General features: G+C 36.3%; 4 protein-coding genes and 2 pseudogenes across 5 annotated transcripts; 2 read left to right on the top strand and 4 right to left on the bottom strand.

Annotated features, from left to right (window-relative positions):
• Positions 1 to 68,672: 68,672 nt before the first annotated feature.
• Positions 68,673 to 71,158, bottom strand: LOC132269813 (secoisolariciresinol dehydrogenase-like; annotated as a pseudogene).
• Positions 71,159 to 71,435: 277 nt separating this feature from the next.
• Positions 71,436 to 85,839, bottom strand: LOC132269812 (borneol dehydrogenase, mitochondrial-like; annotated as a pseudogene).
• A 5,015-nt stretch (positions 85,840 to 90,854) lies between these two features.
• Positions 90,855 to 103,642, bottom strand: LOC132270598 (methyl-CpG-binding domain-containing protein 5-like). The gene is made up of 3 exons (XM_059771773.1): positions 103,124 to 103,642; positions 91,582 to 91,695; positions 90,855 to 91,457 (listed from the first exon to the last, which is right to left on the bottom strand). The coding sequence occupies exons 1-3, from the start codon at positions 103,568 to 103,570 to the stop codon at positions 91,227 to 91,229; spliced, it is 792 nt and encodes a 263-aa protein (XP_059627756.1). The 5' UTR covers positions 103,571 to 103,642; the 3' UTR covers positions 90,855 to 91,226.
• A 20,443-nt stretch (positions 103,643 to 124,085) lies between these two features.
• LOC132270586 (bifunctional nitrilase/nitrile hydratase NIT4B-like) lies at positions 124,086 to 126,933 on the top strand. The gene is made up of 5 exons (XM_059771765.1): positions 124,086 to 124,435; positions 124,556 to 124,723; positions 125,669 to 125,962; positions 126,079 to 126,360; positions 126,495 to 126,933. Exons 1-5 carry the CDS (start codon positions 124,291 to 124,293, stop codon positions 126,638 to 126,640), a joined length of 1,035 nt encoding a protein of 344 aa, XP_059627748.1. The 5' UTR covers positions 124,086 to 124,290; the 3' UTR covers positions 126,641 to 126,933.
• Positions 126,934 to 127,693: 760 nt separating this feature from the next.
• On the top strand, positions 127,694 to 131,871 carry LOC132270585 (bifunctional nitrilase/nitrile hydratase NIT4A). Its single transcript, XM_059771764.1, has 5 exons — positions 127,694 to 127,947; positions 128,645 to 128,824; positions 129,430 to 129,723; positions 130,769 to 131,050; positions 131,292 to 131,871. Exons 1-5 carry the CDS (start codon positions 127,806 to 127,808, stop codon positions 131,441 to 131,443), a joined length of 1,050 nt encoding a protein of 349 aa, XP_059627747.1. The 5' UTR covers positions 127,694 to 127,805; the 3' UTR covers positions 131,444 to 131,871.
• A 952-nt stretch (positions 131,872 to 132,823) lies between these two features.
• LOC132270582 (uncharacterized protein At5g41620) lies at positions 132,824 to 136,713 on the bottom strand. Of its 2 annotated transcripts, none has more exons than XM_059771760.1 (3): positions 135,836 to 136,713; positions 135,490 to 135,582; positions 132,824 to 134,423 (listed from the first exon to the last, which is right to left on the bottom strand). In XM_059771760.1, exons 1-3 carry the CDS (start codon positions 136,163 to 136,165, stop codon positions 133,128 to 133,130), a joined length of 1,719 nt encoding a protein of 572 aa, XP_059627743.1. In that variant the 5' UTR covers positions 136,166 to 136,713; the 3' UTR covers positions 132,824 to 133,127. The 2 variants fall into 2 exon arrangements, with proteins under 2 accessions (XP_059627743.1, XP_059627744.1); XM_059771761.1 differs by having other exon boundaries at positions 132,824 to 134,414.
• Between the last annotated feature and the right edge of the window lie 212 nt (positions 136,714 to 136,925).

Genomic DNA, 136,925 nt, shown 5'->3' with positions numbered 1-136,925 from the left:
CAACTTACATTTAGCCTACAGCCAAACTCAACTCGGTCCAAGGCACAACCATTACATATTTCTACTCTACCATATCACATCAATGACCCTCAACCTAGCGACCCTTATCCACCACCACCTCAGATTACTAACCAGGAGGCAAAGTCATGGACTAAAGTGGTAAAACAATGCAATGATAAAATGAGATTCGAATACCTTTTTCCTTCATCCCCTTCATCCAACATCATTGACCTCCCCAAAGAAATTATTGATAAAGGTTTCCACTTTTGGAATGAATCCCATCTAGTAGGGATATCCATCCACAAAAGAATCCCCTTCAAGGTCATCCAATCAGCAGCGGCTAAGCTATAGAACAAGCATGGACTTAACACTATCCAAGGTGAAGGGAATTCTTTTTTCTTCAGATTTAAATCAACCATTGAAGCAGAAAAGGTTTTATCATTGGGGCCATGGTCCATTGCAGGCCATCATTTTTCCTTGATGAAATGGAATCAGGTTAACCAACCACACCTGAACCACCTTGGCTGCTTCCCATCTTGGGTCAAATTTCATGGTATGCCACCTAACTATTAGACAGCCAAAGGCCTTAGCTACATAGCTAGTTCAGTGGGTGAGCCTCTTTATGCAGATGAAGCCACTGGGAATAGAATTAAGCTTAAATTTGCAAGAATCTGTATCAATCTTAACTTGTCCAAACCAATGAAGCATGAAATACATCTAAAAATGGAGGATGACAGCCTAGAGCAAGTCAGAATCGAATACCTATGGCTTCCAAAGACCTGTACCAAATGCAATCAACTCAACCACACATATGAACAATGCCCCCTCAACTACATTAAATCAACCAAACACAAAACCAAACACAATGGATCCCCCAATGACTCCAGGTCACCACAAAAATATCACAGTCCAGCAACCAACCCACCCAATACTGAATGGATTACAGTCAGGAAGAAAAGAAGGAACTCAACCCCAATCATCGATGAACCCCTCCCTCAACCCATTTCAAACACCCCTACAAATCAATTCTCAATCCTAGCCCATATACCTCAGGAAGTAAACACATCTACCAACATCCAAACCACCCATTCCCATCACATTAGTCACTCATCTTCAGGCACAATGGTACAGAACACATTTTCAAGCTCTCCCAATCCATCCACTATACACTTACCATTCCACTCTCCACTATGCTGCAAGAAACTTAACTTCTCAAATATGACACCATCCCCTCCAAAATTAACTTATAAGGATCCCCACCTAACTTCACCATCAACTTTTCCACTGGCCAGGAAATAAGGGATTAATCACCACTCATTCAACCTGTCTTCACCACATGTAAAGTCCACCAATGAAAAAGTCACAATAAGATCCATGAAGAAAGCAGCTAGGAGGAAGTCCAGTGGCAGCTCAGAATTGATGTTTAATGGTCATGTCCAATGCCACAAACATCTTGAAGGTTCTATCTCCCATCCTTTTAATGATCTCCTTCCTCACATGGAACATTAGAGGGCTAAACCAGCCCTCTAAACAAACAGAGATCAAAAGGCTGATCTCTGAAAAAAAGCTTGATTAAGTCTCTATAGTTGAGACTAAAGTCTCTTAAACCAACATTGAATCTATACATAGATTCCTGGCTCCCACTTGGTCCTTGGTACATAACTACAGTTTCTCTCCTTTATGCAGAATTTGGGTATTTTGGAACCCAAATGTCATTGATCTTAATGTGATTGATACAAATAGGCAAGCCATTCACTGTAGCATATCCATCACAGGCCAAAACATTTCCTTCTTCATTTCCTTCATATATGCAGCTAACTCTGTTGCTGAGAGACATGTGCTTTGGGAGAACATCATACTTCATGCAGGTTACTTTGTCCAATCCCCTTGGCTTTTGATGGGAGACTTCAATGCCATTCCCAATGCCAGAGAGAAGTATGGTGGCTCAATGAGATGGTACCCAGCCATGACTGACTTCAAAGAATGCCTGTAGGAAGCTGAGCTTGAAGACCTGAAATTCAATGGTATACTCTATTCTTGGTGTAACAGAAGCTCGGGAGTAGCTTACATAGCCAAAAAATTGGATCGAGCATTAGTTAACCAAAAGTGGACCAGCTCATTCCTAGTATCTGAGTACAGCTTCTTGACTCCAGGGATCTCAGACCACAGTCCCATTCTTGTTTCTATGGATTTCCACCTCCCAAGGAGATGTCTCCTATTCAAATTCTTCAATACTTGGAGTTCTTATCCCAAGTTCCTACCCTCAGTTCAGGATGTATATAACACACACATTGAGGGCACAGCAATGTACCAATGTGTTCAAAAGCTCAAACTGCTAAAACAAGTCCTCAAAATCAACTGCAAGAAGGAATTTACTGATATTGAATCTAAGCTACATTTAGTTAAAATGGAGTTGGACTCTTGTCAACTTGATCTTGACTCCAATCCAAGCAATCATCTCCTTAGGCAACTTGAAAAGTCACTCACTAATGAATACCTGAGGCTAGCTAAACACCAAGAAGATATGTTGAGGCAAAGATCAAAAATGACATGGTTGAAGCTGGTTGATTGCAACTCCTCCTACTTCCACAAGGAATTTCTCATTCAGAAACAACAGGAAGAAATTGTCTCCTTTACTACTGATGATGGTCAAGTTCTAACTGATCGGGAAGCCATCAAAATAGCAGTTGTTTCCCACTTTCAAAACCTTCTTGGCTGCTTTTCTCCTCCAACACACAACATTTGTGATCTTCAACCATTCATCACCAGATTAGTTCCTGCTCACCTCCATAGTTTTTTGGAAGAGGCCCAATCCCACAATGACATCCAATCATGTATGCTTAAGCTCAGCAAAGACAAATCCCCTAGTCCAGATGGTTACAATGTAACATTCTTTCAAAAAGCATGGAGAATAGTTGGAAGAACTGTCACTAAAGCTGTACTTGAATTTTTTAGGAATGGGAAGATGCTTTCTAAAGCTAACAACACATACATTGTGATTGGTTGGTCAATTAAACATCAACCTTCGCAATAGCACGAATCATTGTAAAATAGGGCTATTGGTCGGGTAAGTCGAACCACTGGGACTGCGCTAGTCTAATACAACCTAAATGTCTAGAATCATTCTTAGAATGATGAAGGGTTTATAGAGGTTTTGTTGGATGTCACTTAAGCTAGGAAATTAAAAGTGCATAAAACAATAAATTGCAAGAATTCAAGGGAGTGAAGTACAAGTAAAGAAGGCTAGGGAAATGAATCCACCTCCATCCCTATACACATGCTAGGTTAAGATTAATTTAAGGGAAAAACAACATATATGATAGTCATGATACATAACAATACTAGGGTGCTATAATATCCTCAAGAAGTTCATTTAAATAGAGAGGCAAGAATAAACCATCAAAGGCTCACATGATCAACTACCTAAACTAAAATGTAACTTAGAACATGCTTACTAAGTCAAGGATTATCAAGCCCTAATTTTAATGGTGAATGCACATAAAGCTAAGAATCAAGTATAGACCATCAAAGGGAAACCCTAAGCCATGAACTATCTAGGTTCTCCAACTCTATGCCATTAAAACCATTCCATGATCTAACTTCCATTGTCACCATGGAAGTGCAAGCAATATGATTAAGAAAAGTAACCATCCAAGACAAGATGAATAACTCACAATAATCATTTATAAACATTCAACATTCATTACAACAAAAATGAGGCTCTTGATCATGGAAAGACTATCAAAAATACATTGTAATCCCCAAAAATAAACTATACTAACACATGCTTACAAGGGAGGGGTTTCATCACCTCCCTAGATGAGGTTTAGTTACCCATTGGTGAGTTAGAAGAAGGAAGAAGCATCATCCTCATCTCCATTTTCGTGCACCCTCTTTGGAGTTTGAAGAACACCTCCTTTTTTTTGCTCTCTTCTCTTGCTTTCTATCTTCTAGAATGAAGCCTTTTCATATGTGTGGCCTTGCTTCCCTTTATTAGATATCTTATCCACTCCAAGAGGCTACCAACCAACATCTCCAACCACTTCATTAAAGAGGAAAACAAAATGAAGAAACCAAGGTGCAAGTGGGCTGAAATGAGCCATTTCTGAAGGGCATTCTGCCCAAAATTCGAGCACTCAAAGCAAGGCCTCGAGCACTCGAATTTAGTGCAAAAGGCTCCATGCTTCACTTGCTCCGCCCAGACCTACTTTGGTTAAACAGCCATAACTTTGCGCTCCGAACTCTGAATGATGAACTGCTTGAAGATTTAGAAAGCTAATTCAGAGCTTTAAATACTTCATGTTTTGGTGGAGATCCAATTCTTAAGGATGGTTGGTCGAAAATGAAGATCAAGGCAGAATTTCATTGCTGCCAGGCAGTTCTGCGCACCTCTGGTAACAAGGCCATAACTCTCTACTCCAAGCTTCGAATGACAAACAGTTTGAAGATTTAGAAAGCTAATTCAGAGCTCTAAATATTCCATTTTATAATGGAAGTCCAGATCTCGAGTTTTTAAGGTCAAAATGGCGAGCAAAGTCCAGGTTCCACTGCTGCCAGAAATTCAGCATTGTGACCTTTGATGTTCAAAACTCCACAAAGCATCCTTCTTGCTTCTTTTTTGGCCAATGAACCTGAAAATATGCAAAAACATGCATATGAAGGTAATCTACATAATTAAACAAACAATGGACTTAAATAATGCAATTAAGGGCGCTTGAATATGCAATATTCGGCGCTTATCACATTGCATTAGTTCCTACATGCCAAAACCCAACTTCCATCCATGATTACAGGCCTATCTCTTATTGCAACTCCATATACAAATGCATTGCAAAGATCCTGGCATTCAAGCTGCAACAAACCCTCCCTCACATCATTGATATGTCTCAATCAGCCTTCATAAGTGGCAGGAAAATCACAGATCCAATTCTTCTTGCTCATGAACTACTCAGAGGCTACCACACTGAATCTTCTACTACAAAATATGGCATTAAAATCGATTTAAAGAAAGCTTTTGATTCAGTCAAATGGGACTTCATCCTAAGTTGTCTTACTCTTGACAACTTCCCAACCAAGTTTATCTCCCTCATTCAGGCCTGCATCTCCTCACCCTCTTTCACCAATTATTAATAGAGAATTTCAAGGGTACTTCAAAGGTAAAAGGGGTTTGAGGCAAGGTGACTCCATTTCACCATTCTTGTTTGTCATTGTAATGGATTCATTATCCTCTATCATAAATGATTATATTAGAAGATCTCATACTTTCAAGTTCCATTGGAGATGTGGACCTTTGAAGATCACACACCTTTCATATGCTGATGATCTCATGCTATTCTGTTATGGAGATATTGCATCTGTTTCAGTGCTGAAATCAGCCCTTGATTATTTCTGTTGTATGTCTGGATTGGATATTAACTTCTCTAAAAGCAATATATACTTCTCTGGAACTGACCCTCATACAGAAGCTGCAATCACATCCTTACTTGGCATAGGTATTGGATCCCTCCCAGTAAAGTATCTTGGGGTTCCTCTTATTTCTACTAACCTCAAATCATCCCACTGCAACCAACTTATTGAAAAGATCACAAATAGAATCTTACATTGGTTTTCGAGGTCTCTTTCTTATGCAGGTAGACTCCAACTTATAAAAGCAGTTCTGGTTTCAACTCAAGTCTATTGGTCAAGTATCTTCATTCTCCCCAAAGCAGTAATCAACGAGCTCAATCAAATTCTCAGAGCATTCCTATGGTCAGGGCCTGAAATGAAGACTAGCAAAGCCAAAGTGAATTGGAATAAAGTCTACCTGCCAAAAGAACAAGGAGGTCTTGGCATTCCAAATTTGGAGCTGTCAAACAAAGTTGGCATTCTAAGGTACATTTGGGACCTTCACTCTAATGATTCTAGAAGAATTTGGATCACTTGGTGTAGAATTCACCTTATTAAAGCAAGGAATTTTTGGACAATCAACTTTCCACATCCCTGCTCTTGGAGTTGGAGAAAAATTCTACAGCTCAGACATCTTGCTAGGCTACTTCTTAAGCACAGAGTTGGCAATGGCTTAGAGACTTCTTTCTAGTTTGACAACTGGTCCATAGGAGGTCCTCTTTGTTCTCGCTTTCTGTAATACCCCTAATTTTGTAAGGGTTATAATTGGAATTTTTATATTTATTTTATTGTTTTCATTATTTATTTTAATTATTTTTGGTATTTATGTGGCTAGGTGCTTAATTGTTTTATTTTTTTGTTTCCATTTGATTTAAATTTAAATTTTGTATTTAAAGTTGCCTTATTGGATTAATTATTCTATTTAGTTTGATTGTGTTTTATTTTTCTGTGATTGCGTTAGGTTCGGTTTAAATGCTGTGTGATTTTATTTATGGAGTTAAAGGAGCTAATTAGGTTAAAATTATAAATGAATTAAATTGTAATGTTAATTATGGTACATCTCACGCAGACTAGAATTAAGTTTTCCATCGTGGATTAGGATTTGGGTTTAGGGTTTCTTGGGGCTTATATATATATATACTGCTATGGTCTTCAAAGGGTGGAAACCTTATACACGTACAATATAATGGAGAGAGAACAGAGAGGGAATAGAGAGAGATGGTGAGGAAAACAGAGGAGGAGACGAGGGTTTTGGCCAAGAATTAAGGCTGAACCAAGGAGAGGAGGAAGGGATGCTGCTCATGAGTTGAACCTAGGGCAACAATGGAGTGGATGATAGTCAAGAGGTCACCGGAAAGTTTGGACAGAGGACGGCAAACTAAAGTTACAGAGGCAAGTTCTATTCTGTCTCTCTCCCTTTGGCTTGTGTTCTGTGCATTCATAACTGTTCTCTAGGATATTAAACGGATCATGCATGCTTAGTATATGATAAATTAATTATCTATAGGGGTTGAAATTAAACTGAAATCATTTTATTTTTAAGTTTGGTTTCACTATTAAATCTGTACGCATGCTAAATCGGTAGCACGTTTAATCTCTGTATTTGTTTGCAACCATTGAAAATAAAATAGGGGATTGCTACTGGGGTTATATAAAACTCATGGGGTCAACTTTATCCTATTTAATTATGTGTTGCAATTTAATCTGTTTCAGTTTGTGCTTATTGAGTTTCATTGTTAGTCTTTAAGCATATTCTATTTGGTAAGTGTTCTAAGGTTTTTTCAATGATGCCCATTAGTGTAACTAATGTTTAAGATGTTACTGGATACTCCTAGAACCCTTAGAATCAGTTTTATAAATCAACTGAATGGTAGAAATATACCAGAGATGAAGCAGAGGGTCGGTGCCGGAGCAAAAAGGGGAACGGAGCTCTCAAATGAGGTGAGAGCAGGCTCCAGGAAGTTGGGAGCCGGCTCCCCCTTCATTGAGCCGGCTCCAAGAGTATAGGAGCCAGCTCCAAAGTGTTTTGGAGCCTGCTCAACTTGTCTAGAGCTGGCTCCACTTTTCTCCGACGTTCTGTGGTTAGTTTTAAGGCACTGTTTGATATTTTTGGCACTGTTTGAGTTCAAATTAGACTTTCTGAACTGTGTTGAGTTAGGGAAAGGTTTTTAAAAAATTAATTCATGAAGTTTTTAAGCCTTAAGGTGCATTAATTTAACTATATGCTAATGTTTTAAACCGTAGGAAAATCTAAGGCAAGTCGCAGGCAGTTTACGGATTTAGCGGATCGAAAGGATTTAACTGTGCAAACTGTGTCTAAAAATTAAAAAGAGTTGGAACATGGATTCCAAACATTATACCATGCTATCTTTAATAAATTAAGGTCTTAGTACTCATGAATTTAACAAGTTTGGTCTATGTATAGTTTGGACATTATTGGTTAAGATATTAAATTCTTTTCTGCAATACATGGATGTAAGATTTGAATTACAATTGCTGTAATATGAAGCATTACACTGCAATTATTTGGGTTAGGATTTGGATTTAAATTGCTGAACCAGTACTTAGGCTTTATGAATCTAATTCAATGCTTGGCCTGGAATTAATTGAGGAATTATATTTATATTTTCTGTCAATTAACGGGATGGATGCTGGATTTTAACTTAATGAGTTACTAAACTTTGTCTCGTTTAATTACATGGATGGATTTGTTTTTGGATATTAATTGCTGAACTATTATTAATAGTCTGTAATTGTTACATGATCGTGGATTTAATTACTGAATTATTATATGTTCTGTCAATTACATGGATATGGAGGATTGTATGAACCGGTATGGGACGGTGTCATACTAGGTTTGGACAGCACCAGTTGCTAAAGTCCTACCTATACTGGAATAAGGGTTCGGATGATTAAAACAGAATCCACCCTAAATACTTAAGTCTGTGCAGTTGAATAAGCTGAACGACTTACTGAATTTCTTATGGATGAATGTGAATGGATTTTAAATGTATCATTATGTTACCGTGACAAGAGCATTAGTCTTAAAGTCAACGGTTAGGGTGCATGTATCACCTAGAATGGATAGGGGTTTAATTAAAACAATAAATCCTAATTTTATGTCGTATCATGGCAACAAATCAGTTGAGCGGCACTACATTGGTTTGGATGGGAATTTATATATATAAATTATGGTACCGCGATTTGAGCTTGAGTCTCATAGTCAACGGTTAGGGTGCGTATATGCAGTAGGATGCGTAGCTAGCTATGTTGGTTGAGGTATACCCTGTTAGGCTTAGGTAGTCATGCCCACTCAGGTGCGTATTGCATGTTACCTTCTATTCAGGATTGAGACCCTCAGCATAGTTGGTGAGAGTCCTGTAGTGTGGATATATATTTATCTATTACGGACTATATAGATATGTTTGAGACGTCTAGGATGTATCTGCGTATCGGGTCTCTGTTTGGATTGTAGTTAGGATAGAACTTGTTCGTGGGCCTGACCCACTATTATTTTTCAGGTAATGGACGGTTCCAGGTCTTAGAGCTTGTTCGTGCCGAGCAGAGATGACTACTCATTCTACCGACGATGTAGGGGGTTTTTCATGGTTTAGCAGTGGACTTCTTTTTAGTTGTTTGCTTTCCAGTATTGGCTTTTGATTAGGGGTCCACCAGATGGATTCCCGAGTTGTATTATAATTGGAGAAGTTGGATGTAACAGACTAGTTCTTATTTATAAGATTTATTCTGAAGTTTTCAATAAAGGATTTGCATTTAGTTTCTTTCCAGCGAATTTTATTTACTTATGTTTATCTTAATTATATTCTGTGTTCGATTATTGCTAATTTGTTTGATATCCTCGGGTAATCGAGCGTGGGCCTAGCCAACCCGCATCCGGAAATCCGGGGGTATCACACTTTCCAAAAAGTATTCTCACCAATGCAGGCTTCAATGAATCAATTACAGTGGCCACATTTATTCAAAACTTATCTTGGTCATTCCCCTCATGCCTCACTTCTGCAATCCCAGAGCTTCTAATTCTACATCCACCTTGTTCTTCAAGAAGTGATAGCAAACATTGGATAGCATCTCCAACTGGCAAGTTCAGCTATAAGCATACAACATCATACCTCTCAGAGCACTCTCCAGTTGTTCAATGGCACAACTTAGTCTGGATATCCCTTACAATCCCTCGAATGAAGTTTAATCTTTGGCTTGTAGTTCAGTCCAAGCTACCCACTCTAGATAGCAGATCCATGTCCAACCATGTTAACATTTGTGTTCTATGCAATTCCCAACCGGAATCTCACCAACACTTATTCCTCACTTGCTGTTTTGTCTCCCCTATTTGGCGCTACATCAAAATCAAATGCTAATTCTTCACTGTGGTTACAAATTGGGATGACTTGATTCACCTGCTATCTGTTCACTGGAAGTGTAACTCTCCAGCAAATCTCTTTCATAAATTATGCTTCTCATCAATGGTCTAGCACACATGGGAAGAACATAATGATCGAATCTTCGAAGGGAAATCATCTACCCAAAGAATGGTTCTCTCAAGAATCACTTCCACCATCACTGCTATTCTCAAATTGGGATTCCTTCATGATTGCTCCTACTCGAGACAAATTCTCATCAACTGGAATCTTCCTCCCAATTGCTGTCATCCTCCACCTAGACCACCGGACTGAAGATTGCTGGCGTCTTCCGGCGCCCTCCTCTAGGGTTCAAACCGGATTGTCCTCTAATAACTTCCATTAACGGCCTAACATGTCGTTAATTGCTGTTATTAGATTAGAAAATTGGTCCTGGGCTCTCTTTAGTTAGGCCTCCATTCAAGCTTGTCCCATTTGGGTTGTATTTGGCCAAAAGGCCCACCATTGTAATTATCCTTTTTTCTATTTATATATTTGCTTAAAATTCCAAAAAAAAAAAAAAAGATGGTTATCAATACATTGATAAAAATGAATGGAATTTCAAAAAGAAAAATATCGTGGTAGTCCCGGATTGTTCGATACCAGGATTCCCAACCACTGGATTGTTCAATACTGGATTCCACAAGTCAATAGCAGAGAAGTTATATGAATAGGTATAAGGTGCACCTTATCCAATCAATTAAAATGCACCACCAAATTGATTAAGAACCAGTTTTTGTGAGTACGTGAGCCTCTCAAGAGTGAATTGTCAGAGTTATGTGGGGGCAAAATGTTGGAAATTTATATATATAATAATAATAATAAATTATTTTATGATCCTACGCATTATGTTTTCTAAAATTGAATTGCAATGTGATTATTGATATTTGATAGATTTGGTTGTACTTTTCAATTTGGTGGTCTAATTGAGAATATGATTTTATATGATTGGATTGTAATTTTCCTACCTATTTAGTATGATTTAATTCTAACTATTGAAATTTAAGTTTCCATGATAGAAAGGAAGATTTAGGTATATTTGTATGATAACCAAAACCTCTCTTTAATTCATGATAAATTCTTAATTTTTACATGCTAATTTTTATTCAAACTCAACAATTGATATCAAAGCCAAGTTAAGATTTGTAGAAATCAAAATAGTAAAGATTGATTTATGATCTAGCCATTTGGCATTCTCATATATTTTAATATTTTTAACATTATAAGTAAATTCACTGTAACTTCTGACATGAAAATTGTAAGAATTATGTGGGGCCAAAATAGCCATTTGGCATTTCCAGATATTTTAATATTTTTAACAATATAAGTAAATTTATAATAAATTCTGACATAAAGAATCTTTGCAAAAAAAAAAATAACAAACCTCAAATCTATTTGTAATTAGATCAAACCTCAAATTTATTTGTAATTAGACTAAATATTAGGAAAGGTCATTATAGTTTACCCTATTTTCCTTTGACTGTAAAAATTATCTACTGGTTAGCTTGATTATAGGAATTGTATATTGTAATTCAATATTTTGTAAATCTTTTTTATAAATACAAATGAAGGCAACTGCAAAATCACATCAAACTAGTTTATTTATATATTTACACCAACTCGAATAGTGCATGTGATTAGATATAACAATCCGCAAATAAGCAGGCTATGCCCGGAAGCCCAAAAAGGTTCTAACACACACTAGACAATAGCCTAAAACATTACAAAGCAGGTCTCAAACACAGGCCCAGCCCACTCGTAGAAGTGACCGATGGAGCTACCGGAACTTTTCAAAAATCAATAGCAATGCTCCTGGAAATGCTTAAGGTGATAAAAATTGAGCCAACATTTTATTATTATTATTTTTTAAATAAGGTTAAATTAAAAAAAGAAAAAGAAAAAAAGAAGAAGATAGATTCAACCTGAACGGCATAACCACACACAAAAAAGGGATTAAAAAAAAACAAATGCGTCAAATTTAGCCAGCAACAAAACTGCCACAAGCCCATAAACAAATTTTTTTTTTTTTTTTTTTTAAATTAACATTTATAAATCGAAAACCAAAATAGTCAAAAGAAAATTTGTTCTTACTAGCCATAATATTATGAGTTACGATCCAAATGATCCAAAAACATAGCAGAGCAATTCTAAAACTCTCTCATACCTAGGCAACTTATGAAAACCATTTGACATGCCATGATCCTCCCAACAAATATAGAAACAAAACCATCAAAGTTAACATAACCAAAAGTAAGCATATGGCCTGTCCGAACTGTCCTTTGCGCACCTCGGCTACGAAAGTAGTCACAATACACTTTGGCGGCTCCTGTCCCTGTTCTGGATTCGGAGGGTTGACCTCTGATGCCTCGCCATAATAAGTGTTAAGTTTTCGTCGCTTCAATTTCGTTCTTTCTTCTACTGGGTCCTCAAAATAAGGCACAAACACCGGCTCTTTCCCCTTAGCCTCGGAGCTCAATGGCATTGCAACTGTTGGAACAAGCTTTGGTGTTGCAGATAAGAAAGATTGGTCAACCATTGGGTCAAAAATAGGGGTTGTGGTAGAACACATGAAAGATTGGTTAAGATTGACTATATCATCCTTCATTATATCAGCAAAACACTCTTCAATTTCATAAGCCTGAAAATTAAATACACACACTGATCATAATCTTCAGCTTAATTTGCACTAGATGTTTGTATATGTTTAGAAACTACCAAGCAGCTAGCTGCACCTGCTAAGTTGGATCATCAATGTGAGAAATATTTTTGCAAATTGACATATTTCGGTTACAAAACGAGTCCTAGTCGAGTTGTAATTTCAGTTACCATATCAGACTTGACATTGACTGCGGAATTCAGAGGTTGAACAGAAGAGGAAAGTACTATTGATCATCAAAAAAGAAAGAACGACACATTAGGACATCGTTTCCCACTTAGGACACAATTACCTATATGATATATGTTCAGAGTTACCAAAATACAGAAAATCCAAGTTTCAGTTGGATTCTATCTAGTGGGAACTGGTTGGAGAAATGGGAACTAGTAGCCAAAGACGTCAGAACGGTTTTTGACCTTCTTGAACCGGTAGCCGATTTGGGAACCGGTAGCTCTTGAACCGGTAGCCAATTTGGGAACCGGTAGCAAGAGTCCTGACAGCATTCGAACTTTTAGTTTCCTGTTCTGCTGAATCCCTTTTTGATTCCACTTTCCTTCTAAAGTTCTATGCACGAGATTTCCTTTATTTTATGAAGGAATAGGACTTTGCAAACCTCTATATAAACCATGTCATATACAAGGTTTATGGATGGCTTTTAATCATTATTCATATATCATACAAAGCCTTAGGAAGAAAACCCCTCTCAGAAAATCAAAGTTGATTTTTCTATAGTATTCATAGAACATACACATATTCACCTAGTTAGATTAGAGTTGTGGAGTTCGAAACTTGATCGTGATCATACAGTTGTATCAACATCGATCAGACGAAGCAGATCTTCTTCTATATCATTCAGATGATTGAAAAAACAGAGGTAAACGCAATCACACTTTTGAAAGGGTTGGAGCATTTGTGGAGTGTTGTCTGATCTACCTTCTACTCTTCTACAAATATCAAGTGTCAGTTTGAGATCAAGTTGTTGTTGGACGCGGAGTCGCAAAGCCAGAGGATTGTTAGCGATTGGTGTGGTGTAGAACGATAGGGTGTGAGCCAGAGTCAAACTTCGGTATACTTTGTTTCAAGCATAGTTGATTGGTTTACTTTAGACTGCACAGTCCACGAGGTTTTTCCCATAACAGTTGACGTATTTTATTAACTGGGGTTTCCTCGCTAAAATCCTGGTGTCATCTCTAACTTTATACTTTGCATTATTTTATTTGCATGTGATTAACTGTTTAATTGTTAAAACATAAAATAAGCAAAGTTGTTAAGGACACAGATCTGTTTTACAAAACAAACTAAAACTTTCTAAGTAATTTCTGCTGCGTAGACTCACAAATTGGTATCAGAGCAGATCTCTATACACTGAGTTGATCCTTATTGGAAAGTTTAGTTTTGTTGTGTTTTTCAAAAATTGTTTTCAACATCATGTCTAAAAATTCTAGAAAGTTCCTTAAAACTAGAAAGAATATAAATTGTAATAAAAGAGATCCTTCTAAATTGAAAGATAAAGAAAACAATAAAGATGCTTCTATTGCTTTTATTGCTTATGTTGATAATGATACTGCTAATAATTCTTCTTTGTGTATAGGAAAACTTACCCAACTTGAGTTATTGAGCAAGGATGTCAAGGAGTAATCTAAGAAGTTAAGAGAAATAGAAAGCATGAATGATGCCTTGAAAAAGGAAAGAGATACCTTGAAGATGGAGAATGAATCCTTGAAGAAGGATGATGAGCAAAAACAGAAATTGCTTGAGAAGAATAAATCTGAAATTCAAAATCTTCATGACAAGGTAATATTCCTTGAGAGTGAGGTAAGTCAAGCTAATTCTGCTAGAGAATCTTTTATTACCAAATTTAATTTTTTTGAACTTGAATTGAAAAAATCTCAAGAGAAATTAATTACTTTTACTTCTGGGCAGATTAAGCTTGATAAGATGATTAGTATTGGTAAGCATGTAGGTGATAAAATAGGATTAGGTTTTAATGAGGCTTCATCTAGAAAAAAGGGTCAAACTGTTTTTGTTAAACCCATGAACTGAATGTGCCTATTATTAAGCCTAAAGTTTTTGTTAAGCCAATGCATGCTAAGAATATGTCCAAGGTGCTTTATTGTTCTGATTGTGGTAGAACTGGACATAGTCAACATTATTGTTATAAAAAGAAAAAGGATAATTCTTTTTATGATTTTCATGATTATAATTCATTTGCACAAAATAGGTTTCATACTAGAAAGCAAAATTGGAATAAACCTAAAAGTTTTAATGCTAAAAGGAATTCACACCGGAAAAAGAAAGATTTTTCTGATTTTCATTCTCATGATTTTCATGCAAAGAAAAAGGTGTTTTCTAAAAAGAAAAAGGATTTTGTGTCACCTAAGATTTCTCAAGCTGAAAACTTACCTAAGAAAGAGGTAAAGTATAAAAGAGAATTTCAGGAAGTGAGAGTGAAAGCTATGTGGATCAAAAAGATTGATTTGATCAATTATGTGCCTGTTGAGTCCTTGGAACAAGGTTCCAAAAGGAGTTCACCTTCAAACTAAGTCCTATGAATTTTAGTGATCATGGTTTGTTTTTAAAAGAAAATGTTGTTGCCATTGGATCACTTGTTAGGGTTTGGTTTAGGTTTGAGTTTTTTTTATCATAGTCTTCATGATATATTTGAGAAAATTCTTTCTTTGAATTTATGATCTATCTTTGGATGCAAATTGGACACATGATTTTTTATTGAAAATAGATTCTTGGCTTGTAATCTATACAATGAAAGTTCATTTGCATTATTTAAGGGATGTTTAGATTTTAATCTCTTAAGTTCATAACCTTTGTATACTAGTCCAAATCTAAAAAATTTGATTGAAAATCTTTAATTTGTTGACTAGGGTATATTGATCATAAAAGCTATAAAGATTATTGTTTTTAAAAATAAAAAAATAGGAGCTTGAAAAAAATTGAAAATAAATTCAGCTTGAAAAGAAAAAGAAAAAAATGCTGAAGTCTTTGTTTAGGAAAAGACTACCTATTGAGATATGTTCAAAAGCTCCCATTAAACTTTGAAGTGGAGCTAAGTGAGTAAAAATAAAGGTGGAGACAAATTGAATTGGGGAATTGCTGTCTGCTCTTTAGAGTGAAAGCCACCTAACTTAGAAAAATTGCTCAAAGACAATCTTATCTTGATGTTTTTCGATCAATATGGTTTAGACAATGATTTATTGATAATTGATTGGAAATTGAAGAGATGGATTGCACACACACACATAAACTTGCTGAATTGAATTATAACTGTTTCATTAATATTTGTAAGTGAAAATTCATGTTGTGATTACTTCCTGAGAATTGAAATTAACTGACTACTCTGTGGTGTCAAGAATTTGTGTTCATAGATATCTCAAATAATTCTCTAGAAAGTTGGATTAGGTGTGGACTTGAAAGACTTTGGATGACTACTCAATGATTTGTATTTATTTTTATTTATTTTGAAAATGAAAAAATAAAAATAAAAAATGAAAAAAACTAAAAAAATTCAAAAGATTTTTTGCTTTTAGATTAGTTTTGTTTAGGAGTTTGATTTGATCATTGAGTGTTTCACAAAGTCGAAGGAACAAGTTCTGAAAATTTTCAAGTTAAGAAACCATATTGTCTATTACCTACCAGTCCCCATGGCTCATACCAGTTCTCAGTTAAAACCTTCGAGGTTCAAGTTTCTGGAGGCTTGCTATGGTACCTGATTCTCCTACCGGTTCAACAGTGGTTTAAACCATGTTGAAGTCACTGCCAAGTGGGAACCGGTACCCATTTTGGCTACCGGTTCCTGGCAGCGAGACTGCAATTAAAAGGAACCTGTTTAGCATATTGTTGGGTAATGTTGCATGACCCAACTTTCTGTTTCTATATGCTCTTTCTCTCTATATATATCATCATGTTTATATCTTCATATATTGTGGTACAATCTTGCATCATTACATAATACATTGCAAGTTGAACATCAATCATCTCCTGGAACTTGAAAGTTGAAGATTGAATTGAAGATTGAAGCTTGGAAGTTGAAGAGAATTTGTGGAGTTTAGGAGTTTGTGAAACTTAGATATTGAGACCTGTTTGTGTTGTGATTGAAGCTTTGCTTGCTTTGATATTGGGTTGATTAATCAAATCAAGCTTGTCCAAGAACAAGTGTTGAAGTTCACACTAAGTGTTTGATAGAATTCTCAAGAGAAGTTGGAGGCTTCGAAGTGAAAAATTGTGTGAAAAACATGGCATCTCAATTACTCAAAGAAGCCAAAGGTAAAGGAATTGAGATTTCGGAAGCTCCCAAGCAAGCTAAAACTAGTATTGTCATCGTGATGCATGTGTGATCAAACGATGGATGCAGAGTCTGATGATAAGAATGATGGTAGAGAGTGTTGATTTCTTTCTGACATTATTTCTGGACATATATACTAATGCCTGATATTTTGTCCTGCATCATGACATTACTTTTTGCTCAGTTTTTACATTGTCATGACTTGGTATTTTTGGATATTTTGTTTTGGTTTCTGACATGTATTAAACTTATTCCTGTATACTCTGTTTTCGTATTATTTCTCTCTGGTTATTTTGCTATTACTTTGTCAATTTTGTTCCAAAAAGGGGGAGAGCAAGGTTACATTAAGGGGGTGAAATAAAATTTTTGGATCATTAATTCAAGGGGAGTTTTTAACTTGTTTTATTAAACTTTCACTGGTAGTTTTGCTTGATCCATGTGCAGGAATTCAGGTGAAATTTTGTCTAATTGCAGAAGAGAACAGAGATAAACAAATTCCGTGTTTCCTTAAACAATTGTAATTTATTTTTCTGCTTTGGGTAGATTATAAATTGTTTTTAGGGTTTTGTCATGAAATTGCCAAAGGGGGAGATTGTGAGATATATTTTTGTAAATTGGCATATTTCGGTTACAAAACGAGTCCTAGTCGAGTTGTAATTTCAGTTACCATATCAGACTTGACATCGACTGCGGAATTCAAAGGTTGAATAGAAGATGAAAGTATTGTTGATTATCAAAAAGGAAAGAACAACACGTTAGGACATCGTTTCCCACTTAAGACACAATTACCTATATGATATATATTCAGAGTTACCAAAATACAGAAAATCCAAGTTTCAGTTGGATTCTATCTAGTGGGAACCGATTAGAGAAATGGGAACCAGTAGCCAAAGACGTCGGAAAGCTTTCTGACCTTCTTGAACTGGTAGCCGATTTGGGAACTGGTAGCTCTTGAACCGGTAGCCAATTTGGGAACCGGTAGCAAGAGTCCTGATAGCATTCGAACTTTCAGTTTCTTGTTCTGCTGAATCCCTTTTTTATTCCACTTTCCTTCTAAAGTCCTATGCACAAGATTTCCTTTATTTTACGAAGGAATAGGACTTTGCAAACCTCTATATAAACCATGTCATATGCAAGGTTTATGGACAGCTTTTAATCATTATTCATATATCATACAAAGCCTTAGGAAGAAAACCCCTCTCAGAAAATCAAAGTTGATTTTTCTAAGTCTTCCTAGAACATACACATATTCACCTAGTTAGGTTAGAGTTGTGGAGTTCGAATCCTGATCGTGATCATACAGTTAGTATCAACATCGATCAGACGAAGCAGATCTTCTTCTATATCATTCAGACGATTAAAGAACATAGGTAAACACAATCACACTTTTGAAAGGGTTGGAGCATTCGTGGAGTGTTGTCTGATCTACCTGTTACTCTTCTACAAATATCAAGTGTCAGTCTAAGATCAAGTTGCTGTTGGATGAGGAGTCGCAAAGCCAGAGGATCGTCAGCGATTGGTGTGGTGTAGAACGATAGGGTGTGAGCCAGAGTCAAAATTCGGTATACTTTGTTTCAAACATAGTGGATTGGTTTACTTTGGACTGCACAGTCCACGAGGTTTTTCCCATAACAGTTGACGTATTTTATCAACTGGGGTTTCCTTGCTAAAATCCTGGTGTCATCTCTAATTTTATACTTTGCATTATTTTATTTGTATGTGATTAACTGTTTAATTGTTAAAACATAAAATAAGCAAAGTTGTTAAGGACACAGATCTGTTTTACAAAACAAACTAAAACTTTCTAAATAATTTTCGCTACGTACGACTCACAATCAATACATGTTTTTGGTTATATATATTTATATAAAGACGTTAGAAATGAAGAAACTAAAGATTTAGAAAACTATTAAGGAATGTTGTTTCAACTGTTCATGTCTAGTTATTTAGGAATCAACAATGTAAACAAGCATTAGAATTTTTGAAACAGAAGGGTTGAGTGGAGAACACAAACCTTGTGATCCGTAAATTCCTCCTCCTGAAAAATCTCTCGATAGATTCGGATTTAGAATCAATCTGTTCAACCGAAAGATCATTATACTACTCCTTTGGAAAGAACTCATCTGCCTTGGCCCTTTCAGGCACCGATGATTGTTGCCATGGAGTGTTGTTGAGAGGAAGCTCTTCTGGTATAAACAGAACACCTTCAGGCACCGATACTCGCTGGCTGTCACTAGGACTACTGTTTAAAGGAAGCTCGGTTTTCCTTTTAAGCTGGCAAACAACCATTGTATCCTACAGACAGAAGGGCATATATTATTTGATGCTTCATAAACTTACTCAAAGATGAACATTGCATGTTTTAAGAAATAGAAGACAACTACAGAGAAATTAATTCGAGTAGACTATATTAACAGGCATTGTCCACAAAGAAACAAGTCCAAGGAGAACTTATTCATATCTCTATTAATTAAGCACCTTATAACCACATATACTGGAGTAAATATGCACTTCATCAAATGACAAAATCACCCAACTAGTAGAAAAATTGTAAAATTATTCACACAACAGGTATTAATATGAACAGCCAACTAGGAAAATATTATTCAAGCAAGTGCACATCAGGAAAAAAAAAAAAATGCAAAATTATAAAAAATAATAACGTTAAAAACCTGAGCTTCTCCAATCATAGAATACTCGTGAGTACCCATTCAGTCTTCTCCCCCTTTTTTTGGGCTCGGCCAATATAAAACACAAGGATCCTTTTATTCCCAATCAGATTTGATCCCGACTTTATCACACGTGCTTTCCCCGTAGACTTCCAATGTCCAGTGTCTGTTCGCCTTTGAGTTTGGGAGCCTCTCTGGCACTTTCTCCCACGATGAGAAAAAAAGAAACACTCTGTATCTGATTGAAATATGGATTTCGCTGGTGACAAATAAATGAGCAATAGTCAATCTCCATCCTCAAAAAATCCAATACCATTCACAACAATATCACACAAGAATGACCTTTGAATCGACAGTCAAATAAGTTTCATCCACCAATGGACAAAACAAGAAAAGAAGTGTCAAATAATATCAAATTTTCATTTCAAAGAGCTGTTTTGTTCAGCTGGAAAGATGGATATGTTTTAACATGAAGTTAAATTTGTGAATGAATGAATAAAAGACAAATAATTAATTAATTGAATATGCTTGAACCAACACAAGATGACTGTGGGATTAACCCCAAAACAAACCGACATTACGTGTCAATACTAGATTGGTCTAACTGGCGCACAAGTCCCCTTCCCCTTTCTTCGTCTCAGCTTTACTCCCTCATCTATCTCTTTCAATCCTCACATCTCTCTGCGGCCGTTCACCGGATTTACCGGTCTGGCCACACTCCCCTCGATCACCGGATTCGCCATCCGGCCAGACTCTCCTCGATCATGGGATTCACCGACGTCAACGGTCCCGTTCATGTCCGACGCGTCGGCGATCGTGGTGGATTGGTTGCTGGGGACGTTGTTGGTGAAGATGTTCATCTTGCTGTTCTCAAATCTCTCTATCAATAACCAATTTCTCAGTTCTGGCTCATCGTGGGTTTCATCATCAGTTCTGGCTCCTCACCGGCGACTCCGCAATACCTCTCGGTCTCACCGGTTGTACCCATCAGCCATAGCCACCATTACTAAGCGACCACCAGTCGAGTCACTCACCACCGTCGCCAACGCCTACCCCATCGGCGAACCACCACCACCACCACCATCAATGTTTTCTCTGTATCATGAATGTGACCTTAAAAACCAAATCAGAACCCAAAAGACCCATCAGCAATATTACCAAGCTCCTCTCTACTCACTCTCTAACTACCTGATAATATACACACACAAATACACAATAAATCTCTATATTTTTTTTGGTAATTACAAATCTCTATACTGATATACATATACATACATATATATATATGCTTGCCTCAATGAGTTTTCAGGCCGTTTCGACTGGCAGTTTTCAGGCCGTTTCCGGGCAGTATTTCGCGTTCATGCCAGAGTTATACCATCCCTTATTAGTTGTCCATTTTTTGTTTTATAACTTTTTAAGTGGACATGCAATTAATGTATTGTCCCTTTTAAAATTATCAAATTATTCTTTTTAATTTAAATATATATAGTTACAAAATTTGAAATTTTTTTTAAAAATAAAGAACAATGATGGAAATATAACGAAAAGATATTTTGACTTTTCAAATAGGACAACTAATTTGGGACATGTAAAAAGAGAAAAATGAATTACTAATAAGGAACGAAAGGAGTATATCTTTGTTTAATTGGACATGGCCAACCATGTAGGTATGTCGGTGTTTTGTGGGTGTTTCCAAGTCGGGTAAAATAGCATTACTCTTAAGGAATATATAAAGTCAAATGCGAATAAAGGCATTAAATCACATATAACAGTGCTTTAAAAGCCTAATAAACTATGCCATTTTCCAAAATTAAAAATATGTTGGAGATATTCTGACAAAAATATAGAGATAAAATATGTACATGACACATTTTTGTTTAGTAAATTAATAGTAGAATTTTGTTCTTTAATTCTTGTTTTCAATGGAACAACCACATGAACATATAAAAACACAAAAATAATAAATTCAAATCTATGGTCTATGTCTTGGTTCAACATCACATCAATTATGATTAGTCAAAACGAGAGTCTTCCATTTCAAGCTAATTTTGACTCCACGTAGGGCTGCAAATGAACCGAGCTATTTATGAACAGCTCGGGTTCGGCTCGTTAAGGGCTCGGCTCGGGCTCATTCGTTAAGCAAACGAGCCGAGCTCGAGCCTAATTTTTAGACTCATTTAGTAAACGAGCCGAGCTTAAGCAACACTGGGCTCGGCTCGCTTAAGCTCGTGAACATGAGCTCGTTTAGGCTCGTTAATGTTTGTGAACAAAGCTCGTATAAGGCTCGTTATATTTATATATATAATATATAATATATATACATGGTTTTATTATAATTTATAGCATAAGTACCCAAAATAAAATAGATTAAATTACAAACTATTGCACACCTATCAATTGCTTAAAACTCACCTTATCTCTTCGAAATCTTATCTGTTGGGAAATCTCGGCGAACCTCTTATTATTCAATTTATTCTTATCTCTTGACCGAGTTAACTCTATCTCCATCTTCCCTTATTCATCTAAGACTCAAGTCACCAACGAAGACAATTTATTGTGAGGCCTCTTCTTCAGTTCTGTCTGCTGGACTCTGGAGTGAAGGTTAACTAGTGAAATTGTGAGGCCTCTTCTTTGAAAGTCCTTTGGGGCTAATCGGTTACCTTGCCTGAAGGTTGACAATCTCGTCTCGATCTAGACACCCGTAAGATAAGTTACTGGGAATTTTGGAATAGATCAAATAAACTAATCTCTTGGTATCTCAGACATCAGAGGAAATTGAGGTTGAATCTTTGCCTTTGGTAAGAAACACTAATTTATTTATTTTATTATTCTTTATTTTTTGTGGGTGTGGATTCAACCGTTTGTTACATTGCTAAACGTATGATATTTTTTTTGGGTGTGGATTCAGCCGTTTATTTTTTAGTTTTCCTCAGCAGCTTCCAATTTCGATGTTCCATTGCTAAGTTTGTGCATTTCTCTGGGCTTTTATTTGTGTCTTTATCTGTTTGAAGCATTCTGATGTAACTTGTAATAACAATAACTTTAGTTACAATTATATATATATGCTTGAATAATATATATTGGCAAAATCGGTAACAGAGTTGTTTCCTGTTAAATATCAAATTTTTTTTTTCTTGATATACAACTCTGTTACCGATTTTGCCAATATATGTTATTTATTATCTCTTTAATTATATTATATGTTTGGATGTTCTCTCTCGTGTTAAATATCTTCTTCTAACTCTGTTACAGATTTTGCCAGTATATCTTATTTATCATCTCTTTGGGTTTAAGTTTTACTCTATCATGATTAATTGCTTTATTTAAAAATACATCAATTATAATATTATATATTTTCCTAATTATAAAATTATATAAGCAACTTCTTTAGAACGTAAAGAATAGTATGATGTTGGACCAAATCACATTTCACAATAGATTCTAGAAATCTTATGGCAACTTCACAAAGATTATCAAAATGAAATTCTCGAACTTGTAAGTAATTTTTTTTAATATAATTCGTGTGCATAATATAAGAATGTCATATTCACATTTTACTTTTAATATTATAAATAAATAAAGGACATTGTTTGATTGTTGTGACTAAAATTAAAGATTAAGCAACCCGTAAGATAACTTCTTCCAACTCTGGAAACTATTTCTTTTGGTAAGTAAATTTTTTTTTTTTTTTTTTTTTTTTTTTTTTTTTTTTTTTTTTGTGTAGATTACTAACATACTTATTGTGATAAGATTCCACAGGGCCATTAAAAGACCAGAAAAAGGCATAAGAGAAGTTGATGTTTCCTTTCTTGTAGACAATTGGGTGACTATGAATGGTAAAATTACACACATCAATTTTTGGCGCTGTTGCCGAGGAGATTAGTTTTAGTTTAGTTTTTAATTAGGTTGTTTTGGTTTACTAGTCTTCGGAATTTCTGATATCTCACCTTAATTCTTTTTCTTTTTAGGTACAAGGAAGTAGCAGTGAGGACAAAGACACTTAAGGGAGAAAAAGCTTCGGCTATGTAAACTTTTCTATGAGTTTTTACTGTTTTCTTTTTATTTGGAAAGTTTGTTTTTGTTACTTTTAGGATTAGTGGAATTAATGCATGTTAACTCGCCAAACTAGGTCAAAACCTTTAGTGCATAATCCTGAAATAGAGAGAAATCTTAGTCAGTTAAGGACTTAAAAGACATTTGAATAATATAGATAGTTCCTCTGATAACATGGCTGGACAACGTAATGCACTGGGTAATGGTAATAATAACGGCAATGGTAATGGAGGATAGGTTCCACCTGTCCCTCCACAACCACAATTGAGGAACCATTTTATTCCTACCACATACACTTCTCCTTCGTGCTTTGTATTTCCGGATGCTACCATTTTGAGATCAAGCCTGCTATGATCCTAATGCTTTCTACCTTCCATGGGTATGCAACAGAAGATCCTTATACTCACTTGGATGTATTTTTGGAATTGTGTTCAACTACCAAGTTGACCACTCTTACCAATGATTCATTCAGGATGCAACTTTTTCAATTTTCTCTTAGGGACAAAGCAAGAACTTGGTTACATTCCCTTTCTCCAAATTCCATATCTATATGGGAAATGTTGCAACAAAAGTTCTTGAAAAAATACTGCACAGTAGGAAAAACCTGTCAAATGAGAAGAGAAATCATGACCTTTTCCCAAATCTCGGGAGAACAGTTCCATGATGCTTAGGAGAGATATAATGATCTTCTGAGAAAGTGTCCACACCATGATATTGTATAATGGCACTTAATACAGATTTTTTTATGGTAGTCTCTCCGATTCTTATAGAAATATGGTTGATGTTTCTAGTAATGGAGTTTTTCTGTGTAAGAGTCTAGTTGATGCTTGGGAACTATTTGAGACCCTAATTGAAAATTCAACGCAACATACGTCTTCCTCTAGGTCTAGGTCTTCACTTGGAATGCATAAAGTTAAAAAAGTCTTTGAGTTAGACAAATCTAGTGAGTTAGCTACTCAAATAAAAGCCTTGAACCGTAGGTTCGATTAAATTCTATCATCTGGCTTTGCTCCTGTTGCTAGTCCATAAACTGCCTTGCCAAATAAAGTTTGTTCAATCTATGCTAATCCTTCCCATTTTGCTGACACTTGCCCTATAATGGGACAATCATCTGAGATCCCACAGAAGTAAGTGAATGCTGCATTCTCTAGACCAGCATACAATCCATATTCTTCTACATATAACTCTGGCTGGAGAGATCATCCTAATCTATCATGGCATAACCAAAGTCAAGGAACTACAACTTCCTAATCTTAGGGACAATATCAAAATTCATCTAATCCTATGCCACAAAATAATTCTTTCAACCAGTTTGGTATTTACCGTCCGCCTCAGTTTAGGAATCAACCCACTCAAACTCCTAATCTTCCACATTCTCCTAGAAATTCTACTTTTGAGGAATAAGTACTCAATGCTCTTGTTGATCTTAAAGCCAATACCCAACTTCTTAATTCTTATTCTTAAGCCATAGCAAACCTAAAGGCACAAGTTGGGCAAATAGCGAGTACTCTATCTCGAAGAGAGGATGGAAAGCTGCCTAGTCAGTTAATAGCCAACCCGAAAAGGCAGACATACATGATTAATGAAACCAATTCATCAGGTATTCATTATGAGCAAGTGGCTATCAATACATTGAGGAGTGGTAAAGTGGTTGACAATCAAGTTGAGAAAGGACGGGAAGAAAAAGAGAGGCTTAGGATTCCCATTGTGCCTATCATCCATAATTCACATCCGAAGGATGTTTCCTCAAGTTCTATTCCACAATCCACCACAGGAGTTGAATGTGAAGTTACTTCTTCATCTGCTCCTAATCCTGAGATAGCTTATGAGCCAAGAATGCCTTATCCTAAACGTCTTAAGGAACCCTCCCACTTTGGTAAACAAGGGGAGAAAATTCAAGATATAATAGAGGTCTTTAAACAGGTCAAAATCAATCTTCATCTACTTGATGCGATAAAGCAAATTCACGCTTATTCCAAATTTTTGAAAGCCAAGTTCCTAAGAAAGTTTGTCTCACCGAGCAAGTTAGTGCTATTCTTAAGTATAACACTCCTCTTAAGGTTAAAGATCCTAGTGTTCCTATAATTTCTTGCATCATTGGAAACAATATGATAGAACGAGCACTTCTTTATCTTAGAACAAGTGTTAATCTTATTCCTTACTCGGTGTATGAGAAGTTAGGTTTGGGAAAGTTAAAACCTACGTCGGTTGTTCTACAGCTTGCTGACCATTCTGTCAGACAACCATAAGGTATTGTTGAAGATATACTCATAAAAGTAGACAATTTCTTCTTTCCAGTCAATTTCTTAGTACTTGATACAGAACCGGTCCACGATTTCAAAAAGTATATTCCAGTTATTCTTAGGCATCCTTTTCTTGCCACAGTGAATGCTTGCATTAACTGTAGGACTGGAGCTATGGATTTATCTTTTGAAAATATAAAAATCAAGCTAAACATCTTCAATGCCATTCATCATCCCCATGATGATAGTGAATGCTTCTTCCTTGATGTTATTGATGAGTTGGTTGAAGAATCACTCCTAACAATTTTATTCAAGGATCCATTAGAAGCTTGTCTGAATCATTTCAATTACGAAGATTTTGATATCGAATCTTTAATAGCTGAAGTGAATTCTTTGCTCAACTCCACCCCTATCACAGATTTTCCTCCATGAAAATCTAGATTATAGCCTTTTCTACTACTTTCTAGTATTTTGCCTATTCCTTCTTTAGAGTCTCCACCTAAGCTTAAGCTTAAGCCACTTCCGGACAAGCTCAAGTATGCTTTCTTGGGTTTAAATGACACCCTCTCGGTGATCATTATTTCCAATCTAACAAGTTCCCAATAAAGTAGTCTCTTAAAAGTTCTCAAGCAAGATAAAGAGGCTATTGGGTGGAGTGTGGATGATTTAAAAGGAATTAGTCCTACCATTTACATGCATCAGATTCATTTGGAGGAGGATTCTTGAACATCTCGGGAGCTTCAACGAAGATTGAATCCTAACATAAAGGAGGTGGTTTTGAAGGAAGTTGTGAAGTTGCTAGATGTGGGAATAATCTACCCCATCTCAGATAGTAAGTGAGTGAGTCCTACTTAGGTAGTACCTAAGAAGATATGTATTACAGTGGTTAAAAATTCTTAGGGAGAATTAGTTCCACAGCGTACCACCACTAGATGGCGTGTGTGTATTGATTACCGAAAACTTAACTCCGCTACTAGAAAAGATCATTTTCCACTTCCATTCATTGATCAGATTCTAGAGCGATTGGCTGGCTAGAGCTATTATTGCTTTTTAGACGGATATTCCGGCTATAATCAAGTGGCCATTAATCCTAAGGATCAAGAGAAAACTACTTTCACTTGTCTATTCGGTACATTTGCATATAGACGGCTGCCTTTCGGATTGTGTAATGCGCTAACAACATTCTAGAGGTGTATGATGTCTATCTTTTCGGACATGGTTGAAAAGTTTCTCGAATTCTTTATGGATCACTTCTCTATTTTTGGATCCACATTAGAGAACTGTCTTCAAAATTTATCCCTAGTGCTTAACCATTGTAGGAAAACCAATTTTATTCATAGTTGGGAGAAGAGCTATTTTATGGTTCAAGAAGGGATCATTTTAGGACATAATATCTCAGAGAGAGGTATTAAAGTTGATAGAGCTAAAGTAGATTTGATCTCTAAATTGCCTCCTCCTACCTCCGTAAGGGGAGTGCGATAATTTCTTGGGCACGCTGGGTTTTATTGACGCTTCATTAAAGATTTCAACAAAATTTCTCGCCCTTTGTGCAATCTACTAGCAAAGGACGTTCCTTTTGTCTTTGATGTGTTATGCCTAGGAGTTTTTCCACAAGCTTCGCTCTCTTCTTTCTTCAACTCCTATCATGAATCCTCCTAATTGGGCTCTTCCATTTGAGATTATATGTGACGCATTTGATTATGTCCATAGGTGCTGTCTTAGGACAACAAGTAGATAAGCTTTCTTATGTTATCTACTATGCTAGTAAAACTCTTTCAGAGGCACAATTGATACCCCTCGGATCCGAGACACGGGTTGATCAGGCCCAGGCCCAAACCTGAAGGATATCAGACAATTAATATTTAATAACGAACACGGAATACAAAATGAATTGAAGAAATAAAATTAAAAGCTGAATGAAAACTAATTTAAAATCCTCAAATACATATAATTATCCAAATCCAATAATCCAAAACTCCATAAGTTTACAACTCGGGAATCCATCCAGTGGACCCCTTATTAACATTTTCAATCCAAAACTAAAATGACTGAAATAAAGTCTAAAGCTAATATAGAGAAGATTCCTATGTAGTCAGAGGAATGAATATCTGTATCTGCTCTGCACGTCCAAGCTCTAACCCTGGAACTGACGACCACCTGAAAAATAAAAGAGTGGATCAGGCCCACATGCAAGTCCTATTCTACTACTATCCATACAGTAATCCGATATGCAGATACATCCTAGGAAGACTAAACAATATCTAGAGTAGTCCATATATGTATATATAGTACACACTATAGGATGATCGCTAGTCCAATATGTCTGTCTCAGCCTGAATAGAAGGCAACATACAAATACGCACCCTAAGGTGGGCATGAGTACCTAGACCTACCAGGGAACAACACCTATGTCCAGTTATTCATCCTAGGCGATATACGTGCCCTAACCATGGTCCTGAGACTCAGGCTCATACCATGGCTCATAAAATATATATATATATATATAAAGTCCATACTCCTCTTAATACAAAATATCATCCAACTTTGTAGTGGTTTGATATAATGTATAACGCATCCATCCTAAAACCAAAAGTAGGTCACTCAATTCACAATTGATATGACATATATAGGTGATGGACTTTACCTTTATGATTAATCCATACCTTAATCCAAATTAAGTAGAACTTAGTGTTTTAAATAATCCATACATAATATGTCACCGTCCCATACCGGTATATACAGTCCTCCAGTTAATATAGTTGAGAATACAGTATTAAATAGTCATCAACCATACTCCAGAATATGCAAACAAGATAAATTTAAATGCATATACATAAATATTAGGCATTATAAACAGGGCCTAAAATCATATCCAATGTTGTAAATTGCAATAACATATGCAACCATTTACATCCTCCAACAAAATATGTATTAATATAAATTTACACATATTTAACAATATTAGGTATTCACTACGGAACCCAAATATGATACTCCAACAATTTAAATAGCTAAAATAAGTCTTAGTATTTAAATTCTACGTATAGCCCATAAACCGATACCATCTAACAGCCAATAAGTACCAATTCAATCCAAACCAATCATAGTTGAATTTACAGATAATTCATTACATTCATAACATGGTGGATAATATGATTAAATATAATTAATTCATATACCAACAATTTGCTAAGTTACGGTGATTAAATTCTTAGCCAAATAGTGCAACGTATAGCCGTTTCTTTGAGCTGTTCATTATTCCTTTCCCTAATCTATTATTGTACTAAGTGTTTTCAATTTTAATATACGTCCCTAACATTTAATTACACCTTACAATAGCCTTTAAACAGCTTCTGAAAACACTGTACAACCCAAACACGCACAAAAACCATACTGTATGAGATTTCTGGGCAAGAGTAGGCTCCAAAAATTTATAGCCTGCTCCCTTTTATGTTAGAGCCGACTCCCTAACTTAGGGAGCCTGCTCTTTGCAGCATGGAGCTGGCTCCGTGCCCCCTTGGAGCCGGCTCTTTGTGTTGGCATGGAGCCGGCTCTTTGTGTGAGGGAGCTGGCTCTCTCATTTTAAGAGCCTGCTCTCTTCATTTCCGGCGCGTTCTGCGTTTTTCCACTTTGTCTTCCTCGCATCCGGCGCTACCCTGGCCTTGGTAAATATTTTAATACTTGTTCTAGGGTTCCATTATTGTTCTAGATTAACCCTAAATCAACGGTACACAATCACGACATGAAATGAACACGCCGTTTGAAAACTATGACAACAGAATTTGTCAGTTAGAAATTTTAAGCAATTCCACACATATTCCTTCTCTGAACTTAAATACTGATTTTAATCCTTGTTCTAGGCTTAAAACTCAGTCCAAGGTTGATTTTAAATCTCTGATATCCAAATATAACAAGTACTTAACCTAGGTTTTGAAGCATCGATCACAGAAACTTAGTCCGTGATTTTAAGCAACCCACAACAGATTTATTTGGTGATCTTCATTACTGTTTTAAGAACTTATTCTATGGTTCATTTAAATGTCTCAAACTAATACTAAAACAAAGATATCCAATTACAACAGAAATTTAACACAAGTGCTAAAATAATTGGCAACAAGATTTCTGTTAAAACTTTTAAGCAACATCAAACAGATTAATTCAATAGAAACAAAATACTGATTCAACATGCATACAAGATGAATTATAACATTTTTTGAATCTGTTTTAATGTTTGATTAATTCTTGGAGTCTAGCTAGATATGCACATAACACGAATTAAAGGGAAAGAGTAAGAACAGTGACTTGCCTGCAATTTCAGATTTTGAAACTATAAACCAACGTGTCTGGATTTCCTATCAATGTCCTAGGCTGCCGGTCACCACCTCCAGTGCTCTTGGTTCAACCCAAAAGTACTTCACTCCTTCCTTCTTGAGCCTATCTATATATTAGTTAGACTCATACTCTATTTCTTTGTCTCTCACAACTCTCTGTTACATGAATAGGGTTAACAAAACCCTTGGCAGACCTATACTTATGTATTTATAGGTTTTAATTGAAACTCTAATTTAAATCCTAAACCAAACCCTAAAGTAAATCCTAAACCAATTATATGTCGGCTCCAATCCTAGACACGATGTAAAACATGAAACCCTAATTACCAAAACAATTCACATAAGCACATAAGTAATTAAACTTGAGAAATACATTTAAATTAATGAAACAAATCAAAATACAATTTAAGCAATTAATTAAAGAAAACACAATTTAAAACGATTAATGAAAGAAAAACATAATTAATTGAATTAAAAATAAAATAAATCAAATAAGCAAATAATTAATTAATTAATTAAAACAAGCAAATAATCAATTAATTTAATAAAAATACAATAAATAATTAAATTAAATTCCAGGACTGTCCTTTTAAAATTAGGGGTATTACATTCTTCCCCCCTAACAAAAGGAATTCCGCTCTCGGAATTCGCTCTTTCTTTCTTCCCATAATTCAGGAAACTGCGATCGAATGACATCCCGTTCCCAAGTAGACTCAGCCTCATTGTGATGACTCAACTGAACACGCACCAAAGGGATAAACTTGTTACGAAGGATTTGATCCCAACGGTCGACAATACGACACGGTGACTCCAAATAGGTTATATCTGGCTGCAACTCAATTCCCCAATATCAATATATTGATACCCATCCTCATCTTGGAGAAATTTATGTAATATGGAAACATGGAACACATTGAAAGAATTTGGCAATCCTTCCACAAAATCCATAGAAATGCTCTCCCATTTCCACTCCGGTATCGGTAGTGACTGTAGAGCTCCTGGTGGCCTCTGATGATCAATCTTGATCATCTGACAAGTACTACATCGTGAGACAAAAAGAGCAATGTCCCTCTTCATACCTGCCCACCAAAATTGCCGCTTTATATCCTCATACATCTTGTCTCCTCCTGGATGAACAAAAAACTCAGAGTGATAAGTCTCGGTCATCACATCCTTCCTTAAATCATCAGCAGAAAGTACCACCAACCGTTCCTTGTACCTCAAACCTCCATCAGCACCAACATAGTAGAATGGAACCTCTCCGGAAGCTATTTCTGCAACCTTGTCAATGCACTGCTGATCCATGAGTTGTGCCTTCAGAACCTTATGAATAATAAAAGGTGTAACTGCCATACAAGCTATGAAAGCATCCAACAATTCAACCACCTTCTTCAACGTATTCCACTCAGTAATGAATAGAGCAGAAAGACTACCAACAGGTCGGCGACTAAGTGCATCTGCCACTACATTCGCTTTCCCTCGATGGTATTGTATAGAAAAGTGATAGTCTTTTACAAATTCTAACCACCTGCGCTGTCTCATATTCAGCTCCCGCTGAGTGAACAAATACTGCAGACTCTTGTGATCGCTGAATAATCTAAAGGACTCATCCAACAGATAGTGACTCCATATTCATAAGGCAAAGACCACAGCTACCAACTCCAAATTATGTGTTGGATAGTTAAGCTCGTGAGGTTTAAGCTTCCGAGATCCATACGAAATCGGTCGCTCCTCCTACATCAAAACACATCCAAAACCCTGCAAAGAAGCATCCGTGTAAACCAGATACTCTATTCCACTCTGTGGGGTAGACAAAACTGATGCAGAAGTTAACTTAGTCTTCAGCTCATCAAAAGCTTTCTGACAATGTTCATCCCACACAAACCGTACACCCTTCTTAGTCGGATGAGTGAGTGGTCCCGCTATCTTTAAGAACCCCTGGATGAACCTCCTATAAGATCCTGCCAGACCGAGGAAACTCCGAAGCTCAGTAGGTGACGTAGGCTGTCCCTACTTAACCCTAAATCAACAGTACATAATCACGACAAAAATGAACACGCCGTTTGAAAACTATGACAACAGAATTTGTCAGTTAGAAATTTATAAGCAATTCCACACATATTTCTTCTCTGAACTTAAATACTGATTTTAATCCTTGTTCTAGGCTTAAAACTCAGTCCAAGGTTGATTTTAAATCTCTGATATCCAAATATAACAAGTACTTAACCTAGGTTTTGAAGCATCGATCACAGAAACTTAGTCCGTGATTTTAAGCAACCCACAACAGATTTATTTGGTGATCTTCATTACTGTTTTAAGAACTTATTCTAGGGTTCATTTAAATGTCCCAAACTAATACTAAAACATAGATATCCAATCACAACAGAAATTTAACACAAGTGCTAAAATAATTGGCAACAAGATTTCTGTTAAAACTTTTAAGCAACATCAAACAGATTAATTCAATAGAAACAAAATACTGATTCAACATGCATACAAGATGAATTATAACATTTTTTGAATCTGTTTTAATGTTTGATTAATTCCTGGAGTCTAGCTAGACATGCACATAACACGAATTAAAGGGAAAGAGTAAGAACAGTGACTTGCCTGCAGTTTCAGATTTTGAAACTATAAACCAACGTCTCTAGATTTCCTGTCAATGTCCTAGGCTGCCGGTCACCACCTCCAGTGCTCTTGGTTCAACCCAAAAGTACTCCACTCCTTCCTCCTTGAGCCTATCTGTATATTAGTCAGACTCATACTCTATTTCTCTGTCTCTCACAACTCTATGTTACGTGAATAGGGTTAACAAAACCCTTGGCAGACCTATACTTATGTATTTATAGGTTTTAATTGAAACTCTAATTTAAATCCTAAACCAAACCCTAAAGTAAATCCTAAACCAATTATATGTCGCCTCCAATCCTAGACACGATGTAAAACATGAAACCTTAATTACCAAAACTGTGAATTCACATAAGCACGTAAGTAATTAAACTTGAGAAATACATTTAAATTAATGAAAAAAACCAAAAAACAATTTAAGCAATTAATTAAAGAAAACACAATTTAAAACGATTAATGAAAGAAAAACACAATTAATTGAATTAAAAATAAAATAAATCAAATAAGCAAATAATTAATTAATTAAAACAAGCAAATAATCAATTAATTAAATAAAAATACAATAAATAATTAAATTAAATTCCAGGACTGTCCTTTTAAAATTAGGGGTATTATAATGTCAGCAGCTAAGATCAATTTTTAGACGAAATATGATGCCCTTAATTATTGAGGTTTTTGATGTTTAGGGTATTGATTTCATAGGTCATTTTCTTCAATCAAATCATAATGCGTATATTCATGTGGCAGTTGATTGTGTTTTTAAATGGGTTGAAGCAGTGGCTACTAAAACTGTCTATCACGCAGTCGTGATTGAGTTCATTCAAACGAACATTTTTAGTCGGTTTGGTATGCCACGATCTATTATTAGTGATGGGTGCACACTTCTGTAATAGGTATTTCTGTACTTTGGTACAAGATACTCCGTCACTTATAAGGTTGCTTCTCCCTATCATCCCCAAACAAGTGGCCAAGTTGAATTATCTAATCGTGAAATTAAGAGAATTCTTGAGAAAATAGTTAAGCTATATCGTAAAGATTGGTCTTTAAGGCTGAATGGTGCTTTGTGGGCTTACTGAACAGCTTATTAGACTCTGATTGGTATGTCATCGTACCGTCTAATTTATGGTAAAGGGTGTCATCTTCCTGTAGAATTAGAACATAGAGCTTTCTTGGCCATAAAAAAGCTCAATTTTGATATGAACTCTGCTGGATCTAACAGGAAGCTTAAACTGACAGAGCCCGAAGAATTGCGTAATAATGCTTATGAGAGTGCTAAGGTTTATAAATCGAAGACTCAGGCATTTCATGATAAACATATATTGTGTAAGACTTTTGAGCCTGGGAAGAAAGTTTGGTTATTTAATACACGACTGAAACTTTTTCCTGGCAAACTGAAGTCACGTTGGAAGGTCCATATATGGTTATTTCAGTTACACCTTACGGTACAATTGAGATACAAGATTGCAAGACTGGACAACTGTCTAAGGTCAATAGACAGAGACTGAAGTCTTACATAGAAGGTAGTGTGTAAAGAGGCACAGTGGAGGCAGTAGAACTTCATGATCCTATTTACTTGGACTAGAGAGGTCAGGTTTTCGTCAAGTTATCGACGTTAAACTTAGCATGCTGTCGAGCTATCGACGTTAAACTTAGCATCTGTATGTTGTACCATAGTATATTTTGATTTTGATTTTGTTATTTTAGTTTTTGATTCATTATTTTCTTTTCTAGGTTTTAGGTTAATTTTAGGTTTAGGATAATTTAGGTTTACGATAATATAGAAAAAGAAAATAAAAATTGAAAAATTGAGAAAAATCCAAAAATTTATCTCAATGCTCAAGCTTAACCTTTGGGGCTCGAGCATCAGTACCTTAAGCTTGAGCCTTCCATCATCGTGAATTGTAAGGATTTGTGTTGGCGGGATCGAGGTCGAATCCTTTAGGCTCGAGCCTTTAGTTTCCAAAGTCTTTTAAAAGAAAGAAATTGAGTACTCCATCTCCTATTCAACAAAGGATGTCCGTCCCTTATAAGATCCTTCCAAATTCTCTCCATATTTGTATCCGATGAAGTTTCATATTCTTATCAAAGATTTGCAGGAAACATACATAGAGGTAAAGTTCTTCTTCTTCCTCTTTCCATTGTTCTTTCCATGGATGCATAAATTTCTAGATCTAGAGAGAAAAGCATAAGTTAACAAATTGGATGAAAGATTCTTTGATGAGAATGTCTTTAGCCTATAATAGTTGTTTGATTCAATTAATGAGCTTATGATGATTGTTTTGCTTACTGATTTTTGAGAGTTGCTTTGGTGAAGTCTAGGTGAAGCTTGAGCCTTGACACTTAAAGCTTGAGCATTGGTTGAAGCTCGAGCCCAAAAGTGCGAGCTCGAGCATCAATTTCCAAATTGCAGGATTTTGGGGATTTTGGGTGATTTTTGGGATTTTCGTGCAAGATACTATTCATTGAAGATAGCATGGTTCGTTCTGCTCCTTCTAAGCGTGCTAGAGTGACTACGGATGTTGTGCCTAGTCCTTGGAAAGAAGTTCCAATTTTGTATAAGACAAGTTTTGATTATCAAGCATTCATCATTGATCCTCGCACTAGATGGGCTATGAAATCCTTTACTTACAGGCATCTTCTCCATCTCATGGTCCCAGTTGCACAGATTGCTTATCCTCGTCTAGTTTGCTTGTTTTATCTCAATCTGGTATATAGTGAGGACGATCCTTGGGAACTTAGGACTAAGATAGATGGGCATGAGTTGATTATTAATCCTAATGCTTTTGCTGCAGCTCTAAAATGCTATCATACGCTTCCTGCGGTGGTAGATGAGAGACGTAGTTGTCCAATTTTCACATCTTTTCCTAGGGTGCTAATTGCAGAAAATCTGATTCAGAAGTTGTGTAATGGTAGGTTTGCCAGGAGAAAGCATAGTAGCACTACCAAAGCCAAAATTCCTAACAGATTGTGGCTTTTAGATTCTATCATCTCTGCTAATGTCTATCATCTTGGACATAAGAATATTATGAATACTAATTTTCTTCAGGCACTGTATGCTGTTCAGTTTGAGCATTGGTACTCGCTTCCTAGAATGATTTTCTGTCAGCTATTGGAGTTTTGGTTAGAAATTGGACCACACAAAATTGTTCCTACCCATATATTACCCTTTCCATATATGATTACCAGATTGTTAGAGTTGTAGGGTTTTGTGGTGGGTCCAAAAGAGGAATCATGTGATGAATCTCCAAAGTTTGGGATGAAAGAATGGAATAAAGTATGGACACATATGCCGGCACATTGTTGTGATGCAGTAGAGTTTGGTGATGAGAGATACATAGCAATTGCTGTTAGGATAGCAGATGCTGAGATTAGAGTTTTACAGGCCAGGGTGGCCGAGCTGCAAGACGGCTAGACAGTGCTGAGACAGATACTTGCTGCGCAGCAGGGAATCTTGGAGGAGATTCTACGCCGTACCCCGTCTGCCCCTTCTACCTGTAATGATCTACCTCCACCACATATAGATTAGCTTTTTAGGGCTTTTCTATATTTTCTGATTTTAGATAGGTACTTTTGTTAACTAGGGCAATCTTTTGATATATTTCTTTCATTATGATGTATATTTGCCCTAAGTCTATTATTTTGAAAAGCATTGTCCTCATCTTGATGATATCTATACATGATTTCTACCTATTATTTCCTTGTGTTAATATTTAAGTTACTTATGATACTTTTCTCTTATTACTACCTATGCTTGATACTCTGAAATGTTTTGAGTTAGTTGTTTTGTCATATGCTACAGATTAAGTTTGGGGGTGATGTTCAAATTGACTTTATGAGTTTTAGTTTCATCTATCTTTGCTGGTCTGCGTTTCTAGTAATATCTTTCTAATCTCTCTTTTGTTCTCACATATTGAGGACAATGTGCAAAATAAGTTTGGGGGTAAGGTAATTTGAGAAATTTTGAATTTGAACAAATTTTGAAACATTTGATTACAATGATATGATCTTTGATGTTACTAGAATGAGTTTGAGTCTGTTGATTGTTATATACTCCGTCTGCAGTCTGATGTTGGTTAGATATGGTTTGTATGCTAAAATATTGTGAAAAGGGATTCTTGAAAATTTTGAAATTGGTTGGTAGCTTGTGGTCCACTCTGTTAGGAAGATCCTTATTTAATGAAATTAATCTCTAGAGTACTACACTTTGCACATATTCACACTTGTATCAATTCTGTGGGGTAAAAACTAGAAATCTTGTTTTGTTTTGAGTTAGACTGAGATGAGCAGGTAAATTTGATAATTTTGATAACCAAGGCATGGGGAAAAAAAAAAAGATAGAAAAGAGTGGTATGTATGCAATAAAGAAAACAATTCTTCACCAATGTGAATGAAAAAGAAAAAAAGTAGAAGAGGATCAAGTTCAGGTTTGTACTTAGATTGCTTGAATGATTTAGTCATTTGGGGTGTGTTCTAACACCCAATGCCTTAAGACCATCTGGTATGGAAGTCGTTGGCTGTAAACTTGTTGCATAAGGGGTTTAGGTTGCCTAGATTACTTGAAGAATTAAGTCCTGAGGGGTGCTTTATCACTTAATGCCCTAAGATCATCTGGTGTGGGAGTCATTGGCTGAAAGTTCGTTACAAGGGTGATTTAGAAAGCTTAATAGACTTGAACATTGCATAGTATCCTTTTTGAAATAATGCATACCTTAAGAAAAAAACAATAAATGCCTTGGGAGTTAGAATTTGAAAAATTTGCCTGTGAATTGAGGAATAGCTAGGAATGAATGCAAGTATGGATAGTAAGACATACGTTGAATTGTAAGGTCACTTTCAGAAAGTGTTATGGAGATTAAGATTGTTTAATGAATGATTAAACTGATATATGGGGACTATGACTGTTAAATTGAAACTAGAAGTTGAAAGTTTTCCAGATTACATGATTGGTTGTACTTGCTATATCTGACTGATTAATGAATTGCAGGGATAATATGATTTAAAAGCAGGCTTGAATGAGCTTACTGTGCATTTAAAGCACTGATCTGAGAAGTTTGTGGGTATTTTTGTGAGACCCCTCAAATCCGAGACACGAGTTGATCAGGCCCAGGCCCAAACCCAAGGGATATCAAACAATTAATATGTAACCAAACACAGAATACACGATAAAATAAGAAATAAAAATAATAAGCTGAAAGAATTTAGAAATAAAATCCTTTATAATTAAATACTTAAAACCTGATAATCCAAAACTCCATAAGTTTACAACTTGGGAATTCATCTATTGGACCCCTTATTAAAATTCTCCAAAAGATACTGAAATAATAATAAAAATAAAATTCAAAACTAATATAGATAAGATTCCTACATAATCGGTGGAATGGATAGTTGTATCTGCTTTGCACGTCTAAACTCTAACCCTGGAACTGACGAGCACCTGAAAAATAAAGAAGTGGGTCAGGCCCACATGCAAGTCCTAATCTACTACAATCCAAACAGTAATCCGATACGCAGATACATCCTAGGAAGACTCAATAATATCTAGAATAGTCCATATATGTATATAGCACACACTATAGGACGCTCACTAGTCCAAAAAGGATTGTCTCAGCCTGAATAAAGATACCATGCAAATCGCACATACTGTGGTCATGTGTATCTAGACCAACCAGGGGACAACACCTCTATCCAGCTATCCATCCTAGGCGATATACGCACCCTAACCATGGTCATGAGACTCAAGCTCATACCACGGCACCATATAATATATATATAAAGTCCGTACTCCTCCCAATACAGTATACCATCCATCTATGTAGTGGTCTGATATTTGTATAACAAATCCATCCTGAAATCATAGTAGGTCATTCAATTCACAACTGATATGACACATGTAGGTGATGGACTTAACCTTTATGATTAATCCATACCTTAATCCAAATTAGGTAGGACTTAGTATTAGAATTAGTCCATACCTAGTATGTCACCGTCCCATACCGGTACATACCATCCTCCAGTTAACAGAGTTGATAAAATAGTACTAGATAGTCATCAACCCAACTCCCAAAATATGCACAAACCAAATCAATCCATAATTATAAAACTTAGGCATTCAGTCCAGGCCTAAAAATTATATTCCAACCATTAAATTTGTTATTTATAAAACATAGCATTTACATCATGCATCAAGTCCACTAATTAATAAAATTAACTGAATTGTTATATCAATTTACTTCCAACCAAGCATAGCTAATTCCAAGAATTTACTATGCTTAGAAAACTATGTACATATAATTAAAACAGTATTAAACCAAGAAATTCAAATTACAGTCCGTTAAATGACAAACAAAGACATGCAATTTACTTCTCCAACAATTACCATAACTGATGCAATCCATATCCCGTTTACACGATCAGTTAATTCCATCCTTGCATACATTTGACTATACTACTATATGCTTGTATCACAACATAAACATGATTAGCAGTTTAAGATTTGGTAAAGGAAGCAAAATTCCAAAATCAGTAAACAACAAAAATTTAATTTCCATTCATCCTCCTACCAGTTTTCTATCTAAACTCGGATTAATTCCATCCTCATTATTTGAATGTAGGCTTGTTTCCCAACACTTTTATAAGTCTTAAAGCTTAAATTACACCCTTCAGTAGCTTTCAATTAATTTTAAAAATTCAAACCTCAGCCCAAACGGACCACAAAATGCAGTTTCTGGACAGTTTAAGAGAGAGCAGGCTCTAGAAATTAAAAGAGCCTGCTCTTCTTTTCTTAAGAGCCGGATCTAGGCTCATTAGAGCCAGCTCCACAACATCCTAGAGCCGGCTCTACCTTCTAGGAGCCGGCTCTAAGGGGTTCTAAGAGCTTGCTCCCTTTTCCCTTTAGCAACTTCGTCCGCTTCGTCGTCTTCTCTATTTTCTGTGAGTACCAGTTCTTGCAGTAACTTTTAGTGCATGTTTTAAGGTCTGATTCAATTCCAGATTGATTATAAAATAAGGACATATAATGATATTTAATCAAAACTTGAATTGAAAACCAAACTGTTACTCAATAGAACAAGGTTACAAAGTTTCAGTTTTTTTTTTATTTCTACCTTGTTAAAACAACCCAGAGCAGGTTCATTCCATGAATTTAAACATTAATTAAACATGCATAAAGGTTATAATTAAGCCTTAGTTTAATTCCTGGAGTCTTCCTAAACACGCACAGAACACAGATTAAAGAGATAGAGAAGAACAAGACTTGCCTTAAGTTTCAAAGTTGAAACACTGAATCCACGTCTCTGAGTTTTAGTTTTCCTTGCTCTGCCTTCCTAAGCCCTCTCTGTAAATTACTCACTCTCTATTTCTCTACCCTCACAACCCTCTGTATCACTATATACGTAACTATGGTGAATAGGGTTTACAAAAACCCTTAGCAGATGTAAACATATGTATTTATAGGCTTAAGTTGAAACCCTAACCTTAATCCTAAACCACCTACAAGTCGGCTCGGACTAAAACACGATGAAATTAACAAAACCCTAATAATTTAAAATAGTTAAGTTGCCTCTAAAATAATTAAACCAATTACAAATAAATCAATTAAAAAAAATCAACAAAATTAAATAAAACAATTTAAGCAATAATAACAATTAAACAGGTAATAAATCCAGTCACAAAAATGCAGCACTTAATGTAAGCTAAATAAATCTAAGAATTCAACAATTTAATAAATCAAAGAAAACAAGTAAACCAAAGAATTAATTCAAATAATACAAATAAGTCAAGTACGTCAAATAATTCAAAAACAATTAAACAATTAAAAAGTCAATTAAAACATAAATTGAAAATTAGATACCAGGACAATCCTTTTGAAATTAGGGGTATTACAATTTTCACTAGAAACCCTCACGAGACTACAACTCATCCACTAGGGGTAACCTAGGGGTTTAAAGGCTTGTTGCATAAGCTAAATGTAATCGTGATTCCCATGAAAATGGCTTTTTAGTTCTGTATTACTAAGGGACTAGTAATATATAAGTTTAGGGGTGTGATAAGTGTTGAATATTGTATATTCGAGTCCCAAAATTTACGTATGTTAAGGCATAAAGTAATACCTGTTATTGTAGATTGATTAATGTTTAATGTATGTTTATAGGTACTTTCCCAGAAAAATAGTTAAAACCAGAATTTTATGATGATATCAAAGCTTACAGAGTCGTTGCCGGTCATCTAAAGCAAGCCGAGAGCTTAAATGGTGAAGTTTAGAAGAATTCAGAGTCCAAAGCTCGAGCCCAAGTCATGAGGCTCGAGCTTTACAAGTCAAAGAAGACAAAAATTAAAAAGGCATTAAAGCTCGAGCCTTATACCTTCAGGCTAAAGCCTGAACAAGGGGTGCTCAAGCCTGACCATAGGGTGCTTGAGCCTTAACCCTTAAGCTCGAGCACAAGGCGTCGAAATTTGAAGAGTTGATATCTAAGCTCCCAGACCTCGTGCCTAACCCCAAGGATTGAGCAACATCCATTAAAGCTCGAGCCTGGTACCTAGTGCTTGAGCCTATGAAGCCTAAATCGATCAATGATAAAAGATTTTAATCCCAAGAATATTCTAAGTATGAAACAAAAAGACACTTCGGAAAGTAATTGAAGAAATTTGGCAAAGTGTCAAAGTGAAGATGTAGCACCAATTCTTGAAGCTCGAGCATCAATCCAGAGAAGCTCGAGCCTGAACCTTAAAGCTCGAGCCTATGTTCTTAAAGCTCGAGCCTTCCATGACACGTCAGATTTAAGTGACGGGAAAGTTCTCTTTTCAAGCCGTATCTCATTCCAGATGGGCCAGAATACCTAAAAGCCCATCAAATCCTTATTTTCTTCTATGAAAGAAAGCTTAACCTGTAATACCCCTAGTTTTCAAAAGGATAAAATGGGAATTTAATTTGGATTTTGATAGCATTTTTACTTATTTAAGTGCATATTTGTTTATATAATGGTAGATTTACTTGATTAGTTAATTGTTAAATTAATTGCCTTAGTTATATTATTTGAATTTATTTAAATTAATTGCCTTAATTAGATTATTTGAATTTATTTAAATTACTTGCTTTAGTAATATGTAACTGGTTGATTGTTTATAATTATTTAAATTGATTTAAATTATTGGATCTTAAGTTAGGGTCGTGGATTTTACGTATTGCCGACTTAGCATTAATCGGTTCTTTTTCGGAGTGTATTAAGATTAGGGTTATAGATTTACTGAGTCTATAAATATGTTATTATGTTAGGCTTAGGGTTTTGAAAGAAATACAACCTTAGTCTGTTCATCTAAAAACAGACTGTTCACCTAAAACAAAGAGATACAGAGGGAAACGGAGAGTGATCTTGGGTGATTCACAAAGGAGAGTCAATGAGGGGAGTTTGGTGTATGCTACTGGGTTGAACTAGGAGCAGTAAAGGTCGTTTAATACAACCGACGTTGCCGGAGTTGATAGAGACGACAGTTAGAGATTTTAATCTAAAGTCTCAAAAGCAAGTATATGTTCTTCTCTTTCCTTTAAACTTATGATCTGTGCATGCTTAGATGGACTCCAGGAGTTTAAATAAATGCCTAAAACAACATTTATGTATGCTTGACTGATAATTAGACCTCTTGAATGAAGCAGTTTCACAAAATTCTTAAAGTCTCTGTTGTATGGTTCTTTTTGTTTATGCATTTAAGCTTTGCTATTTGAGATTAATGATGCATATGGATGGCTTGTAGTTAGACTGGAAGGTTAATTGGATGTTAGAACAAGAATTTATTATAGTGCAGAGGGCTGGAACATCACCGGAGTTGAAGGAAACGAAGCTGAAACAGACGAGGGCTGCTAAGGGGAGGGAGAGCAGTCTCCCAAAACCTTAGAGCCGGCTCCCAAAGAGGGGGAGCCAGCTCTAAAAGCATTGGAGCCTGCTCTTAGGATCCTAGAGCCGGCTCTAGGTCATTTAGAGCAGGCTCCCAGTTTTGGGAGAGCCTGCTCTCTTCTTAAGATGATACAGAAGGGGTTTTAGGGATTGTTTGGGCTGTACAGAGTTGGTATGCTTCGTTTAAATTGTTTTAAATGGTGTATATTATTGTTTTAGACCTGTAAGAACATAGAGAAACAACAGTTCATAAATGGATTAAAGATTGGATAGTGCACAGTTAGGGAAAAAAATCCTACAGGTTGTATCTGGAATGTTAGTCAATTAGCACTTTGGAACTTGGAGGATTTCTTATATGTTATTTAATTTTGATTAATCATACTTAACTAAGATTGTAAATAACCTGGATTACCTGAATTTATCCATGCCTGTGTTGGATAAAATTAATTTTCTTCTTGTCATTCAACTGCTCCATTTTTTTTTTAATGGTCCAGTTTTGACACTTAGGGGCTATTTGGACTGAATAGGTTTTTTCTCGATTGGTTTAAACTATTTTAAATAGTGTATGGGACTTTAAAACATGTAATAAAACTGAATTCAAAGACTGGAAACCACCAGAGTCAGAGAAGACAACAGAAGAACAGACACTTTCCTTGAAGTGGAGAAGTCTCTCCTTAAAGTGGAGAAGGCTCTCCTTAAAATGGAGAAAGCTCTCCTTGAAATGGAAAAGGCTCCCTTGAAATGGAGAAGGCTCTTTTGTTTTCAGAGCCTTCTCTTTCTCTTGTTTGAAGCGTAAAACTGATAATTGATCTTGAAATGGAGAAGGCTCTTTGTTTCAGAGTCTTCTCTTTCTCCTTTAATGTGCAAAACTGATAATTAGGGTCTGTTTAGTTAAACTGGATTTTCCTAGGGTTGTCTATGTGCTACTAAATGATGTAAATCACTGCTTAAAACTTATAAAAATGTTGGGAAGCAAGCTTACATTCAAATATTTAGGATGGAGTTAACCTAAGCTTAAACAGAGAATCTGTAAGTGGATAATTACAGAATTAACTTCTGTTGCTTACTGTTTTGAAATTTTGTTTTCTCTGCAAAATCTTAAATTGAGAATCATGTTTTCAGCTATGATTTAAGCATATAATAATTTAGATATGTGTATGCTTAAATGGAATTAACTGGTATTTAAATCTGTTATACATTGCATCGGTAAAATACAGTTTGGAGAAGTAAATTGTGTAATTTTATTTTACCAATATAAAGGACTGGGATTTGGATTCTAAATCTATTGTTGGATGTATGATTTAGTTTTACACATGTGGAATTGTATTGGTGCTTGTTTTGGAGTGTAGTTGATAACTATTTATACTGTTTTTGTAAACTATGGTAAATGGAGGATAGTATGCACCGGTATGGGACGGTGGCATACTAGGTATGAATTAATTCAGACACTAAGCCTACCTAATCTAGATTAAGGTTTGGATTAACAATAAAAGTTAAGTTCGACTTCTGTTAGTGTCAGGTCAGTAAATAACTGAATGACATAATTAGATTTCTGGGATAAATTGTTATACAGATATCAAACCACTATATCAGATGGATGATATTTTGTATTAGGAGGATACGGACTTTATATATTTATGTTATGATGCCATAGTATGAGCTTGAGTCTCAGGACCATGGTTAGGGTGCGTATATCGCCTAGGATGGATAGCTGGATAGAGGTGTTGTTCCCTGGCAGGTCTAGGTACACATGACCACATTATGTGCAATTTGCATGGTATCTCTACGCAGGCTAAGACAGACCTATTGGACTAGTGAGCGTCCTATAGTGTGTACTTATACATATATGGACTACTCTAGATATTGTTGAGTCTATCTAGGATGTATCTGCGTATCGGGTTTATGTATGGATCGTAATAGAACGGGACTTGCAAGTAAGCCTGACCCACTCTCTTATTTTTACAGGTGATCGACAGTACCAGGCTTAGAGCTTGATCGTGTTGATGCAGATACAGACACTCACTCTTCCGGTTACATAGAATTTCATTTCTATTTTAATTTTGGATTTAGTTCTATAAATTTATTCAAAGATTTGGGATTAGGGGTCCACTAGGTGGATTCCTGAGTTGTACAGATTTAAATTATATTAATTTATTATTTAAGGTTTGAGGATTTTTATTTTAGTTTTTTTCCAGCGCATTATTCTTTTATTCTTAATTCAGTTTTTATTCCTGCTTATTTACATATTGATTGTTTGATATCCCTTAGATCTGTACTTGGACTTGATCACCCGTGGCTCTAAAATCGAGGGGTATCACAATTGGTATCAGAGCATTCCAAGTTCTAGTGTCCTTAGGAGTGTCTTTCGTTAGAAGTCTTCCGCGTTGCGTCTCTTAAAACTTAAAGCCATATTAGGATTCGTTGTACTCTTTTACGGTTCGTTAAGAGGAGCAGCTAATGTCAATTATATTCCATAATTATGGAATTGTTGACACTAGAAGGAGGATGGGGTCCGCGATGACAGCGAATCAGACCGAAGGAGTAGAGAAATACGTTATCGAGTTCTCTATCAGAAGCAGAACTTGGGATTGAAGGTTTAGTTTCGGTTGGCGCTACTTTTACAAGTATAAGCCAAGGAGGGATATAGGAGTGCATTTTAGGTCACCGCATAACAGGACCAACATGATTCCAGTTGTTCTCGTAAAGGAGACAACTGAGGAATAAGAGTCCAAAGAGGATTCTAGTGAAGGAGATTTCAACATATCCAAGAAAGAGGGTGTTGAATGTTAAAAATCAAGGATCATGCAAAAGTGATCTTGTTCGCTAATAGTATAGTGAACAATACTCGTAGAGTTAAGGTGGATAGTTAACCTTGTGTATTACCTTTAAACGAGGTAGATAAAGAGAACTCTTTAGGGTTCAGGAATCGGATGGAGTTCTTCTTAGAACGAAGCAAAGATTATATAGCATGTTCCAGGGAGTATAGGGATTAGGTTGTGACGATCTAAGTTGTTTGATACAGCTACATTAGATGGGTTGGCATTCCGTGTATAAGGAGGATGAAGGTTAAGCCTTTGGCATTTGCTGAGGCAAATGGATTTTGTTTTGAGCTATATTTCGAGGTTGGATGATTACCTCCGAAACTGTAGAAAGGAGATTGTGAACCAATCAGGTAAAGTTGATTTCTAAAAGAGATTTTCTTTGTTAGGAGGAACGATGTTTTCCATAGGGTTCTATCGTGTTTTATTATGTTTTATTGTGTGTGATTTATGTGTTTCTTTTTTGTTAATTATTCAGAATGGGGAATACGGTTTAGTTGGGGACACAAATGAGTGAACAGTCAACTACCATTTTGGACGAATAGCGTTAATTATGCTAGGATTTTGTGCATGTGGTCATGGGATTTGGTAAGTATACCAACTTTTAGCCAATCTGATGAACCTAGATATGCGAGGTTATAGTAGCTTTCAGGATGGTGTAAGTAAACCAGCAGTTCGAGTCAAATGATATAGATTCATTTGTTAAACTGTAACATCACGATGGTTTATCGGAGGAACTAATATGGCTGAATATTTTAATTTTAAACAAGTGTTTTCCAAGTCAGTAGGAGGACTTTGTACTGGTTTAAGTACTTATTAGAATGGCACCAACTGAGAATAGTAAACGAACTAACTAGTCATCAGTAAATCCTTGATCAAGAATTTGGTTCATGAGGGCGTGTTGTTAGGAGGAGTTACCGGAGTTACATATTGAGGATGAAACAAAGTCTCTTCATTGGTATAAATAATGTGGAAATTTTTTTTTTTTTAGGTCACAGTTCACAACAAATAGTTATTGCTCGGAAATTGTTGACTATTTGGAAGATGGAAAGATTCCATATGCGTTTACAGTTAGATAGGATGTCTAATCGACACTTACTTGAGTTAGAGAAGTAGGATGTCAAGGACTTAAAGGTGAGACAGAGCACCTAAATATGGAAACTGGTGTTACCAGACTAACGATACTTTCATTAGGCAACCTAGAAGAAGGATATAAGGATGGAGGTTCACAACTCTTAGTTCTTTGTTACGCCTGGAGGATATATGATGCTTCACAAAAGGAAGCAGGTGGTTGGAAGGCAGGTAAGAAGAGGGACATAGTGATTCGTCTCAACGTCTGATAACTAGTAGATAATCTAGATGAACCGTCAGAGATCATTAGATCCTTGTAGCCACTTCTTATACTAGAGCGGGACTGACGGAGTAGTTTCCACGGATCTAGATGAAGGATTGCAGGTTCAACACAAGGGTCGGGATCCTGGTGGGGATATTGGTAGACTGATACAATTAAATCAGCTTCACTTTGTCTATTTTGGAGCTGGTAAGATATCAGTTCCTACGAATAGCATGGATTACAAGACGGCTTAGATGGATAGCTGTGGTGATTCACACTTTGCATTAAGTTGCGTTTAGTGGAGGTAATAGGGACGAGGACTACTCAGGGGTGGATGGTTGGTAGAAAGTCCTGACATTGGTTGGCATTTTCAGTCCATATGGATTAAGAGTAGTGGATAGAGCACGTTCGCTTGTGGCTACTAATTCTAGTGGTGTTTCCTTTGGCGTTTCATGTTAATTCTACCTTTGCACTGATGATAGAGTTATAGTATGTGGTCATCTCTTATAGGAGATACCCAGTGCTATGTCAACGGAATTTTGAAGGTGTTGGCGCAACCACTATGCTTCACATCTCTAGACGGGAAATTTGATTCAAATATTACATTTGATCATGGCCAATATACTTAGGATATATCTCCTGGGTTGGCATGGGTGATTGAAAGCGCTATTTAGCTTTTCAGTTATTATTTGTGCTATTGTTGGCACAAGGAGGTTAGTGCGACAATGTTTGGGATTTTGGATAGTTTGTTATATCGATCTCTCACTGGTTGGTTTGGTATGGAAGCGAGGTTATATAATAAGACCTTGGCTTTCTTTAAGGATATATAAGAGAAAAATACTCTCTTTTAATAATGATTACGCGCTGGTTGGAGGCGGCATTCGGATTTTTGTAAATAATTGAACTCGTACATAGGAGTGTTCTATCAAGAAGTGGTTATTTGGGGAGGTCTTCCATATAGGAAACGATGTGGTTTAGAGGACGGTCAATTTTATGTATTACACTGGCTTTCCACGAATTTTGTTAATTCAGTTAGGCATTTGCCTATACTATAGCGTTACCACCTGGCTAAGCGCCAGAGGCATAGGAATTTTATGCGTTTGTTTTATGGAACTTGGCGGAATAGGGATCGTTACCCTTTACAAAATTCTGGGTAGCATTGGATGGTTGCTAGATACAACCTCGGAGTTGTACACTTGGGGTTTTCTTAAACATAGGAACCTGGATATTGTTGGATGTGTTAGAACTTTGGTGGAGATCATCTAAAGAGGCTATGCCACACTAAAACGAAAATGAATTTTGCAAAGTCATTAATTCAGAGTTTCGTGAATTCTGATGACAGAATTCCTTTTGTTAACGGGGGAGAATGCAATACCCCTAGTTTTCAAAAGGATGGAATGGGAATTTAATTTGGATTTTGATAGCATTTTTACTTATTTAAGTGCATATTTGTTTATATAATGGTAGATTTACTTAATTAGTTAATTGTTAAATTAATTGCCTTAGTTATATTATTTGAATTTATTTAAATTAATTGCCTTAATTAGATTATTTGGATTTATTTAAATTAATTGCCTTAATTATATTATTTGAATTTATTTAAATTAATTGCTTTAGTAATATGTAACTGGTTGATTGTTTATAATTATTTAAATTGATTTAAATTATTAGATCTTAAGTTAGGGTCGTGGATTTTACGTATTGCCGACTTAGCATTAGTCGGTTCTTTTCCGGAATGTATTAAGATTAGGGTTATAGATTTACTGAGTCTATAAATATGTTGTTACGTTAGGCTTAGGGTTTTGAAAGAAATACTACCTTAGTCTGTTCACATAAAAACAGACTGTTCACCTAAACCAGAGAGATACAGAGGGAAACGGAAAGTGATCTTGGGTGATTCACAAAGCAGAGTCAATGAGGGGAGTTTGGTGTATGCTACTAGGTTGAACTAGGAGCAGTAGAGGTCGTTTAATACAACCGACATTGCCGGAGTTGATAGAGACGACAGTTAGAAATTTTAATCTAAAGTCTCAAAGGCAAGCATATGTTCTTCTCTTTCCCTTAAACTTGTGATATGTGCATGCTTAGATGGACTCCAGGAGTTTAAATAAATGCCTAAACAAACATTTATGCATGCTTGACTGATAATTAGACTCGTTGAATGAAGCAGTTTCACAAAATTCTTAAAGTCTCTGTTGTTTGGTTCTTTTTGTTTATGCGTTTAAGCTTTGCTATTTGAGATTAATGATGCATATGGATGGCTTGTAGTTAGACTGGAAGGTTAATTGGATGTTAGAACAATAATTTATTACAGTGCAGAGGGTTGGAACATCACCGGAGTTGAAGGAGACGAAGCTGAAACAGACGAGGGCTGCTAAGGGGAGGGAGAGCAGTCTCCCAAAACCTTAGAGCCGGCTCCCAAAGAGGGGGTGCCGGCTCTAGAAGCATTGGAGCCAGCTCCTAGGATCCTAGAGCCAGCTCTAGGTCATTTAGAGCAGGCTCCCAGTTTTAGGAAAGCTTGTTCTCTTCTTAAGATGCTACAGAAGGGGTTTTAGGGATTGTTTGGGCTGTACAGAGTTGGTATGCTTCATTTAAATTGTTTTAAATGGTGTATATTATTATTTTAGACCTATAAGAACATAGAGAAACAACATTTCATAAATGGATTAAGGATTGGACAGTGCACATTAAGGAAAAAAATCCTACAGGTTGTATCTGGAATGTTAGTCAATTAGCACTTTGGAACTTGGAGGATTTCTTATATGTGATTTAATTTTGATTAATCATACTTAACTAAGATTGTAAATAACCTGGATTACCTAAATTTATCCATGCCTGCGTTGGATCAAATTAATTTTCGTCTTGTTATTCAACTGCTCCATTTTTTTTTAACGGTCCAGTTTTGACACTTAGGGGCTGTTTGGACTGAATAGGTTTTTTCTCGATTGGTTTAAACTATTTTAAATAGTGTATGGGACTTTAAAACATGTAATAAAACTAAATTCAAAGACTAGAAACCACCGGAGTCGGAGAAGACAACAGAAGAACAGACACTTTCCTTGAAGTGGAGAAGGCTCTCCTTAAAATGGAGAAAGCTCTCCTTGAAATGGAGAAGGCTCCCTTGAAATGGATAAGGCTCTTTTGTTTTTAGAGCCTTCTCTTTCTCTTGTTTGAAGCGTAAAACTGATAATTGATCTTGAAATGGAGAAGGCTCTTTGTTTCAGAGCCATCTCTTTCTCCTTTAATGTGCAAAACTGATAATTGGGGTCTGTTTGGTTAAACTGGATTTTCCTAGGGTTGTCTATGTGCTACTGAATGATGTAAATCACTGCTTAAAACTTATAAAATGTTGGGAAGCAAGCTTACATTCAAATATTTAGGATGGAGTTAACCTAAGCTTAAACAGAGAATCTATAGGTGGATAATTGCAGAATTAACTTCTGTTGCTTACTGTTTTGAAATTTTGTTTTCTCTGCAAAATCTTAAATTGAGAGTCATGTTTTCAGCTGTGATTTAAGCATATAATAATTTAAATATGTGTATGCTTATTTGGAATTAACTGGTATTTAAATCTGTTATACATTGCATCGGTAGGATACTGTTTGGAGAGGTAAATTGTGTAATTTTACTTTACCAATTTAAAGGACTGGGATTTGGATTCTAAATCTGTTGTTGGATGTATAATTTAGTTTTACACATGTGGAATTGTATTGGTGCTTGTTTTGGAGTGTAGTTGATAACTATTTATACTGTTTGTGTAAACTATGGTAAATAGAGGATAGTATGCACCGGTATGGGACGGTGGCATACTAGGTATGAATTAATTCAGACGCTAAGCCTACCTAATCTAGATTGAGGTTCGGATTAACAATAAAAGTTAAGTCTGACTTCTGTTAGTGTCAAGTCAGTAAATAACTGAATGACATAATTGGATTTCTGGGATAAATTGTTATACAGATATCAAGTCACTATATCAGATGGATGATATTTTGTATTAGGAGGACACGGAATCTATATATTTATGTTATGATACCATAGTATGAGCTTAAGTCTCAGGACCATGGTTAAGGTGCGTATATCGCCTAGGATGGATAGCTGGACAGAGGCGTTGTTCCTTGGCAGGTCTAGGTACACATGACCACATTATATGCGATTTGCATGGTATCTCTACTCAGGCTAAGACAGACCTATTGGACTAGTGAGCGTCCTATAGTGTGTACTTATACATATATGGACTACTCCAGATATTGTTGAGTCTATCTAGGATATATCTGCATATCGGGTTTATGTATGGATTGTAGTAAAACGGGATTTGCATATGGGCCTGACCCACTCTCTTATTTTTTCAGGTGCTCGATAGTACCAGGCTTAGAGCTTGATCGTGTTGATGCAAATACAGACACTCACTCTTCCGGTTACATATGATTTCATTTCTATTTTAATTTTGGATTTTAATTCTATAAATTTATTCAAAGATTTGGGATTAGGGGTCCACTAGGTGGATTCCCGAGTTGTACGGATTTAAATTATATTAATTTATTATTTAAGGTTTGAGGATTTTTATTTTAGTTTTTTTCCAGTGCATTATTCTTTTATTCTTAATTCAGTTTTTATTCCTGCTTGTTTACATATTAATTGTTTGATATCCCTCGGATCTGTGCTCGGACTTTATCACCCGTGGCTCTAGAATCGTGGGGTATCACATAAGCCTTGATAGAAGAGGTCCAAAATTCCCCGTTCTTTTTTTTGTGTGATTCAAAAGGCTGACTGTGGTGGCTTTTAGGGTTTCCATAACCTTAGAAAGTGAAAATCCTGAAAAGAGAAGTGTCATCCGTGACGATGAAGACAACTCCAACACAGATGATATCCGACATCATCATGCATAGCTAATTCCTTTCTTAGGGCACTGATGTAACCCAATCTAGTATTATAGTTTAATTATTTTAACTCTGGGATTATTTTAATATATTATGTTTCTTTGATTATATGACTATGAGCAATTGAGACAACTCAATTAGTTTTCATACTTTCATAGATTACAAACTGTTATTACTTTGTCTTAGATGTAATAGTTTGTTTTCTATTCTCAACCTATCTGATTGGACGGTATATCATGGATTCCTGCCGAACATGAGAATAGAGGTCATATAATGGTATTCTAACATTGTTTATAAAAAAAATCTTTTCATAATCTATGCTCAGGAAATGTGGATTGTTTGCTAAAGTAGTTAGAGTAGGTAGGTGGATAGTCCACGTCAACCGCAAATAGGTTATAGTTAACTGAATTTTGTAAAATATCTTTCTTTAAAACCCGAATTGAATGAATGTTATTGAGTTCAATTCCTTTGAAAAACATAATTGTTAAATCCCCAGAGTTGATACAATTAACCATAGTATGACGATTGTGGTGATCGACGTCAAAGCCCTAAGATTTCTTTCTCTGATTGTTTAATTTACTCTAGTTTAATATTTTGTTTTAATTTTAGTTTGTTTAATTGTGACAACCAACAAAATTTTCCACCAAGTTACCTGTAAACCAATAAAACCAAATTAAAGACTGAATATAAATCTCATCTCTCTATATGTTCGACACCTCTCTTTATAGCACTATCCTACACGGAATCATACTATTGCGAGTGGTAAAATTAGACACGTCAGTATACGCATGCACTTCTTCCTACGAGTAACATGTTTACTCACCCTAATTGTTTATGATATTTTCAGGTAAGGAGACCTTGTTTTGGGATGTACAACATCCTTAGGTTGCCTTAGTTACTTAGAATATTTTTAATGTATTTATGTAAACATACACGTGTTAGCATGTTCGTTTTCTTTTGGTTGGATATATCGTATTCACCTTGAGATATGTAATCTGTACCTAAATACACTTCTTGAGACTCTTTTTACATGTATGATATATGGCCAAGGGCCAAACATCTTTTGGATTACATGTATGCACTTGGTTTTGCATTTTACTTACGAAAGTAGTTTTACGACTTCAGATGTTTGATAGGTGATATTTTGTATTTGGCGTATATTGAGGCCGTGGGCCATTGTAGCTTGTGTAAAAATGCATATTATGTTTGCGTGTATGTTCAATCATTTTGCACATAATATCACATTTGCATGAAAAGGATGTTTGTTGATTCAAGTATTTTCATTATTTTGCAAAAATCTGTGCATAAAGGCATTTTGGGTATTTCACTTGAAAAATAAGACTTGGTTTTGATATGATTGACCAGAAAACATGATTTTTTTTTTGGGGGGGGGATTACTTCACAAAGTTTTTCCAAAAAGATCCATCTTGGCCTCAAAACAATGTTTTCTTCCAGCATTTTCTGGTTGTGAGACCCATCTAATGTCATCTGGTCCATCTGATCGACCAAATGACATTAGATGGGTCTCACAACCATAAAATGCTCAAAGAAAACATTGTTTTGAGGCCAAGATGGATCTTTTTGGAAAAACTTTGTGAAGTAATCCCCCCCCCCCCCCCCCCGATTAGATGTTCTCCCACAATTTTTCTGCTTTTCTGTTTTGGCATCTAATCGATTAGATGGTCCTGTGTTGCTCCTTTTGACCTTTTTCTTCATTTGATCATATCTTCTTCGTTCGGACTCCAAATCAAGTGATTTTTAAGTCTAAATTTATTGATTTTTCGTTGTCTATCCAATGATATGCACGGTAGCATCCATTTTAGTATTAAATGACCATTTTACCCTTGGGGTTCATTTTGTCCGTTTTAAATCCTAGCTTCAACATTTGTTTCCATTTGGTCTCGTAACTCCTCGGGAGGTTACATTATTGTCTTAAAGATGACGTACGTCTCTAGAGACCCTATTTTTTTTATTTCGCTTCCGCATTTTGGTCCATTATTGGATCAACTTTTAGGTCATCACAGGACGCACTGGGTTGTAAAACCAGCGCCATCACAGTCTTTACCAGGAATCTGAGTAGGCCACCAAGATTCCATGTGCACCTGCATCTTGATGCTCACACTTTCTTCACCAGATCAGCATATGTTACTAAATGAAGACATGCGCTGAGGATCTTTCTGAGATACTGCCATGGAATTGTTCTTTGACTGCACACACATGATCCTGGGAAATGGGTCATGGTAAACCTCATTGTTCTCTGCTATAGTGCTAGTCTCCCATCAGTGTTGCTAGTTCATCAGACCATGTCACTCACACTACTCAAGGGTGGTTTCGAGGTCCTGGCTCTTATAGTTGTGTCATCCCTTTTCTTTAACCCTTTTTCCACAAGTTATATAATTATTTTCAACTCATAATAACTAATTCCGAGTAGTAATAATTTTTTTTAATTAAATTAATTCTCAGTTACCACAGGTATAATAAATCTTGTTTATCAATTCACTTGCTCAAACGAACTTAAGTATAAGATGTTTGCTTGTTTAGAAGTTTTCCCTAACCTTTCAATTAGTAAGCTACTTAACAAATGCATGGCACATGTTAGGTATGATTTGCGTTTTGTCAATCACTTAGATCCCTAGAGCCCAAAGGGCCATCACTAAGGCTTGCAGGGTATTCTGACAGCAATGCTTTATATTAATTTATCTCTAAAATGCCGGGTCTAATTGTTTTTTGAAGAATGACATTGTTTTCAATGTTTTTCTTCTCATAGGTTCAGTAACACTACTTGCTAGCATATTTTTGTGGCATTCATCCAGATGCTCAAATCCCTAAGTATGTGAAAAATAAATTCCAATGTTTTCCTTAATTCATTACAGTGCTTTTTCAGATCCTAATATAAAGATGTTTCTTGATATTACGGTGCCAGTGCCAACATTTCTAATGGATGTTTTGTGCGGCACTGACAAACTAAGGTGGGACGTATTCTCGGACATGGTGCTCGTCAGTATTGGAGTTGTCATTTCCTCATACGGGGAAATTCATTTTAATGTAGTTGGTACAGTTTACCAGGTTACGGGCTGTTGAACATGTGGCTCAATTTGAGGCTTGTATCACCCATGACATCATCTTCTTGGCCTCCAAGTATATGTGTTCATCAAGCTTTATTCTTGGCCTCCAAGAATGTGTGTCCAACAAGTCTTTTGAGTGGTCACCAGGTAGCCTTATTTTGGTGTCCCATTTTGGCTATAAATAGCCTTACCCTCCATGGTGTTGAAGCATCCAAGATCATCAAAGTGTGTTTGAAATATCAGTTAGAGAGTAAGAGATTTTGGGTGTAATTGGGTTTTGGGTGTGAGCCATTTTGCCTTGTATCTCTTTATTTCTATAGTGAAATATTATTCTGTCTTCTCCCCGTGGACGTAGGCATAGCCGAACCACGTAAATCCTTGTCTCGTTTGTGTGTGTGCCTATTTTTTTTTTTTCATTATTTTTCTCTTGTTCTCATAAACTCCTATTCGATCCTTTTTTCATAACAAACTGGTATCAGAGCTCGGGTTCGTGTATTGTGTACAGATACTGTTCACAGATACTATTCGGGTACCATTCACAAATATAGTACTATTCACCGAGTCATTTTTTGGGGAGTTTTTTGAGATGTCAACCAGATACGAGATTGAGAAATTTGATGGCAAGATTAGCTTCAGTCTTTGGCGCTTTAAGATGTAGGCCCTACTAACTTAGCAAGGTCTAAAGAAGGTGTTGTTCGGGAAGGACAAGTTGCCAACAACTATGTCCAATGAAGACAAGGATGAGGTCGATGAAAAGGCGCGTAGTGTGATTATTTTGAATCTAACTGATGAAGTGCTGCGTGAAGTTATTGATGAAAACATGGCGGCAAAGTTATGGCTAAAATTGGAGAGTCTGTATATGACGAAATCTCTCACCAACAAACTTTACCTGAAATAGAGACTCTACACCCTTCGTATGAAGGAAGGTATGCCTCTTAAGAAGCATATTGATAATTTCAATTCTATTATTATGGATTTGAAAAATACTGATATTAAAATTGATGACGAGGATCAAGCCCTTATTTTGTTGTGTTCTTTGCCTCCTTCATATGATTATTTTGTTACCACACTGCTCTATGGAAAAGACACTATTAGTATGGAGGATGTTAAATCCTTATTGAACTCTCAGGAGTTGAGGAAAAAGGTGTCTGAGAATATTGGAAATGAACAGGCCGATGGTCTATTTGTAAGAGGCAAAGGTGGGACAAAGGGTTCTGCTAGTAGAGGCAAATCTAGATCTCATAAAAATATGAAATGTTACTATTGTCACGAGATAGGGCACATTGTCAAGCACTGTCCCAAACTAATGGCAAAGAATGGGAATGGCAAAGAGAAGGTTCAGGAAGCAGCTTCTGTGGCAACTGCTACAACGAGTGATTCGGAAAGTGATGATTATGTTCTTATGACAACCTTGTGTTCAGGTATGTCATTTAATGACAGTTGGATTCTTGATTCTGGTTGTTCCGTTCATATATGTCCCAGTAGGGATTCTTTCTCTTCCTATAAAGAGGTGAAAGGTGGTTCGATTTTGACGGCGGACAGGTTAGCTTTCAAAATTTTGGGAATTGGAACAGTCAAGATCAAAACGCACAATGGGTTAGTAAGAACATTGTCAGATGTGCGACATGTACCAGATCTGAAGATGAATCTTATTTCAGTAGGTGTGCTAGACTCCAAAGGTTACAAGGTTGTAACAGAAGGTGGAGTAATGATGGTCGTGATGGATTCTCTTGTGGTGCTATAGGGCACCAAGGTGAAAAATTTATATCTTCTCCAAGGGAATACAGTAACAGGTGGAACTTCTATAGGGTCTTCTACAGTTAGCAGAAATCTGAGTTCGGGTCTTGGCAAAAGAAGTGTTCGAAAGAGGAGTTATGATCTTAGTTCTCAAAAGGGTTCTAAGGGGACTATACAACGTGGTGGGAGAATGAAATCTATTTTCAGATGGCAACCAAAATTGCAGCAGTCCTTATAAAGAGGCAGACCTATAAGGACAGGTGTGATATTGACTGGCAATAATCTTGGTGGCAATGAGATAGTCCATTCAAGTGCCATTAAGATACGTGGGAGGTAAGTAGTTGGTCACAACAGAGATGCGAGGGTGAGAAGATGACTTTTCATTACCAGCCGGTGGTTTGTGGGCGGTTGGAGAAGGTTACTGAAGGAGATGTCAAACTTGGAATTTCTGAGATTGCTTTTGGAAAGCATTTAGAGTTTGACACAAATACTGGAGGTATGCTTGTAGCTATGCAAGACATGCATGGGTTGAAGAATGAGAGCCCGAGGGTTAAGTTTGAGGATGACTCAAACTTAAATAAAATTCTTAATTAATTTGTTTTGTGGAAAAGACAGTTTGTTTTGCAAAGATACAGTGGCTCATTTGAATTTTCGCCAAGGTGCATGGAAATTTGTTGAACATGTGGCTCAATTTGAGGCTTGCATCACCCATGACATCATCTTCTTGGCCTCCAAGTATATGTGTTCATCAAGCTTTATTCTTGGCCTCTAAGAATGTGTGTCCAACAAGTCTTTTGAGTGGTCACCAAGTAGCCTCATTTTGGTGTCCCATTTTGGCTATAAAAAGCCTTGCCCTCCATGGTGTTGAAGCATCCAAGATCATCAAAGTGTGTTTGAAATATCAGTTAGAGAGTGAGAGATTTTGGGTGTAATTGGGTTTTGGGTATGAGCCATTTTGCCTTGTATCTATTTATTTCTATAGTGAAATATTGTTCTGTCTTCTCCCCGTGGACGTAGGCATGGCCGAACCACGTAAATCCTTGTCTCGTTTGTGTGTGTGCCTATTTTTTTTTTTTTTTTCTTGTCATTATTTGTTTACTCATGTGTATTAAATGTTGTACCTGCCTCTCTACTCTTGGAATAAAAGTATTTTTCTAGTGTTCTCCTCTTTACTTTTCCTCCAAATAGTACTAATGCTATGTTTTGGATCACTGGATCGTCGACTTAGATTTATAATCGAAAAAGGATTAGTTAAAATCTTGAACTAAATTTATTTCAATTTCAAATCAAAATCAATGATTCAGTAATCTGAAATATAGTAATATTGTTTGTGAGAAAAAGTGAAGAAGATCTGCTTATCAAGAAAATAAAAAAACGAATAAAAATGAGAGTATGTGATGACCATACCTTCTTGCGGCAGTTGATAGTATTGGGAGAGTCGCCATAGTTGAAAATTTTGTAGAAGTTGTGGAAAAACAAAGCCACACTCCAAGCATAGCATTAAACTAACTCTCTTTTTTTTGTTTTCTCTTTCCTTATATTCACGCCTTTTCATTAAACTTTAACAAAAAGAGAAATTATTTATCTCCACAAATATCTCATTTTTTTTATTTATCTCCTAAAATATCTGATAAATATTTTTTTTCTTTGTCTATCTTATACCGTTTTCTTTTACACCAGCACTATATATATTTAATATCTTTTCGATAAGTTGCACCACAATAAATATTTAGGCGCTGTAAGGGGAAGCAAACAAACTTTCCATATTCTCTTTTCTAGATTTTTATTTTATTTATTTATTTATTCTTATTCTTAATCCTCACATTCATTCTGATATTTCTCCTTTCTCAGTAATCTCAACAAGTTACAAGTCATCTCCCTTCTTAGTCCTCTCTCATTACAACTTTACAATTTTCTTTCTTCTCAACTCAATTTGAACGCACTTTTCTTTCATTGAAAAATTTGCAGCAGTATTAAATTTAAACTTTCTAAATCAGGTTATATTGTTCTTTTTTCTTTAATTATTTTTTAGTTTTACTAACTTTTATTATTATAAATTGGGCAAAATACAGAAAACCCCCATCGACCTGTAGCCTATTCCAGTAAACCCCTCGTTTAATTTTTTTACCAAGGAACCCCCCTCGACTTGTAGTCTTTTTTCAATAAACCCCCATTATCTAATTTTTTACCAAACAACCCCCCTCAACCATTTGATGGGGGTAAAAGAGTTGATATTTTGACCAAAATAACCTTTTATTTAAATCTTAATTTTCCTGAATTTCAAAAATTCATATCTCACAAACCGGACATTTAAAAATTGTAAATGATATATGCACGAAAAGCTTATAAAATAAGGATTCCAGAAATATAAGATTTGTAAAACAAACCTTCATAACCAGAGAGAAATAAGCAATCTAAAAATCTACTATAACAATCTTATTTTATTTTTAAAAAATAAAATACTCGATATATTTGTAAGAAAATTTTCAGAATTATTCACTTACATATGGAGCCATATATATATATATATAAAATTAGCCCCAATAGAGATCGATATCATTAGATATCATATTTTACATCAAAATATTTTCATTCTTTTATAGACTCGCCATTTAAAAAAAAAAAATTTAATGAATATTCGGTCTCTATTAGGGCTAATTTTTTTATATGTTATGCTCCATAAGAAAATGAATAATTCTAAAAAATTTATTGCAAATAATCCGAGTATTTTATAAATAAAATAATATTATTGCAGTAGATTTTTAGATTGTCTATTTATCTCTGGCTATGAAGTTGTAACGACCCTAAACCGATACCATTTAAAAAAAAAAAAAATATCGGCATGACCTCCCCTAAAAAGAGGCCTATAACCACCTGCTAAAAAAAAAAAAAAAAACGCAATGGCCTTTCTTGGCCTTTCAAGACCTATCCAACCTACCCCAACACACAATACAAAAGAAATATAATGTATTCCCCAATACCATAACATCAACAGCCTTCCCAAATTAACCCATCATCGTCATCCCCTTCAACTTAAGTATTTATATGGTCTCAGTTTACAACAAAAATAATCAAGTATCTTTGTTATGTTACAGGGCTATGATTTGCAAAAATAAATACTCTTTTACATAGTTTGAGATAATACCAAAAAAAAAAATGGGCTAAGATACAAAAGTTAACAAAATACAACTCCTAATAATAATAGGGGTGAGCAAAATTACTCAGTAGGTAGTGCCTAAGGCACACTTCTTGCGACCCCGTGAATCCACACAATTAATAGGAATAAGAAAATTGGGATCATACCATGCCGGGAGTAAAAGTATAACTACGATACCACATCATTAATCCAATACCACAAATAAATATGCCATGCACTGAGATGTCGTGCCATGCAATGTCACTCCCCATTTTCCCAAAACCATTTCCATTATCATTTCCAAACCGTTAGTGAACCCATCCCATGGCTGCACGAGAGGAGGATTGGCCACTGTCCCTGACCCATGGCAACTCCATAGCGTCATTTGGGGCCCAGGTAACTCAACCACATTAGGGCGGTCTCCATAGTCTCCTCTAGGCCATACTTACGCCGCGGTCCCTAGGCAACTCCTAAGCGACTAGGTTTTTCACAAAAATCCTTTTCAAAATTATTTCCCAAAATCCATTTCATTTCTTTCAAATCAATTTTTCTCATTCTTTCCCAATGAATGCATATATGTCTTATGCATTTCAATGGCGTACCAATAAAGAAATTTTTTATTTCTTACAAATCAAATATTTACAATATACATGTCTCATAGGAATATTCTAGGAATTTACATCATGCTTCAAAATCATAAAATTCAACATATAGGCATAAAATTTAACATCAATTTAACATGTTCCTTTATCACATAACAACTAACATGTATATATACACATCTCATATACAACATATAACAAATATGAAAATAACACAAATTAGAACATAAATTAAACACAAATTATGAAAAATAATTCACCAAAATCTAAGAGATTGTGGATTAAACACCCCTACCTCAATTTAAGCCAAAAACCCCAATTTCCACCTCAAACCCTCAAAATGGGTCTCAAATTTTGAACTCCCTAGAATGACCAAAAGCTGAAATTGCTGGTATGGATTTGAAGATCTCGTTGTGGGCTTCAATTTGCCGCAAACGGCATCCAAAATTACTAAGTATTGAGAGAGTAATTAAGCTCTAAAATTTTGATTGGAAAAGAAAAGAAAAAAACAAAAAAGGGCGTGAGAGCGAACCAGCTGGAGAAGAGAGGATAGAGACCAAATGTGGTTTTAAGGCCTTAAGGTGATGGTGGTGGGTCCCACCAATTCTCTTATAATTTTCCTTTTTTCTTTTGCATACATTTTACACCACTCACACACATATTTACATATATATAAATAAATAAAACATAAACATTACAGAAGTTTTGTTAAATAAATCTTATATTTCTGAAATCCTTATGTTATAAGTTTTTCGCGCATATATTATTTGCAATATTTGGATGTACGGTTTGTGAGATGTAAATTTTTAAAATTCATGATAATTAAGATTTAAATAAAAATGGTATTTTGGTTCAAATATCAACTCTTTTACCCCCTTAGATAGTTAAGGGGGGTTCTTTGATAAAAAATTTAAAAAAGGGGATTTATTGGAAAAGGCTACATGTCGAAGGGAGTTCCTTGGTAAAAAAATTAAATGAGGGAGGCTTACTGGAAAATGCTACAAGTTGAGGGGGTTTTCTGTACTTTGACCTTATAAATTTGTATATATCTATATTTTTCATATATTTGTATATTTGTTTGTGAGTTATGAGTCTTGTGACTATTTTTACCAATATTTTCTAATATGTATGCTAAAAAGTATGAATCCGGATTTGAAAAACTTTAAAAAAATAAAAAAATAAAAATAAATAAAAAGAATAAAAAAAAAAAAGAAGAGGAGAATAATAGATAAACTAATAAATCTATTATAACTAATAATCAAAACCTATCAAAAAATTTAAATGAAAGTTCAGCAAATGAACAATCAAATCATCTAAAAGAATTAGAAGATTATACAATAGTGCAAGAAAAAAATACCAGTAACTTGATTCACAATAAAATCATATCTACGATCAACTTGTTGAGATTTTACCTATTGTATAGCTGTAGGATTGAATTATTTTCTCATTAATTTAGGGCTAATTGGTAGGTAATTAATTTCCCGATTATTATATATTTAGTTACCTATCTTAGCTAGATATTACTCAATAAATTGAATGTAATACTATCGTGAATAATATGGAATAGAATTTTGAATTCTCATATTTGTTCCCTGAATTTCAAGATGGTATTTTGTTATTTTGTTATATATATATATATATATATATATATATTTTCAAAACCCTCTGTTTGGCCACAAGTGTACTCCTATTCCAATTCCGGATTAGTTCAAAACTAAACTAGTTTTTTGTAACCTCATTTGAAAACTGGTTCTGTAATAAACCAGTTCCCAAAAAAAAAAAAAAAAACAATGCGTGGAAACAATATTAAATCATCTGGAGCAGACAAGTCTACCTATAAATGCACTAATTGCAACCAGACTGGTCACACCAAAAGTCGTTGTTTCAAACTTGTGGGATATCCAAAATGGTGGGATCTTCGCCGTTAGAAGAAGAATTCAACAAGGACCTCCACTGCAGCAGTTATTAAGACAACAGATATTGGTGATAAGAATTTTAATATTTCTACACATGTTGCTAATAGTGCATGGATAATTGATTTTGGTGCCACAGATCATATGACATTTGATTCTAGACATGTCTCACCTCTTACTTCATCCTCACACAAATTTGTTTCTACTGCCAATGGGACTTCGACCCCAGTTGTTGGGGAAGGATCTTTGACATTCTCTGATCATCTGCATTTAGATTCTGTTTTAGTTGTTCCCTCTTTAGATTCTAATCTTTTATCAGTTTCCCAAATAACCACAGCTTTATCTTGTGTTGTCATTTTTTAGCCTGATTTTTGTGTGTTTAAATACATCCAAACAAAGCAGACAATTGGTTGTGGTAGTCGGTGAGGGAAACTGTATTACTTGGACTTGATGTCCAAAAGTTCTGACAAGTTACGACAAGCCTTGACAGTGGATGGTTCTGAGGGGGAGAGAAAGAAATCTGAATTCTAGATATGGCATCGACGTCTCGGGCATGCTTCCTTTGGTTATCTGAAAAAATTATTTCCTAGTTTGTTTGCAAAATGTGATGTTTCTAGTTTCCGCTGTGATGTTTGTGAACTAGTAAAAAGCCATCGTGTTTCATATCCATTATGTTTGCATAAAAGTCCACTTCCTTTTATGATTATACATTCTAATGTTTGGGTCCGTCCAAAGTCAATACTTTAGGTGGATCTCGTTGGTTTGTTACTTTTATTGATGACTGTACCAAGATGACCTAGTTGTGCTTGATGAAGTCCAAAGGTGAAGTGAACTTATTATTTCAGAAGTTTCATAAAATGGTTAAAACTTAATACAATGCACATGTTCAGGTTCTCCGTAGTGACAATGGTGGAGAATATCAGAGTTTTGACCTTCAGTAGTATTTGGAAGCATATGGAACTATTCATCAAACCACTTGTTCCAATACACCCTAGCAGAACGGGGTTGCAGAGCGCAAAAATCGACACTTGTTGGAGGTTGTTCGTGCTTCATTGATAGAAGCGCATATGCCATTATCGTATTGGGGAGAAGCCCTTACCCCTGTAGCATATCTCATCAATCGAGTACCTTCCAACTTTATTGCCTTCCGGACACCATTGCAGGCTCTCACTGACGCAGTTGTTGCCCCAACCATCGCCAATCTACCTCCTCATGTCTTTGGTTGTGTAGCATTTGTACACCTCCATAAGCATTAACGCAACAAGCTAACTCCTCGAGCATTACAATGTGTTTTTCTCGGATATGTTACTCATCAAAAAGGGTATCACTGTTATCACCCTCCTACTCGACGAATGTTTATCACAATGGATGTTGTCTTCTATGAAGACTCGATGTATTTTTCCTCTGCGTCTGAACTTCAGGGGGAGTACCAGAATGAAATTCAGACACTCGATTATGACTATCACACTTTTGAGGACGGCAATTCTAGTGTTGATGACTCACAAGTTGGACCAACCAATCAGGAATCGGGCGAATTGGATTCAAGTGGTATAAGTTTGGATCAAAGTGATGATGAACGCCCAGAAATGGAAAGTATGGCGCCAACCCCATCATCGTCCGAGTTTGGGTCCCTCGCAACCGACATATCAAACCAATCGCCTGCTGAGGATGTTCCTGATTTAGTGCCTGAGCCACTCAGAAAACAATTACCACCGCGTCATACTAGAGGTATTCCTAAACCCACATATGAATCCGAACTTTCTAGTAAAGTTAAGTATCCAATGAGCAATTATGTGTCGAACCATCGTTTGTCAGAATCAAATTTGTCATTTGTAAATCAATTATCTACTGTATCTATTCCTAACAGTATGCAGGAAGCCTTAGCTAACCATAGGTGGAAAGCAGCTATGAACGAGGAGATGAAATCCTTGCAGAAAAATGAAACTTGGGAACTTATTGATCCTCCACCAGGAAAGAAACCGGTTGGATATCGATGGATTTACACTGTGAAATATAAAGCTGATGGCACAGTTGAACGCTTTAAAGCAAGATTGGTGGCAAAAGGTTACACCCAAACCTATGGAATCGATTACACAGAGACGTTCGCACCTGTAGCCAAAATTAATACAGTTCAGGTCTTGTTATCTTTAGCTGCTAACTTGGATTGGCCATTGTAACAATTCGATGTGAAAAATGCCTTTCTGCATGGTGAATTATCTGAAGAAGTCTACATGGATCTCCCACCAGGGTGCATGATACCCGAAAAGCATAGTCGGAAGGTCTGCAGGTTAAAGAAATCATTATATGGGTTGAAACAATCTCCAAGAGCATGGTTTGGAAGATTCACAAAGTCTATGATAGCCTTTGGCTATCGTCAGAGCAATTCAGACCACACGTTATTGCTGAAGAAACAACAGGGTAAGATCACTGCTCTCACTGTATATGTAGATGACATGGTGGTTACAGGGAATGATCCTAAAGAAATAAAGGCTCTCAAGAAGTACTTGTCCAGAGAATTCGAAATGAAAGATCTAGGTCCTTTGAGATATTTTCTTGGGATTGAAGTATCTTGATCTAATAAAGAAATCTTTCTATCTCAAAGAAAATATGCCTTAGATCTATTATAAGAGACTGGTATGACAGTATGTCAACCAGCTGAGACACCAGTGGAAGAAGGACTGAAGTTATGTGTTAAGTCCAACCAAGTACCTGCTAATAAAGGAAGATACCAAAGACTTGTAGGGAGATTGATGTACTTAGCACACACGAGATAGGATCTGGCTTATGCATTGAGCATTGTTAGCCAGTTTATGCATGATCCTAGAGAGCAACATATGAATGCAGTTATGCACATTTTGAGGTATTTGAAATCTGCTCCTGGAAAAGGAATTTTGTTCACTAAAAATGCTGGTTATCAAAACATAGATGCATATACTGATGCTGACTGGGCTGAAGCTATAGATGATAGGCGATCTACTTCTGGTTACTTCACTTTTGTATAAGGTAATCTTGTTACATGGAGAAGCAAGAAACAACATGTTGTTGCTCGCTCAAGTGAAGAAGCTAAATTCAGAGGTATGGCACTTGGACTTTGCGAAACTTTGTGGTTAAGACTTCTCTTATGGGATTTGGGTTATCTACCTAGGCAACCGATTCGACTATATTGTGACAATAAAGCAGAATGTGATATTGTCCATAATCCAGTTCAACATGATCGTACAAAGCATGTCGAAATAGACAGATTCTTCATTAAGGAGAAGTTGGATGGAAAAATTGTGGAGTTGCCTAAGATTCGATCTGAAGATCAACTAGCCGACATTCTCACCAAAGCAGTCTCAAATCAAGTGTTTTCAAAAAATTTAGACAAGTTGGGCATATGGGACATCTATGCACCAACTTGAGGGGGAGTGTTGAGATTTTACCTATTGTACAGTTATAAGATTGAATTATTTTCTCATTGATTTAGGGCTAATTGGTAGGTAATTAATTTCCCGATTATTATATATTTAGTTACCTATCTTAGCTAGATATTACTCTATAAATTGAATGTAATACTATCGTGAATAATATGGAATAGAATTTTGAATTCTCATATTTGTTCTCTGAATTTCAAGACAACTATGTCACAAGAAAGATTAAATAGAATGGCTATATTCTTTATTGAAAAAGATATTTTAACCACACTTGAATATAAGAATTTAATTAGTATGTTTGCATCTCAAATTTTGAGCCAAAAAAATGATTTTTAATTAATTATTATTTAATAATTAATATATTACATATTATGATATGAAAAAGCCACTTTTTATTTTTCGCCTGAGACCTCGAGTTACATCGAGCCGTCCTGCATGGAGGAAAACATGAGAAATTAAAGGGCAATACCTTTTCTGCAACACCAGAAAGCAATGGGCTGCTATCACAAACAAAAATGGCCGCCAAACTACTTTTCCCCTGCTGTCAGAGTTGGGAAAAATGGCTGCCAAAATTATGGAAAAGGAAAGTCTGTGCAGAGGATAAAGCCCACTTGTTTCAATAAAATGAATGAATTCAAGTTCATCATAGGTAGGGGGTTCTATGAGGTATGAGTAGGACCTAAAAAGCTTAAGCTATTAGGTGTAGTGAACACCCTATTCGTTTATACCCATTTCACTTACCATAACTATAAAGGAGGTCTTGTTCCACATCTGATTCGAATGGAAAGTGGAATGAGTATAAATGAGTTGGATGTTAAGTATAGCCACAACCTATCCCTCTGTACTCCATTTATGATGTTTGCTTGTTGAGACTAGAGTGTTGAAAACTAAATCCCAGGTGCTGTCAATTTTTGTAAGATTAAAGTTTTCCAAGACAATAAAACTTTGTCACTGTGTTTAAAATGGTTACCCAGATACTTTCATCATTACAAGTCTGAAAAGAGTAAGATATAGTGACATGCAATCTTACGGTTAAGCAAATGCCCACCCATCGTTGTCTCTATTGACAAAAAATTTCTTCTTAGAAATTAAATTTAGTCCAAGGGAGCACAATTATTTTATAGAATTGGCATCCTATATAATAGATAAGATCAACGAAATAGATCATTTTGTCACAAATTTCAGTAAAATATCTTCTTTTGCTCTATTTTTAAACTATTAAATCTCAAAAATCTTGTAAAGTTGTGAACTTTCACCCTTAATTTCCTTTGTTGTAATTAATTTAGCGGGACAAGTGCAGAAAACACCTTGAAAGTATATTAACACTTTTACCCCCTATTTGAAAAGGTGTGCAAAAAATACCCCTAATCTTTTCACATTGTGCAAAAATACCCCTCAATCAGAAATCTAACATAAATTAGTGTTGTAATACCCGTTTTGCCCTTTTACTTTTCCGAAAATGTCCAAGGGATATATATACTACTCATTTCATATGAAAAGGTGTGCAAAAAATACCCCTAATCTTTTCACATTGTGCAAAAATATCCCTCAATCAGAAATCTGACATAAATTAGTGTTGTAATACCCGTTTTGCCCTTTTACTTTTTCGAAAATGTCTAAGGGATATATATGCTACTAATTTCATATTATACGGTATTATATGCACATTACCTTATATTATTATTTTGTTTAAAACTTTTTTCTCTATATATCTAAACTTTTTATTTTGAAACTTTGACAATTTGTAAAACAAAGATTTGAATTTTTTGAGATTTCAGTTTATTGTTTCCTACAATTTTTTTTTCTTTATTATTATTATTATTATTTTTTTTTTGGTACCAACACTATTAAACAAAAAAAAAAAGGTAAAAAAATCCCAATATCAGTGTGCAATGGTTTTAATTTCTATTTTTATCTTTACTTGTCCATTGCCACAGTCCTCCAATAGTGTCATTTTTTGTCATTTTACAAAATTATTTATTTTTATATATTTTATAAAATGGTTCAGTAAGAGTAATTTAGTCAACTTAGGGTTTAAATTTGTCAAAGAGACCTATTTGCACCAAATTAAAATTTTAGAGTTGTTTTTTGCACGTGAGGGGCATCCTCCAATAATGTCTTTTTCGGTCATTTTATAAAATAATTTATTTTTATATATTTTATAAAATAGTTCTACAGGTATAATTTAGTCAACTTAGAGTTTAATTTTGTCACCAAATTAAAACTTTAAGAGTGTTTTTACAGGTAATAAGTGTGACATGCATTGTAAGCATACTTTAGATATTTTCTGCACTTATCCCAATTTGGCACCATAAATCATAGAACAATGCTAAATAACACTTCAATACCAAGCTATGCTTTGGCGGTTTTTTCTGTAGAATTTCTCTGTTTTTTATTTAGGAAACTAATATACCAAATAATTTTTGTAGGAAAAAAAAAAAAAAAAAAAGAAGAAAAACTTAATATTCTATCAATAATGTATCAAATACATCATATGGTTCAATCCAAGATCCAATTTGATGGATTTGAAATCTTTTCTGTCGGATTCGACTTTACGTTACTTTCGGTGGATTGTATGGCTGTCTATTTTTTATTTGATCATTCCTTAAAAACCATTAAATTAATGAAAAGAAGACAATTAAATTTCATCTTTATCACTTTTACAGTTTACTCCATTTCATATTGGCCCAATTTTATTTATGTACTCTTTGATTCGATTTTCTTTTTCAAATTTCATAAGTGGAGAGATGGTAAATCTTCATAGCTCTTTTATAATTAATTCAACAAATCTTGTCTCAAGTTTTCACAAGCTTTATATTTATTATTTATATATTTTAAAATTTTCTACGACATTATTCGGCACTTTAAACTTAGTGAGTTGCTGTAAACTAGTGATTTATGATAGGGACAATAGACAATACAATTTGAGTACCTCATCTTTTGTCAGGCTAATTTTTTTTTCTTGACTTTATTTTTATTATATATTTTTGGGGCCTGAGTTTTAATAGAGAGTGGAAAGAAAACTTGTAGATTGAATTATATTATTTTGAATCCACTATTAAATTTCAATTATTAATGACGTCTAATAATAAGTACGTAAAAATTTTAAGGAGCTAATAATATAATATAAAAAAATTGAAACCTTCTATTGGTTTGGGGCCTCAAGCGAACCCTCAACTCGCCTAAGATTCCAATGGTGAAACTTTTTCCTTGTCATTTGGTAATCGAAGGAGTAACAGTTTTATTCAATGATAAAAAGAGCGCAGTTTCATTTACGGCTGTAAAACTTCCATCAATGACCAAATTGTTGCCGCTCACATACTTCTCATCACTCGCCAAATACAGAACAGCATTGGCTACATCCTCTGTATTGAGAGATACCCTTTTGAGGTTTGAATATATATCACTGAATGACTCATCATCCTTCATACCAAAAATCTTCCTTGGCATCGAAGTTGGAACAACATAAGCCGAAACGCAATAACACGAATGCCAAACTTGACTAGCTCCACCATGGTGTTCCTGGTGAGGCCGTGTACTGCATACTTGGAACATGTATAATCATGTGAACGAACACCTCCAATTACTGAACAAACACTAGCCGAGTTAATTATGGTTCCATGACGAGCTGGTATCATCACACAAGTTGCGTGTTTGGTGCCCAAAAATGCACCTACTGAGTTTGTTTGAAGAATTTTCTCAAATTCAGCCCTATCGTTGTCAAGAATATTGGGATTTTTTACTCCTAAGATCCCTGCATTGTTGAACATTATGGCAAGCTTGTCGTGCTTGGCAACAGACTTGTCAATGGCATTTTTGACATCCGTTTCATTTGTGACGTTACAGTGGACGAACGAAGCATGAGTTGGACCTAAGTCCTTGCAAATTGAATGGCCAAGATCATCTTGGATGTCGGCGATCATGACTTATAATCTCACTTATCTTTTCTATAGTGTGTTATTTTATCATTATGTCTATGAAATGTTTAATGTCATTTTAGAGATTGGAATGGCAAAGTTAACCTTCTCATCATTGACAGGGAAAGTAAGTAAAATTACAACTTATAAAGGAGGCAAGTAAAATTATGAAACCTAAAGAGATTTATATAAAATATTAACAAAACTTTAAAAAAGATAAGTAAAATTTACTCATAATTATAATAGTCAATAAATCCGAATACTCACACTGGTAGTCGGTTATCCGACTGTCACAAGGAATAACAACACTTTGCCAAATAAGTTTAAACAATAAAGATTGTTTTGATAATTAAACATAATTTTAATAAATTATAAGCTAACAGTATTTTATAGGCACGTGGACACATGCTTTTGGTTAGTCCAAGGCTCCAACCATAAAGTAATAAAAGTTGTAGGACATGTAAATAACGTGTAAATATTTTGTAACCAAACACAAATAGAAGGCTACTCATGGATGAGTATCTCATTTTTACTACTGGTTGATATGATTCAATTACAAATGTATAACGGACTATAATTACAAAATCAAGAAAGACTTGACGTGCATTTATTCTCATTTCTCAAGTAGATTAACCGGATGGAGTGAAATAAACTATTTATCAAGGGTATCTCCCTCTCAACTACTCTCACAAATAGTATATTGTTATTTTAACCCTCTTTTTTTCAACAAAGAGGTACAGTGTGTATGATAAAACAATATACATACATACTTATATACAGTGACAAACCCAAAAATATTTTAGAGGGGGGCGCCGTTGAAGAATAAAAAAATTTGGATTAAAATATTTTTATAATGAAATAACAAATATGATAATTCAATTTTTGTGGCTTGTCCAGCACGTGTTGGGCCATCTCCAACTTGTGTCGATATGAGAACTGGATTTTTTTAACCTTTCAATCGTATCCAATAAGAGAGCCGAATTGTTTTACTTTATTTTTTTACTATAAATATTAATGTATGCATGAATATTTAGTGGGTATTTTCAATAATTGAGTGGGAATATGAGAGTGTGTAAAATAGAATTGATTATCACAAATGCGGGGGCTGTAGAGAGTGAAAAGGGGAGACAATTATTTTTTGGATTAAAAAAACAGTGGGGGCGAGAATGTTAAGCATACTATTGAGTAGGGGCATTTTTAAAATTGTAACAAAATATATAACTAATAATGTAAATAAAAAAATTTCCAAGCGGTCCCTAATTGGATCCGTGCCTGCATATATATATATATATTAATGCTTATATGAATAAATTAGAGGATCTGATGATCATACATACCTTCTTGCTGCAATTGATAGTATTGGAAGACTCGCCATAGAGAATTTGTTGAAATTGTAGGAAAACAATATCAGAGGACTTCAGTACCAAGCTCTGATCTAAGAAAGTATTAACCCAACTTAATTTGTAATAAATACTCCGTATTAATTAAGGAATATCACACATACACACCTGACCATGCTATCTAAGGAAATATCTACCAGAATTATAAGCATCACAACTAACTATAGACCCTGTTAAATAAACTTGCTCATTTATGCATGATTATTATAAAGCACTCAATAGATTTTTAAACAGAATCAAATTATTTATGGAGGAAATTAAACAAGAGAAATCAAAAGGTATACCTTTTCAGCAAACTTAATTCACAACAATAGCTTTTCCCCCACTTATGAAGTCTGGAAAAGAGGGAGCTCATAAGAATATGCTGCCAAAATTTTCCCAAATTGTGGAAAAGAAAAGTCTGTGTAGAGGACAAAGCCCACTTGTGATAAGTTATGGATGGCCTGTACAGTTGCCTTCTCATTGATCAGTTTGATTATTCCATCATGATTGGTTAGACACGAGTGTTGAAAACTAAGTAGCAAGTGCTTGTCAATTTTTTCAAGTCTTTCCAAGGCAATGAAATTTGGTCCTTTTTTTTTTTTGGTAAGATTAGAGGGAGTGCAATTATTTGTTAAAAATTACATCCCAAAAAAAATAGATGAGATTGAAGAAATAGATCATTTCGTTGCGAGTTTTAGTAAAACTTTGTTTTGTTTTTTTGGAGGGGTGGGGGATCTGAATCCTCTTAATGTGCCATTCCGCAAATACAGAACAGCTTTGGCTATATCCTCTGCCTTGAGAGATACCTCTTTTGAGGTTTGAAATTGCATCATTGAAATCCTCATCTTTCATAACAAAAAACTCCATTGGCATCGGAGTTGGAACAGCATAAGGTGATACACAATTAACACGAATGCCAAACTTTCCTAGCTCCACCTCGGTGTTCTTAGTGAGGCCGAGCAATGCATGCTTGGAACATGTATAATCATGTGGAGCAAGCCCTCCCATTACTAAACAAAAACTAGCTGTGTTAATTATGGCTCCTTGACGAGTTGGTATCATCACACGAGCTGCATATTTGGTGCCCAAAAATGCACCTACTACGTTTACACGGAGAATTTTCTCAAATTGAGACTTGTCATTTTCAAGAATGTTATTGGTTTTTTTTATTCCTAAGAAGCCTGCATTGTTGAACATTATGTCAAGCTTACCATGTTTGGCAACAGACCTGTCAATGGCATTTTTTACATCTGTTTCATTTGTGACATCACAGTGGATGAAGGAAGCATGAGTGGGACCTAAGTCCTTGCAAATTGAATGGCCAAGATCATCTTGGATGTCGGCGATCATAACTTTGGCACCATGTTGACAAAATAGCTTTGCTGTAGAGGATCCAATGCCGCCAGACCCGCCTGTGATCAGAGCCACCTTACCTTCCAATCTAATTTTCAAGATCCATGACGAAGCAAGCATTAGGAGATCATATTGAGTCAAATAGTTGAATAAGGCTGGTCTATGCATGAAACAACTTAATTTGGGCTCTGTTTGCTATGCATTCTTAAGAAGTAATTAATGTCAAAAATTGCAAAAGAACTTTACAGAAACGGATTCTCTTGTGAAATCTCTTATGGACTCAGCAGACCTCAATTCTGTCCGGTTTCAACCAAGCCATCATCTTATTACCCTCTATGTTGAATTATTTTTTATTAAAAAAAAAAAAAATTGAATTTGCAAGTGATAAAGTTGAATAAAATCGATGATGATGTGGTTGAAATCAAATCGCAAGATTAAGTCCTACAGAGTTCAAGAGAGACTTCGGTGAAGAGGATCCTCATCCCTTACTTTAGCCCTCTTATTGCCAACAAAGCGCTACAGAGTGTATGATAAATGAATCTATATATATATATATATATACTTTTAGGGTAAAATGCAATAAATTCCCCTTCAATTATTACTCAAGTGCAACTAACCCCCAACTACAAATAACCCCCTCCCACTATGAAATTGATTCTAGGCCCCAACTACAAATAACCCCTACGACTATGAAATTGCTTAAGTTCTAGGAGGGAGAAAGTTATTCCAATCGCCTCCCAAGGCTCCCATCACCGGAATTCAATAGAGACATTTTTGCCCTTATTTAAAATGGCGTCATTTTACTCTTATTTTCACATTTATAAGTATTGCCATATCATGTGGAGGATCACAATAAAAGAAACCAATCAAAATATGACACGTCACCAGCCTTATCTCTTCCTTAACCGCTCTACACAGAAACACACTCTCTATCTCATCAAACCCATTTTCTTTCTCCCTTTCATAAAAGAAAAAAAACCATCTTCTTTCTCTCTCGTAAAACCAATTTTCTTCATTGGTTGTTAATGGTTACTTCAATTCTTATGACTTGCGATGATTAGAACACAAAAGACTTTAATGGGTGTGAATAAACAAGGACTTAAAATAGGAAACATCGTATAAGGAGAAAATCAAAGTCGAACGAGTCGACTCAGAAGAAGATGCAGCGTCAGAGATGTATGGGCGTGGATCAGCTTGAACGACTGAGATTACGAGAAGTCGAAGAAGATGACTGGTATAAACTAACTTCATCTTCTATCTTATCATTTCTTGATCCAACCCGGTCCAGTGTCCCAATTACAACGCCTATTCGGCTACGAACAGTCGAACAGCGTAGGATAGTCGGGTCTAAACCAGGTTTTGTTGCTTCAATCATTCGGGAACGGTTTAGATTTGTCCATGTAATGACGCAGCTGCCATCATTCATAATCTTTCTTCTCAACTAGAATTCCTATTTTATAGGAATTTAGTTGTTGAATTTTACCCAAACTCTAATATCTCCTTTTTTTGTTAACAACCCAATTTGAAAAATGTCAACTATTAGTTGTTATATTTATATAACAACCATATCCATTAGGTGGCTGAAATATATCTCCCTATATTTGCTCTTGATATTTCCAAACTAACCGATCCCCTTGACTCCATATTAGAAATACTTGTTCGCTCCTTATTGGTTCACGTCATCGCTTAAATGGCTACCAAGTTTTGGTGCCAACAAATGCCCTCCAAATTTCAAATGTCTTATTGCCCACTCAAGCCGATAAGATTTTTTGAATTTTTATAACATGAAAGAAACTGGCAGCCAGCGAGCTTCTAGATTTTATTTCTTCCAGACCACCTCTAAGTTGGTCTTTATTTTGCGTCAGCCAGGACTGGCGATACCTCTCAAAATATTGGCAATTTATAAACCCATGATAGACCTCACCATTAAAGTTTCCCAACTCTACTAGTAAGGTATGATCGTGAACAGCCGAGATCAAGTTATTATGTAATGTCATTTGGGCCGATCTAACTGACTTCTCTATTGGAAGAACAACATTCTGCCAGTATGGAGCTTTTCTGATAGCATATCCTCTTGAATTTCTATACTCCCATGGAGTTTCTAAAAGCACGCCATCCCATGTTTTTTAATGTTCATCTTCTTCAATGATTTCAGCTATATCAACCGGAAATACCAAGAATAATATTTCTTTTGTGGCCAATTTTTTCTCGGCCTTGTAAGCTTTCAGAATGTCAGTGGCCATGATGGCCTGACTCCTCCTTGATTCTTTATTTGGCACCTCAACAACTAGCCGATGAAGCATTATCCTCGGCCAAAATACCTTTCTGACTTAACCTTTTAGAGTTGACATCAGCCAGACTTCTTTTCACGATGGCCGATGTTGGTCGTCCCATTTTATTTGTTCTTTTGAATCTTAACAGAACATGATTCTCTTCGTGTAGCACTGCATCGGCCACGTAAAATTTTGCATTAATTGGCCAATTTATTTTCTTCTGCGAATTTCTTCTCCACTTAACCCTTTTTAGTTTCCATCCCCATTTTCTTTTCTTGAAATTCGATTGAGGACGACGAGCTAAAAGAATTCTCTCAGCCAATGATGGTTTTAGCAGAGGATTAGATACCACTTTCGGCCAAGCATTCTGGTAATTTGGCCGATTTGATCCTGAAATTCTTTTACTTCATTAAGAAGTGCATCTCTCTTGAACACTTCTGTTAGGAAACCGAGTTTAGATTTTTATTAACTTTACCTCGGTTAATAACCTTCCACTGAGGGCAACAACCATGTTGAAAGAGCAGATTGTGTTTCCTTCAATTGTTCTTCTAATTCTTCCACCGCTTTGGTACTTAGAGTGGCTAACAGTTTACTCTCAGCAACCTTAGGCTGATTCCCTTCATCAACCTTCTCTTTGGGAGCCTAGCCGGTCACATTACTACCTGCTATGAAAAGATCATTGTCGACCCCCATGACTTCATCATCCGCTCCCTTTTTGCCCGATACGGTAGATGTTCGAGTGCCGGATGTGGCTGATTTTGGCTTTTTGTACATTGGTCGACTTATTCTCCAAAGGCCATCACCATATTCTTGCTTAATAATGTCAGGTACCTGAACCTTATCGACCGTCGTTGGCTGATTGGACTGATCAATGACTGGTCGATCTTGATTTACCACTAGTGGTTGATTAGCTATTGACTGCCCCCCGAGTACCAAAGGTTTTGACTGATATACCACTGGCGGCTGATTTTTCGCTAGTGGCTGATTATAATTCAACCAATCTTTTGATTAATTAACCATCGGTTGCCCCTCGAGTCCTAAAGGTTTTGGCTGATATACCACTAGCGGCTAATTTTTTGCTTATGGCTGATTATAAATCGGCCACACTTGCTATGATTGATTTACCATTGGCAGCTGATTTTTCGCTAATGGCTGATTATAATTCGGCCAATCTTGTGGCTAATTAGCCAAATGTTTTCCTCCACGTCCTGGCTGTGGTAATTCCTGAGCATAAAGTGGATTTAGAGCTCTCCACCCTACCTGATTGCCCCCCAAGTTAAAAAATTTTGGCTGATGTACCACTTGCAGCTGATTCACTGCAAGTGGCTGATTGTAATTCGGCCAGCCATTTGGCTGATTAGCCATCGTCTGCCCCCCGAGTCCCAAATGTTTAGGCTGATATACTAGCAACTGATTTTTTGCTGGTGGCTGATTGTAAATCAACCAACCTTACTGTAATGATTTAACACTGGTGACTGATTTTCTACTGGTGGCTAATTATAAATCAACCAGCCTTCTGGCTGATTAACCATTGGCTGCCCCCAGAGTCCAGGTTGATATACTATTGGCGGTTGATAATAATTCGGCCAGCCTTGTTGTTGATTAGCCATCATATTTTGTTGAAGCAGAACCATCGGCGGCCACGGCTGTGATAGCTAAGCATTCACTACCGGCTGAACAACCTGTGACGAAATCAGCTGAGTGGTCGATTCATGATTGCTGGATTTCCCAACCTGAGTCGGCCTATTCATAATAGCGGTTGAAAGCTGAGATATTGTTTGGTGCACATCGTTTTGACTTGCACTCATTCTTTCCATCGCCTCTAACAAAGTGCACACCTGTGTTTAAACCATTGATACTTTTGATGGTATAGCGAGTTCATCCACAGGGCCCAAGGTAGAGCTACCAATCTGAGCTGGCTGATGTCCCTATTTCGGATCATCGTCTATGACTATGGCCTTAGAGTTCTTTGGCCGCGACATTACATCTTCTTTTAACACCAATCGGGGGTCCCACCGAGCGTGCCAAAATATGTTCGCTTGGTTTTTGTTCACACCGGTCGATGGACTCTTACAGGAGTGCCAGAGTATTTGTATAAAATACTCAAAATTATGAATAAACACCAACCTATCCCTTTTCCATTGGCTGACTTCAGGCGAATGTGTGTGAGAGAATAGTAAGAACTCCCAGCAAGGTTCTTTTTCTGCCTTGTTTGCAAAGACTTTTATAAAAGTGCTAAAAGAATAAAAATGAGATTTAAAGTAAATGAACTGGTTGAATTGAAATGGACAATAAAAGAAACTGGCAGAATAAAAATAGACTGAAAAGTAATGTTTGCAATGGAATAGAATGGTCGAATTGAAATGATACGAATCTGATCAAAGATTTGTCATTGAATCCATTTGCATAAAATAATGCTTAAATTTGTAAATAGCATAATTAAGCATTGCAAAAGAAGATTAAGTTACTGGAACTTAGTTTCTTCGAAAGAAAATTGCCATTTGGACAAAAGATTTGAAGATAAGATGACGTTGAGTCATTTGATGAATTTTTTATTCATGTTTTTTTTGTGGGTGGTGCTAGACGAATTGAAATGGAATTACAATACTTCTATTTATAGAAGTCCTATTTAATTAATTTATCATTATTCCTTGCTAGAAAATCTCTTCCCTTGATTCTCTCTTTTTTGTAATTCAAACTGGGTCAAACTTTGGAATACTTTACCCTTTTGTATGTCTTCTTTCAGTTTCCAATTAAAAACTTCTTCTGATCATGCACTGGAAAACTTCCTTGCTTTAGTCAACTTCAATTGCTAATTTTTAGCTAATACTTTCCATGAATTTGGCAGCCGTATCTTTCCTCAAATAGCTCAACCTTTGGTACCATATCAAAGCCACTTTAGATTTGTCCATGTAATGACGCAACTGCCATCCTTCATAATCTTTCCTTCTCAACTAGAATTCCTATTTTATAGGAATTTAGTTGTCGAATTTTACCCAAACTCTAATATCTCCTTTTCTGCTAACAACCCAATTTGAAAAAGGTCAACTCTTAGTTGCTATATTTCAGCAACAACCATATCCATTAGGTGGTTGAAATATAGCTCCCTATATTTGCTCCTGATATTTCTAAACTGGCCGATCCCCTTGATTCCATATTAGAAGTATATGTTCGCTCCTTATTGGTCCACGTTATCGCTAAGATGGCTGCCAAGTTTTGGTGCCAACATATACTTGATCTACGAGTATTTCAATATTAATTGTATACTTGAGTATGTATACTTATATATTGAATATCTTGTTTAAATATTATTTAGCATACTTGTAAGTGTATGCCTATATGTCGTGCATTGTATTTCAACATTGTTTTGTATACTTAAGCATGTGTACTTATATGTTGTCTTTCATTTCAATTGCTTGTGTAACTTGAGATGATTCATTAGTTCACCTTGGAATATAGACATTAGGAGGAATGATCCCTTGTAATGATTTATGTTGAACTTGCATGGCATTTGAAACTTTAGGGTATACGCATGCACTTCCTACGAGTAACTTGTTTACTCACCCTAGTTATTGGGAAATTTTTCAAGTATGGATACCTTGGTTTGGGATGCACAACATCCCTATGTCACCTTATATATTGTAGAGTAATTTGATGTATTTTAACGAGCATGCAAGTGTTAGCATGCATCGTTTTTCCATTTTAAGTTGTAATGCATAGTTAGGCCAAAATGTCATTTTTGCCTTAAAACTTGTAATGTGTGCCTAATGTCACGGGCTTAGAGTTTCAGCACCACTCTAGCTACTCCCGTACGGCACCAAGACGTTGCTTCCACTCTCGCAAGGACTTGGTCAGCTTAACTCCCGTGCACACCTTAGCCAACGCACTCCCCTCGTGCGCTTACTAGTGTTGTAGTGGCCCTCGCCCTCTCCTCACTTGGCTTGCACACTCACACACACTAAGGCACTTAAGTTGGCAAGGAAAGAACACTTCTATTACTTCAAAGAATGCTTTGTACAAGGCTAGCACTCAAACTCTCTACAAGGCTCTCAAGACTCACTCTAGGACTTGTTGCCTACAAAATGAAGTCCTACCTCTATTTATAGGCATCCCAATCCCTAATGGATGGCTAGGATGCATTCTAACCAACGGTGGAGATCAATTCTCTAGAATCTTCTCCCACTTTCTTCACACTTCCATACTTATCTACAAGTATCTATAATATTCTGAAACTCTCCATACTACTTCACACAATTCTGGAGAACTCTAAAATATATTACACATATCTAAAATCTTCCACACAACTCTAGACAACTCCGGAAGACTCTAGAAACTCCACTCGCCATGCAGTTGCCATGCAGCGTCCTCCTCAGCGTCTGCGTGTCACCTGCGTGGCACAACCTCCATAGGTGGGGCGTGACACTAAGCACACTTTTTGACCTTCATTTTATGTGTATGATACGTGGCCAAGGGCCAAACTTAATTTGGAATCACATGTATGTAATAAATGTGGAATTTTGCCTTTAAAGGGAATAATATGAAAATTAAGGATTTTAACATGTCGTTTTTGCATCGGAGTGTGCATCAAATATACAAATTTACTTTTTGGCATTCATTTAATATGTATGAGGTGTGGCCAAGGGCCAAACGCCATTTAGTTTTCATTTATGTACTTTGGATTCATAATTTGCTTTTGAAGGTAATATTATGAAATTCAAGATTTTAATGGTTCATTTTCAATTCAGATGGTGCAAAGTGTGCACGAGCACACTTACTAGTACTCATTTAATATGCATGATATGTGGCCAAGGGCCAAACGGTCTTTTGAATGCATCTTTGTCCATTTGTTTCAAGTTTTACTTTTAAATGACATTTTTCACACATTTGGAGTTTGATAGGTCATATTTTGCATCGGGAGTATTTTGAAGCCGTGGATCATTATAGCGCATCCTAATAGGTATATTACATCTGCGTGCAAGATCGTTTTTGTGCAAAACCTCTTCCTTGGTGAAATGAGCCTCCTATGGAATCATTTTGCATTTTCTTTGCAAAATCTGGTTTAGGGGCATCTTGGAGATTTTGTTTTGAAAATAAATTTCAGCCTTGACATGGTCACTCAGAAAATGTGATTTTAGGGGGGATTTCTTCACGGCATTTTTCCGAAAAACGTCATCTTGGACTCGGAAATCCCGATTCCACTTCATTTTTCTGTTTTGCTTCATTTTTTCTAAGTTTTGAAAACTTTGGACTTGGCACTATTCATCGACTTTTGCTCGAAAGTCGTGGCGACCGTTCCAGAAGTTCCGGGGATGTTGTAGGTGTATTTTAGGATTGCATTTGCCATTTGGACAATTTTTGGACCTCCCAAACACACATTTTCATCTCTTGGGCAGTAGCTTCAGCATTTGGCGTCCGGACGCAAAAAGCTGCTTCCGAACGCAATGTATCTGTTGGCTTGCGTCCAGACGCGGAACAGGTGCCCATTTGGGCAACCTTGCCTTCTGATTTTGTTTCGGTCATATCTTCTTCATCCGAACTCGGAATCAAGTGATTCTTGAGTCAAACTTCGTTAATTTTTCGTTGTCTATCCAATGGTGTGCACGGTGGCACCCATTTCAGTTTAGGATGACCATTTTTCCCTTTGTCCATTTCTTGGAAGGTTTTAAAACCCTAGCTTCGGTCTTACTTCCGCTGAGTCACGGGACTCCTCGGAAGGCCACTCTTGTGTCTTAGGGATGACGTACATCTCTACAGACTTGTTTTTATTTTACTTCCGCATTTTGGATCCGTTTCGGGTCATCACAGGACGCACTGGGTTTGTAAAATCCAGGGCTGTCACACTCCCAATCAGTGTCACCTTTTGTTTCGTAGAAGTTCTTTGGTTCAATCTTGGATAGCATCAGCAGAGAATACCTTTTTAGTCCTGTTAGAACACCACCATCCTATTCTCCTATAATGTTTTCCATCCGGACTTATTTCTGGAGATTTGGATGATGATTTTCTCTCACATTTTCTAAAACACTGCTGGAGATTTCTTCAAGGTCAATTAAGTGTTTGAACTGAGGTGAGCTATTTCTTTCAACCTTGATCTTCTGGTATGAAACCACTGCCTTCATCAAACTTCACATGAACTAATCAACTACTTTTCTTGATCATAAATTGTAGCATCTATAGGCCTTGCTCTTGGTTGAATAACAAGTGAAAACAAAGAACTTATATGAGTGGGTATAGGGCGCACCTTACCCAATTAATTAAAATGCACTATTAAATTGGTTGAGCAGATTTTATGAGTAAGGGAGACGAGCCAACTGTAAAGAAATATATCCACCACCCTAATTATAGGTTGATTTTTATACCTGAATTGTGGGGATCATTATTATTTCCTATTGTATAGTTTTATCGGAAGGCATTGTATATTGTAATCCAATATTCTGTAAATCTTCTCTATAAATACAAATGGAAGCAGCCCTATTGGATACTGCAAAATCATATCAAATACGTAGTTATGTAGTAGTTGATTCATATCTTTACACCAACTTGAATGGTGGATGTGAATTGGTTGAGCATACCAATAATTTGATATGCCCCCCACCCTATAGTGAAGTGCTCATGATGTACATTCAGTCGAGTAAAACATATTTTAATGTCAATTATTCAGTCAATTTTTGCATCAAGATACATTTACAGCAGTAAAATTTTGTATCAAGAACAAGATGCATTTAGCAGAATCAAGATGCATTTAGCAAATTAGACGCTTTAAGTCAACTTTGATATCCATTGAAGACGAGTCTTTAACTAATTGGTATAATTTTATTTGGAAGTATTTTAAACAAGAAACGTGATAATATAGTCTATAAGCTATGTTTTTCATATTTAAAAACCTAAGAAGAAAGAACTCATAACAGACTTCAACATAAATCTGAGAAGAGGTGTATATATATACACTTAAAACTAACTACACAAAATTGTGAACACCTTACATATAACAAGCCCAAGGAAAACAAGCAGGCAAATAACCTGAAGCCAAAAAAGTCTTAACCATACTAGACAAAACCTACAACCTTAAGTGACCATTTGGAACAACCGAAACTTTTCAAAAACTATCCTGTTACCAGCAATGCTTCTGGAAATGCTTCAGGTGATATAAATTGAGCTGCCAAATTTTAAAAAAATTATATATGAACAAAATATATATATATAGAGAGAGAGAGAGAGAGAGAGAGAGGGATCCGACCTGATCAGCCTAATTTAACATACACAAAAGGGGATTAAAAAATATTTGAACAGTCGGATGCAAATTGTATGTTAGTCAACCGCCTCAAATTTAGTTGAAAGTGGTTTTCAACTGCTCCCTTTTACTTATGGTCTTTAGATCTAATCCTACAATTGCCATTAATTACAATTGTTGCGAAATGACGATAGTTTCGAAGGGTCAATTTTCTTTAATGTGATTAACTGGAAGTGCCACCTCACCACTACCACCACCTCCATGTCACACCACTGCCACCTTCCACCACCACTATCTACACAGCTGCCACCTTCCACCACCACACCACAGCTGCGCATACCATGGATGAATAAACCAGACTACTAAACTACCACACCAATGCTGCACATACTATTTTAATATTTACCATGAATGAATAAACCAGACTATTAAACTAACAGATGTAATAACAACCAACGGGCCAGTGGCCTAGCGGTATCAGCCTCTTACTTTCCAAAGGGAGGTCAGGGGTTCAAGTCTCAGAAGAGACGTGTGCCTAAGTACCAACTAGGAAAAAAAAGATGTAATAATAAATAAGGTTTTGACAACAGCACTCTTTCAATTGATAAGAATAACCTGTAACCAGAAATTTTGTAATCTAACAAGGTTTTGACGAATACAACAAACGCGGAAGGACCAATAGCAATCAAACTTACCACTATCTGTGATTCTAAAAGACTAACAAAATACGTTCTCCCATATTATTTCTCACACAATCAATGAAATGTTGGTTTGGTTTAATCAAATGTTTGCTTACATTGCTTAAGCCGAGAGAGAGAGAGAGACGGTTACCACACAAAAAAAAAAAAAAAAAATTGGTTGTCCAAATCCATGAAGGCACGGATGATTGTTGCATGTTGTTTAAAAAAAAAAAAAATCTTCAAGCACTTGAATGATTGTTACCTTGAATTTGGAATGTTGCGAGCATAGAAAACAACAATCTTTCGAAGGCAGCAAACAACCATAAAATCCTACAAAAGAAAGGCTGATTTTCTCAAAGATGAACATTGCATGTTTAAAGACACAGAAATCAAGTACAAAGGAACTAATTCAAACCGACTATATTAACGGGCATAGACAAGGAAACAAGCCCAAGGGGAGATGGGAACATTGGACATAAGCCTATTCATATCACTATTAATTAAGCACAATATGAGTTGGTAGAAGATAGCAAGGGTGATCTAGTTAATGCACAAAAATCCCAACATTAAGAAGCCTATATATTTTCCTTGCGCTCAACCCAATATTGCCTAGGCTGTCAGTAAAGTGAGTCAATGTGTGGATACACCTTGTTTGACTCATTTACAAGTAGAGCTCAGTGTTGGTTCTGTACTTTTTAATATGCTTTAGAGGAGCCCTCTGTCAGCCAAACATTAGCACCTAAGAATAGTTATATGCATAAGCCAATTGGCTATATTATTAATACAGGAAAACTTTACATCAAGAAATTTCAATTTGAGGATGGCAATCTCGTGATTTGAGGAAATAAGAAAAGTCGATAGTTGGTAGATCAAATGGGAAAGCTGAGTAAAAATGACTCACGGAGCTTGCATCATTTATGAAATGATAGGGCTTTGATCAAAGTATTCCATGATGCCTTATCATGACAATGAAGACAATATCATAGAAAACCTGGCACAAGGGAACCTAACTAAATATACTTAAGTAAATAGGCACTTTATCAATGACAAACTAGGTAACAATATATTTGCACAATATTCACTAAGAATCAACATTTTTTTTACTAGTTATAAAAATAAGGAATCAATATTATGACCAGAAAATGGACAAAGTAACTTTTATAGATATTGTCCCACTCTCAGACATTTCGTAAGGGCACTTTTCAAATCTAATTGTTCTGACAACGAAGTCCAATAAATAAGTGAAACCCGGTAACCGTTCATTTTCCTATTCTATCCCTCTTCATTTTGTCTCAATTCATAAAAGCTACTCTGGATTCAATTATTTATATGGCATGTGTAACCACAAAGATAAGACTGTCTCGTCTATATTCTAGTAGTAGTTTATCAATCAACCAAACTTGTAATCACAGAGCAATATCACAAACAAGATAGCTCATAATAATAATTGCAAAAATTGTTCCCACAAAAGTTATCAACATGACAAGTTATCTAAAACATAACTAGAAAAATATTATTCAAGCAAACACGTTAACATTAATCACCTGAGCTTGTTATTATAATAAAAAATCTCAAAAATGATAACATTAATCACCTGAGCTTCTTGATCATAGAAAACTCATGAATTATCCATTCTGTCCTCTCCCCTTTTGGTGCACGGCCAGTGTAAAATACAAGACTCCTCTTTCTGCCCCCGATCAGATTAGATCCTGATTTTATCTGACATCCATTTCCTGTGAATTTCCAATAGCCCATATTGGTTGCCCTTTTACTTTGCAAGCCTTTTGGGTACTTCCACAAGGAGGAAAAAAGAACCTCTCTTTATCTGATTGAAGTACGGATTTGGCTGGTGACAAATAGATGAGCACTTATCAATCTCCCATACACAAAATCCAATAGCATTCACAAGGGTATCACACAAAAATAATAACTTTTCAGTGTTAAAACCAAATAAACACCTACACACCAACGTGACAGTCAAATAAGTTCCCTCCCCCAATGCATAAAACAACGAAAAGACAAAACCCGTTTAGGCAAAACCCATTTATCAATGGTTAACTAATCTTCTCTCCATTTATTTTTCTCATACCTTTTGATAGATATGCTTTTAAAAATGCACCAAAACAAAAATCATAACATTTTTTCACTTTATTTTTAAGTTCTAATTTTGTATTACTACTTCGACCCCCCTAAATTAAAATTTCGGTCACCTCTCAACAACAGCAAACAAAAAATTAATACAAACACAGAAAAAAGAGTGACGCAAAGGCAAAACCCACCTTTGACCTCTCTGCCTGAGCCCAAAACAATTTTGTGCAAATCAATTATAATATGTGTATATATATATACACTTTTGTATTCATATACATGTATTAGACAATTTGATTACTTCTTATACCAATGTATTTGGAACTTACAGAGGGAGGACAAGATTTGCGGAATTCTTCGGTATATAAACACACACTCAAATGAAGCCAATCACCGTACACGATGTATGAAGCACCTGTTATTAAAAATAAATAAAACCCAAAATTATTAGCTTAAATATGTTGTTGTATGATTGTGTGCGCATAGAGAGAGAGGTTACAAACTTACAGCAGAGCTAAGGTCTTCTTGGGAGGGCGAGTTAGGGATGAAGATGGTCTTAAAGACAACTACAAGAACAGCAAGTAGCTAGCAATGATCAGAGCTGCGAGTGTGGAACACAAGAGGTGAACTCTGAAAATTAGGGTTCTTACTTCAGAGACAGTGGGGGAAGAGAGACGATGCAGATGGGAGAACGATGGAGGGATATGTATGGGAGGAGCCCCCATTAAGCTAAATGCCACCTGTCTAGACTACCAGTGCCAGGTGTACTACAGTGATGGACACCTGTGTTTTCTTTATGCCACCTATTTAGATTACCGGTGTTCTTCGACAAACTCGCACCGATTCATTTTTGTGCTCCTTTTTTTTTTTTTTTTTTTTTTTTTTTTTTTTTTTTTAAGATAAACTCGCACCGATTCATGTGTTTGTTATCTTACGTTTTCTTTGAAAAACCTACAATTCTTCCGTACAGTAGAGAGATGTATTGCATCAGGTTGATTTTAATTATGCTTGAGTAATTGTGTCGTTGAATAATTGTATTTAATTTTTTATTTATGTCTTTAATGGTAATTAATTAGTACTATTTAATATATTTTTTGTGTAATTGAACGATCCGGTGTATTTTTTTTTTTTTTGAAATTTTAAACGAAGTTTATAAATGAAAAAAGGATTACAAAAAAAATGCCTTCGGCCGAAACAACCCTGAGAGAGGGCAAACAAAGCCTATTGGCTACCAACCCGTAGATATTAGATATTAGATAATAGCTAACCCAAAGCTAAAGCCCAACCCAAAAACAAAAGATCTTCATATAACAACCAAAGTCGTTACTAGATGATCAACACAGATCCTGTGAGCGAGTCTTACAATGAGAGAGATCCTCTTTCCATTCTCAGTCCGGTGGCCTCGGCGGTGACACAGATCCGGTGAGCGAGTCTTACAATGAGAGAGATCCTCTTTCCATTCTCAGTCCGGTGGTCTGCAGGAAGAGGGGGAGAGATTCCAGCTGCTCAGAATCGATCTAGAAGCCGTGCAGTCTTTTAGGCAACCCAAACGAAGAAGGGAAGTAATTGAACTAAACACTTCAGCTAGAACCCTGCTCTGCGAAGATGGATTCCCTTTGAAAATACGATTGTTCCTTTCTTCCCATGTGTGATACACCAGCACTGAAAGACAGATTTTCCTAAGGGTGTTGATTGGAGATCTTGACCTCCATCGAACACTGATCCAAAAAACCATTTCTTCCCAGCTGTTGAAAAATTTGTAGAATTTGCATCTGTCTTGGATGAATTTCCAAAGAGGGGAAGAGAAGTTGCATCTGAAGAAGAGATGAGAGTGGGATTCTGTATCGATATGACGCAGGGCACAAATATTATCATAGAGAGCCATGGCTTTGCTATCAAGTGTAGGAAGCCTGCACTGAACAGCCAACCACATGTTAAACTTCATTCTTGGGATGGAAGCTGACTGCCACACTAGGTTGTGCCAAGGAACTGGTGGTCCATGTTGTGAGAGTTGGAAGGTTGTATGCTTCAGACTGAAGGAGCCAGAAGGGGACACGGACCAAATCAGCTTATCCTTCCTGAATGGAGGGGAGATTAGCTCTGGAATTGCTGAGAGCAAAGCATGTGGGAAACTCCAGAAGTTATTGACAATGAAGTTTGCCACTCGGGTACCTTCATCAATGCGAAATGTAGATAGGATAGATTGTGGAAATTTTAAACAAAGAGGCCCTCTAGAGGACCAATTATCAACCCAAAAGGATGTATCATTGCCATCATCAATAAGGTGTTTGATAAAATGCCATGCATGGTGCCTCAGTTGCAGAATTTTTCTCCAGCTCCATGAGCATGAATGTGGGATTTTCAAGGTCCAGAAATTCCTGCCTTTGATGAGATGTAATCTACACCAATCGATCCAGATTCTGTTGGAATTATCAGTTTGGAGCTCCCAGATGTATTTCAGGATAACTGCTTGGTTTGAGAGTTCCAAGTTAGGAAGACCCAAACCTCCTTCAGCCTTGGGCTTGCACACTGCATCCCATGATACCTTCCCTCCACTGGATTTCATTTCTGATCCATACCAAAGGAATGATCTGAAAGTCTTGTTGAGATCATTTATTACAGACTTTGGAAGAATGAAGATGCTGGACCAGTATAGTTGAGTGGAGACAAGGACTGATCTTACAAGCTGCAATCTACCTGCATAAGAAAGAGATCTAGCAGCCCAATGAGAAATTATATGGGTAATCTTCTCTATGAGCACTCTGCAATCAATGGCCTTAAGATTTGTAGTGATCAATGGTACCCCCAAGTGTCTGATAGGAAGACTTCCTTTGTTAATGCCAAGCAGATCTATAATGGCATTTTCAGTATGTGGATTGACACCAGAGAAGAAAATTGAGCTTTTTGTCAGATTAATGGTTAGGCCAGACATGGAGCAAAAGTAGTCCAGAGCTGATTTGATGATGGAGATGGACTCAATGTTCCCATAGCAAAGCAAGAGAAGATCATCTGCAAAAGAAAGGTGAGTAATGCCTTGCTCCTTACATTTCCAGTGGTTTTTGAAAGCTGGAGCTCTTCTCACATAGTCGTTGAGAATAGCTGAAAAAGCTTCAATAACAATCACAAATAGGAAGGGGGATAGAGGGTCACCTTGCCTTAGCCCCCTCTTCCCCTTAAAGAAACCTTAAAATTCCTCATTCAAAGCAATTGTACATGATGGGGATGAGATGCAAGCCAAAATGAGATCAATGAACTTATGTGGAAATTGGAGGAGGATGAGACAGTTTGAGATGAAATCCCAATTTACTGAGTCAAAAGCCTTCTTTAGATCAATTTTTATAGCACAGTGAGAGTTCCTTCGAATTGGCATCATCCAAGCATAAAATTACTTAAATTAAAATATTAAATGCAGTAAAAAGAATGCCATATAATTATAAATTATTAATTTTCTATTATATTTCAAAAAATACGAAAAATCATGAAAGAGCAAAACTATAAATAATAAAATATTTGCTATCTATATATTTAAAACTAATCGGAAGAAATGCTTTGTCAATAGTTGTTGTTGGATAAGGAGGGAGGCTGGCTCATGGAGCTTGCATAAATGGCAAAAGCCTACAATGAAATGATTGGGCTTTTACCAAAGTATTCCATGAGCTTAAATAACAGGCACAAGGGAAACATAGTTTCATATACTTTAAGTAAATAGGCACTTTATTAATGAGAAACTCAGCAACAACTTATTTCTACATTTTCCACTTGGATGAGTAATCCAGAAAATATATAAATAAATAAATTTCTAGTTGTAATAATGAGGTATCAACCTTATAACTATAAAAGACACAGCAAACCACACTATCTTTCTATCTCGCCTAGTAAGTCCCAAAGCTGGTATCAGATACCAATTGCTATTTTCACATGATATACCAGCCATATGTTTTATCAATCTTTGTTGATTCTCTGTTCTCAGAAGGTGCGTTGGAATCATCCCGCGAATTAGCTTTGGAAGAAAGAATGAAGAATTAAGAAAGATTTCAACCTAATTCTTTGTGGATGGGAAAGTAACCTAAAACCTGGAATCAATCGATCGAACAAGCCATTTCATTATTTCTATTCTTTTTGATGCGTTGGAATTAGTTTTGGAAGAAATAATGAAGAATAAAAAAGGTTTCACCCTAATAATTTTTGGATGGAAAATAATCTAGAATCATTGAACAAGCGTTTCAGCATTTCTATCATTTTCAAGGTTAGTATCGACGTCTTGATTAACAGGTGTTACAGATTTATTATACGTGTAGGTTAGTCTTAACTTTATACAGTTCTTTTTACATTAGGTATCGTTAATTTACAAGTTTTCGATATCTGCTTATCTGCATATATATTATCAGGCGCGTATTTCTGCAGTCCTCTACCGTCTACCGTCTTGTGGCCTTGGTGTGGCCACGTAATTCTTCGTAAAACAAACACTAAGTTCACGTTTGGCAATTACATCACTATTTTTAAGTAATATTTCACCACCATTTATAAATAATATTACAGAGTTTAAAAAGTAACGTCACCATTTGTAAAAAGAAATATCACCACTTTTGTAACATCACCATTTGTAAAAGGGCAATATTACCACCATTTATAAGTAACGTCACAGAATCTAAAAAGTAACATCACCATTTGTAAAAGGAAACATAACCACTTCTAATTTCAAATAATAACATAAATGATATGTTGAATTAAGTTATGTTTATATGTGACATTACTTAGTTTGCATTATGCACACATTTTTAATTTCAAATAATAACATAAATGATATGTTGAATTATGTTTATATGTGACATTACAAAGTTTGCATTATGTGCATACTTTATTTTGAGGGTGAAGATAATTTATTATTTAAGTGGTAATGTTGCCCTTTTACAAATGGTGATGTTACAAAAGTGGTGATGTTTCTTTTTACAAATAGTGATGTTACTTTTTAAACTCTGTGATGTTACTTATAAATGGTAGTGAGATGTTACTTATAAATAGTGGTGTAATTGGCCAAACACGACCTTAGTGTCCACTAGTTAAAAAATGATGTGGCCAAATATGGACCACTTAAAAGTTACAGTAGGAAACCGCATGGGAACTGCAGGTGATTCGCGCCCTTATATTATCGGTCTACTTAAATAGAGTTATCGGTTTACGTGTGACCGATCTATATATTTTCAAATATATATAAATAAGATGCGCGAATCACCTGCAGTGAGGCTCCCATGAAGTTTCCCGCTGTAACTATTAAGTGGTCCATATTTGGCCACATCATTCTTCAGCTAACGGACACTAAGGCCATATTTGGCAATTACACCACTATGTATAAGTAACATTTCACCACCATTTATAAGTAACATCACATAGTCTAAAAAGTAATGTCACATATAAACATAACTTAATTCAACATATCATTTATGTTATTATTTGAAATTAAAAGTGGTGATGTTTCCTTTTACAAATGGTGAGTTACTTTTTAGACTCTGTGATGTTACTTATAAATGGTGATGAAATGTAAAAATAGTCTAAAAAGTAAGATCACCACCATTTATAAGTAACATTACAAAAGTCTAGAAAGTAATATCACATAATCTAAAAAGTAGTATCACCACGTTTTGAGAGTGAAAGATACTTATAAATGGTGATGAAGATACTTATAAATGGTGGTGATGTTACTTTTTAGACTATGTGATATTACTTTTAGACTTCTGTGACGTTATTTAAAAATGGTGGTAAAATGTTACTTATAAATAGTGATGCAATTACCAAACACAATGTTAATGTCTATTAAGTGGAGTAAAACGTGACCAAATCAAGGCTACTTACTGCTCACTGCAAAAAAACTGCATGAAAATTGCACAACAGGTAATTCGCACCCATAAATAAGACCCTTAACCCTTTATATATATATACAAGTATCATGTTTTTAAATAAATAATTTCTCCGCTTCTAAAAGGTCTATAATTTTTTAAAATATTTCATAAAATATTCTTGACAAATGTAAGAAGAAACACTACTTCCTAAACAAATGTGGCAAACTCTAGAAAGCAACGCTGCCTCTGTAAAATTTTCTACACAAATGTTAAAAAATAGAATTAGCTAAACTACCGTGGTAAATTCTGAACTGTAAAATTTTTCTACACTAGTGCAAAAAATACAATTAGCTAAACTACCGTGGTAAATTCTAAAAAGTAAGACGCAGCTGGTTGCCTGCATTGCACAATCTCTCTAACAAGTTCGAATAAAATACTATACATAATTTAAACATTTAAATATAGTTTTTTAATAAAATTATTTAAAAAATTAATTACAGTAAAAATATATATATATATATATTAATTAATTTTTTATTACATTTCCAAAAATATTAAAAATCATGAAAACTAAAACTACCAATTATACATGAATGGCATGACTAGTTCCATCATCATCATGTCACCTCACCACAAGAAACTAAACAAAAAATAAAATAAATGGTAAACCATATGAGGATAGGGTATTAGTCAAAACATCCTTCATATTGTCTATAAGCAAAGATTCCTTTAGACAAACACATACTGCTTGGAATTCCATCCTGAATTTAAATTTAAAAAAAAAAAAAAAAAAGGTAGAACACTACTACTGTGAGGAGGGGGTAAAAAAGAAAGGGCAATTGACAGCTCACTTAAAGTACAGCCAACAGAAAAAAAGAACTCAGTTGAGGCTGCCTTCTTCTATGAAATGTATAGAGTTGATTTCAAAAGCTAGATTTTGGAGGGAAGGCAAAATGGCATCTGGTAGCTATGAGAAATCCGGTGGCCTGGTGGAGTGGAATGTGAATGGCTAAGCATTGACAAATTCAAGTGCAGCAGCCCACTCTTGCTTGGTAGATTGCGGGACCTTCTCATCACCAATATAGGGTGACCATGTCCCGCTAGACGCATCTGTCAGAACCCAACTGACCTCCTCTGGCACATTGTCAAAATCAAAGTTTGGAGGAGGAGCAGAGGGCTTCTTCTTCTTCTTCTTTGAACCAGATTTCTTTTGTTTAGGGGCACCAGGGCTCTCAGAAGACTACAAAAGCAATTGAGCTAAATGTTAAATATATATACACGTGTGCAAGAAAAAGGGAAGAATTAGTGAAAGTATAAAGGAAATTTCTCAAAATCATGACGAAACATAGATCCAATTTACACACCGTAGCATCAGCATCAGGATTCAGTTTCCGCTTGCGCTTCGATCCTGTTTCCAGAAAGTAAAGCACCTCTTGCTTTGACCTGAAGCGACGGCCTGCGACTGGTTCTACATAATACTGCACAACACATGGACAATTGACACCATTATTGGATATCTCATGAAAAAAGCACTTTTCCACTCTTTTTCCAAATATTTTGAACCAGATAACCACTCACTAACAAGATAAAGCATTTTTCCATTCTGTTTTTCCGAGCATTTTGAAACAGATAACCATTCACTAACATGATTGTTACACAAAATGGGACCAAAAGCAGAACCTAATCATTAAAATCTTTATAAAAAGAACGATTCTATATTTCACATTGAAACAACTCATTACAAAATGGTACAAAAAATAAATAGAAGTAGTTTAAAAAAAATATGCTATATTAAACACAATGTAGTCCATTTTAGTGAAACAAGACCCTTCCTAGATCTTTCTATATGAATCTTTGTAAGAGTTGTTACATTTCTGGTTTTACCAAGTTGCTAGTATACTGCCTCTGCATTCAGCTAACAGGTATTAGCAGATAATATGTTTTGATTTTTTGAACTTTAAGTTCGAGACAGGTCTAGATTTTTCACTGTATAAATGAGTTGCTTATATCCTGAAATAGAAAACTAGAACAGTGAGGAAAAAAAAATTACTTTAAATACAGCATCATCATCATCCTTCCATTTATCCCATATGGATGGGGTTGGCCAGATTAGTTCTCTTTTTCCATTCTTTCCTTATTATATACCATGTCTTCTCTTAGATTTAATTTTTTTTTTAAATCATTTTCAATTACTTCCTCCCATGTAAGTTTTGACCCGCCTCTTTGTCATTTTCCTTCTAGGCAAACAACTCTTCCTCTTCCTCTTCCTCTTCTAACCGGTGCAACATTAGTTCTTGTGTCTTTTTCAACGCCCAACACTCTGCTCCATACAATCTAGTTGGTCTAATACCCATTCTATAGAATTTTTCTTTTTATTTATTTAGTATTCTTATGTCACAAAGGATACCACTAGCTTGCCTCCATTTTGTCCACCCTGCTGCAATCCTACTTACTACATCACCATCTATCTCGCCATCTTTTTGCAATATTGACCCTAGATAACGAAAGTAGCTATTTTGAGTAACTCTTTGATCTTCAATTGTGATTTTTACATTGTCCTCATTTGTTACTTCATCAAATTTACATTCCATATATTCTATTTTAGTTTTACTAATTTTTTAGCCTCTTGCTTCTAGTGTCTTCCTTCCATATTTTCAATTTTGTTGCTAGAGCTTCCCTAGAGGTATCTACTAAGACTATGTCACCCGCAAATAGCATACACCATGGAATATTTTCTTGAAGATCTTTCATTGTATCATCTAACACTTTCACAAATAGGTATGGACTTAACACTGATCCTTGGTGAAGTCCCACTTATATAGGGAATTCACTAGTTTCTCCTCATGCAGGTAAAAAGGACAAGTCGATCCTATATGCCACCGCACAGAACTTCGGGAAGATCAAAAACAGTGCTGGACTCGGTATGGGATTATCAAACATGCTCAACTATAACAAAGAATTTTCCGAAATTCAGGGCTCCATAAAGTAAAGTTAGTCATAGTAAAGAGTACAAACTCAATGACAGTATTTAAGAAAACAGTCTAGACATAGCTTTCTCATAACTAAAAAAGCCACACTACGGTGCATAACTGATAGTGTGCATATATCCTATACAATTTGCAAACACATTCAACTTAATCATATAGCATTGAAAACATGCAATATTGGATGCTACAATGATATGAATTTTGATCATATATATAAATCACAAGTACTCAAGTCCAAGCGATATACACGTAAAAAATTCAAATACTTGACCACAAGCACATAAATCTGTACTACAAATATCTAGTATGATTAAATAATATGGTGTACTCCGCTCCCAATCTGTCAATCCGCACCCCAAACACTATAGCATTACATTCAGTAAGAGGATTGTGTGATTTGGGGCCCTACAGGGACAACATTAGGCAGCACAACATCTGGGCAGCTACCCCTTGCAGCCCAAGCACCCAATTTAAATTGTGTAATGTCCCACTTACAGGGTCAATCTAACAAAGATGGCTACAACAAAATTCACAACCTTTGCGCTTATTCACTACCATTCACTCTCTCTTGCTCCACCTCTCTGTTCTGGGCTGCCCCACTCCCACGCAGACCATATCTACCAGGCATTCCATTATACTTGTCCACTTCACACAGCAAAGAACAGAACCCATGAACAGAGAAAAAATGGAAGAGGAGCATGTAAAAGCGAGGTGAGAGGAATTTGACAACAATTGGTCATTTTAGTCTGTGTCAGGAAAAAAATTGGTTTTCAGAACTTCCGTCAGCAAAATTAAGACAAGTAAGAACATTATAGAATATACAGATACTTGATGTTCAAGTGCAAAAGCAATAATACAGAACTTCAAGGTCATCTTGAGTTCCTCCAAATCATTCCGCATATATTCTAAAAAGGCATTACCCATTGTTGGCCCCTCCCACAAACGGTGCTGGGAGAGTGGACCAAAGAACACCTAAAGTCTAAAATTTTTTTTGCACAAAGCCACTCTCAGACTATTCTCACAATTCTCACACTTGTCAGCTCGAGCATTAACCATTGCACCAAGTAATGGCATTCGTCCATATTCTAAAGCAGCAAACTAATTTGTGATGAGTTAGTTCTTAAACTATAAATTAATAACTTCAAAGTAATTCCAAGCAGAAAAGGAAGTGTAAGTTCTAGACTTAACAGCCATGCATCACAAAAGCTACCAGTTTACACAAATTAAATAGACATACATAATAAGTATCTAACATAAATGGCAAAAAAATTAAATATAGAAAAACAATTGATTAATAAGGAAAATAGACTCAATACAAAAACCCTAACAAGAGGAGGACAAAACTAATAACATGAGAACTATATCTACCATGATAAGATATTAATTGAGACAAAAATTTACCCTATCAATAAATCAATAAGTGCATCATGGGAGCAATCCCCAACATCGATCAATCAACCCTTCAACAACTGTTTCAGTCTCTTTGACAATGTGAAAAAAGACCACTTAACCTCAAGCCCTCTCTCGGCACGGTCTCAAGAAGCGGATGTAATAATATAACGCAAACATTTATAATGGGGATTACGTGTCACAGTAATAATTTTTTTTTCTAACTCACACAACTCAGCCCAAGAATGCACTGATATGCAATTTTTTGCTCCAATAAATATGAGTCTTCAATGATTTTTATTGGAGGTTGAAGAAAATTTAAAAGTAATGACTATTTAGCGGAGGTTGATGAAAATTTAAAATGACTATTGACTAGTAAATTTGAATTTTAGGTCATAGTGTACACTAAAAGCTTGCTAATTTGTACCATTTATTTAGACATAAATGCACTTTATATGAAAGAAATGAAGAGTTATCAAATAAAACAACATTCTAGCGTATTGTTGTTGTGGCCGTGCCGGAAATGAGCAGTGTCACACACATGTCCGACATGAACACGTGTGGGGTACAGCTGGACACATCCGGCACGGCTTAAAGTATCCTGAAATTTGAACTTTTTTTCCTGGTTGGAAACATAACAGAAACGATCAGGACATTATTGAGGCACTTTCAGAACACGGCAAGCTTATTTTACAATTATTTTTTAAGAAAATGAGTTCTATACAACTTTAAAACATATTATGGGTTAATTAGAAAAGTGATATAATCGGATGAAAAGAAAAATGATATAAAGTTTTAGAAAACAAAACAACATCAGTCCAATTCTAAACTCCAAATTAGTAATTACATTTACTATAATGTGTATTAAATCAGCAAAACTAATTATATATATTGTATTTTTTTTGTAAGTTTCAAAAATTTGGCGTATCACCGTATCGTATTTATATCCCGTATCCTTATCCATATTTTCTAGGTGACTGCCCCTAAAAGACATTCTTTTTGGGCACGTATACAAGTTAGGTCTCTAAAGTCCAAATAAAAAATTTGCCCCAAAATTATATATATATATATATATATATTGTATTTTTAATGTATCCTTGTCGTGATCTAAGTCCTATTTATTTTAGATTTGTCATATCAGTGTCCTATTGTGTCGTATGCCTGTATGTATATGTGATCTATAGCTCATACATGTGAAGTACTACTTTTATGTAAGATCTAAGTGGATAAAAAAGAAAAGAAAAAAAATCAAAAAATTCAAAAACTTTGTGATCATTTTATACATTAGAAGACTGATTAAACCACATCTGGAGGAGTATATGTCGATAGAGAGAGAGAGAGAGAGAGAGAGAGAGAGGGTGGGGGGGAGGAGTCAAAAATGGAATTCTTAAACCCCAGGTGCACAACTATCATTACATTGTTCTATCAATCGATACAACACTGTATCAGCCGTTATAGCTCCATATCAGAGATAATGCACCTTAATAGTCGGGTCGTGTGTGAAATATAGTCACACCAATGTATCGTTGAGACCTATGTTACATCATGTATGCATTTCGGGGGCAGGTACGTATCCAAGAATCAGGCACATCAAATCTACAAACAGAAGGGCACACGAACAATGCTAAATATTCATCTTATATAATATTTGAATTTAATTTTTTAGAATAAAATAATTTCTTTATGTTACCTAGTGTTTAATATAAGCATTTCACTAGTTTGGAAGCAAAAATATAATAAAAGTGAATCATCTAATATGCTTGTGCATGTCCAACCAAAAATGTATGACACAAATCCCATACCCACGTCCGAGCATAGAATGTCCGGCACGAGTACGTCAGCTACTTTTGGAGGGTTCATGTAACATAAATTGAGACTAGGAATCAAGTTTGGCGAAGTCCATTACGACTCGACCGATAAGCCGCAAGGCCCGCAACTCAACCAAGTCCTTAGACCTTGTTCTTTGGTAGCTTCGACAAGGGAGACTCTCCAATGGTTTCACCATTGACACGATCGTAGTGCCATTCAGATTGTAGCTAACAGAGGAGCAACTTTAGTTTGTCATCATCCAATTCATAAAGCCCAACTTGGTTTGGTTTGGTGCGTTCTACTAATGTTAGCTACCAGAGGCACGTGGAAGTTTGATTTCTCATCATCCAGTTCACGAAGTTAAACATGGTTTTGTTTAGTTTGTTTCACTTTGGCATTTCAAGCTTCTTGTTCATCTCGAGTTTCATCTTCTTTCTGAATGATTGAGGTCAATGAAAGCATCAAATTTCTAGAGAGAATCTAGAAACATGTGCTATACGATCAGCTACCCAAAATTCATGGGGTTTGCGTCATGCAAGTGAAGGTTCATGTCTCCACCCAAAATTACCCAATGGATTAGAGATTGACACAAGAGTTTACAACTTAAAATACAATGTAAGTGGGAATGCTAGATGTAAGTGCTCAGGGCTTTGTTGTTCAGTCTCAATGCTTTGGAGGCTGTTTGGAATTCTTAAGTGGTTCAAACCAAGTCCGACCTCATTTTATTACTGGCTCATGGGAAAACAGACACATAGTTACTTTAAAAATGAACTATTTTATCCTATACTTTTTGCAGAATTGAACTAATCCAGAAATAAGAGACTTTACCAAATACAAGTCATCATAAAACGACTCCGCCTTATTCCCAGCTGTCTGGTTCTTTCATTTCCCAAACACACACTTAAAGAAAATCAAAAAATATATTCCTAGTTTTCGCAAAACTTAGGTGAGTCTCACCTGGTCGAGTTGGAAAATGTATCCAAGTCAAACTCCAAGGGCCGAAGTCAACACTACCTAGTATTTTTTTATTTAATTTATAGTTAGTCCTCAGAAAAAAATAAATAAATAAGAGTTAATATATCTATCCATCACCATTGGAGAAAGGCATACCATATTTGACACATGTAATGTCTAAATACACATTATTAAGAGTAAGAACTCATTAATCTATTTAAAGTTTATTTGATCCACTGCCTGTGAAGAATCAATATCCATAGGTAGGGCTTAAAATTTTGAAACGTGCAATGATTAAATACACCCAATTAGAGATAATTAATTCATCTAATTAAAGCATTTAAGTTAATACCCTCTACAATTTTTCTTTTATAGGAAAAAACATCCTACAGTAATCTGTTCTTCCTTTATCTGTGACTCAATTTCTCTTGCCATACAACAATTCTAACCTTATCCTAACATCTCGGTAATTCTAAAAGTATGTTCCATTCAATCTGAAATTTCAAACAATGAAAAGAGCTCTCTTACCTGGACTCAGAAATGGGTGCAAGGTTCACGTCCTTCTAGTCCCTAAAATTTGAGATACGTGGACACAGATAAAAATATCAAATGGTCCTTGAAATAATTGTGGGTAACAGAGTATGCACCTCTCCATTAGGTGAATAAATATTTTTCTTATGTTTCAAAAAATTTATATATAACTTTAACCATTAGGAAGAAAGACAAAAATACCATAAAATAAGATTCATTGTCATAGAAGGCATCAAACCCATGGAGAAATTATATATTAATAAGTCTCTCATGAGCAGGGGCAGGGGGGGTGGGCGCCACCCCCCAAAAAAAAAAAATTGAATTTTTTTCGTATACCCTAAAAAAGAATATATTGTTTTGCAAACAAGTCCAACTTTTGGTCCCAAAATTCATAAGAAAAAATTAAATTGGCCCCTCCAAATTTTTCCAAAACACTTACTTATTCGCAAAAAAAATTAGTGTGCATGGAACTAAATAAAACTTGTATTTTTCAAAATTGTATTTTAACTTAATTCCTATTATTAGGCTTTACTTTTGAAGTCCAATATTGTGAAACAAAAATGTAAGTTCATTATTATGGTGGGCTAACATACTGTTACTACATTTACAATAATATACACATATGTATGATATGGACTGTTTGAATTCAAGAGAGAAAAAAGAGAACTCATACAATCGTGTCCGTTTAATAAATATACATGTATCTTCATTCTATATTTTTGTTAGATGGAGTTTATAAGGAAAAATATCTTAAATTATATGCTAATATCCATTTGCGAATCTTTTGAGCTAGGAAGAAGGGAACACTAAAGTCTTTTGTTAAATGAAAAATTATGTAGTTACCCTTTGTATAAGTTGTTAAAGTATTTCTTTATTTTGTTTCTAATAATTGTGTTTAATTAAAATGTGCCGGATTTTGTTTAGTTAAAATGATACTATTTTGTTTTTAATTTCTCATTAATGGAATAATTAAATATATCTTTCTCAAAGTGAAATCAAACTACTAAAAAAATATCAAAAAATGAATTTTTAAAAATTTGAAACAATTGTTGGAGGAAAATTAATTTTTTTAATAATGAATTTCTTTACCACTTCTCTTATTACATGTAACTTATTGTTTTCTTTCTCTATGTGTTTTATTTGTCATATCAATTTTCCTTCTCTATTTATTTCAATTGCATTTTTCTAATTTTTTGAACTATGTTTTCCTCATTGCATATACAAGATTAATATTGTAAGAAAAATTATATCACATCACTTCTAACAACTTTTAGGGACCATTTTCGCTTACCAAAAAAAAAAAAAAAAAAGATTTTAGGCATTTGAAGAATGATCCAGAAATGTGTTACAATAATGAGTAAATAATACAATAAAATTTATTTGTAGAGAAAACTTGAGTTCCATGTTTTATACATTAAAATGATGTTCTATAGTTGAAAATTCCAACATTTTAAAGTCCAACATTTTGATGTTCTATAGTTGAAAATTCCAACATTTTGAAGTCCACCGGGTGTGGCTTACTTTAAAGGTCTCATTCAATCAAAATTCAAAAGCCCCACTTGTCCATAACGTCTAAATTTTTAAATGGCTTTTGAAGTTCCCATTTCCAAAAGCTCCAATTTTTCCATTTTGGTTTTAAAAGTTAGCTTTAGAAAGTAAATGCCAACAGTGGTTCAAAGGAACTACAACTGTGACACAATAGGATTCTGGACGGATTAGGCTAATCAAAAAAAAAAAAAAAAGTCTGGACAGGTTAGACTTGTTGCAAATCTAGCAACATCTGGAATCAATTCTAATCATTAATACTGAGATCCAAAACCAATTTAGGAACTGGTGGTCCTAATTAATAGTAATAAAAATAAAAATAAAAAGGAGTCTGGACAGGTTAGACTTGTTGCAAATTTAGTAACATCTGGATTCAATTATAATCATTTATACTGAGATCCAAAACCAATTTAGGAACTGGTGATCCTAATTAATAGTAACCAAGTTCATACTAGAATAAAGTATTCAAGTATCCAAATCCGACACAAATATATCAAACTACGGTTTTAATATATAAAATTTCATTCTATTATATGACATGTTATGAAATTATTAAATTAATTTTACAAATAATATATATATGAAGTATGTTATACTAATAAATTGTAGGATAAGTAATTATGCACCCTCTCCACATAAAGTTAGGTTTGATTTGAGCATGTATGGTTTCAATTGGAACACTTTTTTTTTTTTGATAAGTCACACTTCTACACCTTGATTTTCTTAAGGACCTATTTAACTAATGCAATGAAAATAATGGAACTATAATAATACCCTTATAATACAGATTATTTCACCTCACCTTCATTGAGCCAAACACTTCAACACATCCCCCTACTTTCTCTCCCAAAAAATATCTCATTACCACCTCCATTAACCAAAAACCTCACCACCATCACAGTGGAGCAGATGGTGCTTTAGGTTTGAGTCTATTTAGAGAGGGGAAATTGAAAACAGGCACGATTAATGGTAAGTTGTATGGTAAAGATGACGTGGTGGTTTAGTGGTAGTAGAGCTTCACAGAAAGAGAAATTAAAGAATTTTACAAATTATAGGCAAATTAGTTAAATTACTTAGTTACTTACTATTCAGTCATGTGACAATACGGCATCAATGAAGGGGGTTAATTTAAACAATGCTTAAAACATAGGGTAAAAGCATTGTAATTGAAACATGGGAGATCAATTCAAACCCAAAGTTAAAAGGGTCAATCAGTAATTTACCCAAAATTTAGTAATTAAACTTACATTATATCATATATTATGATAAACTTATCAAAAAGATTATATCATAGTATTTCATTAGCCAAGCCCAAAGATATGAGAGAGAAATTTGTTGAGCTATGTAAGAAGTTGGGAAATTATTAAATTATTTCTATGAAAATTATATATGAAATAGGTTATTTAAATAAATTTAATAGAGTTCGAATCTGCATGGAAATGATCAAAATATAATTAAATTTCTTAAATTGGTTTTGTATCCAAGACCAATATATCAAAATTGGTTCAATTGAGTCAGATTCAAGCTGAAATCGGATTTTGATCCAACCTAGAGCTCTAACCTGAACATCCAAAAATCAGCTATGTGATCGCGATACCATGATGGATACCCGTGAAATTGGTTAAAATCATTTTTAAAAAAAAAAAAAAAGCTAGTCCATGTTTCCAACTTATGCAACCGCGATACCATCATGATGGATAAATGATTACAGCCAAAGTTGCATACCAAAGATCATCCCAACCTTTAAAAATTTTGGTTCACCCCCAAGCCCCCCTCTCCTCTTCTGTTCATCAAAACATGCATAAAGAGAGTAAAATAATTGGAAGGGGGCCTTGATTAAGAGCAGTGACCACTTTGTTGGGTAATCGTCCATCTGAATTATTGCAGATTTCAAGGAAAATCCAATTACAACCCAGTTCCTTTTCTTCTTTTGGAATGAACTTACTAAGATCTGTTATATGAAGAACCCCAAAATTCAATCTAATGGTTCTAATCCAATTTGAGGCTTTAATTATCAAATGAAGGTCCTCTTAAATCATAAAAATAAAAACAGTATTCAATTAACTCTATGAAACAGAAATAAAAACACTATCAAATGATGATCCTACGAATCTGAATTGCCAAATCGATCCAGATCACATGAAGAATCACTTGGAAGTAAGATCACAGTAGGATCAGAGTTAAGATCGTAGAATTATGTAGGACCGTATGATCGACCTACGGAATCATGTTGTTTTGTTCTTCTTTTTCAATTTATTTGGACCTACAACCCATTCTTGGCAAAGAAATTCAAGGTTTTAAGCAGAGACCCAACTTCAAAGGTAGACATGATCGAGCTCTAAACTTCAAATGTGTGACTTAAATTTTCTACAAGTTCCTCTATTTTGCTCAATTATTCTTGATTTTTCTTTTCAAAACAAAGACACCTCAGTTCCCCCGCTTATTATTTGTCCATTCTGAACATAACAATGATGTTCTCTCTCTCTCTCTCTCTGTTTTGTTCATCTTCTTAACCAAAATAAAGTCTATCGGAAGTGAATCGGGAAATCCTTCAAGAAAGCTCGACCAAAGAAAGAAAAAGACGGAAAGCCCAGATTTGACACCTTTATCTATGGGTATATTGCTCTTTCGTAAAAACAGAAACTGCGCACGGCTCTTCTGCTGAGCTTGCAAGCTACCATGATAGCTACATGGTTAACATATGCATAACCTCAAAGAGGCCCCGAACAGTTTATCTTATTAGGGATAGAGGTTGTTTTCCAACAAAACTGCCCAGATGATTAGGCAACTAAAATTGTTCTCTCTTTATTTCTCTGTTTCATTTTTCTCTCTATTTAGGGTTTGCCTTGATTGCTTTCTATGGAATTCTGCTTGACTGTTATATTGACGTTCTTGCATAGAACTCAAAAAATTAGTTTCTAGGTGTTTGTCATGTATTTTACTCTCTTAGTATCTTTCAATATTAAATATTTTTGCTAGTATGTATATGATGTTGTGTTTAGCTGCTTTAGCATCATTCTCTATTATCTTGAAAGTAGTTTTATTTGGAAAGTTAGTTTTAAGTTATTTTTGTACTTAGTTCTATAGAAACTTGTGATCCTCAATCCGATCCTATGATCCCAATCTTAGGAACCATTTACCATCCATCGATCCTGCTTAGAATCCCAAACCTAACAACCTTGAACGGAGCTAGTGCCAAAGTTAATGAAACTTTTATCTCAAAACATATCCTAGTTCTTACATTAAAGAACACAAAAAAAATTACCCAGTATAATTCAGGACTATTCAATGCATCCTGTCAGATAACAATTGCCAACACCACCCAACCCCAAAATAAATAATTAAAAAAAATGTGAACCATTTCAGAAAAGGTTGAATCACAACAAATTTGCCATATATTTCCAACATGCAATAACCCAGCATTCAGAATATCACTAGGAAATTTATCCCAAAGCCTTACTGAATTCTTGAGATGTATAGCGTTTGATACCCAAATTAATCGCCAAGAATTCATGCCAAGTAGGAAAGGAAGTTTATAAACAGATAAATAAATGTACATAACATCAAATCCTTAACATAGACTTTTAATTAATTTACAAAGCGTCATCAACACAAAAAGATAATAAATAAATCGAACTGTATGAGAATTAATCCTTCCGCCGTAAATTATCAATTTGAGAGAAGGAATTACCTTATCAATCGATCCTGCAGTGGCACCGGACGACCGAATCGTGCACTGCATCGTCCAATCCTCCGGCAACCAGTCCGGTCTCTCCGGCACAAGGGCGGAGGCTGCCGTCGCCTCCGCCACTTTGTTCTTCCGACGCGATGACGGAGACTTCTCCGCCACCGGCGCGGCCGTTACCCCGTTTGCAGAATTCGAAATGCCGGCCACCGGCTCGTCATGGTGAGATTGAAGTGGTTCGGGTTGGCGTGATTCGGTGTGTTCTACACCGCCATTTTGAGCTCTGCCTGGGGTTTGTTCTTCTTGGGGATTGACGGTGGCGTCTATGAAGGTACCAGATTGTAAGAGAGGATCCGGCGAGATAGAGTCGGCGTGGTTTTGATGAGATTCAGGCGGGTTTGGGTTGTCCGATTGAGGGATCCGGTTTTCGCCCAAGGGTTCGGTGGTTGACATGAGAAACTGCGACTGTGACTACTGTGACAGAGAGATAAGTGTGTGTGTGTGGGACAGCGAGGTTAAACGGGGCGTTTAGTGCCGTTGAGTATCAATTGATGGGCGCATCATCCCCAGGCTGACACAAAACATTTATTACGTTAGGATTAATTAGTGAGGGGACCACCAACCCCTCTGAATTAATTTTAAGACAAAGCGAGAAAAGCGCGGTTAAAATTTACATTTTGGACAAATAATATTTTTATTATTTATAGGTAAAGGACAATAAACCCCTGGAATTTTCAACCAAAAGCATAAAATTTTCCTAAACTAAGTAATGTTTCTGAACTATTTAAAAACGTATAATTTGAGAACAAAATCTAAATTTGCCGACACCTGAGCTAACCAAAAATGTTGAATTACAAAATTACCCTTTAGTAACAACAAATAATATTGTGACACCACAAATACCTTATCACCATTATTTTTGGACAAAAATATCCACATCATATACTGCCACATCATTAATAATAGGGCCATTTAAGTAATCTCATAATCCCAATCCCCTAATCTTCTCTCTACCAACCACCGTCTGTCCTTTGACCCAGTCGTGGCGACACCACCACCACCACTAGCACAGATGCGGAGGTATCATTCCAACTATCCCCATAACCACCGCCATCTCCACCCCCATAACGCAAGCGAGAATCACGGCCAACTCCTGATATTTTGTCTCAGACTCGACTTGGCAAATCAAATAGAAAAAATCACGAAATAAACGACTGCGTGTCCTTTCCTGGCAGCCATAGCAATTGTTGTTGTATGAATCTTTGGAATCCAAAAATTGTCGAACACGGCTTCTAAAGCATCAAAGTGTGAATAGATCGTTGTAGCGTGGGTAGTTTTTTCCGAAAGTTCATCGAAAACTGTTTGGAAATAGAAAATTGGGAAACAAGTCAAATGGGTGTGAACATGGGTGTGGCAGAAGAAATAGCAGGGAACTTCTTCGATGTTGAGGAAGACGACACTAACGCCGGCGAGCTTGAGCACGCACTTGACTAGTCGTTGCTGATGGCAATGGCGACTTGTTAAGAAAATTAGGGTTAAACAAAGACGTTTTAATTTGGAATTTTTATTTATTTATTTTCTTAAAGGGTAATTCAGTCATTTTGAAATTATATATTGGGTCCGGTGATGAATAGTTTAGGGAGTTTATTGTAAAAATAGAAGTTTGGGGGGATTTCTTGGGAGAGAGAGTAAAGTTCGGGGGGGATTTCTTGGGAGAGAGAGTAAAGTTCGGGGGGGTTTATTGCCCTTTACCCTTATTTATATTGTGCATATAGGTCCGTTAAGTTTGAAAAAATAAGTCTGCGTAAAGAAGGGTTCATATTGTGTATAGAATGGCATTTTATCCCAAACTGGTGGGAAACCGCCCCATTTAAAGAGGGTTGGGAGAACCGTTTATTTAAATTGGGTGGGGATGGGGATTGTGAAAAAAAATTTGGCCGGATTTGGAGCGAGGGCAGGGAAGGGTACCCCCGCCCCGCAACCACCCCGATTACATGTGGAATTAATCCTATTAGCCCATGCCATATTATTGTACTTACCGATTTAACATATTATATATATATATATATATATATATATATATATCATATTATATTGTATATACACTTCTAAATAAACCTTACTTATTCCTATCTTCTAAAACGGGACGGGGGGCGAGGCAAACGGGCATTAGGCTGGGACGGTTATGGGGATTAGGGATAAAAAAATAATCGGTTATGGGGCGGTTTTGGGGGTGCCAAATTTAAATGAGGATGGGGAATGAGAAACCCACCCTAACCCGACCCATTGCCATCTTGACGGTATGTATAAGTCTGTTAAGTTTGAAAAATGAGAAGGAAAAAAAAAAAAAAAAAAGTTTGAAATTACACTTAAAATATAAAATTCCAAAAATATCCTTATCTCTTCCGATAATGCTTTTGAAGTGCAAAGTGAAAAAAATACCCTTATGCTGCGATTGGTATGCAGAAATGGAATGGAATGAGATTCTCATTTTATTGTTTGGTTGTAAATTTGAAATGTGTAGAATTGAATGATAATAATCATTCTAGTGTTTGATTGAACCAATTTAAAATTTATAATGGAATAAATTTTAAATTGAATTCTCTAAAAAATCCCTTTTAGTAATAAATAAATTAAATTAACAAAATAACATTTTCTAATAATTTTTTTAAAATAAATTAGTGGCAGTGGCGGTGGTGGTGGTGGTGTTGGGCGGCGGCAACAGTGGCAATGGTGGAAGATTGCGACGGCGGTGGAAGGCGGTCATGGCGGTGGTGGAAGGAAGTGACAGTAGTGTCGTGGTGGTGATAGAAAGAGATAATGATGTAAGTGGCGATGGTGAAAGGTGGTAGCGGTGATGGGAAGCTGCGGCGGTGGTGGTGATTGAAGGAGGTGGTTGGATGAAATAGCTAGAAAAAAGTGGTTAGAGGAGGTCATTAGAGGTAGGGAAGGCTTCACTCATATGTAAATAAAGGCATTTGCGTAATAGCCTCAATAGTTATAAAGGGTAATTTAACCTAAAAAGTAAAAACCAACCTAAAATAAGTTAGGAATGAGTAATTATTAATAGGTTGGTTTTTACTTTTTAGGTTTAAATTACCCTTTATAACTATTGAGGCTATTACGCAAATGCCCTTATTTACATATGAGTGAAGCCTTCCCCACCTTCGGTAACCTCCACTAACCACTTTTTCCGGCTATTTCATCCAACCACCCCCTTTGATGCACTCGTATACTAATTTGTTAAAAAAAATATATATTGTAGGCTGTAAAACGTTTACTAAATAATGTAAAATTTGTACTTAAATAAAGTAAACGGTCATTGCACTAATGTAAAACCCTTATTAAATATTTGACTAAATATTGTAGAACTTTCATTTAAAAAAAGTAGAACAGTCACTGCACTAATATAAAACCTTTACTGAAAGTTGTGACTCCTTTAACAAAATTGGTGTGTGAAAGGTAAAGCTCATTTCTATATGCAGAGGCGCTAATGGAGGGACAAAACTCCCAAAGCTCCACTTGAGTCATCTTTGTCTTATAGAGAAAGAACAATCGTGCGCTAGATGCCTTCTTCATCTTCTGTAGAGAGAGAACAATCATGTCATAGGCGAGAGAACGAGTGATTGCAATTTGGTCAAGTAAGATGGAATTTGGTAAAGTAAGATAGAAATTGAGATAGAGAAAAAAAATATATGTTAAGGGTAAGACTGTAAGTCTTCAAAAGTGCTTAGGGGTATTTTTGACCTTACGTATCTATGAACAATCAAAATTGACAAATTAATAATTACCTTTGCCTAAATTATTTTTTCATGAGGCTATTTTTGAGTGCTTCCTTAAGTTGTTTTAAATTAAATTAACTCTATATTGACCGTGTGCTACTGGTAATGCTTTCTCTTCGATATAATTCCTGACCAAATTTTATTGATATAATATATTATTATAATATAAAGGCACAAGTGACCTTTCACACTTAAATCAAATTTTAAGTGTCGAACAAATGGGTTTAAAGAATGGCAAAATAATAAATGGTAAATGAATCTACTCGTTAGTGTGTAAGTTGTTCAAACTTTTAAAAAAATCAATGTAATTTATTACTGGATTTATTTTCCTACATTTGTATGGCACCAGACATTTTTACTATCTTTTCAATGTTTAATAACATAACACCTTGTTTTTTCATTTTCTTTTTTAAATATATTGCATTTTTGATTTAATGATATTATTCTTTATACTAGTATTAAATATATTGTTGTATTGTAGGGCAAATTTCTCAAAACTCCCAAAATTATCAAAAAATGATCATAAAACCCCAGCCAGTTTTAAAAACCCCCAACAATATAGCAACGTTATCATTTTACCCCAACTCTAGCAATTGGCCCTGTTAACCCAACACATGGTTAACAAATGCTTTGACAATTTGACTTTTGTGACAAAAATACTCCTGCTATCACATGTGCCAAAGAAGTGAAGTGTATTTAAATGTGTTATACCGAAAATACCCCCAAGCTTGTAATAGTAAAAACCCACAAAAGTTACTTCACCTTTTACTCATCTTCTCTCCCTCTTCCATGCGCGTTGCAGAAGCCCTATAAGCCACCCGAGCCGCCATGTTTCCTCCATTATAGGAATCAGAGGAGTGTCAGGAAGTAACGTAAAGAGTGATAAAGAGTATAAAATTTTGATCCGAGTACCAGAGGAGTCCAGAAAGTATGACATCTGCCATCCATGTTCACAAAATATGCTTTCAAAGGAAAAGAAAAATTGAGAAGGAAAAGCATTCACCTTTTTATGTTCAGCAGAGGGACGAAAGAGTAGCATTTTGTTGGAGAGTTTAATATCATATCCAGCTTCCCTCGGTGTGAGAACTTTGATTTTTTTTTTCTTCCCTGAGTTATGATAAAACATATTCAGAAAACCAAAAAGGAAAGCCAGCATACACAATTCAAAATTTATATATATGCCAGAAAAGAAGCAGTTTGATCATGACCATATGCTGTACATCATATGAATGCAATAGGAAGGGATCCAGAAACATCCAAACCAAAGAGATTCATGGGCAAAACAATTGATTTAAGAGGCAAGATTTTGAGCTAATACTTTTTGGAGCTTGCAAAATAGGCTACCCTGCACAGAAAATCTCCTCTGATTATGGTAGCCAGGCCATGGTTTCCATAAGACAAAACTCATCAATTGAGGGAAAATTAGAATTTAATGAACAAAATTAAACAATATTTCCCTAAAATGACCGAAAAATAAAGAGAAATGCTTAAGTGAGCATTTTTTTATTTATTCTCTAAATGCCTTTCTATAATAATAAATTATTTTATAATTGAACAAGTGTACCAGGAATACTGAGATACTGATTGAGTATCTGCATTCACAAGGTGTAATACTCCTAATTATAAAAGGATAGTCCTGGCATTTATTTAAGTGTTTAATCTTTTATTTAAATTATTTTAATTGTGTGTTTCTTCCATGGTTAGAAGTTAATTGATTAAATTATTTGGTTTTCTTTTATTACATTGTTTTAAATTAAATTGTTTTATGATGTTTTATTTGACTTAATTGATAATGGGGTTTATTTAATTAAATTGGTTTAAAGTAGGATTGTGTTTTCTGTATATTCACGTATCAGCCGATACCGGTTTTAATTAACTTCTATGGGCCGGTTAGGATTTAGTTAGGGCTTCAATTAATTTAGGGTTTTGGTATAACTCTATAAATATATGGGTATACGTCTGCCGAGGGTTTCTGAAAACCCTATTCACCATATTCAGGTATACAGTGATACAGAGAGTTGTGAGGGCAGAGAAACAGAGAGGGAGCTTGTATGGTTTACTGAGAGAAACTTTAGGAGATTAAGGGAGGGATTCAAGGAGGAGTTCTGGTCCTAACTAGGAGTGGCAGAGGTTGATAACAACAAGTTGACATTGCCAGAATTTATAGAGACGGTGAATTATAGTTTCAAATCTGAAACTGCAGGCAAGTCTCTGTTCTTCTCTCTCCCGTTAATTCGTGTTCTGTGCATGCCTAGTTAGACTCCAGGAATTAATCAAACTTTAAAACAGATTCAACGAATGTTATAATTCATCTTGTATGCATGTTGAATCGGTATTTTGTTTCTATTGAGTTAATCTGTTTGATGTTGCTTAAAAGTTTTAACAGAAATCTTGTTGCCGATTATTTTAGCACTTGTGTTAAATTCCTGTTGTGATTGGATATCTATGTTTTAGTATTAGTTTGAGATATTTAAATGAACCCTAGAATAAGTTCTAAAAATAGTAATGAAGATCACCAAATAAATCTGTTGTGGGTTGCTTAAAGTTTCAGACTAAGGTTTTGTAATCGTTGCTTCTAAACCTATGTTTTATGCATGCTATCATTGAATATCAGTGGTTTAATATGTACCTAGGACTGAGATTGAACCTAGAATGAGAATTAAAACATGTTACAGAGGCTCTGGTAATCACCGGAATTGGAGAAGACGAAGCTGGAACGGGCAACGGCGGCTAGGGGAAAAGTGAGCAGGCTCTCAAATATCTTAGAGCCGGCTCCAAACTTATTTGGAGGCGGCTCCAAGTGTCTTTGAGCCGGCTCTAAGTGGTTTAGAGCCAGCTCCAAAAGAAAAATAGAGCAGGCTCCAAATTTTAGAGCCTGCTCAATCTTAAAACGCACAGAATTGAAGTTTTAGGGACTTTTGGCTGAAATTGGTTTTTCTAAAATTATTTAAAGGCTACTGGATGTTGTAATTTAATGTTTAAGACTTGTAAAAATGTTGGGAAGCATGATTACAAGTAGGAATTGAGGACGGGATTAATCTAAGATTAAACAGTGAACCCGTAGGTGGATGATTTGAAAATTAATTTCTGTTGTCTTCTATTTTTGGAACTTTATTTCTTTGCATGACTTGGATTTATAAATCATGTTTTGCAGCTGTGTTATAAGCATACTGTGGTATTGTTATATGTATGCTTAGTTGGGATCAACTGGTGTTAAAATCTGTTTTACATTGCATCAGTCATGGTACTGTTTGGAGAGGTAGACTGTGTAACTCTACTTTATCAATTTAACGGACTGTAATCGGGATTCTAAATCTTATATTGAATGCATAAGTTGGTTATATACATGTTAAACTAAATTTATGCTAATTCTGGAGTATGGTTGATAAATACTTATTCCTGTTTTTGGTCAACTTCATTAACTGGAGGATTGTATGTGCCGGTATGGGACGGTGACATACTAGGTATGGACTTGTTCAAACACTGAGTTCTACCTAACTTGGATTAAGGTATGGATTAATCATATAGGTTAAGTCCATCACCTACTTGTGTCATATCAATTGAGAATTGAATGACCTACTATGGTTTCAGGATGAATTTGTTATACATATATCAGACCACTACATAGATGGATGGTATTTTGTATTAGGAGGAGTACGGACTTTATATATATATATTATATGGTGCCGTGGTATGAGGTTGAGTCTCATGACCATGGTTAGGGCGCGTATATTGCCTATGATGGATAACTGGACATAGGTGTTATTCCCTGGTAGGTCTAGGTACTCATGCCCACCTTCGGGTGCGTATTCGCATGTTGCCTTCTATTCAGGCTGAGACAGACCTACTGGACTAGCGAGCGTCCTATAGTGTGTACTATATACATATATTGACTACTCTAGATATTGTTGAGTCTTCCTAGGATGTATCTGTGTATCGGATTACTGTATGGATTGTAGTAGATCAGGACTTGCATGTGGGCCTGACCCACTTCTTTATTTTTCAGGTGCTCGTCAGTTCCAGGGTTAGAGTTTGGACGTGCAGAGCAGATACAGCTATTCACTCCTCCGATTGTGTAAGAATTTTCTCTATGTTAGCTTTGGATTTTGTTTTTATTATTTCAGTATCGTTTGGAGAATTTAAATAAGGGGTCCAATGCATGGATTCCCGAGTTGTAAACTGATGGAGTTTTGGAGTTTGAGTTTGATGGATTTTAATAATTATAATATTTTACGGATTCTGTTTTTAGTTCCTTTCAGCTTTAATTTTATTTCTTAATTCATTTTGTATTCCGTGTTCATTATAAATACTTTAATTGTTTGATATTCCCTCGGGCTCGGGCCTGAGCCTGATCAACCCGTGTTTCAGATCCGAAGGGTATCACACAAGGCCCCAATGTTTGCCATGTAAACATAAGGCCATCGAATTGTGGGGTCACTTTATGGTCACCGTGGAGACATTATTTTACTTCTTTAGGGTCACCATGGTTGGCCTTTCTTCTTTGACGGGTCGCCGTCGTGAGCAGCGGCGGAGGAAACGTTGGGGATTTGGAGAGTTCCATCGACGGACATGGCGATGGTGGTGGGGACGGTGCCTTAGGCGGCAAAAAGGGCGGGATATGCATGCTCCAGCAGCCACTGGATGGTTTCTCCGTTGGACTTGTGGCCTACTGTCCTCCACCTCCGTTTGAAGGTCTTTCGTGGAAGCCCTCTTCTGCGGCTGCGCCACCACTGCTCTCATCGGTAACGGAAATCATCATTGCTACCGACACCATACTAATTGCCTTCGCCGTGGAATAGTCCTACAAGTCCAGTTCCTTTTTGAATTAACAATGGAGCTGCCATACACAGTGGTTGTGAGGTTTTTGCCGCCTGGGCAGTGGTTGTTAGGCACAGTGACGGTGGTGGGTTATGTGATGGGAACCAAACGTAGATGCAATCAGTAAAGGATAATATTGTAATTTTAAAAATATGATTTTTTGGTTTTTTAAATAAAAGGGAATATAATAAAGGTAATTTAGTCATTTCACATGCCCTTAACGGTCAATTACTAGAATTAGAGTAAAATGATAACGTTACTATATTGTTAGGGGTTTTTAAAACTAGTTAGAATTTTATGATTATTTTTTGATAATTTTGGGAGTTTTGAAAAATTTGCCCTTGTATTATTGTATTCTTAGTTTAAGCAACAATTGACGAAACAATTTGACGCCGGATAAAACAAGACATTATTTATCAAACACCTTCCAGAAAAACAAACCTATGTTACAGTATCCGATTATGGCCCACAACAAAAACAGATAGACAAAAACATCAACGAAACACTGCCCTTAACTGTTACATGGAAGAAGACCTACTTGAATACGCAATATGAGAAAATGGTTCTTTAAAACAGAATTTGGACGTGCAGAGCAGATACAGCTATTCACTCCTCCGATTGTGCAGGAATTTTCTCTATGTTAACTTTGGATTTTGTTTTTATTATTTCAGTATCGTTTGGAGAATTTAAATAAGGGGTCTGTGACACCCCCAACATTTTCCACGCATAAGTTGATCAGGCTTATACACGAAAAACGAGGGATATCAAAAACAATTGGCAATATACAAGCATGGAATACAAAATGATGATAATAAAAGAATTTAGACAGGAAATGAACACTAAATGATACAATATCCTTCCATCCTTTATTTAATACAGTACTCCCTTACAACTTGGAAATCCTATGTCAAGGATCCCTAAATATAAACCGGAGAGTTCAACGTCAAAAGTAAATAAAAACTGAAACTGAAGTAATACATAAAACTTCTACCCTGAACTGGATCGTAAGAGTAGATGAGTTTGGATGGTGGTCCCTCACTGCTAACCTCAACCTTGGAACGGGTACTGACCGTATCTTGAAATAACAACAATGGTGGATCAACCCCACGAGCAAGTTCTCTCTACTATGACCCAAATCAGATAATCAAATAAATTAATCATTATGTATCGGACGAGTACTATATCTGTATACATCCTAAGGGAACCACCCAATGTATAATATGACCTCAACCAGAATAGACGGTGATCACTTAGACTCACACTAGGTGGTTAAGTGTCGCCTTTCCCTACCCGGGAAATCAGCTATTATACATGGTGCACGTTACTGACAACACGGACTATAACGAACTACACAGTGATAACACCTCTCAATGTACTGATGAATATACTGAACATATCAATTAGGCAATACAGGCCAATAATAATACTAAATATACTGAGTATGTTAATTAGGCAACACATGCCAATAATATTAAACCACATACCCCGACAGCCACACATCTGTCTATAGCAACGAATGCATAAGGTATGAATGAGTATAAACTTATTAGCCAGCTCACATGGTTCTATATGGCAACACATCCATATAATATAAATGCGACATAATAAACAGTCCATTTATTCCCTGAAATGCACACAGCATAATAATCATGGTTGATATATGATTAACAGTATAAATATCCCATAATATAATGGATAATTTATATGACGATAACCGTGACATTATTATATTTGAACAGTAATAATGAATACCATTTAATAACATAATAATACCATCTATAGTAATGTGGTCAAATGAGTCACATTTATATCCGTACAGTAAACGGGCCAATTAAGGTTTAGAAATATTAATCGGCCATAATAATACTTAACGGGTATTAAAATAATAATTTCGTGGCCCGTTAAACCCGTAAATACCAACACAGTACCTAAAAATACAAGTTTAAGGTTCTGGAATTTTCAAAACAGGCCCTAGGGGTATTCTGGTAATTTTCAGCAGCTGACAGGGCCCCTCACGCGCCCCCACGGGCCGCCCTAAGCTCCCCCACGCGCAGCCCAACCTTCCCCACTCTCCCACGCGCCTCCACGCGCGTCTGGCATCAGCCACGCGCGCGCACGCGCTCCCACGCGCGCGTTTAAGTCTCCTGCAGACGTGGCACCTCCTGGTTGGTTGGCTGTATTGACTTGCCGTGGGTGCGCTACACAGGATCATTCATCTCATCTCACCTAATCCAAGGGTCAATGATCCGGGTGTACCGCGGTAACATGGACCGCGATGCACCGGATCAATCAGATTCATCTAAGGCCCAGGATGCGCGCGCACGCTACCCTAAAGTACGTCGCATCACACCGGATCACTCCGGTCATCTCCCCCACATCCGGTGGCCGGAAAACTCGTCGGAGTCTCGCCGGAAATTGTAGAAAAGCCCCGAAAAATTATAGAAAATTTTAGAAAAATCCCTAAAGCCTTATTTAATTATTTTCAGCCATTATTAATTTCATAGGATATTAAATAAATATATACCGTCCTATATAATTAAAATTTCATTAATTTAATAAACTAAAATTAATAATTTATTAACCTCCTAACCTGGTCTCTATGCATAAAAATAAACCAAACAATTAATTTATTAATTCAAAGGGGAAAAGTAGATAATAACTTGCCTTTTTGGATTTAAAATAAATCCGCCGGTTGCGCGTAGTCGGGTAAATTTCTCCTACACCGGTCCAAGCTCCTTTCTTTCTCCCTCTTCCTTTCCACACTTTTACAATGGCTCACTAAAAATTATAACTTTTTCTAACTCCCTTCCATTCCTTCTAAGGTAGGCTAGCTAATTTATATACAATTTATATAATATAAATATTACAAATATCTAATTTTGCATTTAACTAACCACATTCCCAACCATATGGCTTCAAGTCTTACCCATAAACATTAATGAAATCCTATCCTAATCTCTAATTTCATCATGACTTATGATTTAATACTATTATTATTATTATAATTATTATTATCATTATTATTATTATATTATTATTAATAAACTTTTATAATTATTATTATTATATTATTATTATTACACTATTATAATTATTATTATTATTATTACATAAGAATACATTATATCCTCATAATACTTTATAACACAAATATAATACTTTAATTAACTAATAATGCTTAATATAAACATAACCAACAAATAAAATTATAAATAATAATACATGCACAATTAAATGAATAAATTTACTATTTTAACATACGCAATTAATTTACATGCACCATTAAATGAACTTAATATAATAATGTAGCATGCACAATAATAGGTAAAGAAATCCACACATAAATGAATTTAAATAAACTAAACTCTTTAATAAAATACGGGGTATTACAGGGTCCAATGGATGGATTCCCGAGTTGTAAACTGATGGAGTTTTGGAGTTTGAGTTTGATGGATTTTAATAATTATAATATTTTGCGGATTCTGTTTTTAGTTCCTTTCAGCTTTAATTTCATTTCTTAATTCATTTTGTATTCCGTGTTCATTATAAATACTTTAATTGTTTGATATTCCCTCGGGCTCGGGCCTGGGCCTGATCAACCCGTGTCTCGGATCCGAGGGGTATCACAGTTGGTATTAGAGCACTCCAGGTTCAAGTGTCTCTAGGATTCTATCGTATAAGACTTCTGCGTAGCGTTCTCTATTGTTTAGAGCTTAAGTTTAGGATTCATTGTATTCTTTACGATTCGGTTTAATCGTGCTGATGTCTGTCTTTCTGTGTTGACAGAATAGCTAACGCAAGAACCAGACGGAACAATCGGCAACGAAGGGAAACGGCCCGTAGGCAGCGTTAGGAGGATGAAGGTCAGTTTTATGAGGAGCAGGAGGAAGTTCAGTAGACTGGGGATCAGGGAGGAAATCCAGATTTTCCTCCTCACCTTAATGACCTTATTGCTCGGGCTATAGAGGTTGGGGTAACAGCTGCACTCCGAAGCCAACCACAGGTTCAGCAGGCACCTGTACCAGCACCAGTGGTTCAGACGGATTCTTGGGGAAAGGCTAGGAGCTCTTTCACAAAGGGGAGTCCACCTGTGTTCTCAGACTCAACCGATGCGAGAGCAGATCACCAGTGGAAACAGGACATTGAGCGTCATCTTCGTTTGGTTCAGTGCACGGAGGTGCAGAAGTAAATGCTTGCTACCTTCAAGCTGGTTGGGGATGCAATACAGTGGTAGGAGTCAGTTACCACCCCAGAGGAGAGGATGACATTGACTTATGATGAGTTCAGTGCTCGCTTTGACGAGAAATATTTTCCCTATGCAGTCAGGGCAGCTATGAAGACCGAGTTTCCAAATCTGCAGCAGGGAAACATGACAGTGGCGGAGTATGAGCAGCAGTTCACACGTTTGTCTCTCTTTGCACCGGAGGAGGTGGATACAGAGGAGAAGAAGCGCAACCGTTTTGTCAAGGGACTGATGTGGTCTATCAAGAGAGCTATTACAGGTAGTCCAGCCTATACTACCTATGCTCAGGTGGTAAACGCCGCTTTATAACAGTATCAGTTGACTGTGGACATCAGACAGGTTCGTGGTGAGAAGCGGGGAGATAAAGACCCTACTAATCAGTCAGCTGAAAAGGGGAACGGCAATGGTCACCGGCAGAATGACAAAGGCAAGTTCCAGGGACAACAGCTTTGGAAGAAGCACAAGGGTGGTTCAGATGCTCACCAGAATGGGGTACCTATTCAGAGGCAACAGAATGGGGGACCACAGGCAGGACAGGGTTAGCCACAGGCTAACCGACAGAGGAGGCCATTTGGTACTTTCCAGGGTAGTTGTTACACTTGTGGAGAGTATGGTCATACCACCAGGCAGTGTCCTAAAGTAGGACAGGGACAGGGACAGTATGTGCAGCAGGGACAGAGGGTGCCAGTGCCTCTACCAGCTCCACAGGTTCCACGGATTCAGGGACAGACACATCTGGCTTTACCGGCACCGCTGCAGACTCAGGGACAGGCACCACAGCAGTTGCACTATGGCAGGGTGTATAACCCCATGCCACAGGATGTTTAGGCACCTCAGACTATAGAGGGTAAGTTTCCTATTCATGGTTTACATGGACGTGTTTTATTTGATACAGGTGCTACACACTCATTTGTAGTTAAAACTTTTATTGCTTTATCTGGGATGAGGACGAGAGTATGCCCTAGACCTCAGGGTATTTCTACACCATTGGGTGATACAGCTATTATACATGAGAGTGATAGGCCTGTGACACTAGATATTGGCAGACTCAGATTTCTAGCCAATCTATTGGTCCTGGACATGCACACTTATGATGTGATACTTGGGATGGATTGATTGTCTCACTACCATGCCCAAGTTGATTGTTTCGATAGATCTATTATTTTTACCATACCTGGTCAGGATATGTATGTAGTAGCTATGCCACATTCTAAAGGGGGCGGTAGCACCTATTTGTTCCATGTGGAGGGGGAAAATGAGGAGGGGATTACTGTGCCATTGGATAACATACCGATTGTACAGGATTTTCCGGATGTATTTCAGGAAATTCCAGGGTTGCCACCTAGTCGCGAGATCGATTTTGTGATAGACTTAGCTCCAGGCACTGCGCCTATTGCTAGGGCACCCTATAGGATGGCACCGGTAGAGATGAGAGAGCTAAGGGATCAGATTCAGTAGTTACTCAGCCAGGGTTTTATTCGTAGGAGTACATCACCTTGGGGAGCACCAGTTCTATTTGTGAAGAAGAAGGATGGTTCGCTTCGTCTGTGTATAGATTACAGGGAGTTGAACAAGGTTACGATTTGTAACAAGTATCCTTTACCCAGGATTGATGACTTGTTTGATCAGTTAAGGGGAGCCACATATTTATCTAAAATTGATCTGCGTTCTAGGTAACATCAGCTGAGGGTTAGGGAGTAGGATGTTCCTAAGACAGCATTTCTCACGAGATATGGTTCTTATGAATTTCGTGTTATGCCGTTTGGGACGACTAATGCACCTGCAGTATTTATGGACTTAATGACTAGAGTCTTCCGGGTTTATTTGGATCAGTTTGTTATTGTCTTTATTGATGACATCTTGATCTATTCTCGGTCGGAGGACAATCATGCTAGACATCTTCGCATAGTCTTGCAGACGCTTCGTGAGCACCAGTTATATGCCAAGTTCAAGAAGTGTGAATTTTGGCAGCGGGAGGTGAAATTTCTGGGTCACGTGGTGTCAGAAAAGGGGATAGCAGTGGATCCGGCCAAGGTTTCAGCGGTGGTTAAGTGGGGACAGCCTACATCACCTACTGAGATTCGGAGTTTTCTCGGTCTGGCAGGATATTACAGGAGATTCATCCAGGGGTTCTCCAAGATAGCAGGACCACTCACTTATCTGACCAAGAAGGGTGTACAGTTCATGTGGGATGAACACTGTCAGCGAGCTTTTGTGAGCTGAAAAGGAAGCTAACTTCTGCACCGGTTCTGGCTACTCCGCAGAGCGGGATAGAGTATCTTGTTTACACGGATGCTTTAATGCAGGGTCTTGGATGTGTAATGATGCAGGAGGAGCAACCGATTTCTTATGGATCTCGAAAACTTAAGCCTCATGAGCTTAATTATCCAACACATAATTTGGAGTTGGCAGCAGTGGTCTTTGTCTTGCGTATTTGGAGGCATTATCTGTTGGGTAAGTCCTTCAGATTATTCAGTGATCACAAGAGTCTACAGTACTTGTTCACTCAGCGGGAGCTGAATATGAGACAGCGCAGATGGTTGGAGTTTGTAAAAGACTATCATTTTTTTATACAGTACCATCCGGGGAAAGCGAATGTAGTGGCGGATGCACTCAGTCGCCGACCTGTTGGTAGTCTTTCTGCTCTATTCACTACTGAGTGGAATGCTTTGAAGAGTGTAGATGAGTTGTCAGACGCTTTTATGGCTTGCGTGGTGGTTACACCTTCCATCATTCGCAAGGTTTTACAAGCACAACTCATAGATCAGCAGTGCATTGACAAGGTTACAGAGATAGCTTCTGGAGAGGTTCCATTTTACTATGTTGGGGCTGACGGAGGTTTAAGGTACAAGGGACGGTTAGTGGTACCTTCTGCTGATAATTTGAGGAAGGATGTGATGACTGAGACTCACCACTCTGAGTTCTCTGTCCATCCAGGAGGCGATAAGATGTATCAAGATATGAAGCGGCAGTTTTGGTGGGCAGGTATGAAGAGGGACATTGCTTTTTTTGTTTCTCAGTGTAGTACTTGTCAGATGGTTAAGATTGATCATCGAGGCCACCAGGAGCTCTACAGCCACTACCAATTCCGGATTGGAAATGGGAGAGCATATCTATGGATTTTGTGGAAGGGTTACCAAATTCTTTCAAGGGGCATAATTCCATATGGGTCATTGTGGATAGGTTGACCAAGTCAGCTCATTTCTTGCCTATTTGCACTGACTACACTTCGGAACAGTTGGCGAGGCTTTACATTTCAGAGATTGTGAAGCTACATGGCATTCCATTGTCTATTATATCGGACAGGGATTCGAGCTTTGTATCTGGATTTTGGAAGAGTTTTCAGCAGGCTTTAGGTACGGAGTTACACCTTAGTACTGCTTATCATCCTCAGACTGACGGACAGACTGAAAGGGTGAATCAGATTATGGAAGATATACTTCGATTATGTGTTCTGGATTTCAAGGGCCACTAGGAGGAATATTTGCCACTTGTGGAGTTTGCTTATAACAATAGTTTCTAGAAGATTATTGGGATGGCACCTTTTGAGGCGTTATACGGTTGACCGTGTCGATCACCTGTTTGTTGGATGGAGGTTGGGGAGAATCGATTCTTAGGTCCTGAGTTCATCAAGGATACCTCTGAAAAAATTGCTCTTATTCGAGATCGCATGCGTACTGCCCAAAGTAGGCAGAAGAGCTATGCTGATCATCGCACTCGTGCTTTGGAGTTTCGGGTTGGGGATCAGGTTCTACTCAAAGTGTCTCATATGAAGGGTGTTATGCGCTTTGGGAAGAAAGGGAAGTTGTCTCCGCGGTTTGTCGGTCCATTCATGATTACGGATCGAGTGGGAGCTGTAGCTTATCGGTTGGCACTTCCGGATAACTTGGATCGCGTTCACAACGTGTTTCATGTTTCCATGTTGTGAAATTTTCTGCGCGATGAGGATCGGTATCAACATATCGATGTTGGGGAGATTGAGTTGCAGCCGGATGCAACTTATTTGGAGCCACCATGTCGTATTGTTGACCGTCGGGATCAAATCCTTCGCAATAAGGTTATCCCTTTGGTTCGTGTGCAGTGGAGTCATCACAATGAGGCTGAGTCCACTTGGGAACGAGAGGATGTCATTCGCTCGCAGTTTCCTGAAATATTGGAAGAAGGTAAGAGCGAATTCCGAGGACGAAATTCCTTTTGTTAGGGGGGAAGAATGTAATACTCCTAATTATAAAAGGATAGTCCTGGCATTTATTTAAGTGTTTAATCTTTTATTTAAATTATTTTAATTGTGTGTTTCTTCCATGGTTAGAAGTTAATTGATTAAATTATTTGGTTTTCTTTTATTACATTGTTTTAAATTAAATTGTTTTATGATGTTTTATTTGACTTAATTGATAATGGGGTTTATTTAATTAAATTGGTTTAAAGTAGGATTGTGTTTTCTGTATATTCACGTATCAGCCGATACCGGTTTTAATTAACTTCTATGGGCCGGTTAGGATTTAGTTAGGGCTTCAATTAATTTAGGGTTTTGGTATAACTCTATAAATATATGGGTATACGTCTGCCGAGGGTTTCTGAAAACCCTATTCACCATATTCAGGTATACAGTGATACAGAGAGTTGTGAGGGCAGAGAAACAGAGAGGGAGCTTGTATGGTTTACTGAGAGAAACTTTAGGAGATTAAGGGAGGGATTCAAGGAGGAGTTCTGGTCCTAACTAGGAGTGGCAGAGGTTGATAACAACAAGTTGACATTGCCAGAATTTATAGAGACGGTGAATTATAGTTTCAAATCTGAAACTGCAGGCAAGTCTCTGTTCTTCTCTCTCCCGTTAATTCGTGTTCTGTGCATGCCTAGTTAGACTCCAGGAATTAATCAAACTTTAAAACAGATTCAACGAATGTTATAATTCATCTTGTATGCATGTTGAATCGGTATTTTGTTTCTATTGAGTTAATCTGTTTGATGTTGCTTAAAAGTTTTAACAGAAATCTTGTTGCCGATTATTTTAGCACTTGTGTTAAATTCCTGTTGTGATTGGATATCTATGTTTTAGTATTAGTTTGAGATATTTAAATGAACCCTAGAATAAGTTCTAAAAATAGTAATGAAGATCACCAAATAAATCTGTTGTGGGTTGCTTAAAGTTTCAGACTAAGGTTTTGTAATCGTTGCTTCTAAACCTATGTTTTATGCATGCTATCATTGAATATCAGTGGTTTAATATGTACCTAGGACTGAGATTGAACCTAGAATGAGAATTAAAACATGTTACAGAGGCTCTGGTAATCACCGGAATTGGAGAAGACGAAGCTGGAACGGGCAACGGCGGCTAGGGGAAAAGTGAGCAGGCTCTCAAATATCTTAGAGCCGGCTCCAAACTTATTTGGAGGCGGCTCCAAGTGTCTTTGAGCCGGCTCTAAGTGGTTTAGAGCCAGCTCCAAAAGAAAAATAGAGCAGGCTCCAAATTTTAGAGCCTGCTCAATCTTAAAACGCACAGAATTGAAGTTTTAGGGACTTTTGGCTGAAATTGGTTTTTCTAAAATTATTTAAAGGCTACTGGATGTTGTAATTTAATGTTTAAGACTTGTAAAAATGTTGGGAAGCATGATTACAAGTAGGAATTGAGGACGGGATTAATCTAAGATTAAACAGTGAACCCGTAGGTGGATGATTTGAAAATTAATTTCTGTTGTCTTCTATTTTTGGAACTTTATTTCTTTGCATGACTTGGATTTATAAATCATGTTTTGCAGCTGTGTTATAAGCATACTGTGGTATTGTTATATGTATGCTTAGTTGGGATCAACTGGTGTTAAAATCTGTTTTACATTGCATCAGTCATGGTACTGTTTGGAGAGGTAGACTGTGTAACTCTACTTTATCAATTTAACGGACTGTAATCGGGATTCTAAATCTTATATTGAATGCATAAGTTGGTTATATACATGTTAAACTAAATTTATGCTAATTCTGGAGTATGGTTAATAAATACTTATTCCTGTTTTTGGTCAACTTCGTTAACTGGAGGATTGTATGTGCCGGTATGGGACGGTGACATACTAGGTATGGACTTGTTCAAACACTGAGTTCTACCTAACTTGGATTAAGGTATGGATTAATCATATAGGTTAAGTCCATCACCTACTTGTGTCATATCAATTGAGAATTGAATGACCTACTATGGTTTCAGGATGAATTTGTTATACATATATCAGACCACTACATAGATGGATGGTATTTTGTATTAGGAGGAGTACGGACTTTATATATATATATTATATGGTGCCGTGGTATGAGGTTGAGTCTCATGACCATGGTTAGGGCGCGTATATTGCCTATGATGGATAACTGGACATAGGTGTTATTCCCTGGTAGGTCTAGGTACTCATGCCCACCTTCGGGTGCGTATTCGCATGTTGCCTTCTATTCAGGCTGAGACAGACCTACTGGACTAGCGAGCGTCCTATAGTGTGTACTATATACATATATTGACTACTCTAGATATTGTTGAGTCTTCCTAGGATGTATCTGCGTATCGGATTACTGTATGGATTGTAGTAGATCAGGACTTGCATGTGGGCCTGACCCACTTCTTTATTTTTCAGGTGCTCGTCAGTTCCAGGGTTAGAGTTTGGACGTGCAGAGCAGATACAGCTATTCACTCCTCCGATTGTGTAGGAATTTTCTCTATGTTAGCTTTGGATTTTGTTTTTATTATTTCAGTATCGTTTGGAGAATTTAAATAAGGGGTCCAATGCATGGATTCCCGAGTTGTAAACTGATGGAGTTTTGGAGTTTGAGTTTGATGGATTTTAATAATTATAATATTTTGCGGATTCTGTTTTTAGTTCCTTTCAGCTTTAATTTCATTTCTTAATTCATTTTGTATTCTGTGTTCATTATAAATACTTTAATTGTTTGATATTCCCTCGGGTTCGAGCCTGAGCCTGATCAACCCGTGTCTCGGATCTGAGGGGTATCACACAAGGCCCCAATGTTTGCCATGTAAACATAAGGCCATCGAATTGTGGGGTCACTTTATGGTCACCGTGGAGACATTATTTTACTTCTTTAGGGTCACCATGGTTGGCCTTTCTTCTTTGACGGGTCGCTGTCGTGAGCAGCGGCGGAGGAAGCGTTGGGGATTTGGAGAGTTCCATCGACGGACATGGCGATGGTGGCGGGGACGGTGCCTTAGGCGGCAAAAAGGGCGGGATATGCATGCTCCAGCAGCCACTGGATGGTTTCTCCGTTGGACTTGTGGCCTACTGTCCTCCACCTCCGTTTGAAGGTCTTTCGTGGAAGCCCTCTTCTGCGGCTGCGCCACCACTGCTCTCATCGGTAACGGAAATCATCATTGCTACCGACACCATACTAATTGCCTTCGCCGTGGAACAGTCCTACAAGTCCAGTTCCTTTTTGAATTAACAATGGAGCTGCCATACACAGTGGTTGTGAGGTTTTTGCCGCCTGGGCAGTGGTTGTTAGGCACAGTGACGGTGGTGGGTTATGTGATGGGAGCCAAACGTAGATGCAATCAGTAAAGGATAATATTGTAATTTTAAAAATATGATTTTTTGGTTTTTTAAATAAAAGGGAATATAATAAACGTAATTTAGTCATTTCACATACCCTTAACGGTCAATTACTAGAATTGGAATAAAATGATAACGTTATTATATTATTAGGGGTTTTTAAAACTAGTTAGAATTTTATGATTATTTTTTGATAATTTTGGAATTTTGAAAAATTTGCCCTTGTATCATTGTATTCTTAGTTTAAGCAACAATTGACAAAACAATTTGACGCCGGATAAAACAAGACATTATTTATCAAACACCTTCCGGAAAAACAAACCTATGTTACAGTATCCGATTATGGCCCACAACAAAAACAGATAGACAAAAACATCAACGAAACACCGCCCTTAACTGTTACATGGAAGAAGACCTACTTGAATACGCAATATGAAAAAATGGTTCTTTATTACAGTATCCAAACCACAGAGAACCCAAAAAAAGAGCCAAAGTGCCAAACATGTTTCTATCATTTAAGTGGGACCCGTTTGGACTCCACTAAAGTCTAGATGCATCTCCCTTGCCTTACGACACTCGAGAGTTTATCACGGTATAGAGAATGGTTCAAATTCAACAGCTTTAGAATATCCGTAAATGCTAATCAGTTGATGGAATACATAAGTAGAACATACACAAGTTGTTTATATAATATAATTAACAAGAAATGCTAGTCATACCGATCATACCATTACCTACTCTCTTTGTTTGAAGAAAGTCCACGGACACAAATCAAGACTCATATCGATCATGTCTTCTTTGATCGGTAATGAACCCAACAAACAGGGTATGATCACTGAAGTAGACATGGGTGTTGACTCCTCTCCACCACCCACTGTTCGCGCCACTGTTGTTCAAGCGTCCAGCGTCTTCTACGACACTCCGGCCACCATGGGTCTCTCTCTAACACAGTCACACACGCAAACTCAATCATCAATACATGTGTGTGTGTGTGTGTATGATTGCTTTTGTTTGTGAGTAATAATTGCAATTTGTTTGTTAAATTGAGGTGCAGACAAGGCAGAGAGGCTGATTGGAGAAGCAGCAGGATTGGGTTCACAACTGGTGGTGTTTCCTGAAGCATTCGTTGGTGGATATCCTCGCGGTTTAAATTTTGCTCACCGGACTACTAAAGCCAAGGATGATTTCCGCAAGTATCATGCATCTGCCATTGATGTGCCTGGTCAGTGGCATCATACATATACTGTGTGTCATGTGATTAGAACCATTACATATTGTATACTTTAAAATTAAATAGAATTGCTTTTTTTTTTTTCCTGAATGAGGACGGTAGTCAACTAATTCTTGTTTCAACAAACACGATTTATCATTGGTATAGAGCTTTCTTGATTGATTTTGGTAGTCAATTCTTGTTTTAGCAAACCTCACTTGGCATTGATAAATAGCTTGTCTTGATTGATTTTGAATTGGGTAGTTTCTATTAGTTGAATTCAATTATTGCAACTACCTACAACCAGAGAGCAGAGGATTCTAATATATATATATATATATATATATGGCAGATAACTGCACTTGCACTTCAAGTGGAGTAGCATATAATGGAGTATACATGCACAGTTTAATGAAAAATATTTAAATTATTTGAGAAATTCCTAGGGCTTAGAAATATGTAGGTCCAGTTTATATTGGCATCCGTCTTGGAGTTGGTACCTAGTGTAGTCACGCACTCTTGTGGACTTGTGCACGGTTTTCATTTTCTCACAGTGAGGAGGTATTCCAAAGTGCCAACAATGCCTCCCGAGATGATGTGAGATGTCACAAAGTACCTCGGACATGGGAATTGCAGCGTTTAGCCTACAAGACAGCAACAGTCTAATACATCTTTTATCATGCATTTAGATAACAAAGACACTGGTAATTTCTTGTTTTCACAAACATTACCATCCCTTGTACCAAACTTTCAATGCTTATTTCTGAGGCCTGATGCTAACAAATTCAGTGTATGTATATCATATATTTGTGAAAAGATCTTATTCTGATATGCAGTATTTCATAAATTAGTGTATAATTTACCCTATACTTTTATCTCCAGAATTTATATTCACAAATGGAACATTTCATGAATATAAATCCTTTTTTTATTTTTGGTGAATTTTTGTACTTGCAGGACCTGAAGTTGAGCGACTTGCTGCACTAGCAGGAAAACACAAAATCTACTTGGTGATGGGAGTAATCGAGAGAGATGGATACACTCTTTATTGCACAGTTGTGTTCTTTAATTCTCAAGGCAATTACCTTGGAAAACATCGAAAACTCATGCCAACGGCTCTGGAACGTCTAGTGTGGGGATTTGGAGATGGATCAACAACCCCCGTATATGATACTCCAATTGGGAAAATTGGTTCTGTTATCTGTTGGGAAAATAGAATGCCTCTTTTAAGGACAGCAATGTACTCCAAAGGTAAATTCACCTATTACACCTCACCTAAATTTTGTTCATGGACAATGCATTCTCTATGGTTGAAATTTGATGATTGTAATTTTTGATTCTGACTTGTCGAGCTCTTGAACAAACAGGTATTGAAATATATTGTGCCCCTACTGCTGATCAAGGGAAAACATGGCAAGCATCAGTGATCCACATTGCTCTTGAGGGTGGATGTTTTGTTCTGTCAGCCTGCCAGTTCTGCCAAAGGAAAGACTACCCGCCTCCACCGGAGTATGTTATCAGCGATGCAGATGAAAATCTGACACCGGACTCTGTTGTCTCTGCCGGTGGTAGTGTCATTGTATCCCCGTTGGGGACAGTTCTTGCAGGGCCTAATTTCGAAGGAGAAGGCTTCCTCACAGCTGATCTTGGTATTGTAACAACTTTGTCATACAATTTAGCTATTTTAGGCATAATAGAATTCAATGACACCTTTGGCTGTTCAATTTAATTTTTTTTTTGGTAAGATTATGATCTCTGCTTCTGATGATCAAATAATTTTCAGATATGGGTGAAATTGCACGAGCAAAGTTTGATTTTGATGTGGTTGGACATTATTCGAGGCCGGAAGTGCTGAGTCTGATTGTGAAGGACCATCAAACAAGTCCTGTTACCTTTACATCTGGAGCAGCCAAAACTGACAATGCTTGAAGATTACTTAGCCGCCTGCTAAGTTATTTCAAGAAAAGTCTGTGTATGAAAGAGTGGCAACAGAAGACCAAACGAACTTGCATTTTGCAAGAGATTAACAAGGCTAAACTTGGTAGATATTGTGGAGGGTTTCTGTAATAAAGTCATTAGGATTGTGAAATATCGATGATCAGTGCACCAAACACTCCTTCAAATTGTGTCTCCTTCAAATTGTGTAACGAAATTTATATTGCAGTTTAAAACTGAGAGCTTGTTGCAATTAAATAAAAAATAAAAAAATTGGCAAGTACTAAGATCCAATGAGTATATACTGATTCAAAATGGAATGAAATAGGAGTACTACTCTCATTAAATGGCTCATTTGATTTTTCTCAAATCTCATTAAACATCTCGATTCAATGGTTAAATAAAGAAAATGTATGCCCTCTGGTTAAGAAAGGACTCTTGTGATAACATTACAAAAAATATATATATAAAAATATAACAATTGTGTTAAATATGCAAGCCTTATGACTATTTTAAAGAGAATGCTTTCTTGAGAGCATTACTTGATAAACATCTTACTTACTTTTATATCATATTACTTTGAATCAATAGCTTTTAAAGAAATTTAAAAAAACTATAAAATCTCACTTTTAATAAATATTTTAAACAAAATTTTGAATTCTATTATAATAGAATATTTGTCTCAATAATGTCATTTCTTATTAAAATGCCAGCTATACTCTTATCTTTAATTTTGTAATCATGCATAGGGTTTTATTTGCCACCAAATTAAGCAATTACTAAAATATTAACAATTGTTTCGAAATCCACCATTTGTAACAAAAGTAGATACAATAAAACAAGTTCAAATTTTATTTTTATTTTTATTTTTATTTTTATTTTTGGTGAAGTATATTTCAGTAGAATTAATGAATTATCCAAGTCATTTTCACTTTTTTTTTTCTTCTATTATAAAATAAGTAATTTTAAGAATTGGAAATAAATCAAACTTATAGGTTCATGGTATGCAAAGTGAGCAATCTGGTAGATTCTAGAAACCTTTTGGCAACTAAAATCCAAAGCATACATGTATAGGTTCAAGGTATGCAAAGACCCCCCAACGGCCACCACTCGTCACTCCCACCAACGATATAAGACGCAGACGTGAAAAACAAATCACATGGCTCTAGTTCCAGCAGCCATCAACGACGGACCTGTGTTTGCCGAGGTCGAGATGGCCGCAGACTCCTCCTCCGCACCAACCGTCCGAGCCACCGTCGTCCAAGCCTCCACTGTCTTCTACGACACCCCCGCCACTCTAGGTCGGTTCAGTTCCTCTTACCTCTTCATCTGTTTCTTCTGTCAACATTTCTTCTAGGGCTTTAATTTGCATTTGTGACTTTTTGTTGATTTCTGATTTGGTCCGTATTGTGCTCCGTTTGGTTGCTAAGAAAGATTTTTAAACTAAAAAAAGGTCCTACAAAAAGTATGTTGCAGTTCGATATCGTTTTTGTTTTCATCTTATCTCTTTGTGAATTATTGGACTTGAAAACAATGGAAACTTGGAAATGAATGAACTTTGGTGTTTCAGGAAAGTTTGTATCACAAATAGTATGTTAAAACACTACGTGAAGCTAGTTCCCAATGTGCTTTTCATTCCATTTTCAGAACAAAAATCATTTTCTGAAATTGAAACCAAACAGGCGCTGATTTTCTTACATCTATATATATATATATATATATATATAACAAAAATGCAAGGGAAATTACTTTTTGCAGCCTTAGATTTTCATTTTCATTACTTGGAATTGGAGAAACGCAAAGTGACACTCACTTTAGTAGAACTTCTTGGCTAAAGTTGATTTCATTTGCTGAATCGTATGCTTTTTTGTTAATTGGGAGGAAAGAAACTAATTTTGCTCCCAAATCGGTGCCTTGGAATTGGATTTGGAGGAAATTTAGTTTAGCATAACTGAGATATTGCCAGAGTTCTGGTTTTACTTCAGATTTTATTTTCAGATAAGGCTGAGAGATTGCTGGCTGAAGCTGCCTCATATGGTTCCCAGTTGGTAGTGTTTCCAGAGGCATTTGTGGGTGGTTATCCGCGCGGTTCAAATTTTGGTGTTATAATCGGTAACCGTACCGCAAAGGGTAGAGAGGAGTTCCGGAAGTATCATGCTGCAGCCATTGATGTGCCTGGTAAGCCCTTCTCTTGATCATGTTTGGCAAATCCTTGCTTATTTTTGTCTTAAATTTGGAATGAATGAGGCCTATTTTGACACTCTGTTTATTGTTTTGTTTATTGTGTTACGCTGAGTCAGTATATATCAGGCAGAATTCCCAACAATATGTTCAAAGCAAATCCTAAATTTATTTGAAGTGAAGGAAAATTACTCTATCTCTCAGTATGGTCCAGATAACAAAAAGAGCTAAGATCATCATTTTATTTGGGTGGGTGAAGGAAGGCAGTAGGTTATTTAGAAGGTGTATTTGTAGGTTTTTCTTCTTTGAGGAGGTTCTGTTGGGATATGGACCACTTAAGAATTACTAACTAATTTAGCAATAAAAAATCTGCTAGAAGTTTTTCAGGTCAGGCTTGTGGGTGGCATGAGATGAAATTGAGTCCTGAATGGAATTTTCAGGTTTTAGAAGTTGAAGTTCTTTAAATTTTATGCGTGCAAGGATGTTGTTTTTTTACAGCTGAGTGCCTTCTGCGTATATTTTTTGCTTGTATTGAATCTGTATAAATATAATTGAGCTGTTTACCTTTAATTCTTCTGATATTTGATCTATGATAAAGGCAGGTCCTGAAGTTGAGCGATTGGCTGCAATGGCTGGAAAATACAAGTTGTATCTAGTTATGGGTGTGATAGAGAGAGATGGATATACACTCTATTGCACAGTTTTATTTTTTGATTCTCAAGGTCGTTTTCTGGGAAAGCATCGGAAAGTCATGCCTACGGCATTGGAACGTATAATCTGGGGTTTTGGAGATGGATCAACAATTCCAGTTTTTGAGACTCCAGTTGGAAAAATAGGTGCTGCCATATGCTGGGAGAATAGAATGCCACTGTTAAGGACTGCAATGTATGCGAAAGGTTTGTTATATTGCTCTGAACTTCACTTATTTGGTGTTGTCTGTTCTTCTCACTTCCCATACTCAACATTGCGGGGATCGCTACTATTTTAAATATGTTGCCCTTTTTCTTTTCAATTCTTGAATCCGTTTGGATTATTACTATCATGGAATCTTAATAACTAAATTTCATAGGAAGGACTCATTGGGATCATATCACTAATAGGTCCAGGAGTTTAAACTTAGGTCACAATCATACGGCCACACAGTTTATAGCTGCACTTGAGCCAGTTCCAAGGCATGTCTGGGGGTCTTCTGATGGCCCTGTCTTTCCAATTTTCAGTTTTTGTTTTGATATAGGTTACTGAACTATGAGCTCTAAACCCTTGTATCATATATGAAAATGAGTCAAAATGATTGAAGCCATCTGAAATATTTTTGTTTGACTACAATATGTGTGATGTTGTGGCCCGAATTTGGTTCCGGGTCGCGTTGTGATCCATTTTGACCCGACCACCCATTGATTGAGCTTTGTGTGGGCCTAAGCCCTTTTGCTTGCTGGTCGTGGACCCTATTTACTACTCTCTTGTGGCGTTTAGGGTTTGGAGTGGGACATTGAGAGATTGAAAATTGCAGAAAAGAGAGTGAGAGTGAGAGCTAGGGTTTGGGGGCTGAAAGTTGTAATCTCCAGATTTTCACATAGTGAATTCTATCACCGGGTCTTCACTGTGGACATAGGTTTTGCCGAACCATGCTAAATCTTTGTGTTCTTAGTGTGGCGTGTTTATTTTTCTGTCGTGTTTCTTGGTTGTTTCGTGGGTTTGCAGCGTTTGTTGTAACAATATGAATGGCAAACTGTTTGTTTGATAAATGAGCTGAGTCTTCTTCATTGGTTTTTGTGTAGATGTGATTATTTGAGTGTGTGTGTTTATGCGTAGACGTGTATCTATGTAGTTATTTTACTCGCTGAATTCTTTATTATTCTGTTCCTGTAGTTTATTAGTTTTCGCTACAAAATGATCTCTAAAACATGATTTAGTGACAATTTTTTTTCTTTTCTTATGCAGGCATTGAAATATATTGTGCACCTACAGCTGATTCCAGGGATGTATGGCAAGCATCAATGACCCACATTGCTCTTGAGGGTGGATGTTTCGTTTTATCAGCCAACCAGTTCTGTCGGAGAAAAGATTACCCACCTCCTCCGGAGTATGTGTTTTCAGGTGTAGAGGAAGATCTCACACCAGATTCTGTTGTCTGTGCTGGAGGCAGCGTCATTATTTCACCATCAGGAGCTGTTCTGGCAGGCCCAAATTATGAAGGGGAAGCACTCATTTCGGCTGATCTGGGTATACCTCTGTCCTCACTAGTTATATATTTCTAAACATTCAAGTCAAAGCTCTGTACACTAGGATTTCATGATGAATCAAGTTTCTAAAATGAAGAATAGGATGATGTTTAATTACAACTAAGATCGCATGCCAATAACTTTTTTCGACCTTGGCCTGTGCTGAGCTCATTGCCTCTTAATAGATTTTGATTATCTAATAATTTGCCTCCTGATTTTTATGATGATTGAATGATGTGCAGATCTTGGAGAAATAGCGCGAGTGAAATTTGATTTTGACGTGGTTGGGCATTATTCAAGGCCTGAAGTGTTTAGTCTAATTGTGAGGGACCATCCAACAAACCCAGTTACTTTCACATCTGCAGCTGGGAAAAATGAAGTCTGTCATGAGTAGCACTGGAGTGCTACCAACCAAAAAAAAAGAGAAGAGTTACTTGCACAATAGATAATGGCCTCTTCACGAATAATTGGTTAGATGACATGGTTGTGACCCCGTCTAGACTCCAGATTAAGCCAGGTGAATTGGTAGTGGTTATAGTTTTTCATGTCTTCAACTCGACTGTGATTACATCCCGAGTCAAGGGTTATCCGTTGTTATGACTCCCTGGGTTGTAGTGTTTATTGCTGCATAGTTGGATTGACATGTAGCTCTTGTTAATCTAAAAAAATTATCTGGTCATCACGTTCATGTGTTCTTATAATTTTGTTGTTCAAAATTGATGTACAAGAACCTTCTTGTGTATATCTGTGTTGGTAACTTGATGCCATTTAAGTTGGCTTGTTCTGTTAAATGTTAGTGATCAAGATACTCGGTTTCCTATTTGGGTTGATTTTTTCACCTTGTCCATCTGCATGTCATCTAATCCATTTCATCCGATCTGTGCTTCGATTTGAAACAGTAAAATGTTCATACCCTAGTTTGAATTTAAGGTCGGTCTCATAAGTTAAGGTTCAGATTAGAGCTAATCTTAGACTGTATACTCCTAGATTAACAGTGCACTGGTACTAATGTTGGTGGCTTAAACGTTTTGAACTGATGCTCCTATTTTTTGAAATGGTTAACTGAGAGTCACAAATTCCTGGTGCAATCAACTCATAGTGATATAATCTATTAGATTATGACCAATGGGTAATTTCTCCTTCTCAATGGGGTGGGGAGGTTGAGTGTTCGGCCCCGGTTGGGGCAAAATATAGTGGGGGCCTGCGCGTTTGTATGAACTTTCGGAGGAATTTTTTTTACTGATTCTTACAATTGAGAACTTGGCCCAAAAAATTGAATTCCGTTAACATTGAACTCTTAGCTTGATAAACAAATACGCAACCAATTAGTCCTAAGAGGAGAAAGAAACTACAATCAAGTTTGCAGCCTTAGCAAACATTTGCTGGCCACCTAATTGGATTAGGTGAATCATCACAAGTTCCATAGCTGTCAGTAGCTTGGGCGTATACGAATCTAAATTATCTTATGACGAGCCATTTCAACTTTAATGGAATTATAAAAACTTTTCTGGGTGTCAATCTTGACTCTTGAGTAAATGCCAGAGTCAATTTTTATATAATATGTTTCACGCTTGGGAAAAAAGTATATATAATGTGTTTCACATCAGGTTCAATGACTAACAAATTAGTTGATCTTTTGATTAAAGAATTGCTCAAAATACAAGAGAATAAGAGAGAAGCAATTCTCAGGTCTCACTGCAGAACTATTTAAAGTACTTGTACCATATTTATTGCCTAGTAAAAGCAGAAGTTTAATTTTGTAAAGACAAGTTAATTTGCGTATATATGAAAACAATATACAAAATTATATTCACAGTTTTGTATTCCGTAAGCGACTACTGGTATGAACACAGCAGTCATCAAGCAGATATGGCCCTCTTTTAGGATAGGATATGCAAGCGAAGAGCGAGTCATGAACAAAAAGCAAACAAGGAAAATATTTTAATGTCCTAATGTGTTGAATTCTGGCTTTGCCTCTGATTCCATCTAGCATTGTTGTCTTCAAATGGCTCTCCTGCAATTCTGTTGAACTCACCACAGGTCATGCTGCCAGGATTTTGAGAAGGCAAGGATTGGCCCTAGTTGCGCGTTGGACTAGCAAAGCACTGCGAAGATGCTATTCTTGAACCAGACAATATATGATCTCTAAGATCCTTAACCATTTTATACCTCTCAATTTCATCATCACAATCTTTTCTCCAAGCTTGTGAAGCCAGCTCGAATAATCTTCCCCTGTCAAACCCATCTGAATTTTCTTTACTCACAGCACCAAATTCCCACTCAATGCCATCTGAAGTTGTTCTTTCCAAGGATATGCTATTCATGATCTTCTCAGAGATAGACCTCCTCCCCTTGATTTTTTCATCAACTGATGTCCTATTTGAATCATTTTGAGCAGCAGCATCATAGGCGTAACTCCAATTGTAGCTCTTGCAGTTATCGTCCATATTTAACTCAATGGAATGAAGATCACTGTCGGCTGAATCACTCCCTTCATGCTCCTTTCCGTTCACTACCTCCCCTTCGTCCTTCTCTTTCTCCCCATTTTGACAAGATTCCTGAAGTGTTCTCCTTAGATACTCGAGCTCTTCACCTTTCAAAAAGTTTGGAGAACCATCATCCCTTTCTTCACCTATTTTGGTTCTCAGCCAGCCCTCAAGCTCATTTCTGAGCTTGTCCACAGCTGCATTTTTCTCCTCAAACTGATATTTAGCTTCCAACAGCTTCATCTGGACTCTTTCCTCACGCAACAAATCAGCTAGCTGCAGCATTTGCCTCTCCTTCTCCACCTCTTCCCGAACTTTAGCAGATTCTCTCTTCAAGTCTTCTACTTCAGCTCTGTCTTCTCCGATACCTCTGGCTAACTCATCACAGACTTGCTCTAGTATCTCTCTTGCCCTCTTTTCGCTCTCGAGCTCTTTGACTGCTTTGGACAGTGAAGCCTTTGTATCAGCCAATTCTTTTCCGAGCTTCTTGTTCAATCTCTCTGTTTGTCTTCTCAGCTTCTTCTCTACCTTGAGCTCTTCTGCTACAGATGCAATGGCATTGTGAATCCTATCTTGCTCCTTGGTTTTCCAAACTGCCTTTTCTTCTGCAAACTGCTTCAGAAGGTAATCAATCTCATTGCGGCTAGATTTCTGCTCTCGGATCAATTGATCAACCTGAACACGTGCTCGATTGAGCTCAACTCGTAGAGCTGAGACAAGAGATAAGCTTGAAGAATGTTGCTCTTCTAGACCCCAGATGCGATTCAAAACTTTCAGAATCTCTTTAGATGTGGTCAGGCCATTACTTACATCCTTCAAACGGGACTTAACTCCAACTATACATCTGCTTGGAGTCCGCCCATGTGGTTGAGTTTCAACCTGCATAGCCTAAAGCTTAGATCAAAAAAATTATTCCTTCGTGTACTTCACACTGGATTAAATTAAAGATTGCACTAGGCGTTAGATAATTTGAACATGCATTGTTCTTGAAATCCTATTATAATATATGATCACGACAAACAAATATTCCAACACTATAAAATTGTTGTTGAAATCAACCATATGAATTGTTCATTTTGGTGGGGTAGCCAAAAGAACCAACCCACGTGCTCTGTTGGTTGGACTTATTGGGGTATTTGTCCATTTCCTAGATGGCACATTCATGAAGAATAAAGAGTGGTTACAGAGATTCTCTTGCCAGTGAAGATTAGAGTAACGGAGGAAAGATGAAACAGAGTTTTTTGCAATTATATCTTTAATAGTTCATAATTGAATAAATTTAGGACGCAAATGGACAGTTACGTCATGTCATTGGAGGTATCTCATATATATTGGAGGAAAATTTTCCATGCAATCTCATAGTAATTTTGCCAATTACACTCCGATTATTTTGACACAACATATTTCATATAACATTTCAGACACACACATATATATATCTTCTCACTTTTCGCTGTTTGATTGAGATTGAGAAGACAGTTTACCAGTCATTAGAAATGCATGTATATAAACGAAACTATGGACCTAATTGTACGTAAGTATATATATCCACTTTTCTTTGATTTTTCTTTTCAAGTTCAAGTAAATGGGACATATTGCTCTTAGGCTAATGCCCATTGGTCAGTATACACATCAACTTATACATGCACCAATAGGTCCAATATGTGTGATAATTGTTTAGACATATGAGTTCTATTATTAGGAATCCTAAGTCATATTCAGATCTTGTATGTAATTATTTTTTCTCAAAGCTTTTGTAAGAACATTATAAAAGCGACAAACGTCTAGAAATGTTATAAATTTTGAAACAAAGCCTTCCATTATTGGCAATATATGTCCATTAAATGTGCTGGCGATGTCATGTCATTATTAATTTGGACGCTTAGACTGTTGATTAATGGTGTTTTGTAATTGCAACTCAATGAACATACATGAGAGAATGGTGTTAGTCTACCTCCATTATGCTGCCATTGTAATCCAACCCTCCCAATTGAGGAATGCTTGATCTTCTTCTCCGGTGACCATCGCCTTTAGTTCCATCAACTCCCTGCAAATTCAAAACAAAGTTCAATTCATCAGTTTTCCACACAACCCATTGAGATAAAAATAAAATAAAATATTACAGAACACAATTTTAAAGATTTCACCAATGGGTAATAACCAGATGGTACAATCTATCGTTTGAACTCTGCTACGGGCAATATTGTAAGTGTGTGTTTGCTTTTGCTTGAACTTCTGAAAATCTAAATAAAGAAATAAATTAAATTAAAGATTCCACTCTTCTTTTTTCTGTTTCTCACCTTCATTTTGTTCCCATTTGCCTCCGGCGAAGGAACTTCATTGATCTCCCACAAAGTGGCCGCCAATTTTCTTGCGGAAACAGACACAGACACTTCGTCACCGCCTTTAATCGGCGCAAACTTCATTGATTCACCATTTTTCACTGTTCTCGAACTCATCTTCCATGTGGGAACAGGCGTGCTCGACCCTCCTCTCTTCCCAACCAAAATCGCCCGTTTCAGTCGATAATTCTGCACCAACGACGACGACGAAGACGAAGAACACCCCCTCTTCCGGATCTTACACTCCCCTTCCATCCTTCCTTCCACGTTCAAGTTTTGCCTCGGCATATCTATTCTCTCTCTGTCACAAAATCAAACACTTTCAGTGTGTGTGCTCTTTCAAAATTTGAAGATCTTCGAATATTGAATTAGAATTACAGATTGAAAGAGAAGAAAATTAGGGTTTTATAGATCTGATGATCATCATCAAAGGGTTACTTGAACTTTGTGATGGGAATGAATGAAGTTAAAGAAGATTGTTTAAATATATATAAATATATGATTTATATATGAATGAAGAGTTGGGAGGATCGAAAGTGAAGAAGCATTTGGACACATACATGAACTTTGGGGTTTTGAAATTGAACGACTGGAGAATATCAGTACAGTACTTGGAATCTTAAGGTGGCTTTGGTTTCAAACTTGTACAGAGGGAAAGGAAAATGGAAGAAGAGAGAGAAATGGCACGGAAAATGAGAGGAGTGTGGAAGCTTGGTATTGAAGTTTGGGCGAAAAGGAAGTGCAGATGGAAGAGAATTGAGAATTCAGTCCTGTCATGGAAAAGGAAAAGTAAGAGGAGGAAGAGAAGTACAGAGAGAGAAAGAGGAGAGAGAAAGAGGAAAAGGAGGCGTCGACAGCGTAGTTGATGAAAAGACGAGAGGATGACGTGGCATACACGTAAGCAAATTGGGATTGAATCACAGACGTGCATGGGTAAACGAACGGTCAGAATCTTGACTAGGTTCTCAGTATTTATACTCTTTCTCTCTCTAAAATAAGTTCGTGTATGAAATCAGGGAAAATGAGTCCTTTTTCAATAAACAATGCC

The sequence above is a fragment of the Cornus florida genome, unplaced genomic scaffold (genome assembly GCF_030987335.1).
Source record: "Cornus florida cultivar Cherokee Brave unplaced genomic scaffold, ASM3098733v1 CherokeeBrave_3.0.0_Hap2_Chr08, whole genome shotgun sequence".
Lineage (NCBI taxonomy): Eukaryota > Viridiplantae > Streptophyta > Magnoliopsida > Cornales > Cornaceae > Cornus > Cornus florida.
This window is presented reverse-complemented; position numbering and strand designations above follow the sequence as displayed.

What these genes read in the sequence shown, in the direction of transcription:
- LOC132270598 (XM_059771773.1), bottom strand. Translation starts at nt 103,570, where the DNA reads ATGTCAACCACCGAACCCTTGGGCGAAAACCGGATCCCTCAATCGGAC. An exon ending in CTGCAGGATCGATTGATAAG is followed by an intron (nt 91,696 to 103,123) that starts GTAATTCCTTCT and finishes TGTGTTGTGCAG; the next exon opens with TATTATGTAGAACCAGTCGC. An exon ending in ATCCTGATGCTGATGCTACG is followed by an intron (nt 91,458 to 91,581) that starts GTGTGTAAATTG and finishes TTGCTTTTGTAG; the next exon opens with TCTTCTGAGAGCCCTGGTGC.
- LOC132270586 (XM_059771765.1), top strand. Translation starts at nt 124,291, where the DNA reads ATGTCTTCTTTGATCGGTAATGAACCCAACAAACAGGGTATGATCACT. An exon ending in CGACACTCCGGCCACCATGG is followed by an intron (nt 124,436 to 124,555) that starts GTCTCTCTCTAA and finishes ATTGAGGTGCAG; the next exon opens with ACAAGGCAGAGAGGCTGATT. An exon ending in ATCTGCCATTGATGTGCCTG is followed by an intron (nt 124,724 to 125,668) that starts GTCAGTGGCATC and finishes TTGTACTTGCAG; the next exon opens with GACCTGAAGTTGAGCGACTT.
- LOC132270585 (XM_059771764.1), top strand. Translation starts at nt 127,806, where the DNA reads ATGGCTCTAGTTCCAGCAGCCATCAACGACGGACCTGTGTTTGCCGAG. An exon ending in TGCAGCCATTGATGTGCCTG is followed by an intron (nt 128,825 to 129,429) that starts GTAAGCCCTTCT and finishes TGATAAAGGCAG; the next exon opens with GTCCTGAAGTTGAGCGATTG. An exon ending in GACTGCAATGTATGCGAAAG is followed by an intron (nt 129,724 to 130,768) that starts GTTTGTTATATT and finishes TTTCTTATGCAG; the next exon opens with GCATTGAAATATATTGTGCA.
- LOC132270582 (XM_059771760.1), bottom strand. Translation starts at nt 136,165, where the DNA reads ATGCCGAGGCAAAACTTGAACGTGGAAGGAAGGATGGAAGGGGAGTGT. An exon ending in CAAATGGGAACAAAATGAAG is followed by an intron (nt 135,583 to 135,835) that starts GTGAGAAACAGA and finishes TTGAATTTGCAG; the next exon opens with GGAGTTGATGGAACTAAAGG. An exon ending in ACAATGGCAGCATAATGGAG is followed by an intron (nt 134,424 to 135,489) that starts GTAGACTAACAC and finishes TCTAAGCTTTAG; the next exon opens with GCTATGCAGGTTGAAACTCA.